The 122,826-nt window shown below is 39.6% G+C and overlaps 2 protein-coding genes across 7 annotated transcripts; one reads left to right on the plus strand and one right to left on the minus strand.

The window, feature by feature from the left end:
* The first annotated feature begins 35,006 nt into the window (after nucleotides 1-35,006).
* Nucleotides 35,007-39,464, plus strand: LOC109032456 (uncharacterized). The gene is made up of 2 exons (XM_019044601.2): nucleotides 35,007-35,590; nucleotides 38,316-39,464. Exons 1-2 carry the CDS (start codon nucleotides 35,387-35,389, stop codon nucleotides 38,685-38,687), a joined length of 576 nt encoding a protein of 191 aa, XP_018900146.2. The 5' UTR covers nucleotides 35,007-35,386; the 3' UTR covers nucleotides 38,688-39,464.
* Nucleotides 39,465-46,992: 7,528 nt separating this feature from the next.
* Nucleotides 46,993-118,065, minus strand: LOC109032298 (ras-specific guanine nucleotide-releasing factor 1). Of its 6 annotated transcripts, none has more exons than XM_019044388.2 (28): nucleotides 117,538-118,065; nucleotides 97,191-97,466; nucleotides 95,341-95,463; nucleotides 93,434-93,540; nucleotides 92,801-92,948; nucleotides 90,400-90,662; nucleotides 85,407-85,636; nucleotides 82,616-82,812; nucleotides 80,257-80,382; nucleotides 78,098-78,200; nucleotides 77,372-77,498; nucleotides 76,532-76,641; nucleotides 74,331-74,512; nucleotides 73,061-73,210; nucleotides 72,388-72,590; nucleotides 69,213-69,346; nucleotides 67,516-67,605; nucleotides 66,740-66,895; nucleotides 64,789-65,182; nucleotides 63,089-63,299; nucleotides 61,393-61,529; nucleotides 59,661-59,856; nucleotides 56,872-57,051; nucleotides 56,286-56,383; nucleotides 55,741-55,825; nucleotides 54,927-55,124; nucleotides 52,202-52,399; nucleotides 46,993-50,533 (listed from the first exon to the last, which is right to left on the minus strand). In XM_019044388.2, the coding sequence occupies exons 2-28, from the start codon at nucleotides 97,347-97,349 to the stop codon at nucleotides 50,312-50,314; spliced, it is 4,527 nt and encodes a 1,508-aa protein (XP_018899933.1). In that variant the 5' UTR covers nucleotides 97,350-97,466; nucleotides 117,538-118,065; the 3' UTR covers nucleotides 46,993-50,311. The 6 variants fall into 6 exon arrangements, with proteins under 6 accessions (XP_018899933.1, XP_018899927.1, XP_018899911.1 ...); XM_019044382.2 differs by having other exon boundaries at nucleotides 59,661-59,859; XM_019044366.2 differs by having other exon boundaries at nucleotides 59,661-59,862.
* Nucleotides 118,066-122,826: the final 4,761 nt, after the last annotated feature.

The following is a 122,826-nucleotide window of genomic DNA, read 5'->3' on the forward strand; positions in this document are numbered from 1 at the left end:
TATTTTTCAGTGTTTTTTTTTTTTTGTTTCCTCAGCTCTGATTTATTTGCGTATTTGATTTGCGTATTGTCCACTATGATTAATGTCCTCCTATACGCGGCAAGACTTCATTCCATCATGTTTAACAGCCACTCTCTCCGGTTTCAATGTAAACAGCCGTAGATCAAAGAACTTTAAGTCTTTGTGATCACACCAAAATGACCAGTGGATCTTCATCCACCTCGATGTTGATCACTGAAAATTCAATGCAAAAAAAAAACATTGAAGAAGCCTGCTTTGAGTGGCTTGTTGAGGATATCTGTTAAATTGATGGTTTATTTCGAGGAATTTATCCAAGCGTATGACGTGGGGTATATTTTCTTTTTTTCTTTTTTCTTTTTTTGAAAGCAATGATGAAGATCTTCTAACATCGTGGATTTGCATTTACTCTAGCAGTCGGCTGCGATTTCCCTCGAGATTTCAATAGGTTTCATAAATTTTTAGAAAAATGGTCTTAAATTTCGATTTTCTTGTAAAATTTTATTTTTTAAATTTTCTTATTCATATAAATTTTATTAATATCCTCAACTATTATTCTATTAACAACAACAACAACGTGATAATTTTTTAAAAAAAACATAAATATTATACTTGAGTGAAACATTATATCAATAAAAAGAAGAGACATAAATATATTTTTTATACTAGATGAGAAATCTGTAATATTTATTTTAATAGTGCATATAATATTGCAATTTCACGGGAAAACTCCATGAAATTCCCCATCTCAGTAACCTTAAAAGCTGCTTGAAAAGCCTCGGAGAACGTCTTCAGGAGAAGACCCAACGGAACTGACAAAACAAACAGATCGACAGTGTAACAGCCGGGCAACCGGTTCATTCTCACGGTGAGGATTATTGATTTTACGAGTGATAACATTAAGCCGATAAAAATTTAATAAGACGACGTGTTTAACGAATCGGTATCGGCACAAAATGCATAATGACTGGGTGTTTTGAGAAAAGTGATAGGTAATGGTTGTAATAGGATTGGTGGTCCGGACCCCTGGGGACGCTCTTCGTCCACACCTATGTCCAGCCACCGCGCACTGTGGTTTCCCGGTGTTGTCGCTGTGGGCAGGATATTCCATGAACCAGGCAGTCGTGTGATTCAACTCTTTTTTGTCTCATACATCATCGTTCCCAGTCGGAGGAACACAACTACATTTCAACATAAAGATATATTCATTTGCAAATTGTATTTTTGTCAGGAGACTGTTTGAGTTGGCCATTTCTAAAGCAAACGTTTGTGATTGGATTATATTTTGTAGTAGGGTCCGACCAACCATAATTCTTCGGATCTCTGCAACACTCTGGCAACCTTTAATGATATCCGTCTTCTGCTGGAGTTCCCGCCGTGATGTCGATGGTTTTATATGCTCCCCTGCCGATTTCAGTAAAAAAATCATGATTATCTCATTCTAAGTGTGAATCAACGAATGCACGTATTTTAACTGGTGTTTCAAAATATCCGTCCATACTTTTTTTCTTTACTACGGGAATTTTAGCTAGAGTCTCCGTACAGGGATGAGTCAAGGTATATTTCGCTCATTTGTGACTCTATAGGAGCCCTAAAATACAGGAACCTGTTAGAAATGAACTCTGCATGTCTTTAAGTCTTCTGTTAAACGTTGTCCCTAACATTGAGTCTTATTGAGGAATCTAACTTCAAACCTCCTTTTCCTACCCTAATCTTTTTGCAACTCGGTTTTGTCTACTCGAGAAAAGGCATGAACGGGCTGATTCTTGAAATGCATATAGTCAAAGTGATCGACAAAGAATACAAAGAGAAATGGAGCAATCCTCGAGGTTGAAACGGATGACTGCTGTCGACTAAGGGAGAAAGTGATGGACTAACTTTAGGGTCCCTGGTGGATTGCCACTAGTTAGTCTATTACTTAACTCCATCGTCCATCGCAACCACCTACTTCCATCAACAGGATTACTCTATTTTCCCTCAGTCTTCTTTGACCATTCGCTTCGTCTATCGATTTCAATAAACAGCCCACTGGCGTAGCTACCGTAGACAATCCGAAACAAACCTATTTTGTCGGGAAAAAGTGATCGACAAAAATATTGCTCTATCCCCTTTGCCTTCCTTGTCTATCATTTTGTCGATCGACTTTAGTAATCAGCTCACTGACGCAGGATACCGCAAACGATAAAAAACGAAGCTATTTGGCCATTTAAAAATGATCGACAACAGCATCGCTTCATTTCCGCTTTGTCTATCATTTTGTCTATCGATTCCAATAATCAGCCGCTGACGTATTAAGGCTAATTCTGGTTAGATTTGTCCAACAGAGCATGGCAACGGTCCCTTGGAAGAGCGGAGCCCGGCGCGTAATGTTCCGAGTTGGAACATAGTAAAATGTTATGTTGATTAATATTGAAGGAGTCATTAATAACACCTGGGTTGCCTCCCTCCTCGGCCCCCGGGCCCCTCCCCCCTCCCCGGCCCGTGGGCCCCTCCCCTCGGCGGAGCGCGAGAAGACTCGCTTCATTCATAATATTTTGAATTGTAATGATTGGGCTGGCACTCGGGCGGGACGCACTAATACCCGCCGCGGTTTATCACTCCGGAGGATCAATCCGACCAATCACACTCCACATCAATCTTCCCGCCGTGATTTATTGGGAAACCTCGATCAATTTTTTTAACGCCTGATAAAGAGCCCGAGACCGAGCCGGCTCTCGCATAAATATTTTTTGACCTTATTTGACTCCTCGCTCCTCGCCTCGCGTGGGTAATTGAATTTTATCCAGTCCCGTCCGCGACAGTTGCCGAATGGCTCTCTCGCGCACTCATGAGTCCACGCTCAAAGTTCAAAAACGCGAAAGTGCAGAAACGCGTGAATGGAGAAATGCGTAAATGGAGAAATGCGTAAATGGAGAAATGTGTAAATGAAGAAATGCGTAAATGCAGAAATGCGTAAATTGAGAAACGCATAGATCGATCGCGTACGTGCAGTAACGCGTAAGAGCAGAAACGCCTAAGTGCAGACACGCGTATGTGTAGACACGCGTCTGTGCAGAAACGCGTATGTGCAGAAACGCGTATGTGCAGAAACGCGTATGTGCAGCAACGCGTAATGTGCAGAAACGCGTATGTGCAGCAACGCGTATGTGCAGAAACGCGTATGTGCAGAAACGCGTATGTGCAGAAACGCGTATGTGCAGCAACGCGTATGTGCAGAAACGCGTATGTGCAGAAACGCGTATGTGCAGAAACGCGTCAGTGGAGAAATCAGGGAATTCGCGGCGACCGAGAGAAGTCAGGGAATTGTTGACATATCTATTGATCACTTAAACTTCCAATGTTTATCTTCTAAGTGTTTACCCTTTCTGGTCATTTTTAAGGCTTTTCATCTACAACAACCAGCGACTGAGCGCCTTTTCCCATAATTTGATCCATGAGCAAGGAAACTTTGTCCATAGTTTAGGAAAAGTCAATGTAAGCATTGGAAAAAAAAGAAAACATAGATGGAAATTATGTTCAAAGGTCAGGAAAATTCAGGGAAAGTCAGGAATAAGAAATTGTTGAAGTCGGAGAAAAGCAGAAAAAAGTCAGGAAAATAACAGGGAAAGTCAAGGAATTCGAAGACCAAGGCAACCCTGAAATTTCTATTTTCCTTTTTGTGGAAGAACAAATCGACATTGTTGCTTGAAATTTTCAACAAATATTATTCATAACTGGAGGAAAAATTGGAGAAATTTTAAAGAGATTGTGCCAAGATGGACGGATAGAAGCAGAATCAGTCTGATGACATTTCATGCTCATAAATTTTTCTAAAGCTGTAGTTCTGCCACAGAGAATCAAACAACATGATGCTTTTGGAACTTTCTTCCCACTTTCCTAGCCTTATAGATGCTGTGTTACGTTAGAGACAAGCGAATTATATAGATTTATTCGCATTTGTAGCATTGAGAGAGGGTCATGTCAATGTCATTTTTTTGATCCAATTCGATATAATGAAGAATTTCCATGGTGACGTCACCATTAATAGCATTACACGTTCGATGGCTTTTCACCACGAACGTATTAAAAATTCGGAATTTCATGCGGAATCTGACAACGCTGTTGTCTAGTCATATCGCTGTCTCAGGTTTGAGGCTCATGATGTCACTTCATCGATCAGAACATTTTCTCAGCTTTGGCGCTGCATTTTAGACTGCATCGAACGAATTAATTATTTAGGAAATAGACAAGCTGCTCGTTAGTCATATCTGCCGTGCTACGGAAAAATGCCGTATGAACCTTCAGGCGTTGCCAAATTTCCTTCGATAAAACACGAATTTCCTGGTAAACTTATGAATATTTTCCTTACATTTTTCAGATAATTTTGTTCGCAATTTCACCTAAAGCCCCTGAAAATTTCAAGGAAAAATATTCATATCTTTCCTCAAAAATAAACATTTTATCGAAGGAAATTTGGCAACTCTCGAATGCTCATACGGCGTTCTTCCTTAGCACGGCAGTTATGCAGAGACAAATATGTAGAGGCCTTCTAATAGTATCCCGGCAATGATGGAAACTTTTACATTCGGAGATTGGACATCTCTTTTTGGCAGCAACATTCTCACCATCCCCGCTTTTTAGCTTTTGAGCTTTAAGAGGAGTGATGTACCAAGCATATCTAAAAAACATCGGTTTTCTTCTCAATGGCTTCTTCAACATGTCGCTCAATAGCCAAAGAGAAGGCAGTTCGGACTGCACTTTACACTTTGTAATCAGGAACTATTATTTCTGGCTCGTCAATGAAATCACCTATCTGTGAACAAAAACTAGTGACCCATATGTCGTTCCTAAAATGTTGTGTTAGTATCATGAATATACCCGCCATTTCCCCAAGGCAAGTATTTTATGAAACTGATGATACTTGCGTTTCTTCAACCAATGATAAGAGACTGTCAGCTGGACTTCATTCTGAATGTTGAACTACTATCACTGGCTCATTTTAGAAACAACTTATGTGTCATTTCTTAGCCTATGCGGATAAGTGCTTTCATGAATGAGCCAGAAATAGTGGTTAGTAATATACTCGAAAATGTAGTCCAACTTTTCTACTCCTGCGTTAAAGTCACTACCGTCAACCTCTCTATCATAGGTCTGTGTACGTTGTACACACTTGGACTAGATTTAGCAACAAGGCACTACTACTTCTGGCTCATTTTAGAAAGAACGTATGTGTCATTTCTTCCTTTGTACGAATAGGAGCCAGAAATACCAGTTCTCGACAGCTTAATTTGGTCCATTTCAAGGGTTGAATCCAAGACAAAGAAAGACCCTCCACCAGTATCTTAGAAATGGTGGAAGCTTTTACCATGGGCTCCAATTACCAATTGCAAAATCTAGTCCAATTAGTGCATAGTTCCTCATAGCATGTTAGGATGTGATCCCCTTTCTCTCCTTTCACTTCCACACGTCTGAAATCATCCACGGTGTATTTTCTCACGAAGACCGTCGCTGAAAGCTCCTTTGCCTGCGGCCGACCTATCCGTTTCCAAACGCGTTGCATCACGGCAAATATGTCTCAATTTCGCGACCTGGTTGTAAACTGCAAAAATTCAGGTTATCGAACCGAGGCTGGTCGTAGTCGGAGCATCGCGCCGCACTAGCGCTCGCAGCGGCTGAATTATCTAACTTCCTCCAGGCCGCGCCGCCCGCCGCGCTACGCAAGTGCGCCACTATTTGTAAATCACACATTTTCCCACACACTTAAGCTAATCATTTCCTGGGACGGTGGGACCAAAGCAAAGACGAGCCGAGTTTTCCCCCTCTTGTCTCTTCATTACCGCTCGCCGCAATTTCATCATGCGCCCAGTAGATTGCAGTGCGTCTGTGAACCAACTCGAGTGCGCACATCGTCCTCCATTTTCTATCAGAACTTGTGAACTTTCATATTCGTGCTTTGCTTTCCTTTTGCTCCGGTAAGTTCGTATCAATTTATCTCCCAATTAAACGTCAAATTTTCCGTTTCATAAAATACTAGAATTATAATCCGGCAAGTCCCACCAGACCCTCTAAATACTACCCGTTAGAAGAAATTATCTTTGCGGAGGCAGGAAATCTTTTGATCAAAATGAGATCAATCCTTATTAAGTCTCTAGATTAAGCTTTTTGTGGATCTTATTAATCAAGAATGGGTAGATAACTTTAAGGAACCAAAAACGGGTCCTTCTAGGTGGATAAAATGCATGTGAACTTAAGGAGATTTTTCATGAGAATTTTCCTCTGGAAAACCGTAAGGATGCTGTTTATTGGAGTAGGATTAAAATAAACCAAATTGATTCAGTGATTTTCAGATCATCTCTTTGGATGAAAGAACATTTGTTTTGAGTGCATCTCATATTTGGATCTAGTTCAGCATTCAGGGACTGAGTCTTAGTTGTATTTCGAAGAAACAGAGGGAAAATTTATTGAAGTTTCTCTCTGCCGCATTACCGAATCTACAAAATGAATATTTGGAAGGAAGTGATACGATTTTTGAGCTGATCAATTTGTTTATCATTCAAAACAAACTTTGACTTCATATCCCGGATACTGAACCTGCTCTGCAAGGTGTGACATACGGCAGGAGAAAATGGAGTCCACGCCGAATAAGTTAACGCACTGCACTTTCAGATTGCGACAGAGTATCTGCCATCTTGCTTATTGCGTTTACTTAACATGTAATAGTGACGCCTGACGACCTTCTGTCGCAGTATGAAAGTGCGTCAACTTGCTTGGCATCAACTCTACTTTCCATCAGAATCAAGCATAGCTCATTTTATGTGAAAAGAAGGTATGGTGCCTTACAACAGACTGAATTCAATCTCATTAAAGGTGATGTGTTTGTTTTGATATAAACGTTCATTGGAATAGAAATGCTTCGAACCCTCACAAAATCATTTTTTTTACATCCGTAAAAATGCTCGTCCTCAACCATTTGTCCTGTGTGCGCATAGGTAAACATTTCTTCCAGTTGATTTGAAAAATAAACATTCGATGATGAGATCTTAATCGAATCCACTGTTGTAACTCAACTGTTATTAAATCAGATTGACCGTTCAAACTGAGCGAAATGCATTAATAGGGACTCTTGAGGGTCGCTGAGTTCAGAAATTACAGATACTTCCAAAAAATTCACGTTTTTAAAATTACAGCTCTGTAGCGCTATTTTAGAGGCCCACTGAGCGCCGACCGGCCGCTCAGTGGTCCTGTACGGAGCTGTAATTTTAAAAACGTGAATTTTTTGGAAGTATCTGTAATTTCTGAACTCAGCGACCCTCAAGAGTCCCTAATAATGCATTTCGCTCAGTTTGAACAGTCAATCTGATTTAATAACAGTCAAATCCGACTTTTTTGCGCGCGAAAATCGGTCGGCGCGCGTTGAGCGGAAACTTCAATCGATCATAACTCCGGAACCGTTTGGTTCCCCAGCTTAATGGACCACTCGTTGGATGCGGAAAAAGACGAACAATTTAAAAAACTGGTTTTGGTTCAAATAAAAAATTGAAATCTTTGTAAATTTTTCGTTTAAAAGAAATTATCTAGACCTAAAAACTGGAAAAAAGCACATATGTTGACTTAAAAATGCGATATCGGGATTTCGACCTTTAGAATCTTAAAGTATGCAATTTTAGACGATTTTTCGTCCAAACCGGACCTCGATATCTTTCTTCGTTCGAGAGATATCGAGGTTACAGGTTTTGACTTCCACCCCCCCTAGCTCCCCCCCCAAATTTTTTGGGGGTCTGAAAATTTGGGAAAAGAAGCGCTCAAGTATGAGTAATCAATAGACGAAGTCTGAAGAAATTCAGAGGGGGGCGAAAAAAGCCGTTTTTGCATCAAGCTCTTTGACATAGCAGATGTAGCTTGGTTCCTTTCTGTTTAACGCGGTCCAACTAAAGGTTCTCTCGTGGGTTGCCGTTGGTTAGACTATTACCCACCTCCTTTGTACATTGTTACCACCCACTTCGACCGATAGGATTCCTCCCTAACCTTTTTTCTCCTTTGTCCATAGCTTTGTCTATCATTTTCAATCACGAAATTTGGCAATAGCTGATGTGGCTTGGTTCCTTTCTGTTCAACGCGGTCCAATTCAACGTCACATTTGACAATGACGTGCTGGACGCGACAATTGTGGCCGCGGACGTCGAGAGAATAATGAGTTTTCCCGAGCTCGAGCTCCTTTCTTCGTGAGGTTCTTCCTGAGTCGCTGATGACGCGGGTGTCCGAGTCCGGTGGGTGGACTCTGAAACTGGATTAGAATTCGTTCTTCCCTCCGCGCTGCGCCCCCTGCGACCCCCTCCCCCCGCTCGACATTAGAATAATATCCGAAACAAGATGTGTCCTCTTGATAGAGCGAGCCTGCAGAGGAGGCAAATTAATCAGATACCAACCGGAGGGCAGATTACTCTCGGGTGCCGATTAGGCCCCGCGCCCCCACCCGCGCACGGTGGGCTCAACATCCTCCGTCGAGGAATTTCGACTTGAGATCATGCGTTTTCAGTCAAAGATATATCAGTCGCAGGCAAATTCAATCAGCATTTGTTAAGCCTAGGCAAATAGTTAAATATTATTATAACTGAATCCTGATTATTTGCTGACTGCAGCGAAATATTCTCTGACTTATGAACAAATTCCCTGTAAAAGCTTGTTCCATACGATCAAAAACGTACTTTTCTAGTCCTTCAACGCAATCTATGTAAAATATTCCGCATTTTGTAAAATAAGAAGTTTCACAATTGTGGACGGATGAAGAATTGTGAGACATTTTTAAACGGAAAATATTGATATTTGTATGTCTACGGATTTTTGTATAAAAATATTAAAATGCGAAAGGTATTTTGTGAAAACGTAAAAAACCGCGAAACCTGAAAATTAAGTATCTGCCTAGGCATTTGATAATGGCTATGTTTTCACCGTGCGAATATACAGCGTGTCCCAGGAGTAAATGGATATACCGTAGTAGCGAGTTCTGTGGATAAAAATAAGACATATTTCTTCTATCAAGTTTTTTTTTTAAAAAATAGTGCACTGGAAAAAAAAACACATTGTATCTAGAGTCCAGACTCTTGAAAACATTGACAAGAAAAAATACTCTTGATTCAATCGGATTTTTGCTTGAATCAAAACGAAATCCGCTTAATTAAGAGGCTTGGTTCTTGATTTAAGCTAGATTCTGATTGAATCAAGAGTACTTTTTCTTGTCGATGTTTTTAAGAGTCTGGACTCTAGATCTAATGTGTTTTTTTTTTCCAGTGCGTTCCCTAATGGAAGTATGGCCTCTCAAATTTTCGTGGAAATCATCGTTTTTTTTGTAAATTTTGGCAACGGTTCTGGAAGAAACTCATGTTAAATGTTTAGACCCCATTATTTTTTGCGCTAAATTCATCCATAGCCTCTAAAGTATCGATATCTCAAGTTGAAGGGGCTCTTGGATCTTTCAGGACAAAAAACTCGGTAAAGGCCTCCAAACTCCACCCTTCCCCTCTTTTAACTTGAGATAACTATAATTTTGAAGTCATGGCTGAATTCAGCGGAAAAAGTAATGGGAGCCGGGCATTTTTAATGAGTTTTTGTCCAGTTTTTGCGCTAAAAATCGTTGTTAAAGTGGTGATTGATATTGAAGCCTCTCGTTGCGTAGTGTTGGTTTTGTTCGTTGGTGGAACTCTGCAACGGCAGGAAAAAACAAAACGCCTTCAGTTGTTGCGTAGGCAACATTGACAGCTCCAGAACACGAATAGTTGCATCAAGGCGCTACAGTTCAAAGTGGTGATCAATGTTGTAGCCTCATGGTGTGCAGTGCAGTTTTAGTTTGTGATTTGAACTCTATAACGGTAGGAAAAGGCAAAACGCCTTCAGATTTTGCGTAGGCAACATTGACAGCTCCATAACACGAATAGTTGCATCAAGACGCCGCAGAGAGTAGTGAATGGATTATAACCTCTGGTCTACTTCGGAAATTGAAGGCGAAATAGCAACGTGCGGAACCTCCTACCTCTTCCATGCACTTTGCTCAATTTCAGTCAGAGTTAGTCAGTTTCTGAGTTCGATTTGGACCGGTTAGCGACGAGAAGCGAGGAGAGGGCGACTCGGCCGGTAGGAGAGGGAAGTGGAGCAATCCATCACCAGAAAATCAGGGCCAACTTTGGGTCGGGGACTCGGGGTGCCCACGCTGGCCGCGGCCGGAGTTAAAACTTACTTAACCCGGGGAACACATGTAGACGGGTACATTATGCGGGAGTGGGAATCCCTCTTGGGCGGCGAAAGACGGGACCGGGCACCGGGGAGTGTCCCGCTGGACTCGGAGGAGCAAGGAGCGGAGCGGGCACTCCATATAGATCGCCGCCCGATATTCCGACCGAATTTCGTCCCGATTCAATTACCGCTCGGATCCGTGTATCATTGTTACCGCCAGGCCACGCTCCCGCCGAGTCTCATTTCGTGGCAAAGTGATCTTGGCCATATTCCATGAATTTGTTTTCCATGCTTCTAATGTGAAGAAAAAATTATAGCATCGAGTTTCCCTCCTCCTTCTCACCTTCTTCTCCTTCTTATTCCTCTTCTTCTTCCTTTTCTTTTTCTTCTCCATTTTCTTCTTTCTATGCTTTTCTTCTTTTTCTTTTCATTATCTCCGTCTCCTATTTCTTCATCTTCTTCTTCCTCGTCGTCTTCTTTTCTTCTTTTCATTATCTCCGTCCCCTATTTCTTCATCTTCTTCTTCGTCGTCTTCGTTTTCGTCTTCCTCTTCTTCTTCTTTTTCTCCTTCGTCTTCTTCGTCTTCTTCTTTTTCTTCTTCTTCGTCTTCGTTTTCGTCTTAATTTTCTTCCTCTTCCTCTTCTTCTTCGTCTTTGTTTTCTTCTTCGTCTTCGTCTTCTTCTTCTTTTTCTCCTTCGTCTTCTTCTCGTATTCCTCTTCGTTCTTTTCTTCTTCTTTTCTTCTTCTTCTTCTTCTTCTTCTTCTTCTTCTTCTTCTTCTACTTCTCCCTATCATTATTCTCCTAAGGGTTTCACAGTATCACTCATTCATAAATATCCTCGAATGGAGAATATGCAAGCGTCTGCAATTTGATGGATCTCCACGTTTAAAATTAAACAATTTAGAGAACTAAGCACGAAAATCTTCTTGGTTTCTAAATTGAAAATTATTGGGGGATATTCGACAACATAACCGAATCTGCCAAAATATATGTGTTTAAATGAGAAACGCTCCCAGATGACGTTACCAGGCGGTACATTCTCCTAATTTTAAATTTATTTTTCTAAAATTTCTCATATCAGAAAAAAATCATGAAAAACACTGCGAACTCAGCACATTTCACACTCTCATATGAAGCAAAAACATTTTTCCGTGCAAATTCTCCGTTGATGATAGTCAGTATACAGAGTACAACTACTGGCCTACCCCGAAAATCGAAGGCGCAATGGGAACATACATTAATCGTAACCTCCGACCTCTCCCTGCTCTCCATTGATGATAGTTCGTACACAGAGTATAACTTCTGGCCTACCCCGAAAATCGAAGGCGAAATAGGAACGTGCGTAACCTCCGACCTCTCCCAGCTCTTCCTTAAATATTCAGTCAGAAAACCGACCTCTCCCAAAAGCTCGCTCTACTGCGGGGCGGGGCGCAAGGAAAATATCAAAAGACCGGTCGGTGAGTTTATCAAGATCTGGGATTATTATTTGGTAGCAAGTGAAGATGTTCCAACCTCTCTTCCTGTTGCTCTTCCTCGATTTATAAAACGGACACCGGCCGCGGACCGCAGATCGGACGTCGGATGATAAACGCGGGCGGTTTTGCCTTGCCGCCCCTGCCCCCCCCCCCCCCGCTGTCCCCTGTCATCGTCACCATCGCCCCAAAGACGGCGGGGCCTTCGATGCTAATACAGATATGCGTCGGGCAACAGAACAGGCGCATGCCGGATCTACTCGGAAAAGTTCGTAAATTCGTCGCCTTATGCTGCCGTGCTAAGGAAAAACGCCGTATGAGCCTTCAGGCGTTGCCAAATTTCCCCTGATAAATCACCAATTTTCAGGAATTTTTTTTAAATATTTGTCTACCAATTTCTCAGATAATTATGTTTCTAATTTTATCTAAAACTTCTGAAAATTTCAAGGAAAAATATTCGTAATGGAGAATTTTCTTGTAAATTTTTGTCGCTTCATCTGAAAGTGCGTAAAGAGCTGATTTCGCAGTATTTTTTATAATTGTTTTCTGGTATGGGAAATAGTATAAAAATAGATTTAAAAGAGAGAAAATGCACCGCCTATAGTGACATCATCTGGCGGCATTTCCCATTTAAACACATTTATTTTAGCAGATTAGATCATTTTGTCATATCTCATCCAAAAATTGTTTAATTTATTAACCAAGGGTATCCTCGTGTTCAGTTCACTCAGTAGTTTCCATTAAACACGAAATTCATCAAATTTCAGACACCCGCAAATGCTCCATTTTTCTCAAAAATAAACATTTTATCGAAGGAAATTTGGCCACTCTCGAATATTCATACGGCGTTCTTCCTTAGCACGGCAGTATGCTGTCAAAGGGGTATCTCTATGTCCACATGAGCCCCGGAAAGCATACAGTGGCGTGGCGTGAGTTGCGATGTATCGATTGTAATGCCATTTAAACCTATGGTAAATAATCGATTATTAAGGTGTTCGCTGCGAACACCCTGTATATCGATCCTTTTCCATAGGTTTAAATGGCATAACAATCGATACATCGCGATTCACGCCACGCCACTGAAAGCATAGAGTTCTGCAAAGAACAGAGCTCACGTAAAAATTGAGATACGCCCTTAGGTCATAGAGGCGACGATTTTAGGGCAGTTTATTGAAAAGGATTTGCCCATAAATTCATACAGGATGTCTCAAAGTTACACGCGAACATTTTCAAACTCGATTTTAGCATCCAAATAAGACTTTTTACTCCTTACGGAGTGACTTACACTATTACGGAGCGGAATATACTCTTTTTGCGGAGTGTCATGCGCTTTTATATTGCTGATTTCACTTCGCATTCATATCTCGGGGTTTTTGGGCGTGATATAGACTCCGGCACCGAATTTCATTCCTTGATTTTTAAGTATCGTGGATTTTGGTGTTTTGTCATCAAAACTCTTTGAAAGTGTTTTATTCTTTGACAACATGACAATCTGGTCGTGGACGAGGGAAGCGCGAGCGCATGGCGGCTGGACCAAAACCCGACCGGCATCTTTGGCCATGTGCTTCATTTACATATCAACTTCATATTTCATGACCGAACGCGTTTTTTGAACACAATAACTCAATAAACCTGTCGCAAGCTGAATCAGCCGAAAACTTTGTCAAGACCGTTGCCAAACTTAAATGACATCCATCCATAGGCTCTTTGTGTTTTATTTGTTTATTTAATGTTTTAAGTATCATCATTCGGAAATGTAGACAGAGATAGAACGACGATTTTAAGTATCATCATTCGGATATGTAGACAGAGAGGAAAAGATGGAACGACGAGCCATCAAATTAAGGAGAATCTGAATCCAGCAGAATAAAAAACCCTTACGAGTAATTTTTAATTTTCATGGCCACAAACCATGTACGATTATGATTGAATGTAAGGAAAGTAACATTTTGCTTCAAAGGAACAATTGTTGACGTAATTTTAGACAAAACAGTAGTATGTCTGAAATCATCCGTGAGAGTTAATTTTATCATTGCTGTCTTGAGAAAAAGGGTGCATTTTTTGGCTAATTTTTAACCCTAATGTTTCTCTTCTTCCCTCCCTCTCTTCCTCATCTCTTCTTCCGAGGGTTTTCTGGCATATACTACAGTTGAGGAGACTAAGGCAACTGTAGCAAAATAGGTTTTTGTATGTGATCACAAAGAGTCATCTGCACCCAGGAAAGAACTCTCATTTACGAAACCACCCATGTGGCATCCTTACACGGAAGACTATGGTTAGATCTGGAGCCTAAAGTATGTTCTGTGCCCTAAACGTGACGACTCAAGCATGCAAAACATAGCACATACCGCTGGCTTGCCTAACAGTAAATGGAAAATGATATTTTTACATGCAGTGAAATATAAAATTCGTCCATGATTAATCACCGAGAGAATTTCTGAATCACTTGGATGAATATTTACAGTTTTACTAATGAAAAAAAAACACTTAGAAGTGGCCCGAACTGTATGTAACAAGGTGGAGGAATGGTGCTGGGTCCACACCATTTCACACTCAGTTTCGTACTGGTGCGCAATAGAAATCAAAAATGTATTTTTGACTCTAATTTGAATTTTTGGAATTTCTCAGCTTTGTTTCCCCGCGAAATGGTGTGGACCCAGCACCATTCCTCCACCTTGTTACTTACAGTTCTACTAGACACAGAGTTAAATAAAAGTTTATTCTCGGACACTACTTGGTCCATTTTTTCAAGATTCATCTTTGCACTTACTATGCTCTCTTCGGCGCGCTCCCCGGCTGAGCGGCCCCAGCAAAGAGCCGAGATGAGCCAATAAACCCCAGTCAGTTAAGATCAGAAGTCATCATATTTATTTGCGGTTTGGAGCCGAAGAGCTGCGCTGGTCGAAAGCCATTTGCATGGATGATGAATTCCCTTGCGGTTCTTCCAACCATGTGAGAACTTCATCATTAGTCGAACCGCGCAGAAGCTCCCGGTCCGTCACCACCATCGATATCTCGCAAATCGATACAATTCTTGCAAGGATACGAAGCGCTCGATATCTCGAAAATCGACACGACTCAAGCAAGGATACGAAATCTCGAAAATCGGCACGACTCACGCAAGGACACAAATCGTTCGATATCTCGAAAATCGAGGTTTGGATTTGGGGTGTTCGATTATATCGCAAAAATCGATTTATCGAGGGATAATCGATGTGCACTCCGCCGAATGGACGTCTCGGGTTATTTTTGTCTTGCAACTATTACGTTTTTTAACGGCTCTCTCGGACTGGGCGATACATCGATAGAAATTAAGTAATATTGCCGGGATTATTTATGTCACTGACCTGTCCTTTACCGCGGTCGTAAAGCGTTTCTGCATTGACGCATGCGCTCTCTGGCGGGTACTCCTCGCGGCGGCGAAAAACAAAACGACGATGCCAATCTGTTGTCATGAAATTCTTACTTGACGCCTTTTCCTCGACTCAATCCGTGCAGTAATGAATTTCTTGGAAAGGTCAGGGATTTTTTATCCACTCAAGTACTTGGCAGTGACATTTTGAGAGAAATACAATCCGCCACTGATTGTTTAAAATCAAACTTCCTTAGAAGGCCCCACGTACTTCACATTGTGATTAAGGGAGGTTTACGGATTTATTTGTGGTAGTATTCCAATAAATTAGGTTACTAACCCAATTGATGCGGTACTAGCTCCAACTTTGGTTGGAATACCATCACAATTAATTGGAAATGTCCATATCATCCAACAAATTGGGGTAGTACCACAATTTAACCTCTGAAACGTTTTTTCGGGTTACATCCTTTGTCCTATGCAACCGCCCGCATCAACCAATAGGAACGCTCGATGTTCCTTCATGTCTTCTGTGTCCATCGCTTTGTCTATCAATTTCAAGTCATCAGTCCGCAGGCAAGATTCTAAGCCCTCGACGGTTTTTTTCATATTTCGAGCTGGATGACGCTAGAAACGACAATTAGTATGACTCTTAGCATCCGTGTCTAAGGTTGTCTAATTTTTGTTAATTTTTAGGACTAGTTTTTTTTTTACATTGTAACGTATATTATTTTTTAATTTTCATGTCTAATTCTTTTTCAAATTTTTATGTCTATTTTTTTTGTTTAAATTCTTATGTCTAATTTTTTTAAAAAAAGTTCTGTCCGATTCTTTTCGAATTTTCGTGTCTAATTTCTTTTTCAAATTTCATGTCTAATTATTTTTTACAGACTTTTTTCGTCTAGTTTTTTTTTCAAAACATTTTTATCTAATTTTTGTTTAAAATTTATTCTCTAATTTTTTTTTAAAAAAATGTTGTCCAATTTTTTTTAAATTTTTAATTTTTGAGTCTAATTTTTGGTGTGGTGTGTATGTTGCAGGTAAAAAATGGCGGAGCTTGACGCCTCAAGATAGGCGGCCGTACGTGGAGGAAGCGGAGCGGCTGCGGGTGATTCACATGCAAGAGCACCCCAACTACAAGTACCGTCCGCGGCGAAGGAAGCACAACAAGCGCTCGGGGAGCGTCGGGCCCTCGCCGCCCTCCTCCAACCACTCGGCCCACTCGCCGGGCCTCCCCCAGGGGCCCCAGCGTCGCCCCTCCCCGCACCCCCAGCAGTCCCAGCAGACCAAGCTCCAGGCCCAGTACCCAGGCTCGCCGTACCAGCCCCAGGCTGCCTTCTCGCCCGGCATGCACCAGCAGCCGTACAACTACTACAGCCCGCCCCCCAAGAACTCCCCCTACTACCCCAGTAGCGAGTCCCCCTTCACCCCCGTCGGGATCAACACCCCCGAGTCCTCCCCCACGTGCAGCCCCGAGCCGAAACCCAGCCAAAACGAGCCGAGCCAAAATGATCAAAACAACCCTTTGGAGAACAACTCCGCCCCGTCTGTGATAACCAAGGCCGCCTCCAGTCAAGGTAATTTACATCAGATTTTCGTTTCGCCCGCGCCAGGGAGAAACGTTGGATGAGCCTTTAGGCGTCGCTGCACTTTCCTAGATAAATTACGAATTTTCAGAAATTTTTTTAAGGATTTGCCGTCTAGATTTTTAGAGGATTTTGTTCGAAAGATCTAAAGTGTCTGATAATTTCAATGAAAAATATACAAAAAATCTGAAAAATAAGTATTTTCTAAAACGGGATGTTGGAGTTTTGTAGCCAACGTGCGTAAAAAATTCAGCTTAAAGCTGAAATCTCATTAGAGAGGGAAAAAGCTCACACACAAGCACAATTTTCCCTCGGATTGGAAATTGGACTCACAATTTGAATGGACGTAACTAGTGTTGCTCCAAACAGCATATCTCTTTGAGGGAAAATTGTGCTTGTGTGTGAGCTTTTTCCCTCTCTGATGAGATTTCAGCTTCAAGCTCAACTTTTTACGAACGTCGCTAAAAAACCCTAACATCCCGTCTTACGACCCGTGCGTTCACCGCAATCGGTTTTGTGTATTTTCTAAAAGTAAATTTTGCGACATTTGAATGTTCAGGCGACATTTTTTCTTATCGCGGTGGTTTTCCGCTAAGGATTTTATTCAGTGTAATCTCGTTAGCTCGTACTTTCTAAAAAAAATTGACCGGAACGAGAGGAAATCCCCAGTTGGGTTTAGATCGAACATGCAACTAAATTAACTCCACGACAAAGCGTAGAGTATCATAGAAAATGAAGGCGCTTGTAGCCGAGGAATCATCATTTGAACCGGCTGCAAATTGCCGGTAATCTCTACCTGTGACGTGTGCTTAACTTTATAATAAACAACTTATCAACAGTGAAACTACCAGGCTATATATCACGTTTGCGTGTTTATCAGTCTCCGCTCCTTTTTTTCTTTTCTTTTTATCGGAGAATTCGTTAATATCATTCCTTGAAATTTTCATAGAATTCTTTCGCCAGGACAAGAAAAACAACGCAATTTTTTTTTCAAAAATTGCCGTCGTAACTTTCTATTTAAAAAATGAAGTTTGGTAGGAAGTTTGTAATGTCGCTGATCAAGATACGTGGTTTGGGAGTTACACCGTCGATACTGCCGTGCTAAGAGAAAACGCCGTATGAGCATTCGAATGTTAATAAATTGCCTCTTAGAATATATTTATTTCTGAAGCCAGTCATGCATGTTTTTCCTTGAAATTTTCAAAAACTTTAGATCAAATCACGGACTAAATTCTTCAAAAAAATTGGAGGAAAAAAGTGTACCAAAACTCCTGAAAATTCGAGATTTCTCGAAGGAGATTTGCCAACGCCTGACGGCTCATATGGCGTTCTTCCTTAGCACGGCAGTACAGTAATAACTATCACCAGATTAATTTTTAAGGTCATAGGGTCCGACAGTGAATTCCATGCCAACAATTTTGAAAATAATATGTTTGATTTGCAGGCGAGGAAGCGGCGAACCCAAGCCTGCCGACCCCGGAGATGTCCCCGATGGAGCAGGAGAAGGACTTCAACAACCACAACCACCAGATGGAGGACAGCAAGCGGGTCTACCAATACCCGGTGCCGGTGCCCGTCTCGAGCGCGGCGGACACGGGCAGCTACTACTCGCACCGGCTCCCGCAGGCGGCCGCCCCGTACCGGGCCCATAACCTCAGCTACGGCGCGGGCTACCCCGCGGGCCCCCAGGGGCACAGCCCCATAGCCATGAGCGTCAACAAGGGGATGGTCATGATGTGCACGAAGGGGAGCATAGCGGGATACGATCATAGCGGGATGGTTACCGGGACTTTCTTTCCTCCGATCGCTACCTCACAGGACCAGCAGGTCCTCGGCGGGTCTTCCTCGCATCATATGTACACGGCCGCCTCCTCGCATTCCTCCCGGTCCTTCCTGCCGAGCTACCCGTCCGCCGGTCTCGGAGCCGGGTCCCCGGTCGCCGGATCTCAGTACGCCACCTGTAGCAGTCCTGGCTCGTCCGCCGCTAGGACGCCCTTGGAAAATTATTCAGGTGACTATTCTTGAAATTATCAAATGAACACTGAAAAAAAATTCTCGGCGTTTTTACCAAGGTCCGTTGGTACCTTTACCATCTCACTTTTTTACAATAATGGTAATGTGTCTGTAAAATTACCAATAATTATTGGTAATTTTACCGAGACAGACTGGTAGGCTTACCTAAAAATCGGTATTTTTACTGTTTTTCCCAGGTAAGAATACCACTTTTATTGGTAATCAATTCCCGGTAACTTTGCCATTTTATCTCGGTAATTCTACCACAGTCGATAAAAAATATTGGCGTTTTTACCAAGGTCCAGTAAAATTACCGAGAAAGTTCAATTATTTTACCGAGATTTCTCGGTAAAATTACCAATTCCATAAATGGTAATTTTACCAAGGAAAAACTGGGATCAAATAGAACCCTGAATTCTTGGTAATTTTACCCTTTTCTCAGTAAATACACCGAGATTTTTTTTTTCAGTGAAAAATAAATGAAATTTCATATTGCAGATCGATGCACGTTTGTATCGCATTTGGCGAAAAGGAACCAGCGCGATGACAGTGTTTTCGAAATCGTGCAGTTTCTCCGTTTCTTTCAAAAATACTTAATGTATGTGCAATATTACAATGTATACAATTTTTTCCCCTTCGAAATTAACCATTTTCTGGTGGGAAGTAAAAACTACTTGCTATTCTGGGAGATTTTGTAGATGAACATGAAGAAGTAACATTTTTACAGCACTGTAGTTGAGCTGGTTCCACGCAGGTGTGGACCCAGCACCATTTCTCCACCTTGTTACATTCAGTATTCGGACCACTTCTCAGTTTTTTTCTCTCAAATTTTAAATGAACGTGCTGTAGAGCACCATTTGGGCATTTTTGAAGAAAAAGGCTGTTTCAGGATCGGCTATGAAAACTTCCCCTAGTTGAGGAGATGTTGAGAGAGAGAGAGAGAGAGATGAAACGGCGCGGCGTTGGGCAGCCGAACGTGAGCAATGTTGGAGGTCCAGCGAATCCTGGTCGAGGTGTCGAATTTTCATCAGGCGGGACTCTTGGCGTCGGTAGGCGGGTCGGACCACGCTGAGGCCCCGCTTCTTCAGTTGTAAGTCGTAACGTTGGTCATTGTACGCTCCCGTCCTAAGGAAAAACCACGTATGAGCCTTCGGATGCTGCCACATTTCCCCCGACGCACAATGGATCGAGTCAATGGAGGAGGTCGGACTGAATTTGAAAACTTTAAGAGCTTATAACTCCGTTCATACAAAATGTTGAGATTCTAAAAGTGGTTCCATTGGTTTCCTTGTGAAATAGTTTCTTCAGAAGCACTTCTTAAAATGTAAAATGTGACGAAATAAACATAAAATTGGCAGTTTCAGTCAAAACGTTCATGTCCGACCTTCTGATTGACCGGATCCACTATGCGACAAAGCATTCATTCTTCAGAAAAGTTATGAATTTTTTACCTTCAATTTTTCACGTATTTGCACTTTAGATCACATTGTGAACTAGGAAGGTTAACGACATGGTTCGTTCTTGGGCCCACTCTGAATTTCCTCAACTCCACGATTTTCTGCGCATTGGAAGTATGAAATTCGATATTTTACGGAATCCATCGTGTTTCGTCATTTTTGGTCTCTTTTCTGGTCTAAAACTGGCTTGAAAATGGATCTGATGATGGGCTTATTTTAGCGAAAAATTCAAGCTTGGTCAATTGCGGTCAAATGTCGAAAAATCCGCATTTTTCGTCAAAATCGACCTTCAGACCCATGTTTCCGTCAGTATTAGAAGTGACAAGAGACCAAAAATGACCAAATCATGATGCATTCCGTACACTGGAAGAAAAATCTCTTGGACGTAGAGTCCAGACGTTTAAAAATTGACAAGGAAAAATACTCTTGATTCAATCGGATTTTTCCTTGAATCAAAAGTTAAGGCTCATAATTTAAGCGGATGATTAAAGCAAAAATTTGATTGAATCAAGAGTATTTTTTCTTGTCAAATTTTTTAAGAGTCTGGACCCTAGATCCTAGTGACTTGTTTCCCAGTGTAAAATATGAACCTCCAATGAGCAAAAAATCGTCGGGTTGAGGAAATTCAGCCAGGATGGGTCCAAAAACAGCCCTTGTATTGGCGGATCCAGCAAATCGGCAACATTGTCTTTTCTCCATCTAAACCTATGGAAATGTATCGATTCTTGGAGGGGTCAAGTGCTTCAACAAAAATCGATTATTTAGCATAGGTTTAAATGGAGGAAATCCGGTGTTGCCAATTTACTAGATTCCCATCTTACCCTTACCAATACCTCTTCTTCCTCTTGAAAATTTGAAGGAAAACAGTCTCATTTTTTTGAAAATTCTCGTTTCGCCGGAGAAAATTTGACAACGTCCGAGGGTCCATACGGCGTTTGTCCTGAGTGCGGGAGTACGGTTCCATTCCTCACGGGCTCGTAACAGTTGCGCGGAGCGGGCGAAGCGGGCGTCGGGACCGTACCGGGACCGGGGCATGCGTAGTCTACATTCGCGCCCGCGATATAATGGGGAATTAACGTCAGAACCTAACGTCCTCGTTGAAATATTGGTAAAGGTCCCGCGGGTGAACCGGCCGCCATCTCGCCCGATCCCGACTCCGCGGTCGGCCGACCCCGCTTCCAACCCTCCGTTTCCCGGTTCGAATCTCCAGTGGAAGCGCCAACTTTCATCGAATCCATTTCTCATATGAGAATGCCCGAAAACAGTGAGAAAAAGGAACCAATATTTGGTGTTGAAGTATGAAAAAAGAAGACAAATTTTCAGTTTCTTGAACAATGTAGTGCAGACCGCAATTTAATAACTAAATGCATTTACAACTTATCGAATTGTGCAAATGGCAACTTGGCAACACTATCGCTTCGCAGGAAAATGTTTTGGGACTTGAAATTTTCAGAAATAGGGATCTTTGATGCAGAGAAAATTCATACTAAAAAATGAAATCAATCAGAGCCATGGGGGGTTTGGTATTTTTTGCATAAGTTCTTTTACATCAGAAATAGTACTAAAATCGAAAATGCCTGACATATGCAAAAGCTCCATTTTGCTCTGAGTGACATTGAGAGAAACAAAAGTACATCAGTTCAAGAGGATACTTTCTTCGTGCCTAAATGTCTCACAGTAACATACGGTTTCGATCGATTTGAAAAATGTAGTCGATCAACCTGTCGCTTCGGCTCATCTGACCAAAAACTAAATCAAAGTAACCCAAAGTAAACGTAGATACGGAAATGTTTAACTGAGTAGCCGTTCCTTAAACACCTCCTTCTTGTAGGGAACCCCTGCACAGTTTACATTGTCACTAAGGGCGGTTCAGAGAGGGCCTTAACATAGCATAATCAGCATGACTCATTTTAGGTATCTTGAGTAAAAACTTATTATGTATTCGTACAGCCACGATTTTTTCGCTCTTTTTCACACCTACCGGCAATGAATTTTTTACGATACTATCTTGCCATTAATCGATTTGAAACCGCAGTCATAGATAATACATTATTTGTTTTGAAAATCTCTCGCCCGAACAAAGAAACCAAGTTTGACGGATGGAAACAAGAAAGTGTAGTGGAAAGAGAGCAGTAAACAACAACAAGGTGCAGATGAAAACCTGCCCAGACGTGGGTAGAATATGAGACTCTTGGCGGTCGGTGGGCGGTAGTCTTACTTTTGTAGGCTAAAAAGTGAATACTTTTGAGAGGGTACGATTAACGGCACATGAGTCAGCTCAGTTTTCGCATGAAATTAAAAAAAAAAGTATACTTACACCTAAAAAAAATTAAATTAATGCAAAAACTAAGTCAAATAACGTGCTTCACAAACAACGGGCCGTGGCAATCGTAATTAATACATCATTTTTGACAATTTGAATCCACATGTAGACTACCCTTTTTGCCCTGAAAGCAGCATGGCCTAACTTTCAAAATTACTGGCGTGTCCATTCTCTCCATGTACACGTGCTCAAGTTGAAAACGGCATTTTTCATTTGCAAAGTTGAATGAAAGTCTTCTCAGTTTACTGTTTTCCTCGTGTGAGCCCAGGGTTGCAAACTTTCATGTGATTTCTCGTACAATATTTCCGATCATTTAAAAAATTGATGAGTTATAAAAAATTTAAAATTAGGAGATTGAGTTGCCAAAGATTAAGAAATCCTGCATTTGATACGGAAAAAGTGGTAGGGGTTATCTCCTAAAATTGCGGCATTACCCCAATTTTTTGGATGATATAGACATTTCCAATTGATTGTGGTAGTACCGCATCTGAAGTTTGAGTAGAGCCGGAACATTTAGATAAGTTATTTAATTTATTGGGGTACTGCCACAATCAATTGGAACTGTCCATATCATCCAACAACCTTCACCTTTTATTTCCGTGAAGTGCGGGTTTGCATACCTAGCCACTGAAAAGTACGTTTCAAAAATGGCATCCATCTCATAAGTTTCACAGGCGTGTGAAATTTCCAGAGATATTCTACGGAAATTTCCAATATTCCATATCTCTCTTAAGTTTCATGCTACCCTCGCTAAAAAAAGTATCACAATCCCGACTATTCTTCTGGCTGAGTTTGGTGCCTGACATATTAAGTGTAGTTGCATCATCCAAAGGTATGGTTGATTTTTGGCCGACTCAACCGTACCTCTGACTAGTGCAACGACTCTCATATATCTGGCGCCAAAATCGGCCAGGAGTATAGTTGGAATGGAGAATTTGCATGCAAATTTTTTACTGCTTCATCTGAAAATGCATAAAGAGCTGATTTCACAGTATTTTTTAATATTTTTTTCTGACATGGGAAATAGTATGAAAATAGATGTAAAAGTGAGAAACTGCACCGCCTAGTGACGTCATCTGGCGGCATTTTCCATTTAAACACACGTATTTTAGCAGATTAAATCATTTTTCCATATCTCCTCCCAATAATTGCTCAATTCATGAACCAAGGGTATCCTCGTGTTTAGTTCACTTAGTAGTTATCACTTAAACACAAAATTCATCAAATTTCAGACACCTGCAAATTCTCTTTTCCGTGCTGTGTGCCCCATTTTCAAAATCGTCCGTTCGGCGTTAACTGTGCGAAGATGAAAGAGCGGCATCCGTCGTCGCGTCGCGTCGCCGCGCCGCGTCGCGTCATCATCTCCGGAGACGCACTCCACTCGGTGGCGTTGCAGTTGCACACAAGTTGCACTGGAAACCCATGGCGTGGAGCGCGTCCAGCGTGGGAGCTACTTTCAGAAGTGTCTGCGCCGGCTACCGCTCCGGAATATCTAATACCGACTTTTGCCCGTATACGGCCCCGAGCCTCTTCGTTATTCCAGCGCATATCTGTAATTTGTTCGCTTAATAGCTTCTAATCAATATACTCACCCCCCGCCCTCCCCCCGCTTGCGCCGAGATCATGTCGCCGGCCCATACGATTACCCCGCCGCCGTGAACGGCACAAGAATTAGCTCCACCCGTGTAAATATGTACCCGTCCGCGAATCAGATGTTCTCCTCCTTGTCAACTCGTGTCACTCATCTGCTCCAATTCTTTATTTACTGTCTGTCCTACCGCGTTAAGGGAAACGCCGTAACAGTGGCGTGCTTTTCGATCTATCGATTCATCTCCCATTTAAGCCCATGGGAAAGGATCGATAAACAGGGTGTTCGCAACAAACACCTTAACAATTGATTATTTGGACGTATTTCTGTCAAACGGAACTGTGTGCATTGAGACATGAGCCCTGACACCCATAAGAATATGTGCATATCAGGGCTCATGTCATTATCCACATAGTTCCGTTTGATAGAAATACATCCATTTATCACAGCTTCAAAAGGAGGAGTATCGATAATCGATCATTAACGCCACGCCATTGCGCCTATGAGCCTTCGGACTTTGCTTCTCCTTTGATAAAACGCGAATTGTCAGGAAAACTCGGGACTATTTTCCTTCCAATTTTTAGAGAGAATTGTGCGCAATTCGATTTAAAGTATGTGAAAATTTTAAGATGGAAAATTTTTAACTTTTCAAAAAAATGTAATGTTTTATTAGGGGAATTGTGGTACCATACGAAAGTCCATACGGCATTTTGCCTCAGCACGGCAGTGAGAAGTAGTTACGGTGGAGCTGGCTCTACGAACAGGAGGTCCCGGGTTCGATTCCCAGCTGACTGAATGACTTGAGTTTGATGGTCTCAAACAACGTTTGCTTGTCTCAAACAACGTTTGCTTTAGGTCCCCCTGAAAAGATGTAGGAACCCTAAAGGTTATACTTTCGTGCAGGGAAAAACGCCGTATGAGCATTCAGAAGTTGCCAAATTTCTCTCTCAGAAAATATTTATTTTTGAAGAAAGTTCTGAAAATTTTTCCGTGAAATTCGCAGACTTATGATATCAATTTTAGAACAAATTTCTTTTTGAAAAATCAGATGAAAAATATTTTTTTTTTAAAAGAATGAAATTTTCCTTAAAATTCGTGATTTATCGAAAGAAATTTGGCAACGTCCGAAGCCTCATACGGCGTTTTCCCTCAGCGGGGCATTCTAGGGATTACAAGGGTTGTGCGGGACTTTTGGATCACCCTGTATATCGTAGGGACGGGGCGCGTGCGCTGGAACGGGAATGAGGCGAGCTTAATTGATTAGGGTCAGGAGGAGGAAGAGCGGTGGTCCAGGCCGGAGTGATTAGTCTTCGTGATGAATATTGTTTCAGTAGTCGCATTTGTTTACGCCGCCTCGCGGAGTGGGGTCCTCCGGATTTGATTCGCTGCGGGCGGCTGCGCCTCCTCTCATCGCCGCGATTTGTCAAATCTTAGTAGTGACGTCATAGAATCTCCATAAAACAACGTAATGCTCAAAATCGGATTTTTCGAACCTTATCCTGCCTCGAGGAGCGCTCGTAACGCACACTGACGAAAAAAGAATCCTAAATTTGCCGTCGAGAAATATCTTTTCTTGAATTAAGAATGTTGCTGCTTAATTGAACCTACTATTTTGCTTAAAATTGAAATAGCCTTCATGCACGCTGGCCTTTTCGATTTCCGTTCACATTTTTGCAGTCATGAATGCATAGCTGAATTGCGCTCCAGCTAGAATTGTATTTAGCAAATGGGTGGTTTTTATGCGAGGATTAAGAATAAGCAAGTGGTTAGAAATGAAAACAAAATAGTATGAACCATGCAAAACGATAATCCGGGTATCGGAACTTGGCTGTTTTGAAAACGCCTTCAATTGCGGCGTGATACCTCACGCATTCCGGAGAGTTCAAATAGTTGTATCATTGCGCCGTAAGAATAAGCGGGAGATTAAAATTGAAATAGCCTCACGTATTTTGCAAATTTCGCTTAAAATATATTTCCCGATCTCCAGTAATTTTTTATTCGGTGGCGAATCGTGCTTTACGACATATCGATTCGTCTCTCATTAAAACCTGCAGAAAAGGATCGAAAAACAGGGTATTCGCAACGAACACCCTAATAATCGATTCTTCATCATAGCTTCAAATAGGGAAATATCGATAATCGATCAGTCACGCCTTTTTTTACTTAGCATGAATATAACGTAAGTTATGTTTGGGTGTTGCAGGTCTGAACAGCCAGCGCTCGATGCCGCGCGAGTACCAGGAATCGATGAGCGGCTACGACATGAGCCTGGGCATCAACATGGAGTCGCCCCAGTCGGGTGGAGCCGCCCCAGGGCCGCCACCCTCGGAAGGGATGATGGGCAACGAGATGGGTCGGCAGGAGCCCGGGGGCCCTCCGCCCGGCGAGGACTCCAACGCCGAGCTGGACAAGTTCCTCAAGTACTCCTCGCAGCACCCGGGGATGTCGTCCGGCCTGGAGCTGGCCGAGCAGCAGATGATGGACACGAACCACAACTACCACCTCCAGCCGCCGCCGCACAACTACTACCAGTCCTACCAGCCGCACGTCGAGCTCCACGGGGCCCAGCACGGCGCCTTCCTCATCCCCAAGCAGGAGCTCCTCAACCAGCAGTACCTCCTCCCCGATCAGCACTACACCCACCTCGCCGCCGAGCAGCCCCTCGCCCAGCCGCCGGGCCCCGGGCAGACCCTCAAGGCCGGCCCGGGGGAGGAATTCAGCGCCATCTTCGCTGACGTCCGCAAGACCTGCTACAGCAGCTGAAACCCGGTCCCCGCATCTTGTTGCTAAGCTCAGTCACTGGAGAAAAAGGTCGCTTGGATGTAGAGTCCAGACTCAGGGTGGCGTGAAACGTAAGGAAGAAATAAAAGATTGGAAATTTCAGTGAAATATTTCATGAAATTTCACGAGGCTGTGAAATATTTCATATTTTTCAGGTCCTAGAGTATGCAACCCGCACTCAAACACCCAAAACTAGAAGAAAATCACATTTTTACATTTTGCGAAATATGAAGAGGAACTTGTATTTTTCAATATCTTTCATAAATTTCTGAAATTTCATGAAATATTTCACGTGAAATTTCGAGATTTTATTTTTCATGAAATTTTGCCACCCTGTCCAGACTCTTACTTGCATTTGTATGGAAAAATACTCTTGATTCGATCCGATTTTTTCTTGAATCGAAGAGTCGAGCCTCTTCATTCAGGCGGATTTCTTTTTGATTCAAGCAAAAAGTCCGATTGAATCAAGAGTGTTTTTTCTTGTCAATGTTTTTAAGAGTCTAGACTCTAGATCCAAGCGACTTTTTTCCAGTGTAAGCTTTTTACACGTCCAGCGGGTTGATTTTTGGAATTGGTGGACAAAGCGATAGGCAAAAACGACAAAAGGGCATGGAGGGATCCTATAATGCCGTGCCAAGGAAAAACGCCGTATGGACCTTTAAGCATTGCAAAATTTCTTCTGGCAAATCACGAATTTTTGGAAAGTTAGTAAATATTTTCCTTCCAATTTTCCACGTATTTTGGCCCGCAATTTTACCTAATTTTCTTTTAAATTTATTTGGAAAATATTCATAACTTTCTTAAAAAATGAAAATTTTATCCAAGGCAATTCGGCAACTCTGGATTTTTCTTATGACGTTTTGTCGTAGCACTATTGGTGGGAGGGGGTGGTTGCAATGGACAAAGGAGATAGGCAATAGACTAACTAACGAGAGACTCCAGAGTCAGTCCATCATTTTCCTTCTTAGTCTATTAGCACCATCCATGTCAACCTGGATCGCTCCATACTCCTTAAGTCTTCTTTGTCTATCGCTTTGTCTATCAATTTTAAAAATTAGCCCGCTAGGGCCTGATTTTTGAAATCAGGGGTTTTTGAAAATAGGGCTGTTGTTAATTAGTCTAATTCTTATACTTCCTTTGTCCATTACAACTACTCGCCCCCATCAATGAGTTCGCTCGATTTTCCTTTGTCTACTTTGTCTGTCTCTTTCTCTATCAATTTTAATAATTAGTCAGCTCGGATCCAACCTTTATGAAAGATTGAAAAGTAGATTTTTTTGTAGATAATCATCACAGAGAAAATACAGATGGTGGCTCTAGCAGAAAGATGTACTATTTTACGTTATAATTAATTTCAATGTAAACTGATTAACATAAAAAATGGGTCACTAGGGCTGCCAAAACAAACAAACAGAAAGCCTGGGACGGATTGTGGTGGTTTCATACCTCCTCTTTGACCAGGAAACAAAATATAGTCTACAACAAAAAATACAGTCTTCCATGTAAACTAACAGCCCCGGTTCCGAGGTTAAACCGTGTTAAACGTCCGTCGGTGTCCTTCATCCAAAAACGTGAAATCAAAGTCTCAGCAATGAACGTTCAATTATATTAATTTCAATGTTAGATGTACAATGATAATGTAGTTTATTACACAGTTTGTTATGCATAACACAGTGTTCATCATGGAATGTACATACTTTTTTGAACCGCTCACCAATCCGTGTGCTTTTCTACGGCGCACAGTGGATCGAGTCAATGGGAGAGGTCGGGCATGAAATTTTTTATTAAAACTGCAAATGTTGATGTTCATTTCGTCATATTTTACATTTCAAGGGGCGCATAGTGAAGGAGATTTCACGAGGAAACCAATGAAACCACTTTTAGAATATCAAAGTTTCGTATTAACGGAGTTGTAAGCGTTTAAAGTTTCCACATTTTGTCTGACCTCTCACATTGACTCGATCCATGGCGCAAAGCCAGTCTTCAAGACGATGGCTGCCTAGCCACCAGCCTTTGTATTTTCTCTATGGATGGTCATATGATCTTATTCATAGCTGCCGTTTCCAGAACAGTTCTTTGTCTTAGGAGAACCCATTTGATTTACATTGCGATTAAGGGAGGCTTGAGGAACGTGGTATCATAAGAATGACAATTTTTGCCAACTTGGAGTGAAATTCAGCGGTATATCTGCTCGCAGAAAGAAGTGCCTTCAAAAATGGATGTAGGCAATTTTATAGCACGCTCTGTTTACAAAATTGCCGACAATAGTGAGCTTTTAGAGAGCTCTTCCCGTAACTATCTTGATCTTAACTTAGCTCCAATTTTGCTCCCAGCTAATGCAGCTATAAAAGCTATTTCATTTTTAGCTGTGATAAGTATAAAGTAATACTGCCTTCCAGTTAAGCGCTGAAATAGACTTCATTTTCAGTTCAATTGTTACTGTCTTAATCTGCGTCTTAAATGAAAGTGCATAGTATATCTTTAAAAGTGAGTAATTTGGTCCATTTGTTCTATCATATCGATTCACATCTATTTATAATCTAAATAACCCTCAAAAGAAATAGTATAGGAAACGATACAAAAGATAGAGTGGGCGAAAGTAAAGTGCTGTCTTCTTTTACATTTTTATAAACTTGATAAGACATTCAAATCCCTCAAAAAATCATTCAAAATAATAATTATTATTCGCTTTTGAGCAATGTATCATCAAACTGGCGATTGAAGTTTTATATTCGTGAGATATCTGTCACTACTTAAACAAAATATAAATTTGATCATTTTAAAATCGTTGCAGATTGCATTTGATTTTTCAGCATGTCATTGTCGATTTATAAGCACTGAAAAGCGCCAAGCAGTAAAAAACAACTCTGAAAAGCGCAGTATGTAAAAGGCAGGGACGAGGAGATGATAATCGATATTTTCTCATTTGAAGCTATGGATAAGAATCGATTATTGTAAAGGTGTTCGTTGCAAACGCCCTCCTTATGATCCTTTTCCACAGGTTCAAATGGCAGATTATAGTCGATTGATCGCGAAGCACGCCACGCCACTTGTAAAAGGTCTACTTCATTGTGAGAATCAATTTAAAGAGAGAAGTCTGATCATGACTTTAAAACGTAAAGCAATCTGAAGAAACATTGTGTGATAATTAGGCTTAAGATCTACTTAACTTCGAAATTATTTAATAGGAATTTTTAAATAAATATTTTTTTAATGACGACAACAAATATATTTTCTGCAAAGATGAAATCTTTGTTCCAGCAATCTCCTCCTCGTGTGAAAATTTTGTAGAAAAAATAATCTGTACATATAAATAGTAAAAATTTGTAAATTAGTAAAATTAATTGTTATGAAATTGCTAGTTAAAAAATTATGTTCATTCCCTCTTCTCATCTATTCGTGTGACGATTTTTGTTTGTGAAAGTATTGTATTTTAATAATCATGTAGTAAATACACAATTTTTCTTCCACTAGTTTTGGCGTCTTTCAAATTTGTACCGCCTTTCCATCAATGAATTTAGAAATTGATCAGGATTTAATTTGAATCACTGAACCTTCATAGTTTGTGACCGTCCAAGCAAAAAAGAAACCTTTGTGCGTAAACACCAAATATGCCTATATTTTGCAGTGGAGGACTACTACTTTCTGACTTAGTTAGAAACATCAACTTCAGAGTGTGCATCCAGTTTTCCCATACAGAGGTGCTTTTGTTGATATATGTACCAAAAATAGTAGTTCCTGATCGCAAAACTTAGTTTAATTTTTCGGGAGAGCGATTCTCTTCTACTTTGGGACTAAAACTGTAGAATGATATGGCAACTTTATGTCTTGGGCGTAATAATTTAGAAATTCAAAAGCTATCTCTCGAAAGAACGTTTCTTGAACTGCGCGCTTCAAAATACCAAAACTTCGGTTTTGTTTTTCGTTCTTGGTCGTTTTCCCGCAAAATATTTGTAAAACACTTCCTCCTGTTCTAGTTTCAATCAAAGTCGTAATAAATAATAAAACTAACACAGAACGATACTTTTTAAAGCCATTTAATGACATTAATTTACACTGAAAAAAAAGTCGGTCAGGTGTTCCATACCATCCCAAATATTCGGTTTGTCAAACTGAACTTTCGGCTCGTGTAACCGAATGATCGGCATTATATGACCAAACTTAGGTCGTCAATTCACTTTTCCGCACAAGTTCGGTTACACCAACCGAAAGTTCGGTTTGACAACAGGAAATTCAGTTTGACGAGCCGAATTAGTTGAGATGACATGGAACACCGAATATTGGTACAAACGATCGAACATTTTTTTTTTTCAGTGAGTCATTCACATATTAGAAAACGGGTTTATGAGACTGCTTAAAAACTTGATTCTTGGAACTTTAAAATTATATGAACACTTCGTTACAGTTGTTCGGCAAATATGTTTATTTGAAGGTGTCCTAAAAATACAAAATCATTGCAGTGGCGAGGCGTGAATAATCGATTATCGATTTTTCCCCTATTTTAAGCTACGGTAAAGAATAGATTATTAAGGTGTTCGTTGCAAACACCCTGTCTATCGATTCTTTTCCATAGGTTTGAATGACAGATTCATCGATATATCGCAAAGTACGCCACGCCATTGATTCATTGGCACCTAAAAAAAATTGATGCAGAGAGACAGAACAACTTCAAAATGGGTATGTATGCAAACCAGGTTCTGGAAAATTATTTTCTAGGAAAGATACTTCATTGTGCTTTAAGTATGGACCCAGTCTCTTCAATTAATGACCATTCTGTTTTTGCGAGTATGCTCCAAAGACAAACACTTCACGAAAAGCACTTTGTAGTTGGTGTATTTGTGCCAGCTTGCAGTCATGACGTCATCCTTATCTAAGTTGCTTCGTCATTTGAGTCCATAAATTTGAAGCCAAACCTTCAGGGACACCCAGGGACGTACGAACGATTGGCTTTTAAAATTAAACTCAAAATGTATCTCGAAGAAAGAGGGTCCTGACCGAGATGCACTCTCCAGCAGTAAAATATGTATAGAAAAAATCCGAACGCGAATCCAGCACAAAAGCAAACTACGAGGGAAAGGCCACAACGATTTGCGGAGTGCATTTTTAAAGGAGAGAATAAAATTGGTGAGAAATGGTTTAATACGCGCGGCAGTTCAACAACGAGTGATTCGGAACCGCGCGACATCAGTACAGATGGTTTTGTTTACAGATGCTGGTAGAAATGGGTGACTCTGGGGTTTAATGTTTAATCGTGCGACAGTGCCTTGATTTTGATTTTCGTGCTTGTTGACTCTCTAAATTAGATCCGACAAAGCTCACTCCAATCCGCGTGGGTGAGAAAGCAGGGGCTGCGCTGAAAAAAATACCGACATTTTTAGAGTAAAAAGATTCCCATGTACTCATGTAATTTTTGTTTATGGTGTAAAAGAGTTGAAATACATTTTGCATTTTGTAACTATAAATTCTAGCGCGGTTTGAACACAATGTAGGTGCCATTAGTTTCCCTATGCACATAAGTGTTTTTTCAGATGAGCCAGAATTTATAGCTCCAAATTGCAAAATCCAGTCCAGTTTCTCCTTGCGCAGTGATTTGTCAGTTAAATTATTATTTTTTCCTTCTTTTTTTTGAGAAAAACAAATTGACTGCATAGCTTGAAATTTATATAGAATATTCTACTTATAGAGAAGAAGAGTCAAGGAAATTTTCAAGAAATTACGTTGACTTGTTTTCCGGTCGGAAAACAAAGTATGACAGGAAGTCTGCAACGTCGCCAAAAAAGTTACGTAGTTTCGCATCTTTTTTCACCTTTCGCGCCGTTTTTGTCGACACAAATGATTGTCCTTCTGTGCCAGCATTTAAGTAGGGCCAAAATTCTTTCAATTAACTATCTTTTATGCAAATCATAGTACCCACCGAGCAGGCTCAGACTGGCCATAAGGCCAATCTGCCATTGGCAGATACGCCCCCTTTCTTCGCCGAAAATGCGCCCCTCTTACAGATAGAAAAATAAGAAGAAAAAAAATTACGACCGAGAATATGTGAGAATTATTTCTTAAATGAACGGAAGAGGAGAGAGTTAGGAGTAAAGAAAGGTGCTTTAACGCATGGCAGTGGTGGACAGAGGTCCAAGAACTACTTTCTGAAGCGTGAATAATTTTCTGTGAAATTTTCACCTTCTTCTGACATACAGGTGCTTTATCATCCCCCTCCTTCATTCGCTATGTGTAGTGTAACTCCCTTAGAAGCGATGGTCGGTTCGATTTTTAGACATACGCATCCTTTATAGACCTCTTAAGAGACCTTTAAACATATTTCCTCCTTTTCAAATGACTGTTGATTTGGACATATCATAGCATGGCTCGGGCAAACTTAACCTTAATTGATCTCGAAATTCAAAAGTAAGAAACATCTAAACTGTAAACGCGATACAACTATTCGCGCAAGATGGATGTCCACATTGCATATGAAGAATGTAAGACGAGATGCCGTGAGTCGTGAACACGCAATGCTCTGCTCTAGTTCGAAGCAACATTACAAATAAGACAAACGCAAACAAACACAATATGGTAATAAAGCGAGGGAAAGGATGCGCGTTAACGACGGCGCAGAGATACAACTATTCGTACTTGATGGACGTCCGTGCTGCATCTGAAAAATTGAAGGCGCGTCGCGAACCGTGAGATCTCAATGCTCTGCTTTATTCTGTCAATGAAGCGTCGCTCTGATGCTCTGATTCGGAAGAAAAGTTAAAAAAGGCCTGAAGACATCTCTTCCACCTTCGGCTGTATTACTCACGTAGTGCTTGAAGCACCATTACGAATAAGACAAACGGAAACAAACACAATATGGAAAAAAGAGGGAGGGAAAGGATGCGTGTTTACGACGGCGCAGAGATACAACTATTCGTACTTGATGGACGTCCGTGCTGCATCTGAAAAATTGAAGGCGCGATGACGCGAACCGTGAGCTCTCAATGCTCTGCTTTACTTTCAATTTTGCAATTTTTACTCCGTGCGATCAATAGACTTTGAACCTGAAAATAGCGTAAAATTGTGCTGATTTGCCAAAATTGTCTGAACCCCTCTCCACGTAGGGAATGCCCTACCAGGAAATATCACATTACGCCCCTTTAACTAGCCAAGGGTCTACGCCCTCAGATGCGAGCCGGTCCGACCCCGCCACCGAGACTATTTTAGTCGACTTATTGACTATTATTTGGCTATTAATTTAGTCGACTATGGTTGATAAAATTTTGAGGTAGCAGGGTTATTTGTCCGCTTTGTGTCGGTAAAAAATGACGAACAAGTATACAAATAAAAATAATTCTTCATTCTTTGATAGTTAAAAAAAATACCTCATAAACTACTTTTCAATCTATTACCCAATGTATCTTTTCGGCAAATTGTATCCCAATAGTGCACATCTATAGCATTTAAAATGAATATTGTGATCTACGAAGAAGACATGAAGACGCTAAGGCAAGCAATTCACAGCAAGGTTTTCCCCCATCGCGATTAGTCACCTCTCATAATCGCTAAACAAATTTCGTAAGACCAAAAGAGAAAACCATCAACGAACGAGAATGAAATAGATAAAGTCTGAGTCAATTCGCGGAATTTAAACACGTCGCAATTTGGGACACTCGCAAAATAATTTGTTTTGCATGATGCACCAAAAAAAAAGGAAGCTAAATATATGCTCGTCTCTTCCTTCTCAGCGTGGATGAATTGCCCGGAGTTTATCGGAGATCAATCCATATTCTGAGATGAGTCCCTATGAAAGTTCAATCCCTTATAATGGAGGGCTCATGCTGAATGTCAGATAATTTATTTTTTGCTGAATGCTGTCCCATTAAGTTCAGAGCAACGAAACTGTCGTATCAGGCAAGAAAGTCGTAAGTGAATTACAATGTTTCAGTCTTTCATCGCACGAAACATTTTTCCGTAGGAAAAAAATCGAGGTTTTTCTTGGAGGGATTATATTTTATTTTAAATTATGTGTTCAAGAACCTACCCGGAAAAAATTACTGTCGAATAACATTTCATTTTCTCGTGAAAAAAACACATCACATAGGAGAAACTGAAACTCTGCATACTGACCTACGCGTTTATTGCTCAGTACGGTGGCCCTAGTAATAAAAATATGAGTCAAGCAGAAGGTTATCTGAGCTCCAAAGTCGAGGCGGACCGATCGAAAAGCTTATCACTCAAAACATTGCGATACGCCGCGGAATCAGTCGCTTTCGTTGAGTGAAAAGGAATCCACCGAAAAACGCGGGTTTCAGATTTTACAAGATTTCGGTTCAAATTTGTGTTTAATTTTGAGTGGATTTCGAGCCGGGATGAAATTAGTTCCGTTTCTGGCCGTCGCAGCGCTGGCGGTAAGCGCCGAGTGTCTGTCGCTCTTTGACCCGTCGCCGTCGTTCGATTTTTCGCCGGAATTGATCTCACCAGACTCCTCAGAGGAATGGGCCGCGCCCAGCGGTCGATTCCTCCGAGGAAGTTCCGGATTTGACCCCCGATGAAGAAATCCCTTCGGACTTGGTTTTTTTTCGCAGGGGCTCCGTTTTCAGGGCCGCAGCGCATAGGATGCCCTCCCTTAGGATGCCTCCCTTAAGGAGAGTCATCATGGTGTCGGTGGAGCCCTCCCATGACGAGGACCAGTTTGAGTCCGATGAAGATGCGAGCCTCCCCTCACCACCAGCGAACCAACGTCCCTGGTCAGTCCCTAGGCACAGGTGGCCCGTCACGGATCTCTCGGCGGAAGAACCGAGTCCTTTCGTTTTCCCAACGGTAAATTCCGATCCCACAGTCATAATTATCAAATACGTCAAATATTAATAATATCAAATATTCAGCAAAAAGGAACCAGCGCGATTACAGTGTTTTCAAATGCTCCCATTCCATGTCCATCAAAAGTTCCGGAGTTCGGAATTTTTTTTGTTCCAATTTCTCCCACTCCATGACCGTCAAAAGTTCCGGGATTCCTTTTAGATTTCTTTAAAAGTTCCGGGTAAGTTCCGGAAAATGTAAAAGATCCGGAATATTTTGGGAATTTCAAAAGTTCCGGGAAAATTTTCAGAAACATCTCAAAAGTTCCGGAATTCGGAACTAGTTCCGGGAAATGGTAGCACTGGTGTTTTCAAAATTGTGCGACTTCTTATTTTCTTTTAAGAATACTTAATATATGCGCAATTTTAAAAGTTACGCAACTATTTTCCCTTAAAATCAACAATTTTTTGGTGGGAAGCAAACACTTTGTACTATTCTGGGAGAGTTATTAAAGAATCATAAAAAGGCAACATTTTTACAGCAGTGTAATTGCGCTGGTTTCTTTTTGCTAAGTGCGATCCAAATCATCCATGGGACACGAATGCACTGTTTAAAGAGTGAAATTCTAAGCTAAAGTCTATAAAGCCCCGGATGGTATGAATGTGAAGCGAAATCTATTCTCCTCACGGAATGAGAAGAAAACACTAAGACACGTGGCCCGAACTGTTATGTAACACGTTGGTAAAAATGGTGCTGGGCCCGCACCATTTTGCGGAGAAAACAGAGCCCAAAAGTTCAACAATTTTGAGCTCTAATGAGCACAAAACTGAGGAATGAGGGAAAGAGTGTTGAGTTCAGGCAGATTGCATTGGAACATGGCGAGTGCGATCTACTGATGAGGTCCGAAATGATCCAAAACGTTTTAGATCTCTCGGTGAGGCCTCAACTTAGTATTCCAATGCGAGCTACCAGAGCTGAACACTCTCCCCCCTCAGTCTTGTACTGGTACTAATTAGAGCTCAAAATGTTTGACTCCAATTGAAATCGTTGTACTTTTTGGCTTTGTTTCCCTCGCAAAATATGATGTGGACCCAGCACCATTTTACCACCTTGTTACTTGCGGAGTGGCTTTACGAAGCGGAATCTACTATCTTTGAGGAGTGGCATACGCTTTTATGGTGCTACTTTTCCTACACATTTCATATCACTCGGGAATTTTGAGCGTTACTCAGACTCCAGCACCGAATTTTTCATGAGTTTTCTGATGTTCGCCTTCAAATTGATGAACGCTCAAACAGAGGCGTGGCGTGAGTGATCGATTATCGATATTTCTCCATTCGAAACTATGGTAAAGAATCGATTATTATGGTGTTCGCTGCGAAGACCCTGTTTATCGATCCTTTTCGATAGGTTTGAATGACAGATATATCGATGCATCGCAAAGCACGCCACGCCACTGGGGCATAAAACATACCGGGAAGCGCTAATCAATTCGAAAAACACACATTATTCTCGCTCTATGTATATTTCTGTACTCACAAACTATGCGTAAGCCTCTTCACAGATGTTGTCCAATTGAGGGGCTTGCAGAAAAAGGCGCATAAGTGCAGTTTTACTAGTCTCAATGCATATTCTGTGAAAAATTCGCTCCCAGATTCCAATTTTTAAGCATAAAAAAATCAGTTTGAACTTCCTTTCCAAGGAACTTACATCGGAAAAGTATAATAGGAGCAAAAATTTCGAGACACCACGATTGAGATACGTGGTTCCGCACTTTGACCGTGGAATTCATATTTGGAAAACAAATTGTTGGAGGTGATTTCGAGCTTATCAAGCTGCACACTCGTCAAAACTTCAAAAGTTGAGAAAAAAGATTTCGAGTGTGAACATAGGCGTCCTAGACTGCCATACTGAGGAAAAACGCCGTAGTGCGGTGCGGCAGGCGGGCAGCCAGCGCGCAACGCGCATTGGCGCCTACAAACCTAACAGGGATACTTCACACGTTGCGCAATGCGTGAAGTATCCCTGTTAGGTTTGTAGGCGCCAGTGCGTCGCCGCTCCGCTTTGTGTTAGGCTCCAATATTTAATCTGGCGGATTTGGTGTTATTCAACTCATGATTTTGAAATGTTTGCACATCCATTATTATTCTCATTTTAATTGATGAAAAAAATATGTATTAAAGGAAAATATAATGTGTGTTTTGTAAATATTAAGGTGGTTCCGTATCAAACGTAATGATTTCCAAAGCACACGAATTTCTACACAATTTCTTATAGCCTTTTATAATCGATGACAAAAAAGCAAGATCCAGGCGATAAAGTGTAAAGCCCGGCGATAGGAACTATAGCCCGGCTGCAAAATTTTTTATCGCTTCGTATAGCCCGGCCGTATGATTTTCTCCGCATTCTACAGCCAGCTGTATAATTTTCTGTAGCCTCCTTTAGCCGGCTATAAGAATTCCTATGGTATTTTGAAACGCAGCTCTTATCGCCAATTTTTACCAGAGGAATTTCCTGGTAAACTTGTTAACATTTTCCCTCCAATGTTTCACATAATTTTGTGCGCAATTTCACCCGAAGTTCCTGTAAATTTCAAGGAAAAATATTCATAAAGTTCCGCATAAATAAACATTTTATCAAAGAAATTTGGTAACACTCGAATGTTCTTACGGCGTTCTTCCTTAGCACGGCAGTACAGCGGGTCTTATGGAGGAATTTTTATTCATTTGATTCTTTATTTATCCAGGTCCCGAGAGAGCATTTCGACTGGCCTGAATCTGTGGAACAAGAGTCGGACGAGTTATCTGTTGGGTCTGAATATGTGAAATTGAAGAACCTGCGGAAACTCATAGCATCACGTCTGGCCGATGGTAGGTCGCCCCGCAGGGCGCCCGCAGAGTGGCCGCAAGAGCATCTGAAGTGGCCGCGAGAGGTAGAGACGCCCAAAAAACCCGCCATCATGCGCCCAGTTACCCGTGTCTCCACGCCCTCGCCCTTTGAGCGTGGCCTCGAGGATCTGACAAGAGAGCTCAAAAAGGCTGAACAGGAAAAGGAATTGGATCGAGAAGTCGATGCTATCGAATACAAGTACCACCCTAACGTTGTCCAGATTGTTTGAGACGTCAATACGAGAGATAACGCAAGAGTTCTTCAAAGGTAGAGTATGGCCCCTGGAATATCGATTTCCGATTGGCTTTAGTGGCGTGGCGTGATATGCAGTATATCGATTGATCTGGCATTTAAACCCACGGAAAAGGATCGATTGATAGGGTGTTCGCAACGAACACCTTAATAATCGATTCTTTACCATAGCTTCAAATGGGGAAAAATAGATTTTCGATCATTCACGCCTCGCCACTGTGGCTCAGTCGTCTGGAGCCTATGAGGCTTCAAAAAAATGACGATTATAGTATGTGGGGGATTAAAAAGTGGAGATAATGAGGTTTAATTTGCTTTTCGTACCAAGAACTTAACTCAAATCAAGCTGTTAGGCATATTTACTCAATTTTGAGACCATTTCTGTGCATTATACAAATATTTTGAAAATATGTTGTATTCAAAGTTTCTCGACGTTTATTTTTTATTAGTGATGTGTATGGAATCAGCAAGCAGTAGGTAGAATTTGTGCAAAAATTAAGCGGTATTTGTTGAGTTCATCACAAACGGCTCCAAAAATTCTAACTTTTGAATTTAGAGTCAAATGAAATATTTTGGTCTATATGTTTTTCTTTCACAAATTGTCAACCTATGTCACATTATTGTATTGGAGACAGGCTATAAAGTCATTTACCTTCCTACATACTCTTCTGAAACTTATGAAAAAGTGCAATCTATCACTAATATGTTATAATAAACGATTTTTCATTACAGTGACAACACACTGTCATAACATTAACATATGATTTGTCTAACATTCCTAGAACAATGCAAACAATCAACAAAAGTCTTCATTAATATATACAGGTTGAGCCAAAATTAAACGCGAGTATTTTCAAAATCAATTTTTGTAATCGAAATAAGACTTTGTTGTTCCTTAACTTTCCCCAAAAAATTCATCCCCTTGGAGTTACAGTCTTTCAAAGTTTTGGCCAATAACCCAATTTTTTTCTCGATCGTAACGACGGTTACGAATGGAAACGAATGGCAATTGTTGCCTGTCTTTTATTACACAATGTACTCTGTGAACACATCTCTGACTTTTCAAAAAATCGAAATCAAATTTCAGGGAGGATTTTGGAGGGGCTTGCATGTTTAGTTTTTTTTTTTTTTAGAAAACATCACGGTACAAAAAACTCTCGTGTTGATCTAAAAATTGATTCTGAAAAAAATCACGTTTAACTTCGGGATATCCTGTACATAAACAAGGAATGATGCCACGACCAGCGGATTGATTGTTTAATCAATATTGAATGACCTTCATCGATAAAAAAAATATTGCTAAAATAGGGATTAATCTATCAGGATCATTCGATAAAGATTCAAATATCGATCCGCGGGCCATTTCCGTCAATATTTAGCTATGGATGGACACTCCTCAAATCACTTCCGACTTTAATTTGCGAGTATATTTGGTGACCAAAATGGCCTCCAAAAATAATTTTTATGCTATAGGAAAGGTACAAGGAGGTTGCGAAAAAAAGAAAGAAAAAATATGACGGAAATGCCGCTTGCAAAGCGGTTGTAGCGTGATAGCGTCCCGTGACGAGCAAATTAGGGCAATCGGGTGTGCGGATCTCTTTCAGCGCATGCGCACGAAGGTGGGAGTTCTCTGGGTTCCGGCAGTGACAAGTTTATTGAAGCCGCCCATTAAAGGCACCTGAAGGCGAAGTCGCCTTTGCACATCACGGTACACTTGAAACCGTGCGTCCGACAAGTGTAAGGTGGTGCGCAACTTTTTTGTGCACATTTGCACAGACATAGCTCCATTGCTCCATAGCTCTGGAACACATGCACTAAACAATTTTTCTTAGGATATCATATTGACTGACAATGAGTTTCTTATGGACAAAATCTGTTTTTTTTTTTGAGTTTAAGAAACGTTGTTTTGCTAGCGTTTAGTTCCAGTTTAAAAAAAAAAAAGATAGTGAAGCAACGTTTGTTTAACTCCAAAAAACAGATTTTAAGTACAATCCGCAAGAATTTAACGCAAAAAACCAAGTGTTGTTGACAAGAAACGACGCTCCAAGTCAAAATAATATTTCAAGAAAAAATGTTTTGAGTGTGGCCCAGTGCATACGACTTAACTGACTTTTTCTCCAGTATTTTTCCTGCCACAACCCAAATCTGGATTACAATGCCAGGGGCTGCCTAACTTGATGCAAAATATGGACGCCTGAAGGTGAGCTCTAAGAAACACAGAGTCCGTCTAGTCAATGGCAGGTTTTCGTCCTAGTATTGTTTCTTCGAGAAAATCCACTACATTGCTTCTTTTAAATCTTTAAGAGCTGCTTTTGGGGCACATCGTTGACGTACCAACTCCTCTAGGTGTTGTCTAACCTCTTCGGCCAGAGAAAATCCGGAGCCCAACTTCGCGAGAGTTTCCAACACGTCATTGCTTGCATTATTCATTAAGGTTTTCTACCTTGTCAGTTAACCTTTACTTATGAAAGATCCGGTGATATCGGCACCTGAAGGAGCGTGTAATTCAAGAAGAGAGGAAGCTTTCATAAGACGGGGTACGTTTCAAAGTGGGATGAGATCGAGGAACTTTTCTTCCCTTAAGCAAGACACATTCCTACTTGAGATGTAAGCTTAGGAATCCGCTTGCAAAGAACGGAGTGTGGATGGTCAGTTGGGCACGTCAAAATGAATTCATGACCGATGAAAATAATGAAAAGGCAAAACCATTGAAATTTTCAAGTCCAGAGGGGGAAGGGGGCTGCCAACTCGCGATTGCTCCTTAGCGATTTACCCTATTTTCTTCTAAAACTTATCTCAGCGGCTAAGTGTTCCTTGTCCATGTCCGTTTTGACATTCATTTTAATTACTTACTCAGAATTTTAAAGCCTCTGGATGGAGGATTTTAAGCTTCGAGGGGGAGAGGAGAAGGCCTTGGGGCCTCCTCCTCACCCCCTGCATCTTCTCGATGAGCAAAGAACAATTTCTTATCTTATATTTGAAAGTCCCTACCTATAAAACCTATTGGCATCTATTTCATACGGCGTATGAAGCTACCTATGGTCATTTTCCCACCACGAAGTCAATTTTAGCCGCCATATTGGATTTTGGGGCCCTCCCTTAGACTAGATGACCGTTTCAATGTGAAATTCGAGTTCTACGACCAAAATTACCTATAAATAGACATCCCACTCGGGGTATTAAGGAATTTCAAAATTTTTTGACCCCCGGCGGCCATTTTGGGGGGCACCCTGAGCCTCCCCGAAGGGTCTAGCACAATTTCTGACCTCATATTCGTTATTCCCGACCCAGAAAACCTATCTGCGGATATGTCATACAGTATATACAGCCATCTACGGCCATTTTCCCGCCAAGGGGCCCATTTTGGCCGCCATCTTGGAATTGGGGCCCCCCCTTAGGTCGGAGGATTTTTTGAATGTGAAATTCGGATTCTACGACTAAAATTACATATAAATCGACACCTCAGTCGACTCTGTAGGAAAGTTTATAATTTTTCAACCCCCCGGCGCCCCTTTTGGGCGCCATCTTGAATGGGGGGCGCCGGATTGATTTTTGAACTTGACACCATCGAAAATCTGATTCTACGTATCAAGACGAAGAGATTGATGTATCGAACACAATTTTTTCACAATACTGCAGACAAATGTACACAAGCAACTGTACCAAGAGCAAGGTGCCCGCTCCGTCGCACTAAGAAAAAAACATCGGATGGACATCCCGATGTTGTAAAATTTCCCTCGGTGGAATATTTATTCCTTAAAAAAATTGTGTATATATTTCCTTAAAATTTTCGGCCACCCCTGATTATACTGCGAACGAAACTCTCTACAATTTTCAAAGAGAGGACTTCAGAAATTTTCCCGGAAATTCATTTTTTATCGGAGGAGATTTTGCAACGTTTAAATGGCCCATATGATGTTTTTCCTTACCATGGCTGCACGGACCTGGCCTCTGACTGACTCCTTTCTCCTGCTTCGTTGGTGTCGATACCGCTTGGCCGCTACTCTTTCATTTCCATGGTTTAAACTCCTAAACCGCGTATGGAACAATTCTTTGCATTAAAGACGTATGCTCGGAAATTCGGTTCAAATTGTGCAACTATTCGGTTTATTCACACCCAAACGAATAAGGCTCCTCTGAAATTTTCACCCCAAGGAATCTTTCCGCACTTCATCCCATTTATCTCCTTTCCGAGTGGAAACATTAGGCCTTGTCCACACGAGCGCAGTTCGCGGAACTTATTCCTCGAACTTGCTCAGTTCCCGGAACTTATTCCTTGAAACGAGGCATGCTGTCCACACGGGTTCGTCCGAACTGGAACCGGAACTTCAATAAAACTATACAATTATTGCAAAATAATAGATTATTATGACCGCCAAAGTAACAAAAATAAATGTCAAGATCATATGTAGGTAAAGGACGTGAAAAACAAAAACAAGCAAATTCACATGAAAAGAAACATATTTAGAAGCTCGGAGCACGGGGGAAATTCCAGGTTTTGGAGGAATAAGTTTCAGCTCAGCAAAAAACTTGTTCCGGGAACAAGTTCCTCGAACTGAGTTCCGCGAACCGCGTTCGTGTGGACAAGGCCTTATATTTTAGAGACCCCACACTGTTATTTCATTCTCTATAGTGTAATAGTTACTTTCATAAGTCAACGCTTCGATTCGCCAAATGGACGTATTTCTGTCAAACGGAACTATGTGCATTATGACGTGTGCCCTGTTATGCATATATTCTTATGCGTCCAAGAGCTCATGTCTTAAGGCACACAGTTCCGTTTGATGGTGATACGTCCAAATGATAACTGATGGCCGAAGAGTTGAGCAATAATTGGTTTAGCAATTCTATGCTCCTACTTTGCAAAAACTCGCCTAACGAATTGCTCGTGCCTACATTCATCAGTCATCAGCGGACAACAAGTCGCTCAACAAGTTGCTCATCAACCATCGACATCAAGCGGAAGTAGCGTTGATCTCCGAATATAGCTCTGGTCTCCCCCGATCACACCGCTTAGATTGCCAGAGATAGAGTCTCGAAAATATTGCGTCATTGGCACAACTGCATAAAGGAAAAAATCTGAACATCCAGACGCAAGTTTGACCCTGAAACCTCCAAATTGAGGGAGATACGACAGTTTGAAGTTTCAAGGCAAAAATTCCTCAGTTCTAGGTTAGCCGATCAGGTTGGCCTGGTGGTTAGTGCGTCTGACTCCAGGCCAGTAGGTCCTGGATTCGAATCCCGGTAATGGTGACAAATTTTCACGGACTGACGTGTGGCTCTGCAGTAACGGATTCTTCTCGGCCTTAATCTCTGTTCGAAAGCCTAGAGAGCAAAGATGTGCCAGTCTTGTGGTGATGTCTAAGGGCATTAAATAGAATATCTAGATGGCTGCAAAAAAAAGCCAAAAAATCAGCGGGGGAAAAAAGGTTTTAGGTGAAATTTTGGGCCATGAACACAGAAAAAGAGCAGCCAGCGCCTTCTGTGATGAGCAAATTAAACTAAAACCATGCATAGCTTGAACCAATTGCTCTTAGAGAACGTTTCCCGTTGAGAACTCTAAATCACCAAATTTAACCATTTTCCGAAATTCCGCTCTTCCGGTTAATTTCCTTCGAAAGAGAAGATCCCTTTTCACAGACCCTGTCACATATCCACAATTAAACTCCCAAACCATGTATTCCGGTTTACAGCGTTCAGACTTAATATCTTCTCATACTTCATTTTTCAAATAGAAAACTGCTCAACGACAATTTCGAAAAACTGCCGTGATTTTCTTCGCTGCATGAGCAAAGAAAATTCTGCGGAAACTTCACGGACTGCACGGAGAAAAAAAACTCGTGCGTGAGATCCGAAGTTTAGGTCATATGGATCTCTGAACTTTTCAGATTGAGCATCTGAACACTTTAGGTCTAGCTACCGAAGTTCGGATCATACATCTGAAACTTCAGTTCTTACATATGAAGTACTTCAGATGTGAGAACCGAAGTACTTCGGATGTGAGAACCGAAGTACTTCGGATGTGAGAACCGAAGTACTTCAGATGTAAGAACTGAAGTTTCAGATGTATGATCCGAACTTCGGCAGCTAGACCTAAAGTGTTCAGATGCTCAATCTGAAAACTTCAGAGATCCATATGACCTAAACTTCGGGTCCCACGCACGAGTTTTTTTTCTCCGTGTGGTGTTAATTTGTTCTCCTTCAAAAACAAAATAGGGGCGGAGATTTTAAAACACTGCAAACGAGATACTTGGTTTGGGAAGTTCATCGTCGATATTGTCGTTGGTCCCGAACATTGGCGTGGCGTGCTTCGCGATATATCAAATAATCTGCCATTTAAATCTATGGAAAAGGATCGATTATCAAGGTGTTCCCAACGAACACCTTGATGATCGATTCTTTACTACAGTTTCAAATGGAGAATTATCGATAATCGATCATTCACTCCACGCCGCTGGTCCCGAATCAATGTCGCTTGAATCCCTCTCGCTAAATACTAAACCAATTTCACCATACACTGAAAAAAAAAAACCCGGCCGTGGAAGCCGTACTTACGGACTATATAGACATAACGTTCGCGTTCCGGGCTCAGAGCCTGAACGTTCCGGGCGTAGCATCTGAAGCAGTCAAAGCTACGGTTCCAGCACCCGGAACTTTCGGCCTCTGAGCCCGGAACGAAGGGTAGGAGGTCTATATAGCCCGTAAACTTTTTTTTCAGTGTAAAATTTTGTTCGGCGAATATAATAAGCGAGAATATGGATCAGAACTGTTGGCGGGTATGGCCTGGGTAGTGCGAATTGTAACTCGAGCCGGGATTGGCCCGGGGTGGAGGTGGAGGAGGGGGGGGGGGGAGCCGTTGACTAATGTTATTTGGATGCTATCGGATTGAGTTAGGACCCCGGGGCGGGCACATTAGTTGCTATCACTCCCGCCCCCCGATGCCCGATGCAGTACTGCTCGTTGTAATTACAGTGCTTCCTCGCCGCTATGCCGACACGATCACAGGATTCCGATAAATCATTCGCCATTCATTCGCACCGTCGGATCCTTTCCAGTCGCACTTTTTTTCCTACGCTGCCGATTGGGTCATCCTCAAATTTTACCCCGGAACTCCCAGTAATTTTTAAACGAACTGCCACGGAAAAAAAAAAAAATATTGCTGATTCAACGATTTCGTTGTTAAAAAAAGTATCCAACATGTCTCAGTTTAGATATTACAATAGAAAAAATGCCAATTTAACCGCCTTCTTTGTTAAATTAGCTTTTCACTATTGTAAAATGTACATTTGAAACATGTCGGACATATTTTATTGCAATTTAATTGTAAATCAACGATCAATTTCTTTCCGGGTGTACAGCAAAGCTGCCATCCTACGCACTTACTATAGGTTGCCGTGAGAGCGAAGATGCCTCTAACTAGCCATCAAAATATCAAGATCAGGTGTTGTGATTGGCTTATTCTATGACTTGGACCAATCACAGCTCTTGACCTTGACATTTTGATGGAGTATTTTGATAGTGTTACATAAGCGAAGAGAATCGTAACTCTCAAATTATCTAAATCGAGTTTCTCTTAAAGTTCGTCTAATTCCTTCCATAAGATGAAATAGCTGAAACAGCGAAATCAGAACAATTGGACTGCGCGAAACGCGCGCTGGCGCCTACAAACCTAACAGGGATACTTCACGCATTGCGCAATGCGTGAAGTATCCCTGTTAGGTTTGAAGGCGCCCATGCGCCTGTCACGCCGGTTGCCCGCCGCGCCGCGGAGTGCCACGGCGCTTCATGCGACTATTTCGCGACAGAGGTGTTGCACAATATCAAACGAACTTGAAGGTGCTCTGACACATCAAGAATGACAGAAATTCTTAAGAGTACGAGCTTTCCTCGCAAAATAAGTCAAGATAGTGCGGCACAAAAAGAGAGCGGTACTGCAAAAAACTCACTAAGTTTTAGCATCCGTATTTCAATATGAAGTAACGTTGTTCACAACGTTTAGCACACGATTTAAGCAGAAATATTAATAATATTCCTCAAACATGAACATTTATCGGGGGAAATGGATATTTTCGAATGTTCATACGGCGTTTTGCCTTAACACGACAGAATAAGGAACTACTATTTCTTGCTCATTTTAGAAAAAATATATGTGCCATTGTTTTCCGTATGTAGAAAGGTGCTTTTATGGAAGAGTTAGAGATATAGATATAAATATAGAGAGGTGCTGGTTTCTTATTGCGAAATACAATCCAATTACTGGTCAAAGGATGATGAAATAGGCCAGATTTTCTTTGATTGATTGAAAATTTATTTACAACAAGTGTAACAGACACGATGAATTTATAATGATTAAATCTAAAGAGACAGAGGTGGAAACGTGGAAAGACTCGAAGCAAAATTGATTTTGCGAGGTACAGGATAGTATGTAGAGATAAAAGGCACAACTCAATATTATCGAAGAACACGAAATCATGGAAGAAGCGAGAAACCAAGAAGAGAGGTAGGTTGGTAAGAGTAACTAACAATTTAACTTATTGCAAAGCCGTGGTTAAGTGTGAAGTTAACCTAGATGGAAGAAAACGAACGGGTCGAGTGTACTTCCATGTTTGGAGTACTGTTAACAGGAAACAGTTGCTAACATGCCTCTCAGTCTGTTGATTCCATCGCTGCAGGTCAACACAACGTGTAACAAGTTGAAATGAGAACAAATAAATAATAATTAATAAGAAAATAGGAAGACAGACCTATGAAAGAAGTAGGCTATATTCGTGCATTCTCTTAAAACTCTAGAGGGGAAAACTTGCGGTCAAAATTGAGAGAGGAAGTATGTTTGTTGGTTTTTAGATCTCATATCAAAATTACTCTGAAAATGCAGTCATGGTGGCAGCATTTTTCTACGACTGACACTCCCTCCGTAACTATAGTCTTATGTCAATCCATGCCTACTGTAAAATCGCATGACTGTACTGAGAATCTGACGTGTACTTATTGATTGAAAAATTAACTGTTCTCGTTCAGATCCATGTTTATAGAGCCCTCATACTCCTAATTGTACCTGAATCTACTTGCTTCTAAATTTGGAGGGAGGAATTGTCCTTTTTCAGATTTTTCTTGAAATGAGTTTCTTCCTGCAAAATGATTCCACAAAAACATGAAGTTCGTGAAAATTAGGAACTTTTCTCAAAAATTAAATGGTATGAATTAAATTAATGATAAAAACACCTGTCATCAGACCATTAATCTTCCCAAAAATTAGCTGTTTTTTTATATTACAGATATTTATTTTTTCTTTCTTTCTTTGTCCACTTCACTTGCTTCGTCAAAATCATTTTGCAATCACTTTTATTCAGTGTATTTTCCGCAGAACATTCTCCTTTCTAGTTAGGAAATAGGAAATATTTACCACCTCTCTTTTTATTGTGTGCCCTCCAACGCCGAGAATAAAGATAACTATATGTTATGCGCAAACGAATCCGTGCGGAATTTGATGGTGTGGTGAAGTTCTAAATTTATTTTACACTAAAAATCTGTTTCAACCACAATTTAACAGCTGTGCAGTCAGCATTTTGCGCAATAAGTGTGAAGGCACATGACTTTGTGATTTTGAAGCACGTTATCTACATGAATTTTCGAAGATACCACGTTATCTACATGATTAGTTGAAGATAGCAGGGCTTAGAAATAAAGTTCCAGATGAGTCATTTTATCGAAAACACAAAAATAAAACTCATTAACAATACATATAGCTTTTTATCTAACAACGGTTTCTATAACTACATGGCTGATTGCTCGTCGCAATGATACCCTCAGATAATTTATACATTATACATCGAAGCTCAATATTTCTGGTTCAGAACATTTTAACATACATAAAACCCGCAATTTAGACGGACAAAGCATTAGTCGAGAGTGAACGGTCCGCTTCTATCACACGATAGCTCACATGATGAACCATTCAATTCATGAGAAATAATCTATGATGAAACCCCAACATTTTGAATATTTAACCGTCTCGGAAATACTAATGCAACTATCCGGTCTTCATTGACCTTTGTCCAAGAAAAAAGGATCCTTATTCTTACAGTCCTCATAGCTAATTCTAGGCCTTGCCTTCTTTTTGTTAATCGTAGTTACACTTCTACTTTTGTGGTAAAAATTATTTCGGTCCCAGTAAGGATGCAGAACTGTCAATACGGCCGGAATAATTGTTACCGCAGAAGCATCACTGCATTGTAACCACAAATAAAAGTATAGGTAGCACCTGGAATCCGCTATGATCATTGTTAGAACACCGATTCTTTTTTGTCTGTATAGATGGGATATAACACAACAAAACTTTATTGACCTATCATGAAATTTTTTCCAATATTTAGATCGTATTCGTCTAATATTTTGGCCGCGAACTTAGATACTCACGACGAAAATATATTCGGCTTACATTCAGTTTTCAGATTTGCGTCTCTTGTCTTTCTTCCTTTTGTTTCAGGAATAAGAACAGAAAATAGTTTTTCTTACATGGAAATGATAAATCCGTTCTGCCGAACGCTACATTAGAATCATAACGATTAGGTACTGTCAGCCACATGTTTCAAATAGTCTATTTCCGTTCTTTATACCGCATAACTATTTTAAGAATAAATTAATTTTGAGCCGATATTTGTCGAAGTATAAAAATGAAAGGGTTTTAGGATTTTCCCGAAGTCGTGTATACAATTCGTATCCGTGTTATACTTGCATTGTACGGGCGTTAAGGTCAAATCGATTTCAAAAAGTGCGTTAAGTAATTTTAACCTGCCCCAAGGATGGAAGAAGGAAACCAATATTTTTCAATCTAATTACGTCACGTTACTGGCATCGTCGGCGAAAAAAATAACAATTCATCCATTGAAGGGTTCTTCGTAAAACACTGTAATGATTGTCGCAATATTTTTATAACTTATTTTAAGTGCTCAACGTATGTTCAATTTCGAACGATGGATGATGCTTCCTCAATATCTTACTAATTTTTTGTCCAATAAGCAGATTCGAAGATGCGGAATGACCAAGATTTCACTATTTTATATTTTCCTTATCATTGTAACTTCATGCGATAAAATGTAGGACAATTTTTGGAAAGGTCCAGTCAGTGGCGGGGTGTGAAGGATCGATTATTTTCAATATACCTCCATTTGAAGCTGTAGTAAAGGATAGATTATTAATGTGTCCGTTGCGAACACCTTGCTCATCAATCCTTTTCCATACATTAAAATGGCAGATCAATCGATATATCGCAAAGCACGCCACGCCGCTTGAATGATCCATAATTATTTTGATGGAAAATTGACAAAAAATTTCATAAACTCAAATGTGCTCAATAAAATTTGGCGATAAAGTATCTAAAAAATTAACAAACAAGTTTCGTAACGGGGAATCATACCCCCATCATCATGTCACCACCGTATGCTTTTTTATTATTCTTATTATTTTTCCTCGCGTGGGCAATGATGTAAACTACATGAAAGTGAAGTTATGTAAATCTTAAACAGAGCCATTTCCAGCTTTCCAAGTAAGGATTCAGAGCTTTCCTGTGACGTAACACTCATGGAGGAGCACCTATTGATGGGCTTAAGGTCGAAGAGTCTGCAAGGGTTGTGTTAAAGGAAGACCAGTCAACGCAGCAGAGCTTAAGCGCGATGTACGCGGCTCTATTTCTAGGGATATCCGGTAGAGTTCGTCGTCGTCGAGGAGTAGAGCCGGGTCAAGGAGGTAGCGTGCCGCTTTCGGGATCAGCTCGATCTTGTACGGCACTTGTTGGAAATGACGGATCTCCCGGATAACGTGGGCGATCTGCAACCACATTTTTTCATTTAATCAGACAAATCAAAGCTTACAGTGGGAGACAATGTATTTTGGAGATTTTGCACTCTCTCGGAGGGCATGACTTCGATTGGCATGAATCGATCAAAAAACAAAAACGTGAATCGATCGACGCCGACTTCATCTTTTCTGTCAAACGGAACTATGCGCGCACTATAATACATGAGCCCTGTGACATATAAGAATATATCGACGGTGAAACTACCAAACCACGTATCTCGGTTTGCGACGTCGCAGACTTCCTGTCATACTTTATTTTTTAAATGAAAAACTACTTAACGTCCAGTCTTGAAAATTTCTGTGATTTTTCCTCTTCGTGCGGAAAAAATTCTGTGAAAATTTCAAGGAATGATATTGATTTGGTCTACTTCAAAAAAATAAAATGTGAGCGTAGATTTTTAAACACCGCAAACGAGATACGTGGTTTGGTAGTTTCACCGTCGATATTCATAACAGTCATAATGCATATAGTTCCGTTTGACAGAAATACGTCCAATTAATTTAAAAAAACTGGTATAGATCCGATCGCCATGAATCTATCGAAAAACCAAAACGTGAACCGATGGACGTGATTCGATCGGCAAAATTCGATCGGCTCACAGGTTTGTCGAACAATTTACGGGTTCGTTGATCGACGCATGGTTTTGTCGATCGATTCACTTATGTCGATCGATCCACGGTTGTCGATCGAATCAGTGTAGATCGATTTACGTTTTCATTTTTCGATCGATTCATGTCGATCGTGTTCATACCCTCCACCAAATAATGAAAAATCTGTCTGCCCCCCCCACCCAAAAAGAAATTAGTATTTACTGATGGTACACATCTTTAGATGCTCCCACCTAGTCTATAACCTTCCAGCCTCGATCTTTGTTTTGTATTTTTCAACTCTTAGTCAATATTATTAAGCCATATCATTACGGTAAACAATCAATGCACTCCTTAGAAAATTAATAATGTTGCTTTAAAAATCAGTAATAGTTTACTTCATCGACACAACAGGCAACTCTGGAATCCAGTTCAGATGTGAGAGAAATGTTCGTCTCAATCTCAATCAAAATCTCATCACAGCGCCTGGATGCAACTATTCGGGCGCCATGGATGTCCATATTGCATACGCGCCAAGTTGAAGGCGTTTTGACTCGCCGGACACTCACCGTTTTACCCGCGGCTCTTTGCGGCGGTGGTAGGCTATACTGATATCACCCAAAATGACAGAGTAGCTTCAATTCTGCTTAGATACCACAAATACGTAGCTTGGACATGAATAGTTTTGATATCGCGATGTTATGAGCGTATGATTTTTACAGCAACTACTCATGCCCAAGAGACGTTTTTGTTGTAAACACTTTGCTTGTTCAAATGTATTACAACATTGGTAGTCCTTGAAATCGCTAAAAATTCAGGCATGAGGAAGAAATTTACGTAGCAGCCTGAAGCAAATAGAAAGAACATTTTCTGAAGTTCTCATGCATATAGATTTGTTTTGGATAATACTGCTCCAAATCGGAGATTTTGAGTTTCAAGACGCAACTGGAAAAAAATCATTTTTCAGTATTAGGCATGGACAAGTATAAAATGTAAAAAACTCAAAAATAACTGTTTTACATGAAAAAGATTTGTAAATCGTAAGCATACCATTCGCATTTTGGCGAAGTTAAGGAGACCGTCCTCTGTGAAATTTGGCGTTCCTTCCTCCAGGAACGAGAGATCTGTCAAGTAGATGCCGAGATACGGGATGCAGGGAGGGTCACTCCTATGCAGGGCGTCGCGCAAGTTACGGAATCGGCCATCAGATGACACGATCGACTGCAGCTTGTCTATCGTTTGCTTACTCTGAAATCATCACAAAATAATTTATGGGGATGTCGAAATAATTAAGTCTGCGTGAAGCATCAGAGGAAAATAAATTATGTCTAGGAATCATTAGGGTGGCCCACAAAAAATGAATTTCGGAAATTTATAGCCGTAACCCCCTAAATCGGTTACAGCATGTTCAAAAACACGGAAAATGAAATTTGGGGTCAATCGGACAAAATTAACCCGACGCGCAGTTGCCATTTATCCCCGCAAAAATAGCGAATTTTTACTGTTTTTCAGTAATTTTTCGCTCCCAAAAAATAAAGTCGGAGGGGTCTGCAAATTAAACAGAGGGCAAAATTAGTTCATAAACTACACCCTAGTGAAGTTTTGGACCCCCTCCATGCTTTTGACCCGACGCGCGGTTGCCATTTTCACGCATGAAAATAGCGAATTTTTGACTGTTTTTGATGATTTTTCCCTGTCGATAAATTAACGTTACAGATGCCTAAATTGTAATCAGAGTGTGAAATTAGTAGCTACGATGCTCCCAATGCTCCCCTTCTGATAATTTTGACACGCTGCGACGTTGCCATTTTTCTGAGCAAAATCGTGAATTTCGACTTATTTCAATATCATCTCTCTAGACCTAAAAAAAAACTCAGGAGCCATCGAAAAAGTGCGCTAAAACACGGTGATTATACCATGAGTATCTTCTTTGAAAATTTGGACCCTGTAAAATGTTTTACTCGGCGTGAAGTTACCTTACTGCCTGACCGGTCAGGCAGTCAACCGTCTTAGATTTCGAAAGTCTCAAGATAACATTTTTGGCAATTTCTGCCATTTTGGATTTTTGAATTTTAAAAATTTGAGTTGAGATTCAAGTTCCTCGTTAAAAAATACCCCCTGACACCATGACGGTAACAGTCAAGTTTCATACGTTAGTGCGCCTTCAATTACATTTGATACCGTGCAATACTTTCGTGGTGGAATAGTTGCATTGGCGCCTACAAACCTAACAGGGATACTGCATGCATTGCGCAATGAGTGAAGTATCCCTGTTAGGTTTGTAGGTGCCAATGCAACTATTCCACCACGAAAGTATTGCACAGTATCCAATGTAATTGAAGGCGCATTAACGTATGAAAATTGACTATTACCGTCAACCACTGTTTGCCAAGTGGTAACTTCACGCCGAGTAAAACATTTTACAGGGTCCAAATTTTCAAAGAAGATACTCATGGTATAATCACCGTGTTTTAGCGCACTTTTTCGATGGCTCCTGAGTTTTTTTTTTAGGTCTAGAGAGATGATATTGAAATAAGTCGAAATTCACGATTTTGCTCAGAAAAATGGCAACGTCGCAGCGTGTCAAAATTATCAGAAGGGGAGCATTGGGAGCATCGTAGCTACTAATTTCACACTCTGATTACAATTTAGGCATCTGTAACGTTAATTTATCGACAGGGAAAAATCATCAAAAACAGTCAAAAATTCGCTATTTTCATGCGTGAAAATGGCAACCGCGCGTCGGGTCAAAAGCATGGAGGGGGTCCAAAACTTCACTAGGGTGTAGTTTATGAACTAATTTTGCCATCTGTTTAATTTGCAGACCCCTCCGACTTTATTTTTTGGGAGCGAAAAATTACTGAAAAACAGTAAAAATTCGCTATTTTTGCGGGGATAAATGGCAACTGCGCGTCGGGTTAATTTTGTCCGATTGACCCCAAATTTCATTTTCCGTGTTTTTGAACATGCTGTAACCGATTTAGGGGTTACGGCTATAAATTTCCGAAATTCATTTTTTGTGGGCCACCTTAATGAATCATGAAGGCCTGAGCACACAAAACAAAACAAAAACACGAGAAACTGGGGTTTGGACGGATAGTCTATTGTCCTTACATGACTTTTATCACTAGTCCGAAAAAAGTCTCGTTTTCCCCCAGTAAACACAAATTTCCCCAAAAAAATTTAAGTATTCCTCAAAAAAAACGGGCTTTTTTGGGGAAATACAATGAAAAAAAAGTTTGGTCGTATGTGCCAAAGTTTGGTGTTCCTTATCATCCCAACTAATTCGGTTGTGCAGTAAAGTGAACTGACGAACTAAGTTTGATCATACATGTCGAACATTCGCTTACGTAAACCAAAAGTTAAGTTCGACAAACCGAATATTTGAGATGGTATGAAACACCGAGCGTCCGGTTTATATGACGATTTTTAATTTCAGAGTAAAGAAAAAAATACGGCCATTTTTGGTTTCAGGCCTAAAATTACACAGAAATCAACTAAGTATCAGACTCCCAGCGATTAAGAAAACCCCTCGTGACAAATTTCATAGAATACACGTCTGACACAGAGAATATAAAAATCAATTTATTGTCATATTTTTTAATGAAAAATTCAGATTTTTTTTAAGAGGAACTTTGTCAATAAGTTTTCTCTAAAAGTAAAATAAAACGCGAACGAGGTGTCTACTGTCAGGAATAAAGACACGAATATTTTGCATATTGTCGTCATCGTGGGAATGGAAAACCTGTAGGAAATGCCGATGAAGGAAACTCACTGATTTGGAGACTTTCTCCCAAGTTTTCCTCAAGCGGAAAACAGTGCTGTTATTGAAGGCTGCACATATCTGGAGCACGCCGTTGAAGTTATGTAGGCATCTTGAAATGTCAGCAACTGCAGCCCATTTTTCAATCGCTGCCACCCGTGTTGTCACACTGGGGCGACGGATAATTTCAGATACGACTAGTTGTGAAACCTGAAATTTTTCACATTTCCTCAACTTAATGCATTTATATGAAATTGAAATTTTGCTACTGCAAATATGAACAGAAAATAAGAAAACTTCCAAAAAAAAAAAAATACAAAACATAAAATAACTAAGGTTAAAGGATTTGATCCATCACTTGAACATGGAACTTAAACACATCAACCAATACTTAAATACTTTTACATTTAAAGGATACTAATTTTGTCAATTAAAAATGATAATATTTTTACGGATATTTTTAGCAACAACAAAGTATCTACGTCGAAGGAATTCAGAGAGAAGTTTTTCGTTTATAAGCGATGTATCAGATTAAAAGATTGGAATTCTGGTTTGATCATTTTTATACGGCAAGGAGGTATCCTATTGAGGAGAGTGTTTACTGTTCACGATCCTAGTTTTATCAGCTCTCCGACTGTTTAAATTCACGCATCAGGCAGAGGGCCAGATAATATAAGAAAATATTATTACCTATAATGAGTTAAATAATGTAGCAGGCAATTTTTTTTTAAAACAAGAAAAATCAATATTACCTCTATGAAGGAACTCTAAATTTATTTTACGCGAATGTCATGCGCTAACTCAATGAACGATCATGAAAGCTTACCTCATTGAAACGCTTCGTCATTAGCGTGATATGAGGTGCTTTTGTGGCTCTGTCTTCTTTCATCCACGCTTGACCGAGAAATTCCCTGTAATTGACAGACGCAAAAAAGAGTAGATTTTTATACAGGAAAAAAATTGAAACGTTTTGTTCAAAAATGACCCTGAAATACTAAAGTTTAAAGAAGAAAATAAATACTGCATAACAGTCATAAGAGTTAGCACAGGTAAAAACCATTTAAAGCCACGGGTAAATCTCGGAGGAGTCCGTAATGCACTACTTCCTTGAATGATAAATTCAGTATTGAGAGGAAATGAAATATTTGAGATTGCAATTTTAAGTTGTGCTTGAATGAAACGATTTTAGAAACTCTCAACGAAAAATAGATATCAATGTTTTCAGTCCATGTTGTCCATTTCAGTCAAAATTAAAGTCAATTCAACAGAACTGTTACAATGATCGCAACAAATACGCAGCAGCGATCGAAAAGATGTCCTCCGCGGCTTTAAGAAAACATCTCACTTTCTAAAGTGTCAAAAAATACTCACTCGCATCGGATGGCCACGAAAATTTGATGATCCAAGTACGTCATTTGCTCAGCTATCTCCAGTGCTGACAAGGATTCAATCGTTTCCCTGCTGGAGTTCTGAAAAAAACGCAACTCATTTAGATTCATGGTGAAATTGGGAAACAAGAAATCTTGACCCCAGTGTTCCTTTTGGCTCATTTTTCATTTTTTAAAGCAATTCTTTCGCGTGATTTTCGCGAAATACTCTGAAAGAGCAAAACAAAAGTCACCTAAAAGTTTTCAAAGAAGGACGACGAGCCGTCAAAATGAGGGCTGAGGAATTTCAAATTGAGGACAGTAATGTTTTGACTCAATTTTTGTGTTCTCAAAGCGTCTTCTTAAAGATATGGCCACACGACAGCCAGGAGGGCCCTTTTTTATCAATTAAAATGTACACAAAAATAATAGAAAAATAAAAAATTCAAAAGAAATTGAATTAAAAAAATGAATAATTGAAATTTAATTGTAAATTAAATGTATTAAAATGTCAATTTCAATTTCAATTTAAATGTCAATTTAAATGTCAATTTAAATGTCGAATTAAATGTACGTTTCGTGAAACTTACTGGAGGAACAGTGAGAAGAGCGTTTAAGTCGACGGTTTTGGTTTCATTGTCTTCCTTGGTTAGGAGCCGTTGTAGGTGTGTGGCGGCTTTGTGTTCAGCCGGTAGCAAATTTGGGCCCGATAAAATATCTTCCAAAAATTGTAACGATAGTTCTTTCAGCGACCCATCGCCCTCGAAATCCTGCACAGAATCAATCAAGCCGGGGTGTTAGGTCAAATAGGTTGAACAGATTAGGTGTAGCTTTTTACGTCCGTTGAGAATCGTAAAAGGACCATAAATCATGTCACGTTACGTAAACTGAGGTAACGGAAATATTACTTCAAAATTAAAGGACATGTAAGCATAATGAATTTTAATGGATAGAATCTTCGGCTATCTAATCAAAACAATCGGACGGATGAAATTAAAATCAATCAAACTGCATTTCACATTACTTAATTTCCTCTCATATTTGTCCTAAGTGGGAAATAGAGCGATCCTATCGGTGCGGGTGGGTGCGGTTGCAATGGACATAGGAGGTAAGCGACAAACTAAGAAACGGCAACCCTCGAGGGACCCTTTTGAAAATCCACCATTTTCCTGCGTAGTTTATAAAACTACATGGTTCAGCCAGTATGATCATTCCATTTTCTTCTTATAGTCACTTTGTCTATCGTCTCAATGATCAGCTCGCTGAAGCCATCAGGCTGACTCTGATTAAATCCGTCCAATTAGTGACAAGATAACCTCGAGGAATGTTCAATTGAACTGATACAACTTATCGAGCGCAACGGAAGTGATTATGCCTAAGCGCAAAATTGAAGGCGAAACGCATGGCGAGCGGAGATTCTTCATCAATCATCACTTCACAGACTATCTGAGACTGCCGACTAAGTTTAAAGAGCGTTTGATATGAGAAGCTTGGAGGACAAGGCGCATAAGGGGAGTTTTTGCTATTCCGTGAATTTTTTTTTTTTTTTTAATGCTTTACTGATTCAGAAATATACATAAGCGATCTATACATAGGGACCATATAAATACATGTATTAAAATCTTAATCTAATTACAGTCTCAATCTATCAAAGAGATCATATACTGATATATACTACTGCTGATAAGACGAGGTGTCGATGGGCATCTACTAATCCGTGAACATAAACAAAAAAACAAAACAAAAAAAAACAAAAACAAAACAAAAAAACAACAAAAAAACAAAAAAACAAAAAAAAAAAACACAAAAAACAACAAACAAAACAAAAAAACAAAAACAAAAAAACACAAACAAAAAAACAAAAAAAAAAAACAAAAAACAAACAAACAAAAACAAAACAAAAAAAACAAAACAAAAAAAACAAAAACCAAAACAAAAAAAAAACAACAAAAAAACACAAAAAAACACAAAAAAAAACAACAAAAACACAAAAAAAAAACAAAAACAAAAAACAAAACACAAAAACAAAAAAAACAAAAAACAAACACAAACAAAAAACAAAACAAAAAAAACAAACAAAACAACAAAAAAAACACAACAAAACAAAAAAAACAAAAACAAACAACACAAAAAAAAAAAAAACAAACAAAACACAAACAACAAAAAACAACAAAAAACACAAACAAACAAAAAAAAACAAAACAAAAAAAAACAAAAAAACAAAAACAAAAAACAACAAAACAAAAACAAAAAAAAAAAACAACAAAAAACACAAAAAAAAACAAACAAAAAAACAAAAAAAAAAAAACAAAAAACAACAAAAAAACACAAACAACAAAAAACAAAACAAAACAAAAACAACAAACAAAACAAAAAAAACACAAACAAAAAAACAAAAAAAACAAAAACAACCAAAAAACAACAAAAACAAAAAAAACAACAAAACAAAACAAAAAAAAACAAAAAAAAAAACAAACAAAAAACAAACACAAAAACAACAAAACAAACAAAAACAAAAAACAACACAAAACAAAAACACAACAAAAAACAAAAACACAAAAAAACAAAACAAACAAAACAAAAAAACAAACAAAAAAACAAACAAAAACAAAAACAAAAAAACAAAAAAAAAATGCGTTCGAAGTTTTGAAATTGCATGGATCCTTATGGCGGAAAGAAAGTTCAATCTAACTTTTGATTCTTCACGGAAAATTGGATGATTTAACAATTCAATCGCTAAAAAAAGTGACTGCAATGTTTCAATGTAAATTTTACAACACAAAAGTGCTACTTTAACTACTACTGTAAGCTAATTTAACTACGGGGGTGGTTACAGTAGCATTTTTTTTGTTGTAAAATTTACAGTGAAATATTGCTGTTACTTTTTTTAGCAATTGAATTGTTAAATCAGCAATTTAATACTTTCTATGTTAAAAATTGGAATTGAGGAGCAAATTTTCCACAGAATATGCATTATTGAGACTAGTTTTACTTGATATTATTAATATCTTAATTTTTCAAAAATTGCACTTATGCGCCTTGTCCTCCAAGCCCCCAGGGTAGCATGAAACGTAAGAAAGATATGAAAGATTGGAAAATCAGTGAAACATTTCATGAAATTTCACGAGGTTGTGAAATATTTCATATTTTTCAGGGGCTTGAGTATGCAACCGCACTCAAACACGCAAAAATAGAAAAAAGTCGGAATTTTTACATTTTGTGAAACATGAAAAGGAACCGGTATTTTTCAATGTCTTTCATAAATATTTGAAATTTCATGAACTCTTTCTCGTGAAATTTCCAGAAATCTTCCTCGTGAAATTTCAAGATTTTATTTTTCATGAAATTTTGCCACCCAGTCCAAGTCCCTCACATGTACCTGGGGATGTTTGGATATCCAGTGGCGGAGAACATTGAGGACGCGCATGGTGGCCGCTGTGGAGAGGACGGACTCCTTCCGCTTGTTGCGACAACTCCCGATCCGGTTCTGCTCGGCTTTGGACATGGGGCTCACGTCCCGAGGGTTGCTCGCCCCCGACGTGGCTATCGCGAAGGCCGACGCAGCTGTGGAGATACTGCTTCTGAAACACATACCCATCGAGTGAGCCGTAAAGGAATCCAAGAACCCACCTCTTTGTAAACGTCGCATCGCGGGCTATCCAATATTTGCAGGTCAATTTACTCTTTCGGCGAAATAAGAAAACGAAACACAAAACTGAGCGTATTCCGATTTTCGTATGAGCCCTCGAAAGCATGGAGTTATATGGATAATAGGGCTCATTCAAAAATAGAGATTCGCTCTCACTTCAAAAAGGCGACGAGAAATGAATGAACAAGGCCGATGGCTGACTTTTGACCTTGATAGACAAAGCAATAGACAAAGAAGACAAAAGGATACGGAGGGATTCTATTGGTGGAAGCGGGTGGTTGCAATGGACAATGGAGGTAGGTAATAGACTAACTAAAGGCAACCCACGAGAGACCCATAGTTAGTCCATCATTTACTCCCTTAGTCCACAACAACCATCAATCCAACCAATAGAATTGCTCCATACCCCTATGTCTTCTTTGTCTATCGCTTTATCTATCAATTTCAACAATTAACCCGCTGGAGGCCGTCCTTGAAATTTATAGTCATTTCCGTAACAGCTCTCCTCTTTCCTATGGAAGTCCCATATGATGTACATAGTGATTAAAAGAATTTTAAAGAGATCCTTAACACAACATCATGAAAAGAACAATTTTTGCAGAGCTTGAGAAAAATTCAGAAGTATAACTTGTGAGATTGATCTTCGCAAGGGATTATAATGATTTGCTGCCATAAAAAATACAAAATGCGAAATGAAATAAATTACGTGTTTTGTGAATTTTAAGGGAGGTTTGCACCTACCTTAAAGTTTCCAAAATCATAGGAATTTTTTCTTTCGTATTTTGTACTTTTTGCAGGCGATATATCTGATATTAATAGACAAGGAAACTTAGTTAGGAGTGCACTAGACTACTAACTACTGGACTAAACTTAGCCATGGGTTATTTTATTTTTGTAAGTCACATGCTCTCGGGTGTTTACACTACGTGCGTTAGGTGTATGAGCTAAATAGCTTACGGCATAATTACTTGAGTTCATCCAATATTTACATCGGGAATTTTATCATCTGAAGTTTAGAAAATTGCACTAGCATTACTGCCGTACTGAGGAAAAATGCCGTATGAACATTCGAGAGTTGCCACATTTCCTCAGTTAAATATTTTTTTTTTTTTTTTTCAGGAAAATTATCAATATTTTTCCTCTTTTTTACACTACTTGGGTCAAATTACGAACGATATTCTCTAATTTTATATTTATCAACAAAATCGAAATTGGAGAAAAATGTTTATAAATTTTTCCATAATTCCTGATTTATCAAAAGAAATTCGGCAACGCCTAGACGCTCATACGACGTTTTTCCTTCGCACGGCAGAATAACGCATGCTTCAGACTCAGAAATAAAGTAATATACATTTGGAGATTTCGGGGAAGTGCCTACAATCAATACCGCTACTGCAAACTATTTTTGACTAATATTTACAGGGGAAAATGACGTGTTGAGAAACACGAACTAAACTATTACCGGCGTTGAGACTGCCTAAATGACGTGATGACGACTCCCGATTTTGTTGAGTGTTGAGGGGAGTCGTGTTGAATGCTGGGCCGTTGAGACGGGTTCCCGTCGTATTCGGACGGAACAGATCTCCGACCGTGGTGACCCTGAAAAGAGCAAAATGCACTATCAGAAATAGCCGTTTATTTGAAGTTAAATTTAGTACAATGGCGTGGCGTGAATGATCGATTATCGATATTTCCCCATTTGAATCCGTGATAAAAAATCGATAATTCAGGTGTTCGCTGCGAACACCCTATTAATCGATCCTTTTCCAAAGGTTTAAATGACAGATCGTTCGATATATTGCGAAGCACGCCACGCCACTGATTTAGTAGTTATAAAAGGAATGGTTCATGCTGCTACAGGCTGGAGTGAATTATTTCAGACAGTAGTGAGGTACACTATATTCGCAGGAGCTATGGACGCATAATAGTCACACGAGAAAATAGTGGAAAGAATTTTAATCGGAAATCAAATGAGGAAAAACATTACTACACAATTATTTTTGTGGTCAGACAGCACACAAGTTTTATGCAGTAAATTGCCGAGAGGGGTCGTTTTGGGGTCAATCTGAAGAGAAACTTGAGTTTTCATGAGGTAGAGAAGGAGAAGGTTTACTATAAAAATTGAACATGATTCTTCTAGGAAATGTTGTCCGGAACAAAATCACCGCATGCCGTGATATTTTTCTCTACACCGCTTAGTTCTCGCTATATTACACTAAAAGCTGTTTTTGGGGGACCATTTTTTGTCATCCCTCCACCCTTCACTTGAGTCGGCGAGCTCACCTCAGGCTTTCTTTGAGGACAACCAAGGACCTAACTGGACCCGAATAAAACAAACTGGTCACCTCACAATTTTTTCTTTGCCAGGCCTATTCTGGCCCACGCACAATGGATCGAATCAATGGGACAAGTTGGACATGATCTGGATACTCTGAAAGCTTATATTTTCGAAAATATTATACAAAATGGTTTAAAAGTGGTTCAATTGGTTCTTCCGTGAAATTTCCTTTCAAAAACATCCATTGAAATTGAATTTATGACAAAATAAACATGATTATTTGAAATTTTAGCCAAAAAAAACCTACGCCCGACCTCTTCTAGTAGCTCGTTCCACTGTGCAACGGTGCCTCAATGAAACAATCGAAGCATTTCCCGAAAATTGACAATGTCGCGATGCAACCTTTGTACAACTATTCGTGTCTAAGATGTGCCTTTGTACTATAAAAGAAGGATTGAGGACGCTTTGTCATTTTGGACTCTCTCACAATCAGCACAGCCCAATGCTGTGCTGAGCTGCGCCGGCAAAGCGCAGAGTCCGGCAACTCAAAACGCCTTCAATCCGAGCGTATGCAACACGGACATCCATGGAGCGCGAATAGTTGCATCCAGGCGCTGTAATGAAATTCGTTTAGAGTTCGTTATAAGAATCACCCATTTCAACCGATAGGATCGCTCCACACTCCTTATGTCTTCTTTGTCTATCGCTTTGTTTCTGTCTATCAGTTTCGACAATCAGCCTGCTAATTCTTTTTAGCAGAAATACGTCCATTTTAAGATGAGTTCATGCCTGCCAATGGAAAACGTCGGTCATTTTGGAATAAGTTCCTTTTAAAACCAAATTTTCCAGATAGGTGATGGAAATTTGAAAAATATCTCACGGTGAAGGTGGTGCTCATGATTGATCCAGATCGGGAGTTGGAAGAAGTGGAGGCCTGCCAGTTTTCGAAGCAGCGGTTGTCCTCGGCATCACTGCTGGTGTCCTCGACGACGATGCTCTGTTTGGCGCCGGCGCCGGAGAGGTAGTTCGGATGCCCGCTCACCACGCTCTCAGAAGCTCGTCTACGGTAGTCCACTCCTTGCCCGTCACCCCTGTTTAACAAGTAACCATTGCGTCTTCATCAAAGTCCCAAATTGCCCAAAAATACCCAGCTCAATCTATAGTTGAGTTTTTGTTTTTTTATCAGCGATTGATTAATAATAGATTATTGAACTTTTGATTAACTGTTATTAGTCGATTATTTACTTCCACTTGGACAACATTTTGCAATTAGGAACTAAAATTTCTGGCTAGTTTGTAAAAACACACATGTTTACGGGGAAACCAATTGTACATAAGGCTTTATTAAATTGAGCTAGACAATAGACATTGCAGTTCCTTGTTGCAAAAACTAGTCTAATTAATCAAAAATAAAACAGTGACTCAATCTTCAGTCATATTTTTGAAAAATCAATACAAAATCTCAAAAACTTTCAGCTCAAATTTCAAAAGTGCTGATAGTTTTTAGGAAAACAGGATTTCAGGAGAAAATACAATAATTTTGCCAACATTTGCTAAATTATCAACAAAATTGTTCAGCACGTATAACTTTTCATTCTCAGATTCGGCACATATGCTGATTAACTCCTGACAACCTTGGCTTCTAACAGTGTCATCAGTTGGTATTACTGTACCTCCCCTACCCCTCCCCTAGAACCGTAGTTTTTTCAACCAAGATACTTCAATATATTAGCATATTTCAATTATATAAAATTTAAAATTTGCCGCGCTGTACTGCCAAGACAAGCTTTGAGTCCAAGCTAAAACTTTCATTGGCGGTTCGTCTTATCATAAGGTATCATATAGGCCACATTTGAATAACACCCTATCCTGAGTTCGCCCAGAAAGGGGCAAAAAATCCAATTTTCGGCAGGCTTCTCAGAAGGACGAGACCAAATGCTACCAACACCCGCAAATCACCACTGACGTAGAATGGACCACTAGACAAAGTACGAATTTCAACATTGTGATACATGTTTCGAAACCAAAATTTCACGTAAAACACGATGCGCACAACGAAAATTACCGAAACCAACTTCTTACGATGATATTCAATGATTCTTGATGCGTGAATTCAAACCACTCGCTTATGAATACTCATTGCTCTACGTGATTCACATCGCACGCTAAACGATGTCATGACAGTCTCTGCCATAAAAAAATTTGGCAACCTCAATCTTGACGCTCTGGCTTAGCTGTAACAAATTGCTTTTAGTTTGAACAACACATGGTGGGACATGAACAATGTTCGATTGAGAAGCTCGCTGAAACCGTTGTAGTGCGCAAATGACCCACGTAGAGCTTTGAGTTTCTTGTGAGCGGGCAGTTCAAATTCCTCGTAACCAATGTGAATTAAAAACGTTAATATCTTCGTTAGAGGTTGGTTTCAGTAATTTTCGTCGCTTGAATCGTGTTTTGCGTGATAGTCTGGCTAAGAAACATGTATCAGATTGCCTAAATTCGTACCTTGGCTAGTGGTCCATTGCAAAATTTCATAAAATTACGGAGGAACACCGAGTGATGATAGTATTCAATACTCACAGATGGAAGTTAGAGCCGGTTTGTCCAACGGACGTGAGATGTAGGTTGACGGATTGCTTGCGTACACTATTTACACTGGGGTCGACGTTGTGAGTCCCCTTCTTGGTTTTCGTGACCTTGGGCGAGAGGCAGTTCTCGGACTTTTTCGGGAAGCACTCTTTGATGACCGGCTGGGTGGAGACGGGGTCCTGGTGGGTGGAGGAGGACGAGGCGGCGGTGTATAAGCTCGAGGAGGAGATGGAGGTCTGCGGGTCGCCGGGCTTCGAGTCGACCGGGCTCTCCGCGGAGGGCACCAGGGTCACGCTGCTCAAGTTGCTCGTGCTGCCGTTCGAGCCCACCAGCGTCACCGAACTCACGTTGCTTGGCGAGGAGGAGGAGCTCCGAGGGACACCGTCTGGATTTTTCATGAAACAGATACAAACACGGAAAAAAATGAATTCCTGATTCAACAATCCAATTGCTAAAAACAGTGAGTGTAATGTTTCAACGTAGATTTTACAACAAAAAAATGCTACTCTAACCACATTGTAAACTAATTTAACCACGGGGGTGGTTAAAGTAGCACTTTTCTTGTTGTAAAATCTACATTGAAACATTGCACTCACTGTTTTTAGCAATTGAATTGTTGAATCAGCAATTTATTTTTTTCCGTGAAATTAAAATCAAATATGTGAAAAATTCACAGTGCATATGGACGGAGTTTAACAGAAAGGAACCAAGACACACCGGGATCGAACCGAGAAAAAGAGGTTTAAAGTTTGGCTCCTGCATAAGACTCAATGTAAAATATAAACTTTAAGTTCAATTTCTACAAAATTTTCTCCGACAAAAACTTTGAATTTTTGGCAGTAGATAGTAGAGCAGTGGTTGAGTTAAAACCACTCATAACTCAATTTTTTCCAAAATATGGGGTGGTTCCTTTCTGCTGAACTCAGTCCATATTATACTATTTTTTTATCCTTTTTTGTAAACTGAACAATGCGCCTTATGCTGCGTCTGCGGCAAATGTTGTTACCGACGTGTTGTGCGTGCTGATTTCGACGCATTACATACGTGATTCTCTGAAGGCGTTTTATGTGCGAAAGCAATTCGCCTTCAGCTGCGTCTGCGGCAATTGTTGTTACCGACGTGTTGTGCGTGCTGATTTCAACGCATTACATACTTGATTCTCTGAAGGCGTTTTATGTGCGAAAGCAATTCGCCTTCAGCTGCGTCTGCGGCAATTGTTGTTACCGACGTGTTGTGCGTGCTGATTTCGACGCATTACATACTTGATTCTCTGAAGGCGTCAGAGAGAACGGCGCACAGAGAGACAGAAGTGAAATCAGGCATTTTCTCAAATGCCTAAGCAGATAGCTAAATTTTGATTGTCTACAAAATTTTGTGAATTTATGGCGGAGAGCTTACGAGTTTTCAATATGTGTGGAAAAATATCTCATCAAACCTACAAACTCTTTTTGTCTCTTCCTCTTAAATTGCTTCTCATATTTTTAAATGTTGAAATTCTAAAAATGCTGTATTCTCTGACATGCTGAAAATTTCAAGATAAGTGTCCACTCAGGAGCTAAAAATCGTTTAAAATACTATTTTGTGATGCAAATTTGTACTGATAATTTTTTCTCACGGGGTCAATTAATTATTTTGTCTAAAATTAGGAAAATAATCAGAATTTCAATCTTAGCTAGAATATTTGGCTATGTGCCTAGGCATTTGACAAAAAGCCTAATTTTACTATTTGCCTGCGACACATATACTCGTCGTCACGTAAAAGTGCACCCCTAGGTGGCAAGAGAGTCCTGTTAGTTGCGTGCTCTCTCACCACCTAGAGCACTATATCTGCGCATGTGTCGATTTTTGGTAAGAGAGACAAAAGTGTGAATGTGAGACATTCACTACTCTCAAATCGTGTGAACAACGCGTTGACTGTGTTAGAGATATTTGGGAACTTTACCTATAAGAGTTTCATTGCTGGCAGACGTGGTTATGGTGGGTGGTGTGAGGTGGGTCTGCTGGTCGGCTTGTTCCACGCGGATGCTTACTTTTCGACGCGGCGATTGAGTCGGACTCGTGAAGCTCGACTGTTGGCAACTTTCCTTGATTTCGTCGACTGAAAAGAAAAATAAGCAATCATGATGCCATTGGATTTAAATATTGGCCGAATTCGAAATAATTCAAGTGGCGGAATGCAAAAGTACACAGTTTTGCCACTGACAAAAGTAGTGTACCCTGACATGACTACATCACGAGTGAGTGCTATCCTACTCACATATCTGGAACCCTTAAATCATGTTAATGATAAAACAGGCTCTGTAATATTCCAGTAAAATACAAAATTAATTCTCTTCTATTAATTCGCTCTCTTATCAAATGTAAAATTAAAACTGAAGTATTCGTAAAATCAATTATTCTGAAATGTGAAACACTGGAAAAAAACACATTGGATCTAGAGTCCAGACTCTTAAAAACATCGACAAGAAAAAATAACTCTTGATTCATAATCGGATTTTTGCTTAAATCAAGAACCAAGGCTCCTAATTTGAGCGGATTTCCTTTTGATTTAAGCAAAAATCTGATTGAAATCAAGAGTTTTTTTTTCTTGTCGATGTTTTCAAGAGTCTGGACTCTGGATCCGATGTGTTTTTTTTCCAGTGAATAACAGCCTGTTGGAAGTAATAAGGTAATCATTCCATTTTACAATCTCACAAATTTTGAGGAAATCAAACTCACATCGACAGAAACTTTGCTTCCTTGGTATCTTCGAATAACCTTGAGAATCATAACTAGCACTACGGTCTTTGTCACTTTCGGAGCCGTATCCTAAAATAAACAAAACAAATACAACGATTACACATACGCAATGATAAGTAAAAATACAAATGAATATTCTACAAAATATTTATTAGGTGATTGAAATCGGATCGCATCATGAAAAGTGTGTGAGGATTACGTAGGATTTAAAATTTTTCGATCAAATTGTGGTTTCTCCATTACAACATTTCTATAAAACGTTTTGTATTTCAATATGCGAACCCTGCATGCATTGCTTGATACATACAAAATTTTGACGGTGAAACTGCAAGACCACGTATCTCGGTTTGCGACGTTGCAGACTTCCTGTCACACTTTATTTTTTTTAAATGGAAAACTGCTAAACGTCAATTTTTGAAAACTTGCGAGATTTTTCTTCTCTGTGCGAAGAAAATCCTGTGAAAACCACGAGGTATGATATTATTTCGTTTTCCTTTAAAAAATAAAAAAATAAAACGGAGGCAGAGATTTTAAAACACTGCAAACGAGATACGTGGAATGGTAGTTTTACCGTCGATATGTAAAACGTATCAATTAATAAATTAAATTAATCGATATGCACCATGTTCTGGTTCGTTCATCTTCTCTGGGTTGGACTAATAGGACAAAACTCTACCATGTATGATCACAATATCTGGCTTTTCTACAAAATCATCTATTTGCAGAGGGAAACTAACCACATGTATTCAATTTTTGCGCACCTATATTTCTCTCTCGTGACTCACTTTTTGTTCTTTGCTTGTTGTTTTGTCTATCAATTTCAATAAACAGCCCAATGCTCTCGTCATTAACAAGGCAATACCTCAAATGGACCGCGTTAAACAGAAAGGAACCAAGCCACATCAGCTATTGCCAAATTTAATCGGCTAATTTAATTTTTTACATGAAAACAGTTGTGCGAATTTTCGTGATTTTTTTGGTTTTTCAGTGAATTTTCTCCACAGTGCGAAGCCAATTCCTTAACATTTTCAAAGGGATCCGCACAAACGTTTTCTCGTAAAAAATTAAATTGCCCAGCTAAAATTAGCAATAGCTGATGTGGCTTGGTTCCTTTCTGTTAACCCATTGACTTACAATGACGGCTCCCAGCCGTCATCGCAGCGCTGGGCCAGCTCTGCAATGACGGCTCAGAGCCGTCCGCTGATTGTTCGCGTTATTTCGGCAATTCTCCGGTAGATTGCGTTCTCATCAATATTTATATGAGTAGTGTGGCCACCCTATGACTTATTGTGTACGGTAATTTCTTGTTTTGTTGCGGTATTTTCATATTACTGTGCGTTTGCACATGAAATAACCTCAAAATTTTCTGATTTTCGCTGATCTTGCGATTTTTGCGATTTTGACAGCTATAAACCACATAAAAAAATCATTGTGTTCAAAGTTTTCACCATTTTTCTTCAACGTTGTATTGTGAATGCTTATTTTGTCAATTTTCACCCTTTGAGAAATAATTTCTGGATTATTTTGAAGTGTTCAAAGTTGCTGATTTTCGCCAAATTAAATCGTAATTCCTGGCCCGGCAGGGTCAAATTAAATCATAAGTCAATGGGTTAAACGCGGTCCAAATCATCTACATTGTAAAATCGGAAGAATAATTGATAAAAATCGTGAAAAACCTGAGAGACCTGAGACAGAGCTGGCGCCACTGACTCTGCGCGGAGAGATGCAACTACTGCGACGCCGTTCTGACGGGTCGCGCAGTTGTAGACATGACATGTTCTCATCCGCACCTGCGTATCCCTCTAAAGACCTGTCAAAAACACCGGTAAAAAAAAATGAAACTTGCGAAAGTGTCACGCAGATTAAAGCCTCTTTCAACCTCACTCACCAGAAATGGACCGCGTTAAACAGAAAGGAACCAAGCCACATTAGCTATTGCCAAATTTGATTGGGCAATTTAATTTTTTACATGAAAACGGTTGTGCGGATTTTTGTGTAAATTTCAGTGAAAATTTTCCATGGTACGAAGCAAATTCCTCAAAATTTTCAAAGAAATCCGAACAAACGTTCTCTCGTAAAAAAATTAATTGCCCAGTTAAACTTCGCAATAGCTGATGTGGCTTGGTTCCTTTCTGTTAAACTCGGTCCAAATATCCCCTCGAATAGATGCCGCGTGTAGCCAGCAAACGCTGACGATTTGCAAGTAGGCCTGTCCCCGAACCGATCGATCGATCGATCGATTATTTCGATGATCGTTCGAAGACCTGTTTCGATCGAAACTGCTCGATCGAACTGCTCGATCGAACTGCTCGATCGTCTGCTGCTTGCTGTCCCACGGGAATCCTAATGAGATTGCTCGAATCGAAAAAATGTAATTGGTTCAAAATAAAATAAAAAAAAATTAAAAACAAAATTGTATAACATTAGTTTTAAGATTAGCTTTATTCGAACATTAACTCCCCGTAATTAATGCCGCGTAAGGGCCAGTAGTACATTTTTACTTAATTAAAAAAAAAAAAAAAAAAAAAAAAAAAAAAAAAAAAAAAAATTCAAAACGGATTTCAATCGAGCAGATTTCGATTGCCGATCGAAACAGGCTTTCGAAACGATTTTTTCGAAGTGAACGATTACGAATTGATCGCTCGATCGTTTCGTACGAACCAACGAGCGAAATATCGGTTCGGGGACAGCCCTATTTGCAAGCGGCATGCGTGTTAATTCGAGAAATTGTAATAATTCGCATCGGCATGGGAGAGGTTTAATCGTATATTATCTCGGCTCGAAGCGCCTTCAAATTCGGTGATACCTTCCGCATTACCAGGCGGTTAGTTTAGTTGCCTATCCGAACTAAACCCGACTAAAGTCACTGATTTTACTATATGAACTCGCAAGTGTGCTGTTGACACTAGATATTCAGGATGGAAAAAATGTCTGTTTGAATTAAAAGTATTAAAGTCGGCGCTCTTTATCTGGTTCCATTGCCTATGGATTTTTACCTTTTTAGCGGCTCTGGTGCTTGCATTAGAGCTGCTATTCCGGACGGTCCCAGCTGGGGAGTATCAACGGACCATGTTACATTGGAGAGACCGCGCGTTGGTTGATGGGAATCGGCGCCATTTTCTGCTGTTTAGGGGGGACTGATTTTATTTTAATTGATATCTTTTTCCTGTGAGCGAATGCTATGTTGTGTAGTGTATTTTTGGAATCATGGTGATACTGTCAATAATTCAAAACGGGTCTGTGCTTTAATCTCGCACTGGAAAAAATGTACTTTACGTTTAAAATTTGAAAATTCAAATCTATAAGTTTTCGCGCTTTTTTCGAAGAATGCCGTGGTTGGAGCTTCCTAGTCATACTACTCGACATCAGCTGATAGCAAACAAAGGTTACCAAGGAAACCGTAAACGCGTAACAACTAACCGTCGCCAGAGCCGCTTTCCGACGCGAATGCGTTGGAGCTTCCTGCTTGTTTTAATTCAACTCAAATAGATTATAATTTGTCGACGGCTGCTAATTTCCACATAAAATGTGGACAAAATCAGAAATAACTACATATATTTGACTCGAGTCCTTTTGTGCGTTACTCTTATGGATCTCCGTGCTCATGTCACAACGGATATACCTCCTTTTGATTTAAAGGCATCCATCTGTGTATTTCTGAGCCCGTGCAGACAGTAATTAATTATTTTGCCGGCTCTGCCGCAATCATTGCGTTTCAGGAACGAAATGGATGCAGCATATGGTTTAAAGATCTCACTGATGTTCTATTAAATTAAAAAATGCCCTCAGGGTGGCATTCTCCCTGATGCGTCCGATTTCGAAGCATGTTTGCCTCGACTCGATATTAGAGGAAGCTTCCGTCGGCCCCAAAAGCACATTCCATTTTCTAAATGTGATTTCCGAGGAGTTTAAAAGGGAGCGAAATGACTTTTAGACGCTGAATTGATTTGAGAAAGCCTAAAATCCTAAGAACCCCTGATTGCTCGAGAATGTTGATTGAATCGAATTGGGCGGAAATTCAACGCAATGTAATTGACAGACAAACGAAACACATTCAGGAAGGGATCTGACAAGCTTTGAGAGGGTGGAACACCCCCTCCTCCGAACGATAAAATCCTCCAAGTGATTTAAGTCCCAAACGGTCCGGTTTAATCTGAACACAAGCAACACACCAACCCAAACGTGATAATTTTCTTATCACCAGTGGAGTGGCGTGCTTTGTGACATATCGATTGATCTGCAATTTAAACCTATGGAAAAGGATCGATAAACGAGGTGTTCGCGATGGACACCTTAATAATCGATTCTTTACCATAGTTTCAAATGGAGAAATATCGATAATCGATCATTCACACCTCGCCCCTGCTTTTCACCCTTCCGTCGCAGCGGATGGACATCTCCTTCGAAAGCTGCCTAAATGGATGAAGAAATTCAGCTTTTAAGGGACACCAAAGTCTCAAGTCCGAGGAGCCGAAGTTTTCGCCGTGAAATTTCGATGAAACTTTGGTTTATATTTACAAAGTTTTTGTTAGTACTTCACTTACAATAAATTATTTATACGTAGAATGGGATTGAATTGAGGAAAAAACGTGTCATGAACATGCAATAAATTCTACCTATTTTCCGCAGAACAGGTAGATTTGTTGACAAAATATGAGTATACTTCACCTTTCACTGTCTTGGAGAAGAAAATGAAAAAAAAATTAAGTTGTTTTAGTGATTAAGTAGAATGGAGGCAGAGAGACCCAATTTCATTTCAGAAACGATTTAATGCAAAGGTCAACCTTTTCTTTGAAGCTCAAGAGGTAAGAAAAATCAAGATACGTCGAGAAGGTTTGGAAAGATACTCACATGATGGAGCCTGCGACGTTAGTGTCACTGTCTGGCGGATCCGCGGTGTAGAACACCTTCTTCAAAGCCTCTAACACTGCGACGCCATCGGTGAAAACTCGATACGTCAGCAGAAATGTATTTAAAAAATCTATCGACAGGAACCTTAAGTCGGTTAACCTTTCTAGCAACTTTTGCGGAGTTGCGTAAGTAATTTGAGGTACCTAAAAGTTTAAGATTCTGAAATTAGTGCCTCGGATACTTAAAAAACAGAGAGGGGAAAAAATTGAAATGACAAGGATTGAAGTTGTGAGCACCCTGTTCAAGTTAGGTCATATGCATAGTTGGTCGGTTTTTTAATACATTTATACATTAAGGTAGTCAGTTATTTTATTTATAGACATTCAGCATGCTAGGCTATTAAAGTCTTTACAAAGAATTTTGAAGATGGGTAAGTTAATTAGTTAGTTATTATAATTTTGAGACATTCAGCGTACATTTAAAGGTTTAGTGTTCCATATGTATACTTAAGGCCAGTCTTCGTAGCCGAAATGTTTATTTCTGTGTTTATAAAAGTCCTTTGCTTCTGTAACCATGTACAAAATCCGCCTGAATACATATTGGAAAACATAAGGCTTCTAAAAAAATAATTTAGCTCATGAAAAATGAAAAACGAGCATGATTTATAACTTACCCTACATGAATTTAACGTGCGGCTAAATCTGATGTCTTTATCGTTCTTGAATAGTTTTGGATCGTTTTTCATGGACTGAGGCATCGTCACGGAAGATGTGTCGGATAGTGAATTGTAAAGCAAATCATTGAAATGAACATTATCGATACACTGAAAAAAGAGCACGGAAAAGCCATATAGATAAATATGCCGATGTATATGAAAGTATTCGTGCAGACGTAAAATTTAAAGATTCTGTCTTTTCTCATTATGCCAAAGAAAGGAATGATAATTGCCCCCTGATGGGTTGTGGGAGGACCGACTTTTTTGGCGGTTAGGCGTCGCAGAGCGCCAGAGAGTGCTGTGAGAGCGACAGTACTCATAAGTACTGATCATTTATACATCCTTGAAAGGCTTGAACAGAGCTATTTTATAAAAATCAACATAATGTTATAGTGGATAAGTGGAGTAAAAAGAAACTTATTTGTTCGAGTGCTGAACACAGAAATCTCAGTTTCCAAGTGAGCCCTGTTCTACATGTACATCAATGCTTTCTAGGGCTCACGAGGGTATCGAGATATGTACTTGCGACGAAGGAGCGACGATTTAAGTACTAAAATTCCATAGCTGTGGTATTGAAGCACTGCTTAAGCAATAGTAAATCAAGGCATTGCATGAAACACTTCTAATAGTTAAATACGTATTGCTGTTTAGATTCAGTATTTAAAGTATAATAGTATGACTGCTTGCAAAGACAACTATAATCTTGTCTGAGTGCTTTCATATTTTGGAGCCTTTTTCTTCGGTAAACTGGAAAAAAAAAACACATTGGATCTGGAGTCCAGACTCTTAAAAACATCGACAGGAATAAATACCCATGATTCAATCAGATTTAAGCTTAAATCAAGAACCAATCTTCTTAATTTGAGCGGATTTCCTTTTGATCTAAGCTTAAATCTGATTGAATCAAGAGTCCTCTTTCTTGTCAATGTTTTCAAGAGTCTGGACTCTAGATCCAATGTGTGTTTTTTTTTCCAGTGTAGAGGAAAAGCGAAACAAATAGGATAAACACATAGATAAGATAAAGTACCAGACTGACTTTTGACATCTCTAGAGCTTTATCAGAAGAGACAGTAAAAACACGAGAAGGATTTAATTCGAACTTTGCAGAACACTGACTCTGGTTGAAAATACAGTAGTAGTTAAAATACCAACGGCACCCGCACCCCACCCCCACTTCATCGCTACCCCTTAAGAATAGAGTAAACCCCCTTAAAAGAGAGTAACGTACTTGACTAATATCACTGATCCATGCTTGCTTTTCTTGCATCGATGGAGCAACTAAATGAAGAGTAAATGAATTGTTTCCAGTCTTTGAGTCTAAAATTAGTTTGAAGTCATGATTGTGCAACGGTGATTTTGATATGTCCTCGCTCCCACCTGCCGCGTGGCTAGGACTTGAGTGCGTAGCCCCTGAAATCAACATAGAATTCATTCATGTCCATTAATTTATGACACAATAAATAAATAACAGGTGGTAGAATAGTGCTGGGTCCACACCACTCTGCTGGAAAATCGAAGCAAGAAACTCCAGAAATTGTTTTTCCCTGCAAATGACTGGCAAATATTAATTGAAGAGAAAAACAATACAAATATGAACCGAAAATATAGAATGGTATAAAAGCAGGGCCGGGTATACCTACTCGCCGCCCATGGGCCGCCTGTATTTTGCCACCTCCTTCTCATTCGTTTTGAGCCATCAATAAAAGCCATCAAGTGAACATGCCGGAGGGGGAGGGGTGCATAAGACTCGTTTACTCGTTTTGGATACATTTTTTGCGAAAGCCCCATTAACACCACTAGCAAAATATCACGGAACTTTGCGCGAAAGTTAAGTTCCGTAAACCTATCTCTGTGTGGAAGGCCTTTCATTTATAAGAAATGAACGAAAAAATTGTGAAAGAACAAACATAAATGTGGTTTAATAATTTTAACTTCCGTCACCGCGCCACGCTAACTGCACTGTGTTTGATGCAATGCGTGAAGTATCCATGCAGTCTTGTAGGCGCTATGCATTTCGCGCTGACCGCACTGTGTTTGGCGCAATACGTGAAGTATTCATGCAGTCTTGTAGGCGCTATGCGTTTCACGCCGACCGCTGCTGATCGCACTGTGTTTGACGCAATGCATGAAGTATTCGTGCAGCCTTGTAGGCGCTAATATGTGTTACATGCCGACTGCCGAGCCGAGGGCTTCTTCTTTTCATCTCAAGTCCGCGTCATCATTCCTCTCTGCGCCGCGCCGCTCCAGGCCAAATTGCGTGTTTTGTTTCCCTTAATCGACTAATTGGACCACATTTTGCAATAAGGATACCACTATTTCTGGCTCATTGTAAAAATAACATACATGCCATTGATTTCCATTGCAGTAAGGTGCTTTTATGGAGGAGCCAGAAATAGTGGTTCCTTGTTGCAAAATGTAATCTTCTTAAAGGTACAGTCTCTTGTATCACCGAAAGACGAAAAAATTAGCAATTAGAATACTCTCAGGAAAAAGAGATTTTGTCACCTCTCGTAGGTAATTTTATTTTTTTTAATCCGATTTTTTTATACCCACATTTAAAAAAAATGCAAAAATTTCGGCCTCCTCAATTTGCCGCCATGGGCCGCGGCCCATGTGGCCACCCTCTTAATCCGGCCCTGTATAAAAGTGCTGGGTGCACACTATTCCTAGAAGGAAAAGTCAGGAAACACCGAAAATTGAAATTGGAGCTCAAATGGCCCACAGCTTGCAGTTATTAGGAACAACAATTTCTGGCTCATTTAAACAACAACGTATGTGAAAGTAGTTACCCTTTGCGATTAATTGTTTTTATCTAAGAGCCAGAAATTGTATCTCCTTGTTGCAAAATGCAGTCCAAATATAAACTCTGATGAGTTTCAGTGCAAGACTGAAAGAGAGCGTTCAGTTCAGCGGGCTGATTCTTGAAATAGGTAGACAAAGCTACAGACAGAGAGGTCGAATGGAAACGGAAGGACCCTATTGGTGGAAGGTGGTGGTTGCAATGGACAAAAGTGGCAAAAAATAAACTAACGGCAACCCATGAGAGACCCCGTGCGTGGTTACAGACCATTATTTTCCCTCTTATAGACCATAACAACCACCCGCTTCAAAAAATAGAATCGCTCTAGTTTCCTCTCGTCTTATTTGTCTAAAGCTTTGTCTATACATTTCAAAAATTAGTCCGCAACTCTGGCAATTGAACTGCAGATGCGAATACTTCACGTTTTCGATATAGTTGCAGTTCATCATGTTCCCACTAAGTCTATTACGAATACCCACTTCAAACAAATGGAATGGTTCCATTTTCCCTTCGACTTGGTTGTCTTATGGCTTCGCGTATCAATTTCAATAATCAACCCGCAGCTCAGGTAGTTAAAACTAGAGATAAGGATACTTCACGTAATTGGTTTAATAAGGGCGGATATTTACCATTGTCTTCTTTATTAAGCTCGTGTTCAGACGGATCCTCTATCAAGATGGCGTCTGTGAGGGGAATCCTCCCAACATCCGGTAGTAAGTGCAGACGGCCATTCGATGCTCTGTACAATCAAAAATTAAACAAAGTAAGTATTCCATTCTGGATAAGGATCAAATGCAGTAATTAGAGACTGCGGTATGAGCATCTATGGAAACATTTTTCGGGATATTAAGTCATTGTAATCACCTGGATTCGAGTAATTTCAAAATATCAAATGTACCAAATGAAATCGCTTGATCATTAATCAAATAACTCAAACGTACAATTTTTTTTGCGTTGAGTGAGGTTTCATATAATTTTTAACCCTCACAGTCCAAAGAGTAACCTTCTTAGTCTCAAAATTGCCTACATGTGACTTAAGGTGAACGTAATTCTGCCAAACGGAACTAAGCGCCAATTTCAGTTCCTTTTGAGGACTTTAGAATCCTGCATGGCGCGTTCTGTCAAAAGGAACTAAGCGCAATGGAAAAGCATTGTGAGCACAGGACGTAGTGATGAGTTCCGCGTTCCGCACCATCCGCCAATCCGACCCCCTTTCCCTTCCCTTCTTCCCTCTTTGGCGCTTAGTTCCGTTCAGCAGAAACATGTCCACATGTTTATTGACTGAACTCTTCGAAAGTATGCGAGTAATGAGGATTCTACATATTTAACAAAAATACTCTAGATAGCCGTATCAATGAGAAGCAGGTAGTGAGATGACTGATATCGTAAAGAGCTAAAAATGTAGAAATAACACAAATAAAAATGTAATACGAGTAAATTGAAATTCAATCTACTTGATCGAGTCTTACCTTCTAGTGAGAATCATGTGATTTGAAAATAGAAAACACTGGCATATTGCTTCTTTTTCTGACTTAAAATGAGCAATCCGACTCAAATAACTTTTCTCCTTGTCTGTTGGTATTTGGATTAAGCTACCTGGAAATTTAAACAAACAGACTTTAAAAATTAACTCGTTTAATTATAAATTATATACTTAAAAATCTTCTGATGGAAATGTATTTCTTACACATTAAAAAAGCGGGCATGTACTTTAAATGCAATTCTTTGCTCAATATTGTTTAAACATAAGTTTGAACATTATTAAAACGAAGTTTAAAGATACATACTCGGACAATTTTATGCTTTTCGATACGAAAATCAATTTACCGTGGTTGTAGTAACCGTAGGAACTAAGAGTTGAACAGGCTACATATTTATTAAATTTGCGATGAAGGGGAAAGTGGCTGGCTTGTAAGTTCTCTCTTTCAACTTACGTATTAATTTAGCTCGTTATTAACTGATGATACCCACAGAAAATATTTGAAAAAAATCTTAAGCTCTAACGCATATTTTTAACTGTTTTCTTAAAATTATTTTTAACCTCATGATGGAACTTGCCTTGCCATGCAAATCACGAATATTTTTATTTACAAAAACAAACGACGTTAATATTTTACAAAATTTTTCTTCACATCAGCGTTTAATTAAAAAGAAATTAATTAGCGTGAAGAGGTTGATAATGATTCATGTCAAACCTTGTCGGACAAAAACTTGATTGACATCTAGCAAAATATCACAGCCTTCGACAATCATCCTTTCTACAGCTAAGTTTTTCCTCAGATTCTCTGTTTCGCTTACCTGCGGAGGAAAATTAAATTGGTCAGAAAAGAAAAAAAGATTATAAGCACTAAACACATATTCATATTTAATTTTCTACATTTATTGTAATCTTAAATCAAAATTAGCCCATCTTTATTTTACTCTATAATAAAGAAACATAAGAGTGAAGCGTAAAACATAACGTCTGAGACGCGAAGCGATATTAAGGGTGGGCTGTGAGGTGGTCAGGAAACGTATCCCCTAGTATCTTTTTAAATGTGTCATATCGATAAAATTACCGCACTGTATCAGGATCTGAGGCTATTCTAGTTTTAAGTTCTGAAGGTAAGGCCGTTGTAGAGGCAATATCCTCTTCAATGAGTCCTTCTCTTGCATTAAGTAGATACAGTCCGTGTCTTTGATTCTTAAATTGCATTGCGGGTTAGTTTTGATTTTTAATCCCAATTTAGCTACATAATTAAAATATACTCACAGAATAGACTCACGAATGTAATTAGTGTAACTTAAATAAACAACTAACGAATAAGAATCAAGCGGTAACATACTCGGACTTCAGTGATCTTCCGTTCAGTTTGCGGTTGCTTTGCGAGGCATAATTTGCCTTCAATTTTGCGCTTATGCAACAAACCGACTTTCATGTTAAAATATTTAGCTACCCGACCAGGGGAGCACAAACGTTTGTAATCAAACGTGATTTCATGAAACTGTGCATCATTCAGCCCATGAAATATCTCATTTCTCGTTTGCAATTTTTTTTTACCGATTATGGACTGGAAAATTCTGAGCGGAAAAATTTCATGACTTAAAAACTATGTGCATTTCAATTTTTTTTAAAAAAAAAAAGATTAGAGTGCTATCATTTTGATTCGTTTCATGATTTTTTATTCAGAAATCAAGAATAAGCATCAGTTCCGGTTTAGAGAAATGACAATTTTTTTTTTTTTTTAAAGAGTTTATTTATTGTGACCTTCCTAGGAGGAAATATATACAATTATCTTAATGTATGTATATACGGGTATATAAAAGTAATAACCGGATTACTTATTTCGATAATGATTATAAAAATGAAAATGACAATAAAAAAAACCTCCTCATATTAATTTTCTCCTTTTATCCAGTCTGTTCTTATCCTCGGGAGGCGCACGTATAGAAAGAAAATGAGAAGCAGTGTTTTGGAGAGATCGGTGCTATCTAAAGATGCAAAAATGGTGGAGGTATAGGACGGGGGAAGCACTGAACATTTCAATTTATTTCCGGTGACGCCAATGCTAGCTCGTGAGCAAGTTGCTAACTTATTCTCCTGAATTGCCTCTCAACTTGAAACCTCCCTCGAACTCCCGAGAAACGCTAAGAAATTCAATGTAACTGACTGCTGGAAGAAGTTTTATTGTCGCTAAAGTCGTGGTAGGAGATTTGATTTCGCTGACTTTATTTTTTCCATTATTTGCGACTCGTTCGTGAAATAGGACGTATTGCTTCCCAACACTGATCTGCACTATTGCTGCTATCGAATATAACGGAGCAGAATTTGCGTGGTTTGATGTCGATAGAGCACCTCCTCGAGGAAAGTGTATTCTGTTGCACTAATTAAAAATGCCTCATGGACCCCGAGACAACGCAAAGTTTTTTCTATAATTTTTTGGGAAACAATTGCTGAGTGTCATTGAGAGAAAGTAGTTCAGCAGGACACTTTCTTCATCCACTCATGGCTCGGAATAACCTACGGTTTCAGCCGCCTTAACCAAAAATGATCGATCAAACAAGTCCTCTTAGTTGATCTGCAGACCGAAAAAAAAGTAACTCAAAGTAACGACAAACATAGTGATGTTTAACTGTACAGGGGTGTTGAAGAAAATGAACTCTCAGACTCTTAAGAATGTGGAAACGTTTGATGTGTCTGGAAAATTCTTCGGGGAAGTTTCACAGGTAAGAAAATTTGTCAGTGGTACATTTCTAAAATAAAATATGGTACATTTTGCGCTATCAGCGCATCAAAATACGTGTCCGTACTTGTGCAGGTGATGCACTTATGTGTACTCATTTTTGTGAATTCGAAGGAGCTGCTTCTACTTACTTCATCATGCATCTGCCTGGACAAATCTTCCAGTTGCTGTTGCGCGTTCTGTAAACTCTTTCTTTCCACGTGATCGTGCGGTGTATGAGCAAGAAGTTCGTGCAAAGTTATAATGTAACGAGGAACCTGTAAAACATTACATTTGTAAGTGACAATGATAGTACTGCATGTTCATGTATCACTTTTTTTTTTAGTAAAATAAAATTATTTGGAATAAATTTTGTTGTTTTTTTTTTCAGATAAAGTAACTTCCGAAATGGACCACCAGACAAGGTACGAATTTAAGCAATCTGATACATGTTTCTTAACCAGAATTTCACGTAGAATACGATTCACACAACGAAAATTACTGAAACCAACTCCTAACGAAGATGTTAACGTTTTTATTTCACATTGGTTACGAGGAATTTCAACTGCCCGCTCACAAGAAACTCAAAGCTCTACGTGAGTCAAATCGCCCACTACAACGGTTTCAGCAAGCTTCTCAATCGAGCAATGTTCATTGCCCACCACGTGTTGTTCAAACTATTAACAATTTGCTATAGCTGAGCCATAGCGTCAAGATTAAGGTTGCCAGATTTTTATATCGCAGAGACTGTCATGATAACGTTTAGCGCGCGATGTGAATCACGTAGAGCATTGAGTTTTCATGAGCGGATGGTTTGAATTCACGCATCAGGAATCATTAAATATCTTTGCAAGGAGTTGATTTCGGTAATTTTTGTTGTGCGCGTCGTATTTTGCGTGAAATTTTAGTTTAGCAACATGTATCAGAATGCTTAAATTCGTACCTTGTCTAGTGGTCCGTTGCGAGTTTTACGGTCTCTTTGACGGCTGCACAGACGATTAATTCCGGCGAAGGCAACTCACGCGATTGAGATCGCGGCCGTGACGAGAGGAAAATTTACGTAACTTTGAAATCGTTTTTCGCGGGATTCTATCGTTCCAAAAATTGGAAAAATTAGAGAACTGAGTGCACTCTTCCCTTTCCAAAAATTTAAAAGTAAAAAATGACTGAAATAGCTCATTGTGCCTCACTCATTTGAAAACATTGACACAAAATGTCAGGGAGATATTGTGTCGTTTTTTTCACGAAAGAACAAAACTGCGTTTCAGTGTTGCCAATTTTTTCCGCGCAAAGTACACTTTTACCGGGGTAATTTTGAGAATGTCGGACTGAAAAATTTCGCCAATTTTTCTTTTGATTTCAAGCAAAATTCAGACAAATTATCAACGAAAATGATGCAAGTTTACTCTCGTAAAAATCGAATTGTTTACGTCAAATTCGCATAACTTAAGAATGGAGTTACGCTCCTTCGTGCCTGAAACGACGTTCGTTGTTGTTCCGTTATTATTTTTAGCTCGATTCATGTCGGTCGAATAGATATCCTCTCGTTACACTCACTCTTAGTTTCATACACTTTTTTTAACCGAATGATTCGCCTTCGGCTGCATCTGCAGCAATTGTTGTTACGAAAATGATGTGCGTGCTGATTTCAACTCATTACATACTTGACTTTCTGAAGGCGTTCTATGTACGCAAGTGGTGCACCCTGTTGGAGAACAACAGAAGTAAGATTGAAAGAATCGCTCAAACCCTATTTCTTTGGTTCTCCGACAGACTGCGCTACTTGCGAACATGAAACGCCTTCAGAGAGTCAAGTATGTAATTGGCTGACCTCAGCACGCACAACATATTCGTAACAACAATTGCTGAAGACGCAGCTGAAGGCGAATAGCTTTCGCATTTAAAACGCCTTCAGAGAGTCAAATATGTATTGAACTATAATAAGCACGCACAACATACTTGTAACAACAATTGCTGCAGACGAAGCAGAAGGCGAATTGTTCGGTTAAAAAAAAAAAGTGTATGAAAGGAAGAGTGAGTGTAACGAGAGGATATCTATTCGACCAACATGAATCGAGCTAAAAATAATAACGGAACAACAAACGAAAACAACCGTAAAATACACGATAAAAAACATTTTAGCGCTTCAATTAAAATGTACTTCCCAATAAAGAGGTGTATTTTATGGTCTATTTATGGGGATTCTCGAAAATTTTTCAACATAAATCAAAACATAAACTAAGTTTAAATGCAAAATAAAATATTATATTTAAAATAAAATATTTGATTTTGAAAATGATGCAAGTTTACTCTCGTAAAAAATTGAATTGTTTACGTCAAATTCGCATAACTTAAGAATAGAGTTACGCTCCTTCGTGCCTGAAACGACGTTTTGTGTCTGTTTTCTTCTAAAAGAGAATAAATAAATCAATAAATAAAACCTGATTGAAAACTTTCAAGCATTCTACATAAATAAGATTTTTCAACTTTTGACTGATGATGAAAATTAACCTGATGCATCGGGTAGGTGAGGAAGAATTCCAAGGATCGGCCTTGGCAAGCTGGCTTGTTCTCCAGCCGATCCAAGAGGGCAGCAAACTGCGGTGATTGTTTACACTCGGTCAACACTTGCAACGAGAAGTGATGATTTCGAACGTATTCTTGATATATATTCAGCATCGGCAGCAACATATCAAATAAATCACCTGCTCGAATTCATAACAAAAGCAACACATTAGTCGGCAAACAGTCATGCACGGAAATAAAAGTGCGGTGAACTGACTCGGGTAGACTTCAAGGTGAACGTAATCTAAGGCCCGAGTAGGTACATTTAAAATACTCTCTCACATCTACCAGAGCGATGACAGGCAAACTCTACCAGAACTTACGTTACCAAAATACCATTACCTTCTTGCCCATCCATCAAGGCCCAAGATCCAAACTTAGAAATCTTTTTTCTACGACAATAACAAAGATTTTCCCAAAAATATGTTTTTAAAACACGCTGGGGATCTTATGATTTATTCTAGTGTAATTACTAGCACGTGTAATTATTTCAAGTGCCAGTCTAAAAATACTTCGATTTCATCCCAACATTCACCAATTTTCGGGAGAGTTAAATTTCTCCTAGAGAAACTCGTTTCGAGGAAGAAATTATTGTCTCACTTGTTTAGACTCTGCGCTAATTATTTCATGAGAATCAGTTCTCAAATCCACGCCTTTTTTAAGGTGCAGCAGGCTGATTATTGACATTTATTTACAAGATTATTGACGAAAAAGACAAAGAGAAAATGAAGCTATCCTACTCGGGAACGGGTGGTTGCAAAGGTAAAAGACGGTAAGTAATGGACCAATGAACGGCAACCTCATGGATATATCTTATAGTTAGCTCATAACTTTCTCCCTCAGTCTATAAAAAGCATCTGTTTCGCCCAATTAGATCACTCCGTTTTCCCATTGTCTTCTTTGTCTATCAATTTTAATAATCAGTCCGCAGACTGGAGTAATCGAACTTGTTATAAGAAAAAAAGATAAAACGTCGGGATTTTTGTTTTTTAAGTTCTGGAAGCTAAAAATTTCACTTTGAAGAAAGGCTGGTTATAGGACTTATGGTCCAATTTTTTTTGTCCACAAATTTTTTCGTCCAATTTATTTTGTCCACGACTTTTTGTCCTTGAAATCTGGTCCAAGTTAAATTCGTCCTGGTAAATAGTTAGTCCTACGAATTTGTTCGTCCAGTGGTATTAGGTCACATTTCTGTGGTCCAGTAAGGTAAAAAAGTAATGTCCAAAACTCATGTCCAATGAGGCCGTTTCAGCTACTTCCTTCAGCTTTCAGCTACTTTCAGTCATCGTCTGAGTTTTCTTCGTCCGAGTCCGGTGGATCTGCGCGTGGCGTGTGAATCAATTGGCAATAAGATCAATTTATTTCGTAGCTATGGAGACCCTTAAATTTAATCCCAACATCGAAAGAAAAAACCCAGATTTGGTGGAAACTTTCATTTTTCTCTATGAGGAAATAGACGACGCTTTAACCGAATTTGCGACGTACGTTGACCACACGTACGTGCGTGGCAAACCAGCTCGGGGAAGAAGACGTGCGGTACCTCCCCTGTTCCCTCCCGAAACATGGAACGTCTACAACTTAGTTATGGCAGATCGTATTAGAACAAACAACGCAGTTGAGGGCTTTCACTCAAAATTCAACCAAATCGTCGGCACGCATCATGCTAACATTTGGAAGCTCATTGACGCTTTTAAAAAGGTTCAACAGGACACAGAGCGTACGTTAACACAGGCTCGGGGGGGTCATCGCCGCTTTAAACCACCGGTGAGCAAGAAGTACACTACCAATCAGGCAATGATTGCCAACATCGTCCGAAATTACCAACATTACAAGGACACGAACTCACTTAAGAAGTACCTCCGAGCATGTGCGTACCACCTCAAGTTGCACACGCCACGCGCAGATCCACCGGACTCGGACGAAGAAGACTCAGACGATGACTGAAAGTAGCTGAAAGCTGAAAGGAAATAGCTGAAACGGCCTCATTGGACGTGAGTTTTGGACACAACTTTTTTACCTCACTGGACCACAGAAATGTGACCTAATACCACTGGACGAACAAATGCGTAGGACTAACTATTTACCAGGACGAATTTAACTTGGACCAGATTTCAAGGACAAAAAGTCGTGGACAAAATAAATTGGACGAAAAAATTTATGGACAAAAAAAATTGGACCAAAAGTCCTGTAACCGAAAGGCTCGATCGAGTATGAGAGAAACTTCAGATTTTTGTCCATGCAGGACACATACATACACAAGAAGCGCTTTCACAGTGCTCTGTGACGTTGAGCCGCTATACAGTACAATTGGACTGCATTTTGCAATTTGGAACTATAAATTTTGGCTCTTCTAGAAAAAACTAATGTGCATAAGGAAACTACTGGCACATATGTTGTTTTTAAACCGGGCTAGAATTTATAGTTCCAAATTGCAAAATGTAGTCCAATTTAGGGGCTTGGAGGACAAAGCGCTTAAGTGCAGTTTTTGAAAAAATTGAGATATTCATGAACTCAACTAAAACTAGTTTGAAAGCATATTCTGTGAAAAATTCACGACTAAAATTTAACTTTAAAGTATCAACAAGTGAGTTTAAACTTTCTTTCTGCCGTAAGGGTTCATGCAATTTTGAAACTTTGAACACGTATTCCTTGAAATATTAAAAACTGCACTTATGCACCTTTTCCTCCGAGCCCCTCCATTGCAGGTTAACATCGCTGTATCCAATCAGCAACTTACCCAAAACCAGTGTTGGCCAACTCTCCATGCGAGAAGTCAATCCTTTCAAAAATATCTGGTGGAGGAAGAGCACCGTTTCGCTGTTGAGGAAAATCGAGTTGACGTCCTCGTGAGTGCACGGCGGTTTTTTCGAGCTGGCCGCCATTTTGAAGGGTCGCAGGAAACAAGCCACCAGAGTCTCCATCTGCTCCACGTATTCCTCCTCTGCCTCAACCATTCGGAAAACCAAACTGAAAAATCACGAAAACTCACTGTTATGGTATACTTCCAGGACACAATGCTGTCGTGCTAAGGAAGAACGTCTTATGTACATTCGAGAGTTGCCAAATTTCTCTGGATAAAACATGTATTTTTTAGGATATTATGATTATTTTTCCTTGAAATTTTCAGATATTTTAAATTAAATTGCGGGCAAAACTGTCTGAAAGATTTAAGGAAAAATGTTGACAACTTTCCCGGTAAATTTGTTATTTATTGAAGGAGAGATGGCAACGTCTGAGGGTTCATACGGAGTTCTTCCTTAGCACGGCAGAATGGGTCAGTGGCACATAGGCGGATTAAAGAAACGATCGGAACATCGAGAGAACGATTACCGTAATTTTTAGATATAAATGCCCGACAGGACAGGAGTGAACAGATTGGCCCAGATATTCCGGACCACATTTCACCAAAAACTGCTGTTTGTCAAACCGCCGTCAACACCTACCAAGCGGCGAGTAGGCCTTCGGCCATGCTCGGCAATCTTCGTAGCCAATCAGGTTGCCGCTCGCCGCCCGTAATCTCGAAGAAGGTTCGGCTCCTACAACACCCTACACTTTTCGAATTTTGGCATTCGGCCTGATTCTCTTTTCCTCTTTTCCGTAATTAATAACAATAAAAAATTCATTTAATCATTACTTAGCGGCACCTTGTCCAATTTGTGCCTAGCGCCTCTACAACTTTGCAAATTTGGACATTACCTTTTGAACATTTCATCCCTTCCCTTTGAAATTACTTTGAATAAGTACACTTCACATATCACACGGGACTTTTATCTGCATATTTACTTGGCTTTATTCGCAAAGGATCTTTTAAGAAGTAAATTCTTTCGATAACTTATTGGGGATGGTCAAGTCACCAATTAGAGCCCATCATTCCATGCCATTATTATTACAGGACTAGGTTTCTTGCCTATAATTTGATGGGCACCGTGAGAATAATAGATAACCGTATTTGATCCGTGCCTTAAAAAATGAACTGCTGGTGGCAGAACCATCTTGGTGATGTTCATTAGGAATTTTAGACTTTACTCTATCTTTTCAGCAGATGAACCTTACATGGTAACTTGTAAAGTTTTGCCTCATTTTCCTTGAGTTCTACTTAGTTTGATGCCAAAAAACAAGAAAATTCATGGAGAAACGTGCCTTAAAGGTGATAGTTCCCCCTCATACTTACTATCAGAGTTCCAACGGAAAAAATCTTGTTGTCATAGGTAAATACGGTTTCCATTGCTTCTTCAGCTGTTAATAGACAGCTATGCGGGTTTGCTGGAGAATTTGGTGACTGCTAGGATTGTTAATTAGTATCTCCGAAGCCTGGTTGTTACAGCTAAACTTAAAGCATTGGCTTCAACGCATCGCAAAACCAGAACCTTGGAGAGACCAGTGAACATCCATGAGAAAGTAAGTGAGGAGCAAGGTACCTAGCATTGTACATCCGTCTGGTTTTCACAACTACCGTTCCTAGGGATTTAGGATTCAGATTCGCACATCAACCAGTATCTCCCAATCATCTTGATATAGAGGCAGCTATGCAAGGCGCAGCCAGGTAGTCCAATGCTCAAGCCACTTAATCAACACAAATATTTTCCTAACTTACAACAAAATGACTTGTTTCTTCTCTAACAATGGAACCGGAAAATGTTACTTTGAATGCGCGAGAAACTTCTTTGGTCGAGATGAAGAAACGTAAATGAAGAAATGAGTCCGGAACATCTCGACCAGGTACAGGCCGCTTTGTTTACATTAGGAGTCTGGAGTATCTCGCCGCAATTTCACTTGAAATCACCATGAACAGATCGACGGGGTAACTGATATTTGATTTTACGAAAGGGATAAATGTTAGACGCGGACGAAAGTTCTTTTGTCGAGGTGAAGAAACGCTAACGCTGAGAAATTGAGTCTGGAACATCTCGAGGAAGTCCGCTCTGGGTACGCTTTGTTTATGTCCGGACTATGTCGCCGTTCGTTTGTTTACATTAGGAGCGAGTTTGACACCGATGACAGACTTTGGTTTTTGATGAAAATTTGGTCTGGAATATCTGGGCCAAACGCAAAAACCGACAGGACAGGGACATTACCCACAGTGGTCCTGAAGCAAAAAAAATGCGACAAAAATGTACCCAAAAACTGTTTGTAGGGGGTGAGTCTATGGTACGTGTGGAATCAAAATAAAAAAAATCAAATATTTTATTTTAAATGTAATATTTTATTTTGCATTTAAACTTAGTTTATGTTTTGGTTTATGTTGAAAAAATTTCGAGAATCACCATAAATAGACCATAAAATACACCTCTTTATTGGTAAATACATTTTAATTGAAGCGCTGAAATCTTTTTCAACGTGTATTTTACGGTTGTTTTCGTTTGTTGTTCCGTTATTATTTTTAGCTCGATTCATGTTGGTCGAATAAATATCCTCTCGTTACCCTCACTCTTCCTTTTATACACTGTTTTTAACCGAATACAATTCGCCTTCTGCTGCGTCTACAGCAATTTTTGTTACAAGTATGTTGTGCGTGCTTATTACAGTTCAATACATATTTGACTCTCTGAAGGCGTTTTAAATGCGAAAGCAATTCGCCTTCAGCTGTGTCTGCAGCAATTGTTGTTACGAATATGTTGTGCGTGCTGTGGCCAGCTAATTACATACTTGACTCTCTGAAGGCGTTTCATGTGCGCAAGTAGCGCAGTCTGTTGGAGAACCAACGAAGTAGGGTTTGAGCGATTCTTTCAATCTCACTTCTGTTGTTCTCTAACAGAGTGCGCCACTTGCGCACATAAAACGCCTTCAGGGAGTCAAGTATGTAATGCGCTGAAATAAGCACGCACATCATATTCGTAACAACAATTGCAGCAGATGCAGCTGAAGGCGAATTGCTTTCACGCATAAAACGCCTTCAGAAAGTCGAGTATGTAATTAACTAAGCAGAAGGCGAATTGTTCGGTTAAAAAAAGGTGTATGCATTTGATCAACATGAGTCGAGTGAAAATAAAAATGTGAACCGATCAACACCGATTCAGTAAACAAATAAGTAAAAAAACGGATCAAAATCAGTAGAAAACTTGCATTTACTATGAAAATTTCAAATTGCGATTTATCGAAATTAGAATCAGCCAAGATTTTGATTTTTCTTGAATTCGAGTCCACACCTACCATAGACGCACCCCCTGCAAACCGTCTTTGGGTAGATTTTGGTCGCATTTTTTTTTTGCTTCAAGACCATTGTGTACAATAGGCGGATCCAGGAAGGGGGCGGAGGGGATGCCTCTCGCGTTTGCCCGAAAAAAAGCAGGAAGAAAAAGGATAAAAGAAAGAAGGAAGGAATGTAGGAAAGAAAAGGGAGGGACTCTCATATTTCGTACATTATTATGACGAAATGGACTCAAACTGAATATTTGATCGTTTAAAAATTTGAAAAATTTCTGGGGCAAGCCCCCGAACCCTCCTTCCGCACTCCTGCCCCCATTTGAAGTGTGTGGATCCGTCGTGACAATAATTGATTGTTTTCTATGTGTTTTAATGACATAAATCGATATTGCAAGGCACGATACGCCCATGGGTAACCTAATCATGGGAAAAATCAACACTTCTCAAGCTCATTTAAAAAATCGCCTAAATGTAAGGAGAAACTAATGGCACTCACGCCGTTCGTATTATGAGCCGAAAAAAATTTAATTACTCCTAGAATAGTTTAGCACACAATGTGGCAACCTTGAGGGGTCTGTTCTATGAAAATCCACCCGCAGCGACTCATGTCCTTTGCGCTCTAATACGCCGTGAAACCCGACAGAGTGTGCTTTTTATGTTTTCCCGCTGGAGGGCGCACTCTGTTGGTTTTTTATTTTATATGCCGATGCACTATTTTCCTACAAGAGCATGAAAAAAGTATGTCCATGATGTGTAAAAAAGTGAACCGTTGCCATTGTTGCAAGTCTGTAAGTTTAAAAAGCTGCCACAACATGTTTTAACCATTCTCACTGACTAGGTGTACATTTTTTTTCTTTTTTTATAATTTACAATGGAACAAATTCATACAGACTTTTATAGACGAAGTATAAGCCTCAAAAATTGTATCAAGAAGTAATCAGATATAAATGGACCTCGTTAAGCAGAAAGTAATCGAGCCACATCAGCTATTGCCTAATTTGATTCAGTAGTTTAACTTTTCGCATGAAAAATTGCGTTGCACGCATAAAAAGATGTGCGGATTTTTGTGCAAATTTCAGTGAATTTTTTGCACTGTGCAAAGCAAATTCCTTTAAAAATTCAAAGGAATCCGCACAAACATTCTCTTCTAAAAAATTAAATTGACACGTTAACTTTGGCAAAATTGATGTGGCTTGGATTCCTTTTTTCTAAACGCGGTCCAAATATTGGTTCCACTAGGATTTTATAACGGTGAAAGGTTTCCCACTGTGTGTCGAGGAGTTGCTCTGCCGTGCTAGGGAAAAACGCGGTATGAACCTTCAGGCGTTGACAAATTTCCTTTGATAAAACACCAATTTCCCAGTAAACTTATGGATATTTTCTTTCTAATTTTTCAGATACTTTTGTTAGCAATTTCGGCTGAAGTTCCTGAAAATTTCATGGAAAAATATTCATAACTTTCCTCAAAAATGAAAATTTCATCGAAGGATATCTAGCAAATCTCAAATGTTCATACGGCGTTCTTCCTCAGCACGGAAGTGTTGCGGGATACGGGGGCGGGTAATGAGATGAAAGTGCGGGAGTACCTGTTCCTCTTCCGCATGCTCTCGGCGTGAGGGCTTTTGATGTATTGCTCGACAATTTGCTTCCAGCGGCGTCGGCAGAGCCAGCCGCGAAAAAAGCTCTGTACCTTTTTAATTTTCCATAAATCTAAGTTATCTTGATTGTCGGTGTCGGTGTTGGAGTCGGCGCTCTCGCTCGAGATTACCCTGTTGAGCCCCGGCTTGGCGCCCATCATCGCCGTGTTGTGCTTCGACAAGAGGTCCCGCTCCTTCTTCACCGCACGCAACTGCCACAAGTCAACATTCAATCAATCAATAAATATTAATACAACATCTCTCCCGTTTTAGCTAAGAGAGAAGTAAGTGCAACAATGAAGTTTCGAGAAAACGGGCTCAAAGGTATCTGACCGGAAAATTTTATTGAAAGAAACCTCCGTTCTTCGTCTGGTAAGTCATTACGCCTTCACTCGGGTGCGTATGCAACACGGACTTCCATGGAGCCCGAATAGTTGCATCCGCAGGCGTTATGATAAAATACGTTTCGTTTTCGTGGCATTATATAATAACTGAGAACTCTTTGCTCGTTTCTCTCACACCTTACCTAAACTCCAGTGTTCCCTAATCTGCCGTAATAGCGAAGAGAGCAGTAGGTGAAACAATAAAGTTTGAGAAAACGGGCTCAGAAGTATCTGACCGGAAAATGTTATTGAAAGAAACCTCCGTTCTTCGTCAAATCGCCACTGATCGTCCGAAAGACTCGTACAAATCGTTTGGACGATTAAAAATCGACTTATTTTATTTCAGTTACATAAAAAGGGTATTTTTCATTTTCAGGCTAGGTTATTGTTAGGCGAGACAGCCGTAAGTGTTATCTTCTGCATGCTTATAAAAGAGGAAAAAAAAACCAAGAAGCACGCAATCTTTAGTTTCAACCCATTTGTACATCGATCTTTTAGAGTCAAATGCGTCAAATGTTGAGCGTTTCGTTGCGCGTACACCTCGCTGTAGCACAATAAAAGCACAAAATATAAAAGAAAAAATTAAAGTGCTTTGGAAATCATTAAATTTAACACGGAACCACCAATATTTAAAAACACGCATTCTACTATTATTCTCCTTTGATAAATTGATACATATTTTTTCCCCATTAATTTAAATGAGAATAATGAATGCAGAGTGTGCTTACATTTCAAAATCATGAGTTAAAAAACGCTGACTATGCGAGTATAAATATTAAAGCCGAACAGAGCGGAGCGGCGTGCTGCCAGCGCAAGAGGCTCACTGACGCCTACAAACCTAAGTGGATACTCCACGCATTGCACAATGCTTGAAGTATCCACTTAGGTTTGTAGGCGCCAATGCGCGTTCCGCGCTGGCCGCTCGCCCGCCTTGCGGCGGCGCCTGAAGCAACTATTTCACAACAGAGGTGTTGCACAGTATTATACGAAATTGAACGTATAAAGAATGACAGGCATCCTTCAAAAGTACAGATCTTTCCTCGCAAAATAAATCAAGATACTTATCGTACACAGGAAAAATCTAAGAGCCTTTAGCTGAGGCAAATATGGAGGTTCATCCGGTTCAGGTATAACAAGGTGGGAATTTCTTAAAAGATAATTAAGTCCTGTTACGCCAAAGAGGTGTAGAGAGTTTTTGTGAATTTTGTCTCATAAAATTGACGCTCCCCCATTTTCACCAAAACTCTCAACTATGTATTATTCTCCGTTGGACCAAACAGACAAAACAAAAAAACAAGCAAACCCTCATTCTTCCAAGATATTAAATATTTTCATCAAAAAACGTCGTGAGCAATTGTCGTTTGTATTTACATGTGGGCCGATTAACTTTGGGTCTCAACAGGCACGTGGATCAAAACTCCCGTGCCGAAAAAACGCGTGGACGTAAATTACTGGAAAAAAGAGTTGCGCGGACAAAAAATCGTTGATGAAATGTCCTATAACCTTTGATACAATTAAGGTGCATTTTACTGTTTTAGCTATTTCCGTAATTTCATCTTAAAGAGCAGATTAGACAAATTTTGAGGGAGACTCGATTTCAAAAAGTTGACCCTTACTGCTCTCCTCGCTACAATGGCAGATCTATCGGGTAGCTAAATAAACACAAGAAAATGGGTAATCTAGACTAAAAAACAACAAGCGTTTCCAGGTGGTTAGAACCCTCTCCTTGACCAGCTGGCTGATTGTTGAAATATGTAGACAAAGCTATAGACAGAAAAGACAAAAAAGGATATGGAAGGATCCTGTTGGTGGAAACGGGTGGTTACCATGGACAAAGGAGGAACGTAATAGACTAACTAACGGCAACTCACGAGAGACTTTAGTCCATCATTTTCGCACATTGCTCTAGGGTAGCTACGATATTTTAAAAGAAGTTTTTTTTGGAAAAGAATGGGCCAATGACGTACCTCGGCTTTGAGCTCCTTGTTTTCCAGTTGAATTTCTTCGCACTGAACGTAAAACTGCCATTTCTCCGTTTTCTCACTTTCGACGATTTGGAGAAGATGTAAGTGTTTCTGCTCCAACTCTTCCTTCTCTTGTAACAGTTTGTTAAAACTGCGGGGATGAAAAAAATGTGGGTGTCAGTCAGATTTAAAATGACTTAATTATTTTCAGACTGAATCAAAACTGACTTAAAACATTCTCACTGTTAATATTGCATTTGTAAAATATTTAAATAGCTACTATGGTAGCTAAATCAGCATTTAGGGCTGACTGCATAAATGTACAATCATAAAAACGCAGCATTATCATTTCTCTCATTTTGAGTATGGTGAAATTTTCATCCGCCACATATATATGTGCGAAAATGCGCGTGCATGTTTTTACTTTTGCCCTTTCCTGAGAATTTACTGAAATCGATTTAAAATTGACAAATATTGGAGCCACATTATTGAAACATCTTATTTAATGTCTCCAAAAGTACGTGATTTGAAAGTATCGGTACATCCACTCGCGAATGCTCGCTTTTATCTCTCATAAACACTGAAAAAAATCAAGTCTCAATCTATACCGTACTACATAAATTGAAATTGTAATACCTGGCCGCCTCAATAGCTTGTATCCATGTCTTACAGTCCGACTCTGTGGAAGCCCTCAGTTCGTAGTGCCTTTGATTGTCTGCGCGGTAAGACACCGAAAAAATGAGCTGAAACCAATTGGAAGCTAATGAAAAATCGGTTGGTTTTTTTTTCTTTCTTTGAGTTGCTAATCATAGTTGCGAAAGCACCGCTTCAAAATGAACGTATGCCACTATTACTTTTTTTTTTTTTTAAAAAAAAAACCGTATTTACACCTTAATCTTAATCCAAGGGTTCCATTTCTTCGTCAATATTTACTTCCCGTGCGCAGCGAAAATACTTTTACAAGAAGCCCGTCAACGGTCTGTTCTGTTTTTGCTAAGGAAGAACGACGTATGCGCATTCGAGAGTTGCCAAATTTCCTCCGGTAAACAGATAATTTTCAGGAGAGTTATGATTATTTTCCCTTTAAATCTTCAGATACTATAGATTCAATTGTGATTGAAATCCAGTAAAAAATTGGTCGGAAAATATCCACAAGTTTTCCAGGAATTTCGAACTATATCGAAGAAAATTTGGCGACATTTGAAGGCTCATATACGGCGTTCTTCCTTGGCACCGCAGTGTTCGAGTCCTCATATTACAGAGGCTCAGGATTCTACGGACTGAGGTTGCATATTTCTGTAATTGAAGGGGTTTCATGTGCGCTTGAGCTCCACAGTATAGTCGAATGCCACTGTACTCCAGCTCTCCTTTTCAGTAGACAGATGGAGGGAGTAGATAGAATTGAAAGGAATGTAACTCGCGCTCTCTGCAGCCTTCATAAGGAATGAAAATATGAGGTATACATTTTAGCCTCTTACATTAGGTTTCCTTCCGTTTCTTACTTTATGGTTTTCATGAAATACAATCGATGCCTCAATAAATCATGTTTATGTGAATTTTTCTGTACCTATACTATAAACTATTGAATTTTTTTACTCTCAAACTGAGCGGGATTTTTTTCCATATTATGATAACACAAATTCTCCATACTTGACAAGAAATCGATAGATATACGAGTCAACAACCTGTTGATAAAAGTTCAAGTTATTTCTTGCCCCCTTGAGGCGCGAAGAAGTGACGGAACGTGTCTTCAATGCCATGGAGCATGCATCAAGAATTTTGAAACACTCCGATTATCGATTGATAAATCGATACCTTTCGATTACCGACCTGTGCCAGCTATGCTAAATTACAGTTTTCAGTGATCATTTGGTATGAGTTATTTTTTCCGATTAACAATCGGGTGGGTTATTTCGATTGATCGAGACAATCGATTGTCACTGGAGACACCGACGACTATCAACATCCCACCGCTGTAAGGTGGCAAAAAAATTATTTGTGTCCATCCTCGAGAAAAGGAGCCATATTTTACAAGAGCTCAACACTAAATCACTAATTGCGAAGTGTAGAAAAATGTTTTACGACCATTCCAAGACAATTAAAGTCCGCCCAAAAACTTCACAATGCACGGCAATTGCCGGTCAAATGAAAAATCAAACAAAATCAACCAAAAATGAAGAAGAAAAAAGACCTATTTTAATCATGAATCCAATATATAATATAGGTCTATGTAAATGAACCATATTAAATAAGTAAAATAAGGAGGAAAATCGATTTAGAATTCACATCCTCCATATTTATTGCAAAAATTCCCGAACTACAGTGCAGCTTTATGCCCTCTCCGGGCATAAAATGCACTAAACAGCGGGCAATTAACTCAAAAGCACCTATTTTTGAAGGGGGACATATAGTGCAAATGTTATTTCTAAGATGAGTAAGAAGGAGTGGTTCCTCGTTGAAAAATTTAGTTTATTTTCTCTGCTCTTTTTGAATTATTGCTGAGTACAGACGACTACTCGACTTAAGACTGGTCGTTTGCTTACCTGCTTGTCAGAAATTTGCTTGCCTTTGTCCGTGCTGATTTGTTTCTGACAATAACAGCCCTCTAATAGAATTATGCCCGCAGGCCTTTCACTAGCCTCGTTATCATAATAGAATAACAGGTTCTGAAACGAAAGAGCAAACAAAATTAAGCGTTTGAATGTTGATCTCATCGAACAACAATCAAATTTTAGCCAGGTCATTGTAGTTTAAGCACTATGGTCTTTTTTGCTTCTGAGTAGACGTCCTCTATTATTGATATTTTTCGAATGAACTGGGTGAATAAGTAAATGAATAAATCAGTGAATTAATAATGTATGCTACAGAGTATTTGGAGTGTATATGGTAGGTACTAATTGATTGAGTATTTAATTTCAATGACTTTATCGCTTTGTTATTTCACTGTCCATCACTCGAATCAACACGGGAATTAGTGTTTCGATTGGCTGAAATACAAACTGAAGAAAATGATTTGACAGCAATCAAGTTATTAATCAATTATAATTGAAGACTGGGGTAGGGTCAATCTCCGAAGACGTCCTTTCCTCTCTCTCCAAAGCACCAACTAGTTGCTCGGGAGAGAAAACATTTCTCTGATCGTAAGCAAATACTCGATGCAGAGGAGAAAAATCTTTTGTTCTTTAGTTTTGATAAGTCAAAACGCCTTCACTCCGGTGCGTATGCAACACGGACTTCCATGGAGCCCGAATAGTTGCATCCGCAGGCGTTATGATAAAACACGTTTCGTTTTCGTGGCATGAGATACTGACTGAGGACTCTTTGCTCGTTTCTCTCACACCTTACCTTAACTCCAGTGTTTCCTAATCTGCCGTGACAGCGAAGAGAGCAGTAGGTGCAAATATGAAGTTTTGAGAAAACGGCCTCAGAAGCTTCTGACCGGAAATTTTTATTGAAAGAAGCCTCCGTTCTTTGTCAAATTGCCACTGATCGTCCGAAAGACTCCTATAAATCGTTTGAATGATAAAAAATCGACTTATTTTTTCTCAATTACATGAAAAGGGTATTTTTCATTTTCATGCTAGGTTATTGTTAGGCAAGACAGCCGTAAGTGCTATCTTCTCCATGCTTTTGTGGTTGCGTTTTGGACACACAAGAAACACATTTTCAGGTCAGAAATTGTTAGAGGAGGGCAGTGCTTTACTTGAAAGCTGTTTTTATTGGCTCTTTGGAGGAATATTGTCACTTACTATACTGTCTTCCCTAAAACTACGTCATTTTTTTAGCACTAACGGCTTTCTCATATGTCTCGTTTTGATACACATCATATGAATATTGCTGTTTTAGCAATTTCAGTGATTTCATCTAAAAGAGTTTAGACGAATTTCAAGGAAATCACGATTTCGAAAATTTGACACATACTGCTCTCTTTGCTATCCCGGCAGTAATGTAAACGATGACCAATTTGCACGGAGAAAAAACCTCGTGCGTAGGACCCGAAGTTTAGGTCATGTGGATCTCTGAAGTTTTCTGATTGAGCATCTGAACACTTTAGGTCTAGCTGTCGAGGTTCGGATCAAACATCTGAAACTCCAGTTCTTACATCCGAAGTACCTCAGATGTGAGAACCGAAGTTTTTCGGATGTGAGAACCGAAGTTGTTCGAATGTGAAAACCGAAGTACTTCAGATTTAAGAACTGAAGTTTCAGACGTGGGATCCAAACCTCAGCAGCTGGACCTGAAGTGTTCAGATGCTCAATCCGAAAACTTCAGAGATCCATATGACCTAAACTTCGGGTCCCACGCACGAAGTTTTTTTCTCGGTGTGAATGGCGTCATTGCCAATTTTGTGAGAAATGCATTGATGATTTTGATCAAAATTTCGCTGGCTGACCTGATAGAGGACGAACCAGCGGAGCTGCCAGCGGGTGTTGTTGGCGGTGCGCTTGTAGAGGTGTCCTTGGAGGGAGTTGTCGAGGCGCGCCTTGTCGGCCAGCATGAGGAGTTGACTCTCGTTGACGCGGATGCCCCGCTGGATCTTCGGGCTCAGCATCCCGCCTCGTCCTCGTACCGCGCCTACGTCATCCCGCTCCACCTCCTCCTCAGCCGCCGCCCCGCCCCCTCTCCCTCTCACCCGCGCCCATCGCCCCTCTCGCTTTTGCTTTTCACCCTGAAAAACACAAAAAAAAGAAAGATGAATACCAAATCTGCTAAAGCATAAACACCGAGAAAAAAGATTGGTAGAGTTTACCATTCCGTCACGTTTTATTTCATACAGCGTCAATTCAGAGTCAATTCTGCCAGACGGACGGTAAACGTTACCATATACTGGTACGGGTAACCATTCCTCTGGCAGAATCGACTTGAAGATTGGTAGAATTTACCATTTCTTCACGCTGTATTTCGCACGGCGTCAATTTAGAGTCAATTCTACCAGACGAACGGTAAACATTACTATATACTGGTACGGGTAACCATTACACATCACATACGAGGGCTCCAGCTAAAAGACACCCCATGATACCGCTGCCAAAAATTGTAAAATCACAAACCAGTTTTTCAGAGAATCATGCTCTTTGAAAGAAATTTGGGACGATTGTATGATATTGCTCTGCTTCAAAGTGGAACACGTTTAGCAGAAAGGAACCAAGCCACATCAGCTATTGCCAAATCTTGACTGGGAAATTTAATTCTTTACAAGAGAACGTTTGTGCCAGAGACAAGTTTGTGCGGATCCCTTTGAATATTTTTAAAGAATCCGCCTCGTAGTAAGAATTCTCTGAAATTTACATACATATCCGCATAATCGTTTTCATGTAAAAAATTAGATTGCCCAATGGAATTTGACAATAGCTGAAGTGGCTTGGTTCCTTTCTGCTTAACGCGGTCCAAGTATTTTTAGGGGACTACGGTTTACAATGAACAAATGGAAATATGCCGTCTTTTTCAACAGAGACACCCAAACATAATCAGCAACAAAAACGAACAAATTCCAATTTTATACGGAAGTGCCTCCGTGAACACATTTTGATCATTCCAATCTTACAGTATAGGTTGCGCGACTGCAAAACAAGGGCGAAGCAAGCCCCGGATATGACAAAACGCACCTAAAATAAAAGCACCGAACGGTGACTGAACACGAAAGTTTTTAGCGGAAGTTGAAATGACGTTGTTTCGTAGAATAAAGGCAGCTCGAGAAAAGGGAGAAACGGAATGAAACGAGACCAACGTTTGAGAAACTTTAAAAAGAAGTCAGGGCGAGATCGCTTAGCTTTTCTTTGTGCATCGTGGAAAGAATGCAAGAGTCCAGTGCAAAAGGTAAAATATATATACAGCGACACGTTTTCAATTCCTTTCGATGTTGTAAAAGGCAAGGGTGAAAACGAAACCTTCCGTAATCCACCCACCGTATGAGAGTCAGCCATGGCCATGCTGCCGTGCTAAGGAAGAACGCCGTATGAGCCTTCAGACATTGCCAAGTTTCCTTCGATAAAAACCGAATTTCCTGGGAAAATTGCGAATATTATTTACCAAAAATTTCGGACATTTTTGTACGTAATTTAATCTAAAATATCAGAAATATTTCAAGGAAAAATTTGCATGAATGTTATCAAAAATACATGTTTTATCAAGGGTGATTTGGCAACTCTGGAAGATTCATACTGCGTTTTTCCTCAGCATGGCAGCATGAGCGACGGGCTTGCAAAAAATCACCCCGACTTGTCTTCAAATCTGAACCACTAATGAACGGAAATTACTTTAATCCATTAGCTACGCTGAAATACATACTCAGAGAACAAAGATACTAGTTCATACCAGTGGCGCGGCGTGCTTTGCGATACATCGATTGATCTGCCACTTAAACCTGTGGGAAAGGATCGATAAACAGGGTAGGGTGTTCGTTACGAAAACCGAGTTTATCGAATTCATAGTTTGTATTAATAATCGATTATCTACAATAGTTTCAATTAGGGAAATATCGATAATCGATTATTCAAGTCTCGCCACTGGTTCACTCCGAGGTGGTGGGAATATTTCAGTGAATCATTCATCCAATATTTTCATCAAATATATTTTAGACTGCCACTAGAACAAAGAGGCAAAATGAAATTTTACGGACTGTAATTTCATTTCACTGAAAAGTGAAATTTTACACTCCGTAAAATTTCAACAAAATTTCTGGGGCTGCGTATGCAACCCGCAAAAAGTATCCGAGAGTTCGTCGAGGAACTTCGAAATTAGACTCCGTTGGATGTCCGTGTTGCATCTGAAAAACTGAAGGCGCGATGGCACGAGGGTTGAACTCATCGCTCTGTGCTTCCAATGAGGTGTCGTTCAGATTCAGGGGGAAAGTTGAAAAACGAGGCTCAAGTATATATGTACTTCACATCTTCGACCGTGTTGCCGATCTCCTTCGGATCTTTTTTTTTCACTTTGAAGTCTGATTCTTTATGTGTCTGTAGACCTACATAAAAAGCTCGTTTGTGTTCTAGCTCCGTGCAACCCGCGATGCTCATGTTTTTAGCAAACCCCGGGTTAATGTGACCCGCCTTTGACGCAAAGTTAAAGTCTTTTATCAGTATTGCCTGGCACAATAAGAGGAAAATGTCCTGTCGGATTGTGAGACGAGTCAAACTGTAATACAGGGTTATTCAAAAGTCACGCACCACTGGTCATAACTTCAGTTCTAATAATTCTATCGATATGCGGTTTAAGACGCTTTTCCTCATACCGAGGGGGAACTTTTTTAGGTACTTTCAAGTTTTTGATTCCCTCGGGGGGAGAGGTGCGGGGGGCAACTCAAAAATTTCAAATAGCCATTCCCCCTCAAGGCCAGTGGTGCGTGACTTTTGAATAACCCTGTATAGTCGCTGAAGCCCTCTTTACGATTGAGACATGTATTTATGAAAATCGATATCATGAATGACCGCCTGCAAGGAGATACTTGGAAGCATTCGAAGTGGATCCTCGCAAGACTACTCTTGAAAAATGTCTCCTTTATTCTTTCAAATAAAATAATATGGATAGTTTTCCTATTATGAACCAATGCCTCTCTCACTCCTCCCGAAAACAAAGAGAGAGAAAAAAAAGATCTATGCTGCCGTCCACAGCAAAACGCCGTAACTCCACCCAAAATTTGTTCCCTTTTTCCAGCTCGTACTGCTCTTTTACAAGAAAATTCAATTGCAACGAGGCTAATTTTTTTCATTTTTAGTTTCTAATGGCGCGGCGGAGTTGTATTGAAAAAATGAAGGATGAATATTCGTTGGATTTTTTGTAAAACATGATTTTGTCAGAAAAAAAATGAAAAAAAAGTCGAGTGGAGGTACGACGTTTTTCCATTAAACGGCAGTATATCGACGGTGAAACTACAAAACCACGTATCTCGTTTGCGGTGTTTAAAAATCTACGCTCACATTTTATTTTTTTGAAGTAGACCAAATCAATATCATTCCTTGAAATTTTCACAGAATTTTTTCCGCACGAAGAGGAAAAATCACAGAAATTTTCAAGACTGGACGTTAAGTAGTTTTTCATTTAAAAAATAAAGTATGACAGGAAGTCTGCGACGTCGCAAACCGAGATACGTGGTTTGGTAGTTTCACCGTCGATATGTAGAGATATCAAAGCTTTATACTAAATTTTTCCAGAGTTAGATCTCACAATTTTTCAGATTTAGATCTTGCAGGATCCTAGACAAAATTTCTCCAAACAGCCATTCCAAAAATTCCCTTTTTTGGCTCCCCTTCAACCCCCCCCCCCCCCTCAAAAAAGCTTTACCCAGGTCCAAGCCCTTTCACATCAAATAGCGACTACATCGAACGCCCCGCCGTTCTCTAAAAATCTACCTTGATTTTGCGATGTGGGAAGGGGGGGGGGGTAAAAATTATGTCAGGTGATCAATGAACTGAAAAGACGCATCATTCAATGTTGGGGAAAAATGGACGTTAATACCGTTTATGTGTTGATTCCATCAGCGAATATATAGCCTCCTCCTGGGCGAAATGAGCATACTTATTTATGATGGTAATTTATTCCCGGGCCATAACACAATCTCTGCGCTCACGTTTGCTTTTCGGGAACAGTTCAATGGGTTTACGCGGAAAGAAAACACAGGCTGCTCGCATCATTGTGTTGTTCCGTTATCAAATTTCCTCCCTTCCCTCGTGAAACAGATAAGCTTGACACCGTCTCCCCTCAGGTTATAATCTCCGCGTTGAAAAACCCTGCCCGTCGGAAAAAAAGAGCCTGTCTTGAAAGGAGAATATTCCGAAGTTGGAAGTTGTACATCGAATCGTCCGCCCTCTGACGCAAGGACGTATCTCATTTTCCACGTGAATCCCGTTTTACATATAAATCCATGCTCTCTGGGGCTCATGCGGGAACCAAGATACGCCCTTACATCATAGACGTGATGATATCGACAACAAGGCGTGCACAAAATTAAGCACCACAGAATATGTTTCTTTATCCAAATTAAACGGAGAATGCAATGGACGTATTCAAACTTTCCAAATACAGCCCATAAATTAAAAACATGTGGTTTTTATCTACGGAAATTCAAACTTCCCGCTTACAAAAAAAACTAGAGTCTACTTGAGTCGGATCGAGCACTAAAGTAATTTCGGTTTATTTCACGATGGAACAATTTTTAAGTGCACTGCTAACTTTTTTTTGACAAGAATTGATGTACTTTCGATCAGGGTAATGATTGTGAAACCTATAACGCACTATTATTTTCCGATCATACAGGTTGATTTCAATGCGTAATTTAGTTTACCTACTTTGATCCAAGTAATTCGTGAGTGGGAAGTTTGAATTCACTGTATAAAAGCTAAGTACTGCAATAATGAAAATTATGGTTTTAACCTTTTGCTCGGCGTTCTTAAGAGAATTAGATGGTGTCCGGTAACGGAAACCGAAAATTAATTCTCTTTTACTTTTTTTAAAACAATTTTTGGGTGCATTCAACAATTTTAGTTTCCATCCTAAGAGACATTTTATCCTGCTGTGTCACATATAATGACACTGTCCAGTTTTCAAATCGACTGACTCATCTGTAAAGCATTTGCATAGGGGGATAAGACAGCGTTGCCAACCAAAATACAATAAAATGTCTATATTTTAATTGGGTTTAAATCGAGAACAGTGTCAATTTTTCAAAACTGGCTGGCAGCTGTGTTGCCAAATTAAGATTATCTGTTCTGCTTTATACACTTAAGACCTTACCTCTACACGGTCACATTTGTTCAGAGACAAACTGAGACCTTCCACTACCCTTTTTGTGGAATTTTTTTCTTTTGAGGATTCAACAATGCGACGTTTCACAGTCGGAGGGTTGTAACTGCATTCCAACGATGACAATTTTCCTTTCAAAATGTTCTAGTTTCCTCGGAAACTTTTGAAATGTATTCTTTAAGAATTTCGCGGGGTTTTCCACGGATAATAATTAACAAAAATAAAAAAACTTTGGATGGGAATTGTGCCATAATTTTCGTGTGGAAACAGCGATTGAGTAGTTATATTTTACAACAATGGAATGGAGATACCCTCTCTCGTCTGGAAAACGACGAAGTATAAGGTTGCAACGGTCGATCCTTTTTTTTCGGCTATTGACCTACTTACTAGGTAAATGATGAGCTTCGAGTGGAGTAATGAGTCAAACAAATTTTCCAAACTTCGGTTTGTTTACAAAACGAAATACGCAACACACTCTGTTAAACATCCACCTCCTAGGTAAGTCAACAGTCGAGTGTTGGAGTCCCGAGAGTAAAAGCTCCCCTATTCTGACGTGTTAAGGAAGACTGCCGTATGAACATTCGAGAGTTGCCGAATTTCCTGCGATAAAATATTCATTTTTGAGGAAAGTTATGAATATTTTTCTTTTAAATTTTCAGAATCTTTAGGTAAAATTGGACGTATTTCTATCAAACGGACCTAAGCGCCATAGGGTGAGGAAGGTAGAGGGGGGCTTAGATTGGCGGCGGAATCGGGCGTCCGGCTTATTCCGTCCTATACTTGCAATGCTTTTCCATGGCGCTTAGGTCCGTTTGACAGATAGCGCTATCCGGGATTCTAAATTTCTTAAAAGGAACTCAAATTGGCGCCTAGTTCCGTTTGATAGAAATACGTCCAATTGTGAACTAAATCATCCGAAAAATTGGGGATTAAATATTCATAAATATACCAGGAAATTTGCGTTTTATGAAAGGAAATTTGGCAACGCCTGAAGGTTCATACGGCGTTTTTCTTTAGCATGGTAGCATTGCCAAGATACCGATGTAGGGTCTCTCTTTGTCCCTGCATACTCTCACCGACATATTATCTTAATCGCTCTGATTTTTTTCCCGGTGCTCCATGAGGACTCCCTTCATTTAGCTGACTTTTAAGGGCGCGATTTTATGATAAACCTTCATCCCCCCCCCCCCTAGCGGTTCCGACGGAGCTCTCGGGGTTGAAAACCCTCGGATTTAAAAGCACGCACTTCGGTCACGCTCCGAGGGGCCTTGGAACTCACGCAACTCTCAAGTGGACGCTATTAAGCAGAACAGATGATCTACGATACGTTTGTGAAAAAAACGCGTGTCTACTAGCATACTATAATGAAGTGTTCGATGTTTTTCTCAAAATACCATTTGAGATAGATCCTTTTTGCTTCATGGCGTGCCTTGTTTAAACTAACCTGTGGATTCCTGACTGCACAGATTACTGTTTGCGGACGTTCGTTCTCTCTTCAAGGCTACATGTGGTGGTACGAAATCATAATTTCGGAGGACTTTACTGATATTATTAATTATAAAATATTCAAATTAATTTTTTTTAAAGCGTATGTAAATATTTGTATTATCTAATGTAAGCAAAGTTCTCTGATGACGGAGAGTGATGACGTCGCTTGGACTTAGGTGCTTTTTTTTTAAACTACCGGGTGGGCTCTGCCCTAAATTGATATGACTGCAATTCGTCATTCCTGACTCCACAAGCATATCGACGGAGAATAATGGCAAAAAAAAAAAAAAAAAAAAAAAAAAAAAAAAAAAAACAACAACAGAAAGAAACATGTTATATTTTGGAGGAAATTGAGTTTGAAATATTTTCAAGCTTAGCCAGCCGCACTTAGTCAGGGGAGGAGATCCATTTTCATGTCAACAATTATATTCTAGTTTTTTGGGCATCCAGAAGTCTATGTATTAATCTTGCCAGCTTTTCGGAGTATCTCTAATTTAATTCGGAGAGAGGCTGCTAAACTTGAGGTATTTGGGAGATTGGGAATGGTATATGCTCTATTAACTATTGGTGTTTTAAGCTTTATTGTTTGGGGACATCATATATTAAGCGTCGGAATAGATGTAGATACTCCTGTAAAAATTTAAAATCAACGAATTCATATTCGCTTCTATAACGTTAAAACCTCCTAAAGCCATAAGAACCACATCAGTTAATGAGGCCTTAACTTTTAAATAACGATCATGAAGTGACTGTCAGACTCCAAATAACTTTTTTTCGGTGTGAGCTACTTGACTTGGTTTTTTTTTGTAAAACTCCGGTCCACCTGCTTTCCTTATATGGTTTGATTGGGCTTTTCTTTCACTCGGTAAATAGGAGCCATCGGCCTGCAGACATTGAATAATAAATCATAATTTTCGTACAAAATCTAATTCTCTTGTCACTAAAAAATTCCCCATTAATCAATAAAGTAATAATCTACCAGATACAGGTAAACGTAAGATGAGTTGCTTGATAAAGTAAAAGTACTCTTATCGACTCATTTTCTAGTTCAAAATTCGTGCAAAACACTTGAATATGATCAATATTTTTGAAATCAAAAAGTATGGCAGAGAACGACGTTATTCAATTTCATAAATCAAATTCAGTTCGAATTTCTTCCTGGCGAAAGGATCAAAATCAACTTAGTGATGATAGTAACCTACGGTAAACTCATTGTTCGAAGAATGACTGAGCTGTACATTTTACAAAACGTTACATCCTCATTTGATGCAAGTATCCTGTAAACTCGCTCATGGCCAGATTTAGGGGGTGGCCACATGGGCCGCGGCCCATGGCGGCAGAAGGGAGCGGCAAATTTTGCCATTTTTTTAAATGTAGGTATAAAAAAATATCGGATTCAGAAAAAAATTACAAGAGAAAAAAGGCGACAAAATCTCCACTTCCTGAGAATATAGAAATTTCTAATTTTGTCGTGTTTCGGTGATATAAGAGACAGCACGTTTAATTAGTCGAGTAAAGAGAGGAACCTAACACGCAATTTGGCCTGGAACGGCGCGGCGCTGAGAGCACTGCTGACGAGGACTTGAGATGAAAAGGAGAAGCCCTCGACGCGGCGGTCGGCATGTAAAACATATTAGCGCCTACAAGACTGCATAAATACTTCACGCATTGCGCCAAACACAGCGCGGTCAGCGCAGCGGCGGCTGCACCGGTCAGCGTGAGACGCATAGCGCCTACAAGACTGGAGGAATGCTTCACGCATTGCGCCAAACACAGTGCGGTCAGATTGTTCTTTCATTATTTTTTCGTTCATTTCTTATAAATGGAAAGCTCTGTATACACAGAGATAGGTTAACGGAACTAAACTTTCGCGCAAAGTTTCGTGATCTTTTGCTAGTAATGTTGACAGGGCTTCGCCAAAAATGTGTCCAACGCGAGTAAACGCGTCTAATGCACCCCTCCCCGCTGAACGTTCACTTGATGGTTTTTATTGATGTTTCAAAACGAATGAGAAGGGGCGGCAAAATACAGGCGGCCAATGGGCGGCAAGTAGGTAAATCCGGCCCTGAACTTGTTGGAAAAGCAGCATACCGAAAAAAACATCATGTTATGGCGCGTTTTGATATTGATTTAAGCAGATTTTGATATTTGATGCACAGAAACTTAGGATTGAAGTGCTCGAAAAATGCTATCCCTTCACTGAGAAAAAAAAAATTAGTTACGAGTACTGGACTCTAGTTTAAAAGAATTAATGGTATTATTCGGCCAGGTAACTGGAGTTTTTGGTCGTACAATCTAAACTTCGTTTCAAATCTCTAAGTCAGGTATCTCTGAAGTCTCCGGTGAAGAAATGCGAGCTACAGATGCTGAGCAAAAACTTCAGCTACCTGTGGGCTGATTTATTGAAATTAATAGAAAAAACAAAGAGGACAAAGCGCAATTTGAGCGAACCCATTGGTTCAAAAGGGTGGCTCTTATAGACTAAGGAAGGAAATGATGAGCTGACCATAGGGTCTCTCGTAGCTTGCCATTTTAGTCTATTACATTTTAATGCCAATTTGGCTGGTTTTCATAGATCATGGTAAAAAGATTGAAAAAATAATAGAGCTACAAGCGCAAAAATAAATTAAACAAATTATATTTCTAACTACATAGAGATGATAAATAATAAAAAAACTTACGGGAAACAAAACAAAACAGACGTTTCGACCGCGAACAGCTGCGGTCTTCTTCAGAGCAAGTGGAAACATTTTACAAAAAAGAAATTTAAAAGACATATAAAAACGACAAAACTAATAGTTGCTAATGCTAATAATTTTGTAGTTTTCATATATAATTTAATTTTTTTTTTTTTTTTGTTTCCACTTGCACTAAATCAGACGCGACAGTTGTTGGCGGTCAAAACGTCTGTTTTGTTTTGTTTCCTGTAAGTTGTTTATTATTTATCATCTCTATGTAGTTTGAAATATTATTTGTTTAATTTATTTTTGGCTTGTAGCTCTATTATTCTTTCAATCTTTTTACCTTAGTCTATTACTTTACCTCTTTTGTCCATTAGAATCACTTGCCTCCAAAAGGATGATCGCTCCATCTTCTCTTTGTCTTCTTTGTCCATCACTTTGCCTATCAATTTCAAGAATCAGCCCCCAGACTCAAAAACTTTGGTGCTTCGGGTAATTTGAAGGATTTTTTTCCTCAATGTTCACTCACGCGGTGTGAAGGTGCCGCAAGAGGCCGTTATGCGGCTCTGCGTTGCCGTTTAAGATTGATCCCATGTTCTCTATGTCCTCATTTAAGAAACTTGCTTGAGTGTGGTAAGTACAGTGCAAGTAACTGCAGTAACTTTGTTAAAGGTCCTTTAGAGCGCGAGTAGCTCTGGATGCACCGAGAAAAAACCATGGTTATAATTACCATATTAGTGATGTTCAATAGGCACTCTTAATTAGTAGTGGCCATAACGAATAATAGTGATATTTTTTACTGGAGCAATAGTAATTTTACAAGTATGCGGTAGTAAAATTACCATATAATGGTAAAAATATCTTTATTATTGGTTATGTCAACTACCGCAATTAAGAGTTCATAATGAACACCACTAATATGGTAATTATAATCATCATTTTTTCTCAGTGTGGGTGTTCACATAAAGTTCCGAAGAGGTACCGTAGGACCGCACCGTAGCGCTGCCGTACTAAGGAAAAACGCCGTATAAGCCTTCAGGCCGAATTTTCTCTAATAAAACACGAATCCCCTGGTAAACTTATGAGTATTTTCCTCACAATTTTTTAGATGATTTTATTCGCAATTTCACCTATATTTCCTGAAAATTTCAAGGAAATATATTCATAACTTTCCTCGAAAGTACAAATTTTATCGAAGCAAATTTGGCAACTCTCGAATGCTCATACGGCGTTCTTCCTTACCACGATAGAGCGGTACTGGGATTCATGACGCAACATTGCCAGAAAGATACTCGCATCCTACGCACGTGTGCAACTATAAAAAAAAAAAAAAAAAAAAAAAAAAAAAAAAAGTGCCTAAGACATGTCATTGTACTGTAAAAGATGAATTGAAGGCGCTTTGTCATTTTGGATCCTCTAACAAATATTACAGCACGTCGCCGCGCTGAGCCGCGGCGCAAGTGAAGCGATGAGTGCCCGGCAAGTCAAAACGCCTTCAATCCGAGCGTATGCAACACGGACATCCATGGAGCTCGAATAGTTGCATCCAGGCGTTATTATTAAATTCTATCAGAGTTCGTCGCTTGCGATACTAACCAGGGTGCTTTGCTTGTTCCTTTTCCACATCAACTTAATTCCAGAGTTACCAACAGTGCCGAAGTTAATTTTTACTAATATTCATCGAGACGTTGTCAGTTTTCCGCAAAATAAACCGAAAAAAGAAAGTCGCTGAAGTAACATCCCAGATGTTAAATATCTGCGCGACAACACTTGAATGTTGATATTAGCGCTACTGTTGTTAATTCGACGTAGCTAGGATGTTACTTTAACAGCTGGAGTATTCATAACAACATTCAAAAGTAGTCGCACAGATTTTTAACATCCGAGACGTTACTTCAGCAACTTTTTTTTTTGGTACTTCCATTGTTAGAATGCATTCATTACAACTTTGCCCTCCTGTAATATAGGGTGTGGCAAATCCCTTCCATTACTGCCTCAAATTTGAGACCTTTTTTGAGCTTGGGAGTGAATTTCGAGAAAACCAGTGGCACCATCTCCATCGTAATCCCCGTAAAATTTTACATGAGTAAGAGTATTTAAACCATGGATCTCTAACAAATGCAAGAGCTCTATTAGGGCCCATTTTCCATACGCCATGCCACCCATATTATCTAGTAAAAAGGTATCACTGAACAGTCCCTGTAACAAACTTTCGTTAAGACGATCGTGATCACCGTTTTTCCCTGCACAAGTTGTTGACTTGTGTAGTTCTCAACTCGTCGGTCTCTAGAGCTTTCAGTGTTTCCTCTCCACTTGAAAGTTACAGAAACGAGCAGATGAGTTCAACGACACAGCTATTTTTGCTTCAATGCGATACATTTGTGGATAAGATGCGAATTTTTTGCACTAGTGGGAGACTATCAGATACAGCGATTTAACTAAATAGTATCTACGAATTATTAAAAAAGCCGAGCGAACATGAATCTAACACTCTCCATAAATTGACCAAGGTTCTGCAGAGATTAGCCAATCCGTTTGTTGGAACTGGAAGGAAACAGCTTGAAGTATTATTCTTCCGTGACACTCAAAGTTAAAGATAAAGTTTAATTTGACTTTTTGTTTCACGGTCCAAATGTTTTTTCTCGGCGTTTAATTCGTGACAGAAAAAAAAGAAGTTATAAGTTTAGTGCAAACTTCTACGGACTCACTACTTTGCAGAATATAGCTTGGTTTCTTTCCGTTTAGTTCGGTCCAAGTAAAATACATTTTAAAACTTTGTACTTTAGTCCTTCTACTAACTTTTATTATTTTTTGTAAAAGTTAATTTTTCAGAGCTAGGTCGTTTTCAAATTCAACGATTAGATGGCATACGAGCTCATGAAATAATTTTCTTGCAAAAGTGGGTTTATTTTATGCGTACCTGTCATGCAATAATGCAGTATTTTGGTGAGTAGAAGTTCTGAAGAGCCAAAAGTCGTTTATAAATTACGTTCACAACCATTGAGGAGGGATCCCAAAATTGCCTGCCGAACGTTTTAAGAAAAAGGGGAGATAGATAGAAGGATTTGACTTGAGGGAGGAGAGCAGCGAAGAAAAATCGGGAAAAATGCCTGGCGTAATTTATGGATGGCTCCTTCTTTAAAATCGGATAAAATCTGACATAGCCTATAATGGAATCGATACGGATATCGTAAGTATACAACTTGATGGATGTGACTCATTCAACACTCTTCAATCTTGAATTGTATGAATGGCTTACTTGTACGCAAAATGATGACTGCTGATTAATTTTTCCCTCTGACACTTAAATGGTTTAAGTTTTTCTTTTGTTTCCAAAGAACATCGACGGATCTGTAATTGAGGAATTGTTCGGTCAAAGAAGACGTCGTTTAGGGCTTGCAATCCTACTGCACTTGTTGTGCAACTTGGTTCTTAAGGTACGTATGACTTATCCAAGAACTCTGAAATGCATTTTTCTAAAATAAGCTCTGAATTTGTTCAAATATTTCTGTGAAAATAATTTGGCTGAAAATTGATTTAATATCGAGGTAGGTAAGAATGCACAATCTTCCTGCCTCCATTCCTTGCATGGGATCCGAAGTTTAGGTCATAAGGATCTCTGAAGTTTTTCGAATCGTGCATTCAAAAACTTGAGGACCAGCTGCCGAAGTTTGGATCAAAAATATGAAGTATTTGCTGCTTTGGTTGACTTCACAGAAGTTTGAACCGAAGCACCGGAGTATTGCAGATGTGTGGCCCGAACTTTGGCAGGTTGACATCCAGTTTACGGATGCATAATCTGAAAACTTCAGAGATCCATGACCTGAACTTTGATGTGACCTAAGCTTTAGCTTTATTGCGACTTCATTGCTTTACACTGTAACAAAAAGATAAATAAAAACTATGCGACAGTTTAATGTAATGTTTTCTAAAGTTACAAATGAAGACGGTGCAATACAACTTTTTAAACTGCAATAAAAAAGTTTAAAAAACTAAATAAATGATTGGCTGTCGGTATTTTCTTCAAGAATACTTTGAATTACCAACAAAAATATTTCTTCTTAGTATGAAGTTAAGCCTTGCTCCATACATTTGCATGCATAGGTGATCGGTGCAGGATCTTAACAATATTTTATCTAAAGCCTCAGATTTGAAACAATTTGTGACCTTTAGGTTGTTCCAAGACTTTTCTGAGAATGGCTACTCAGAAATTTAAACAAAAAAAGGACGATTCAAATTGAAGCGCTGCGTGCAGAGAGCATCTGTTGGTTATGGTGTTTCAAAATCTTCGCTGGCGTTTCAACCATTATAATTTCAGCAAATTGTATGAAATTTTTTGTAACTTTTACTGAATTTCCTTCATGATTTTACAATGCTGAAAACGTCAGAAATTTCCTTGAATAGTTTCCTTTCCAAAATATATCAGTGAAGATTCTGAGACACCGCAACCAAGAATTGCCCTTTCTGAGCCTAACACCTCAACTGAGCAGCCAAAACCCTTCAATTTTAAGACCCTACAGAAGTTGCGCCGAGTCACATCAAGTTTGAAGCAGAAAACGGATTTGAAGTTGCATTCCTCCATGAGACTCAATGCTAAAAACAAAATTTGATTACTACTTTCATGTTCGAAGTATTTTTCTCGATCCTGAATTTTCGACGGGAGAATCTTTACGACTCAAAACCGCACTCCCAACTAATTTTTCCCCGCAAAGCGACTCGGTGCTTTCCCGTCGAACTCTGTCGAAATAATCTTCCGAGTTTCGGAGGATTCCCCACAAAACGGGATCCCTCGCAATATCTCAAGTCATATCGCCGTAGGCGTCGGGTTTGTCCGGGTGAGACTGCGCTAAATTCAATTGAATCCGAAAAGTCGAATCTTCGCCGCACAGTGGATCGAGTCGATAGGAGAGGTCGAATATAGAATTCGGAAACTTTAAAAACGTTTAACTCCGTCTATACAAAACTTTGAAGTTCAAAAAGTGGCTCCATTGGTTTCTTCGTGAAATTTTCCTCTGTGAGCAACCCCTAAAATTTAAAATGTGACGAAATGCACATCAAAGTCTGCAGGTCTAGTAAACAATTTCATGTCCGACCCCTCTGATTGACTCCATCCACTGCGCGCCGTTGAAGTCATAGCGACGGTAACTTGTACAAACGCTCGTTTTGTTTCGACGCCGCGGCACGGAGGGGAGAGGGGGGGGTGAGTCGGGGGACCACGGAGAAAATTTATCTCGGGGGAAATCAAGCACTGACAAACTTTAAGGAGCAGTGGCGTGGAGTGCTCTGCGATATGTCGATTGATTTGCCATTTAAACCTATGGAAAAGGATCGATGAACAGGGTGTTCGCAACGAACACCTCAATGATCGATTCTTTACCATAGTTTCGAACGGGGAAATATCGATAATCGATCGTTCACGCCTCGCCACTTTAAGGAGAGACTTTCTCACGCGGGAACCGGAGTTGTGAAGAATACAGACTCGAGGATTCTATAGTTAATTAAAAATTGATTGTCCTTCATCCGTGTACGTCGTGTCATAAATTAAGGGCTGGTTCTGGACCCGGCTTCGCGCTTCTCCGATCGACAGGGATGATAAGCGCCCTCCGCTGCCCCCGCCAAACACCCCCCCCCCCACCTCGCCGAAAATTCACGGCATCGCGGGCATGAATCACCCCTCCAGACTAAGTATAAGTGAAATGCCCTAATAGCACACTGAGAGAAAATACCACAACTCCGCCGTCCACGACAAAAATACCCTTAATGGACCACCAGACAAGGTACAAATTATAGGATTCTGATACATGTTTCTTAACAAAAATTTTACGCAGAACACGATTCGTGCAACGAAAATGACTGAAACCAACTCCTGATGAAAATATTAACGTTTTTATTTCACATTGGTTACAAGGAATTTGAACTGCCCGCTCACAAGAAACTAAAAGATCTACGTGAGTCAAATCGCGCACTACAACGGTTTCAGCAATCTTCTCGATCGAGCAATGTTCATTTCCCACCATGTGTTGTTCAAACAATAAGTAATTTGTTATAGCTGAGCCAAAGTGTCAAGATTGAGGTTGCCAGATTTTTTTTATCGCAGACACTGTCATGATAACCGTTTAGCGCGCGATGTGAATCACGTATAGAGTATTGAGTTTTCATGAGCGGGTGGTTTGAATTGACGCATCAAGAATTATTGAATATCTTCGTAAGGAGTTGATTTCGGTAATTTTCGTTGTGCGCATCGTGTTCTACGTGAAATTTGGTCAAGAAACATGTATCAGAATGCTGTAATTCGTACCTTGTCTAGTGGTCCATTGGATGTATTTCTGCCAAACAGAACTATGTGCACTAAGACATGAGCCCTGAGTCTCATAAGATTATATGCCTAACAGGGCTCAAGTCATAATGCACATAATTCCGTTTGACAGAGATAGGTCCAATTCATCCAAGAATTTACATTCATATTCTGCTCTCTTACGAAAAAAACCGACATTCATTCTGCTCCTTTTTCTCAGTAGCATGCCACAGATAATCAAAAATTTTAGAGAATGAATAATCGTTAGTTTTTATGTAATAAAACATTTTTAAGGATAAAACTAAAAAAAATCTGTGATGGAGTTACAACGTTTTTGCTTTAAACGACAGAACCAACAAGTTCGGTTCATGTGGAAAGTGGAGCTATAAATACCCAAACCATCGGTTGATTCTAGAGGCTCCTAGTTTTTTCATTATTTAGTGCACGAAATTCACTATACACGATACTGAGATCGGAAAAATATTTGGTTTGGTTTATGTTTCATTTCGTATACTATCCGAAAGTAGCACAAGAAAACAATTTTTTTCACAATGCAATCAATTTTGAAAATTGGTCCTAATAGACCTCTTGACAAGGTATGAACCAAACCACAACGCTACACGTTTTCTTTTTCAAACCCCACATGGAAAACAAATCACACAACAGGCAGTCTGAAAATTAACTCAGGATGTGTTTTTTATCAACGATTGCTGAATGGCAAAAATACAGAAGACGTCATTTGGATTACATTTTGCAATAAGGAACCACTATCTCTAGCTCCTCCATAAAAGCACCTTTCTGTCCAAGGAAACCAATGTCATATATGTTGTTTCTAAAACGAGCCAGAAATAATGGTTCCTTAGTGCAAAATGTAATCCATTTGTATGATCGAGCTTCCATTTGATTTCTCTTTAAAAGACATGTTAATATCTCGTCTGGAAGTAGATTTCAAAACTTTCCGTCGTATACATTGTTTTCTATGAACGATTTTGAAAGGAAAACATGTGACGTTGCTTTCTACTTCACATCTTGTCTAATGGTCTATTGAACTTCGATCATGAATACCTCAAAAACGAAAAGTTGTATTGATCTCCAGTTTTTGCGAACATACTTACCCTGGTAAAAATTGGCGATAGGAGCTGCGTTTCAAAATACCATAGGAGTTCTTATAGCCGACTAAAGATGGCTATTGAGAATCATATAGCTGACTGTAGAAAGCTGAGCAAATCATATAGCCGGGCTATACGAAGCTATAAAAAAGTAAACAGTCGGGCTATAGCTCCTATCGCCGGGCTTTACACTTTATCGCCATTGGCTATACGTGGCTATAAGCAATTGTGTAGAAATTCATATGCTTTGGAAATCATTAAGTTTGATGCGGAACTACCTTAATATTTACAAAACACACATTATATTTTCCTTTAAAACATATTTTTTTCATCAATTAAAATGAGAATAGTCCATACCGAGTGAGCAAACATTTCAAAATCATGAGTTGAAAAACGCTGACTCCGCGAGATTAAACATTAGAGCCTAACACAAAGCGGAGCGGCGACGCACTGGCGCCTACAAACCTAACAGGAATACTTCACGCATTGCGCAACGCGTGAAGTATCCCTGTTAGGTTTGTAGGCGCCAATGCGCGTTTTGCGCTGGCTGCCCGCCTCGTCTCGCCTCGCCGCAGCTTGCCACGGCGTCTGAAGCAACTATTTCACACCAGAGGTATTGCACAGTATCATAAGAAATTGAAGGCGCTCCAACATATTAAGAATGACAGGCATCCTTCAAAAGTACGGAGCTTTCCTCGCAAAATAAATCAAGATACTACGGCACAAAACGAGAGCGGTAGTCCAAAAACTAACTAAGCCCTAGTATCCGTAATTAGTAAAGTTTAGCATAAACTTTATCGTCTGGCTGTTGCTTAATCGCCATCGACTATAAAAGGCTATACGAAATTGTACAGCCGACTTTAGGTCTATAGTATTTTGGAACACACATTCTACTGCCAATTTTTACCAGGGTATTAACGATATTAACTTATTGATTTAATATTTTATCTACTTTAATAAAACTAATTCCACTGGTTTTGTTATATTACTGTCATTTTTTCTATTTCAATATTCTTCTTCGTTATGGTTACTTCAATAGTTTTTGGTGGTCTGGTGGGGCTAAATAATTGTGTTATTTAAAAAATAATAGATTATTCTTCTATAGTTAATATTTGTTGAATTATTTACAGATGAAGAAGCCTCTCGTCCCTTTTTAACGGATCTAATCCTCTTTTTAACGGTGGATCACAAAAAGGTGAAGGATTGTCTTTTGAAAATCTCAAGTTGCCCCTCCCGCTGCGGCCCGGTTAAAATATCAACTTCTTGCCACGATGAATTATGGTCCAAATTGAAACTTTTTATCTCTATTCGTCCAAAAGTTACAGTCAAACACTTTGCAGTAACTTTTGGCCCTCCCTGTATAATGTAACACACATAAATCAGGGGACGAGAAGGACCTCACACGAAAGGTTCCTAAATTGAGAAATCTGAGCCTCTCTGGAAAAAGAGTGACGATTGAAAATGGTTCGCCTCGAAAATGAAGACATTCTAACCTCCTGGCGCGTAGTGGATCGAGTCAATACGAGAGGCCGGACAAGATTTGGAAACTTTAAACGCTTATAACTCCGTTTATACAAGACTTTGAGGTTCTAAGAGTGGTTTTATTGATTTCCTCGTAAAATTGTCTTCTAAAATCACCCCTTGAAATTCAAAATTTGAAATTTAATTGGTTAAAAATTTCATGTCCGACCTCTCTAATTGACTCGATCCACTGTACGGCGGTACGTATCTGAGGCAGGCCAATTTTCACGCATTACGAATGGGGATGAAGTCAAAAAGCCACGAAAAAAGGCAACATGATTGATGAGGGACCCTTGTCCAGTCGCCGAGCGAAATTCTGGTCGCGCTCTTTCGCTTCACGCCACAAGTGTCAACCCCTTCCCCTGAAATACGATGTTTGTTTCAACCCTTTTCATTTGTCAGGCCAGTGAGCAGAGAGTCTAATAAGAAATACTCGCCCCACTGAAAGTTTGAACCAATCTGAGCTCCATGATTTCGTCGAAAGATACAGAGTAAGAATTCGACTGTCAAAACTAATTATTCTTTGCAAAAATGTCACACAGATTATGTCGAAATCGAAGCGAATATCGAAAACTTCGACTCGTTGATTTAAAACAATTTAAGAACTCTCTAAAAAAGACTCATGTAAGAGTAACTGGACCGCGTTCAGCAAAAAGGAACCAAGCCAACTCAGCTATTCTCAAAAACTGAGCAATTTAATTGTTTGGAAGAGAACGTTTGTACGGATTTCTTTGAAAATCTCAAGGAATTTGCTTCTTAGTGTGCTGAAAATTCACTAAAATTTGCACGAGATTCCGTTAAATTGTTGTCATGTGAAAAATTAATTAAATTTGGCAATAGATGATGTGGCTTGGTTCCTTTCTGTTTAACGTGGTTCAATTAGCGTGCTCCGTTAAAATTTGCCCATTTACACTTTCCGCTTGGGGAAAGTTAAAATCAACGCAAGTCTATTCGATCACTGAAAACAATCTGATCTGTTTGGCGAATAATTTTTATATTTTTTACGTACAATTTCTATCTTATTTTATACAATCAACTGATGAACTTTTCAAACACAATATCAGCACATTAAAAGGTTTTTCTTTGTAAGTCGTCCTAAAATCAGTCCGTCAAGGTAGAGCTTTTTCGGAAGCAGGCTTCTCTTTATCTTTTTTTTGGATTCCAGCCACCCAAAAAGAAACTATATAGTACGGAAAAGACGATTCATTGTTTAGACTAATCAAACTGTTAAAAATCAACATTTATCGAAAAAAGAAAACCAAAATTTGTATGGATGAGAGACTGCGCATGAAATGATTGAATGTTTATTGAACCTGATATATGCGCAACATTATATGAATGACTCTTAATTTTGAGAAATGCAGAAATTAAACACATTTTTGGTCGCAATCTTTCAGTAAGAGCGAATTTTTCATGATAATTCATGCAATAAAAATTGAAAAGCCTTATTTTTACACCTGATGAGCAGTCAAAAAAGAAATCCCATGGAGAAAATACGAGGAACCTAAATATCTGAATGTATTAAAAAAAGTTCATAACTATCTCTCCAATAGGCAAGAGTACAGCCTATCATCAAATCAATTTTAATCCTCCTCCTTAACCTCCTCCTAAATTTAAAATACAAATACAGACCTGTTCCAGTATCTTTGTCCAGTGCTAACCAATTTGTATGAATATATAATGAAAAAAAAAGTCCTCTGCGATTATGCACAAAATAATGGTAGCATCATCATACATCAGCAATACAATTTTGATTACACCAAAACTTTTATCAAGACTTTCACTTTTTTCTTTTTTTCGTCATCCTGACGAGTACCTACAAGCTCGAAATAGCCACCTGGGATCAACAATATTTAAAATAATAAAAAAAATCTCCGAATTAAAAAAGAGGTATCGAGCTGAGTTTACCTCGTTGTTTGGCGCAGCATATCCGCATTATTGAACGGTGCTCAGGTTGAAAACATAAATAAAACGAATCCTCAGAGAACGAACTTAACAAAGGAAGATCACTGACGATGGCGCTTTGATAAAAGGAGTTCGAAAACGATAAGGAAAAGCGCGGGTCACGGGGTTTCGCGAGGATAATCAATTAAAGCACAAGACACTGCGACGGACCGAGGGAGCGAGCCCAGACAGATCGGAGCCCGGAATTGACTTATCACGAAGCACGGGGCATTCAACAAGTTTCAAAAGTTGCGCGGCCGACGGATAGGCGGATAGGCGGATAGGCGGATAGGCGGATAAGCGTCCTGCGAGGGCGGCTGGAATCGGATATCACTGAGAGTCACAGGGCGAAATAGTGGAAGGACCGCATGGGGGAAGGCCCTCGTGCGAAATACTATGATCGCTATAAACAGCGTAAGCTCGGAAAGCTACAGGTTTATCTTGAACTTCCAAGGGTAAGTGACGTTATTGTCGTATCTGCCCGCTCATTGGTCGATAACCTCCCTTCCTCTTTGTCTAACAAGTTACCGAGTTTGCCACCTGTTTTACGCTTCGCGCTGCCGCACCGTGGGCCGGCTCCGCCCGACTCCGGACAAAAGCAGGAGCCAATCCATTAAAAAGGACTGCTGAATCAGCTGATTATTTCCAAGAATTATTTTTTCATAGTTCTGAATTGAAGCAGAAAGTATTCGAAGTATTAATTAGGGGACTTTATTCTACTTTGGAGAAGAAAAAAATAATTACTTATTATTTACATCTTGGGGAAATCAATGAATAGAGTGCTGAATCGTCGGATTGAAGGGGCTCTTTTTTGTAATTTTTTTGGCCTCTATTCATTTAATGATGGATTAGAAATCTACAGCCATTTAAAGACAGGTGTGATTACAAAGAGAAAAGAGAGTAGAAGAAGTATGGAAGTTTTTTTTTTTTTTTTTTTTTTTTTTTCGTTTTTTTGTATGTATGCTAAGGGTATTTTAGGGAAAGAGGGGCTCTTGCAAAAAGGAAGCTGGGGCACATCGTTACCTTCCGGCCGAAGTATCACAGATGCCATGCGACGTTTCAAAATTTCCGCTGCCATTTTTATTTTTTACGGGAAAACTGTTTGACGAAGCTGTCCGAAAATTACACAGAATTTTCTTTGTGCTGCCGATAAAATTCAGGAAATTTTCAAACGGATTCAACCAGCTATTTCTCTGTAAAACAATAAAATGGCGGCTGAAATTTTCAAACGTTGCATGACGCTTGTGAGACTTTGGCCGAAAGGTAACAACATGTTGTCGTATCCCTGCCTATGTAACGGAACCCCATTCAAGGTTAACAAAATTTACTCAAACCGTTCAATTCTTTACAAAACTATGACCGTGCGATTTTTGATTTTTGGGAATATGAATGGCAGGGGCTCATCTAGGAAATATCACTTTTAGAGAATGCAACCGAAAAAATCACGGAGATCGGGCCAGTAGAACTGTGGGACGAATTGTGACGACAAATGAAAATTTAGGGGATCAGAGAGTTTACAGTCATAATTAATCCAATTTTTTCGGTGCTAGAATTTTCTTTGACAACTTCTTATAGAAAATATGTCAAATGCTTCCCTCTTCAAAAGCGAGGAGAAGGAATGAGAATCTCAAAGAAACTGCTGTCAAGGCGTGGGACCTTTTCGACTTAAACTCTTTCTTGTGCCCTGAAAAATAAGTTGCAAGCATATTGCTGATTTCGTGCAAAACTTAAAGGTGAAACTGCGTAAAATGATACAATTTAGCAGTTCCGTACCCTGAGCATGGTAGATTTGATTTTCAAATAGCTTGATCTCAAAAGTCAATATTTTTGACTGCAAACTTTAGACCACCATAACCCTTATCGGTTAGACATTTATTGGTGTCTTTTGTTCGGTAATGCTAGTGGAACTATTTTCTTAACTCTGATATCAATGACTTGATTTTTAGTTTATTTTTAGATCCCCTGTCCATGGTTCCCAGATGAAGGAATGTAACTCCTATTTCAAGATAGCAAAACTGACACGGACAATTTTTCACATAAATGCACATTGAGTAAAATGTGCTGGTTAAGTATACCATGACATGAGTTCTAGTTGAATCAACTGGAAATCGCTTTTCATCGATAAAATGACTTCTTGAAGTGTTCGAAACAAGGAAATCACAACGAAAAATTATTGTTATAGTATATTGAAATTTCGCTCAGGGTATACACAATTTTTGCCGAAAATTCAGCTAATTTTTTTTATTTTAACCGGGCAAAAAATCAGTGAAATTTTCAGTTTCGAGAACAAGACGCTAGCCTGATTAAAATAACCTGACGATAGCCTGATCTTGCGCACGGAATTACGACGAATTATGACAACCCAAATGGTCTTACGTAGAGTCACTATAAAAAGAAAATATGGCAGAAAGTCTCATTACAAACGGAGATACATGGTTTTGTACTTTGAGTATGGACTTATAATTTACTCTGATTCAACATTTTTTGGTGGTGTTCGTCCAAACATGTTCGGCGAACTCTCTGGTAGCAACACTGCCGTGCTAAGGAAAAACGCCGTATGAGCATTCAGCTGTTGTCAAATTTCTCCCGATAAAAATTTTTATTTTTGAGGAAAATTACCAATAATTTTCCTTGAAATTTGCAGACTTTTTGGATCAATGCAAGCAAAATTACCAGAGAAATTTGAAAAAAATATTCACAAATTTTCATGATCATTAGTGATTTTTCAAAGGAAATTTGGCAACGCCTGAAGGCTCATACAACGTTTTTCCTCGACACGGCAGAATAGCTCCATTTTCACTTTGAGTACATCCCTTTTTCCGTAGCCGGCGAGATTTTCTCTGGGAGCAAAATCCGGTCCCTTCCATGAGATCCCTGTTCTGGAGCCCTGTGCGCGGCGAGGGGCGCGCATGCTCGCTCGCCGGACGAACACTCGATACGAAGCCCGGGCCCTCGGCGCGCGCGTCTCGGCCCTGCGCGGCGTTTTACCAAAGCCGTCCCGGGCACCCGCTCGCTCTGCCTCTCGCAGGGTCGCGCCGCCGCCACCCCCTAAGCAGAAACCGCCTATCCACCCCGCAACCCCCGGCGGCACTTGCGCCGTTCCGCCCGGGCGCCCGGCGGAGGGCTGTTTAAAAATTAAACCGTGAACCTCATTTCACTCGGGCTGCACTTGATTACTTGACGCAGCGTGTCGCTCTATTTTTACGTCAGTCTGTATCCGCGATACGCGGGGGGGGGACGAGGGGGGACGAGGGGGCGGCGAAGGGGGTGCTCTCGACATCCCTCCCGATGCTCTCGTTGAATTTTTCACGTTTTAATATTCCGTGCTTTTACACCGCGGCTTCCCCCAAAGTTGAACGAATTATCTCGTTGAATAAATTCTCCCGGTTTTTAAACGATCCCCGCCCCCCCTCCCCGCGTTTTGCTTTTTTCCGCCCTCACACCTAACCCCCCCCCCCCCACTCTCGCACCTTTGTTTTACGTCTCTCGTTTCGCCGGTCATTTTGGCGGTCGTTAATTTTGACAGTTTCACGAAGAGAAACTGCCGAAACATGTAACACGTTTACATGAACTTCAGAATGTACACAAAATTAACAAACAGGTACTGATACAACACAAAGGTTGCGTCACCTAGGTGACCATTAACATTGTATCATATAGTATAGTAATTACAGCAGCAAGAACATCAGAAGAAATCGATAACAAATTCAATAATCAGACCTGCAGGCTGGTTATTACAGCTGATAATGATAGACAAAGCGATAGACGTAAAAGACAAAACAGGATATGGAAGAATCCTATTGGTGGTAGCGGGTGGTTGCAATAGACAAAGGAGGTAATAGACTAACTAACGATAACGGATAAGAGATCCTACAGTTAGTCTATCCTTTTTTCCCCTATAGTTTATAAAAACCACCTGTTCCAACCAATAGGACCGCTCCATACTTCTTTGTCTATCGATTTATCTATCAATTTCAAGGACCTAAGTAGGGAGTCGATCCAACAAATATTATCACGTTTTAAAACTCATAACCCCATATTTTAAAGAAAATCAAGGCATGTGTGATAAATGTATGATATGCCATCATGGTGTCAATAATCGTCGCAAAGAAGACATGATCATTATCAGTACGTTTGAAGACAGATTTTTTCTCCAAAACTTAATTTGTAGAGTTTTTCTCTACTTAATGACTTCATTACGATTCACGGTGTGCCTTGCTGGGATTGATCTTCGAAAAGTTAATAATTGCAGTCCCCTCGGGTCCGCGTCATGTCTTGAGTCTCCTTCATTACATTAATCATGCACCACATTCTGCCGTGTCAAGCAAATTGCCTACCCTGCAAGGATATTCATAATGATGCTCGGGAACCTGGGGTTTTTACGCTGAGCCGCGCTGCGGTAAGATCGAATGCGGAGCTTTCATGCTAATTGCAAGTCGCAAAACTTTCGAACACGGAATGGCCTCCTAGGAATTCGCGTCTGAGCGCAGACAATCTCATCTTGTTATTTCGTGATTAAGGCTCCCTCATTAAACTTCAAAATGTTCCCGGCTTAAATAGAGTACGTATCTCACTGAGGTTCATTTTTGCTCTGCTCTTTCCTCTTTAACTAGTGACGTCACGGGAGGAACGAGAGGTTCCCTTTTCCCCTCTTAAATTTTCCTACTAAGCTTCTAACTAAGAGGAGAGAGCATAATTCCTGTAAATATAATCCTTTTGTTTACAAGAAATTTTAAAACTGTGAAGGTATTAGAGGGTGGTAGGAAGCATATAGTGAGGTTGGTATATTAGTATTATATTATATTAATCTCCGTTATTGATATTCAGGTAGTCATTAAATTTATTAAAACAAGCATTATTTTATAATATCCAATTAAATTGAAATGGAGATAACTAAATATTTTTAAACAACCCCGGAAAAAAGAGAAATTCGATACAGAAATCTGCTAAATGAATAAATCAATGGTATTTCAAGGTTTCATTCATAAAAATATACATTTGCAATAAAATATTAGAGGTAAAAAGTATTTTAATAATTGATTGAACGAGAAATGGCTATTTATCAAACCTATCATCTGGAGGAAGTAGATTCGTATCAGTTTTACGCGGTGGAGTTGAGATTTTTTTTTAAAGACATTTTTTTAAAACGGCAACAGTAAAAAGTATTTTCCAAGCGGTTGAACAATGAAAAAAAACCTAAAGCACTGTTACAAGTTGTAAGTTTATACATTTTTAGCACTTAATTTAAAATGC

This window comes from Bemisia tabaci, chromosome 5 (assembly GCF_918797505.1).
Source record: "Bemisia tabaci chromosome 5, PGI_BMITA_v3".
NCBI lineage: Eukaryota > Metazoa > Arthropoda > Insecta > Hemiptera > Aleyrodidae > Bemisia > Bemisia tabaci.

What these genes read in the sequence shown, in the direction of transcription:
- LOC109032456 (XM_019044601.2), top strand. Translation starts at nt 35,387, where the DNA reads ATGCCCTCCCTTAGGATGCCTCCCTTAAGGAGAGTCATCATGGTGTCG. An exon ending in GTCCTTTCGTTTTCCCAACG is followed by an intron (nt 35,591 to 38,315) that starts GTAAATTCCGAT and finishes TTATTTATCCAG; the next exon opens with GTCCCGAGAGAGCATTTCGA.
- LOC109032298 (XM_019044366.2), bottom strand. Translation starts at nt 97,349, where the DNA reads ATGCTGAGCCCGAAGATCCAGCGGGGCATCCGCGTCAACGAGAGTCAA. An exon ending in TCATGAGCACCACCTTCACC is followed by an intron (nt 61,530 to 63,088) that starts GTGAGATATTTT and finishes TGCTCTTTTCAG; the next exon opens with GGTCACCACGGTCGGAGATC. An exon ending in ACTTCGCCAAAATGCGAATG is followed by an intron (nt 50,534 to 52,201) that starts GTATGCTTACGA and finishes ATGTGGTTGCAG; the next exon opens with ATCGCCCACGTTATCCGGGA.